Source organism: Mustela lutreola, chromosome 17 (genome assembly GCF_030435805.1).
Source record: "Mustela lutreola isolate mMusLut2 chromosome 17, mMusLut2.pri, whole genome shotgun sequence".
Lineage (NCBI taxonomy): Eukaryota > Metazoa > Chordata > Mammalia > Carnivora > Mustelidae > Mustela > Mustela lutreola.
In genome coordinates, this window is record NC_081306.1 from 6496215 (window position 1) to 6621932 (window position 125718).

The 125718-nt window shown below is 43.2% G+C and overlaps 1 protein-coding gene and 1 pseudogene across 12 annotated transcripts; both read left to right on the forward strand.

Annotated features, from left to right (window-relative positions):
• The first annotated feature begins 2311 nt into the window (after nucleotides 1–2311).
• On the forward strand, nucleotides 2312–106935 carry TNRC6A (trinucleotide repeat containing adaptor 6A). 12 transcript variants are annotated; one of them, XR_009349334.1, is made up of 25 exons: nucleotides 2314–2586; nucleotides 4071–4118; nucleotides 28887–28974; nucleotides 37224–37245; nucleotides 59440–59865; nucleotides 69294–71876; nucleotides 73244–73420; nucleotides 74627–74802; nucleotides 75935–75967; nucleotides 77769–77849; nucleotides 78192–78243; nucleotides 82132–82274; nucleotides 82656–82802; nucleotides 82970–83107; nucleotides 83540–83668; nucleotides 84066–84143; nucleotides 84396–84606; nucleotides 87756–87887; nucleotides 95536–95694; nucleotides 96912–97052; nucleotides 98727–98834; nucleotides 100185–100406; nucleotides 102604–102674; nucleotides 103112–103237; nucleotides 103435–103565. XR_009349334.1 is itself a non-coding variant. In XM_059155162.1 (25 exons), exons 1-25 carry the CDS (start codon nucleotides 2537–2539, stop codon nucleotides 104398–104400), a joined length of 5931 nt encoding a protein of 1976 aa, XP_059011145.1. In that variant the 5' UTR covers nucleotides 2316–2536; the 3' UTR covers nucleotides 104401–106935. The 12 variants fall into 12 exon arrangements, 11 of the variants coding, with proteins under 11 accessions (XP_059011153.1, XP_059011145.1, XP_059011148.1 ...); XM_059155162.1 differs by lacking the exon at nucleotides 103112–103237 and adding an exon at nucleotides 104025–106935 and having other exon boundaries at nucleotides 2316–2586; nucleotides 103435–103574; XM_059155165.1 differs by lacking the exon at nucleotides 103112–103237 and adding an exon at nucleotides 104025–106935 and having other exon boundaries at nucleotides 2316–2586; nucleotides 83609–83668; nucleotides 103435–103574.
• A 6329-nt stretch (nucleotides 106936–113264) lies between these two features.
• LOC131820014 (N-alpha-acetyltransferase 20-like) lies at nucleotides 113265–120997 on the forward strand (annotated as a pseudogene).
• Nucleotides 120998–125718: the final 4721 nt, after the last annotated feature.

Here is a 125718-nt window from a genome sequence, read left to right on the forward strand (position 1 = left end):
CATCGGCTCTCTGCTCAGCAGGGAGCCTGCTTCCTCCTCTCTCTCTCTCCCTCTGCCTGCCTCTCCCCCTACTTGAGATCTCTGTCAAATAAATAATCTTAAAAAAAAATCATTTGAACATATATCTTCTTTGAAATAAAGTATTATTACCATACAGTGTTATATCAGTATCAGGTGTAGAATATGATTCGATTCAACAGTTCTGAGTAATGTACATTACTCAGTGCTCATCATGATACATGTACTCTTAATCCCCTTCACCCATTTCATCTATCCCTTTGCCCTGTTTTGTGTTTTCTTCTTTTAAATTTTAATTCCCGTATAGTTAATATACATATACAATGTAATGATTCAACAATTCTTTTTTTTTTTAAGATTTTATTTATTGGATAGAGAGAGACATATCGAGAGAGAAAGAGAGAGAGAGATAGAAAGAGAGAGAGAACACAAGCAGGGGGAAGCGGAAGGCAGATGCTCAACCGAGTGAGCCACCCAGGCACCCCTGATTCAACAATTCTATATGTTAGTCAGTGCTCATTGTGTTAAATATTTTTTTTAATGGAAGTTACCAGAATATGTATGATAATGCGAAATAGAAAGAGAGACTACTTTTTCAGTAAAGGGAAATGATAATAAGAAGACAACATTCCTTAGAAGGTTACTGATAAGGAATCCCTGCTGGTCTTACAAGGTCATTCTTCTTTGATCTACCTCTATGCATAAGAGCTCATTAAAAAGTGATTAGCATGGCTTCATAAGGCAGCCCTGGAGGGGTTATGTCAAATCACAATGGAAAGATCTCCAAGAAATCTTACCTTCTCAACTTCCCTGGGGCTGGGAATTAGTTCTACGGTTTCCCAATCTTAGGTGCTAATGGCATTATGGTTCAGATACTCTTGTATTGTGGGGCTGTGCTTTGCATTGTAGGATGTTTAGCAGAACCCCTGACTTCTACCAGTAGATACCAGTAGCATCCAGTTATGACAACCAAAAACCAGGCATAGCTATATGTCCCAATGGACAACCAGTGGGTTATTCAAACCTAAGGAAGTTTAATTAAAAAAAAAAAAAAATCATGGGGCGCCTGGGGGGCACAATGGGTTAAACCTCTGCCTTTGGCTCAGGTCATGATCTCAGGGTCCTGGGATCAAGCCCTGCATAGGGCTCTCTGCTCGGCTGGGAGCCTGCTTCCTCCTCTCTCTCTCTGCCTGCCTCTCTGCCTACTTGTGATCTCTGTCTGTCAAATAAATAAATAAAATCTTTAAAAAAAATCAGCTAATCTTAACAGCTCTGTAAATACTGATAAATAGTTTTTATGCTGTTATGCTGTCATGGAAAATTACTCATAAACCTGGCATGAAAGCACGCTGTGCTATACACACATGTTCATATCTTCTAACTTCTAAAAAAAATGATATAATTTTTAACATTTCAAGTAGAAAGAACCATTAAAAAAAAAAAAAAAAACTAAACCAAACCAAATATATCTATGTATGGACCTTAGCGGTGATGGCCAGAAAAGAAGTCACTTAGCATTTATTTGGTGCCCTTTCATTTCACGTTGTGTAAATCTGTTTTTTTTTTTTTAACACTTTATTTGACAGACAGAAAGTGCACAAGCAGGGGGAGAGCCAGAGGGAGAGGGAGAAGCAGGCTCCCCACTGAGGAGGAGGTCCCACAAAGACTTAATTCCAGGCCCCCAAGATCAGGACCTGGAGATCATGACCTGAGCCAAAATCAAGAATCTGATGCTTAACTGACTAAGCCACCTGGGCGCCCCACATGACTTTTTTTTTAAGATTTTATTTTTGGGGTGCCTAGATGGCTCAGTCGGTTAAGTGTTGTTTTCTTGATTTCGGCAGGGGTCATGATCTCAGGCGCAGTGCTGGGCTTGGAGCCTACCTAAGATTTTCTGTCTCCCCCTGTCCTTCCCTTCTCCCTCTGGCCCTCTGTTAAAAGAAATTTTATTTTTTAATCTCTACACTCAATGTGGGACACCAATTTACAACCCCAAGATCAAGAGTCACATGCTCCACCAAGTGAACAAGCCAGGCACTCCTATAAACCTGGTTTTTAAAAATTTTGTGTGTGTGCGTGGGGGGAGGGGGGGTGTTTTAACATGCTCATTGTACAAAAATGAAACAAAATAAAAAAGCCAGATAAAATTAAAATCCGCCGAATACTATCAGTTAACATTTTGGTGCATGTGCTTTAGGACTTTCTGTGCATTCTTTCATTTATTCATTAACCTATTTATTACCCATCTCCCTCAGAGAGGATAAGAACCGGGCAGTGAAGGGAGGTTTTGTTTTTTTTAATGCGGGAGATTTGGGCATGTTTGAAATCCCATGGAAAGAAAGACTTAGTTTAGAAAGAGGAAAACAGGATGATCCTTACTTAGAGTGAGGTCTCGGAGAAGGAATGGATTTTAAGCATCCAAAGGCGGGATCATCTTTTGATTAGGAGGGAAAAAAAAAAAAAAAAAAAAAGGCTTTTGGAGAGGACGGAAAGAAGATCCACATATACACACGAACACATGTATCTTATTGTATCTACGTGCAAGTATATTGCTGTATCTACCTGTAGGTATGTATGACTCCCCCATGGACACTTCGATATTTTTCCTTTACTCCACGTCTGTATCGTATGGTAGCTACATGTTTCCTACCGTGGAAGCGAGTTTGGAACCGCTTTTTCACTTATTCTATTGTAACCACTTTCCCCCACGCCGTTCCTCTTCTTCCCCATCATTTTTGCAGTACCCTAACGCACGCCAGTAACTCCGTTTTTAAAGCCACCTCGGAGTGTTGGACATTTTGGACGTTTACAAATTTTTCACCGTCCTCATCCTCGGGACTTAACATGTTGACGGTGAAATATTTGTCGATGTCCGGGATTGTTTTCGGAACAGAAATTCATGCCAGGGGAATTGCTGAGTCAAACGGTCTGCAAAATTCGGTGGATAAAGATCGCTTTTAAGCCTCACAGTCCGCCTCAGGTATGCATTCTTTACCTGAGGAGGAAGCAGAGGAGCAGAGAGGTTAAATAATTGGCCCAAGGTCAAAAATAATTACAAGGGCCGGATTTCAAAAGCCGCGCGAGCTCATCTTGCTGCGGCAGGGGTAGAATTTGCGGTTTAGCCCTTTTTTTTTTTTTTTTTTTTTCCCTTTTTTGGTGTGTTTCGGTGGGGGAGGGGCCGGGCGGCAGGGAAGGAAACTTGTGTCGCAGCAAAGAAGGAGAAGGAGGAGGGGCGGGACTCCAGTCGGATCGCAGCCGGCCGCGGCGACGGAGGCTGGGCCCGGGGCTCGGCGGGCCCCCAGCCGCTGTGCAAGGCGCCTCGGAGGCGGTGACGCTCCCCTCAGGGAGGTCCGGCGGCCGACCGCTAGCCGCACCCGGGTGGTTGTCAAGGGCCTGCCCCGGCTGCGAGGTTAGTTGCTAGGGCCTCCATCTTGAGGCCGGTGGCCGCGGCGGCCCCGGAAGGGGTTGCCGAACAGGGCATTCACTTCCGGTCTGGGGCCTGCGGCGGCGGCGGTGGCGGCGGCGGCGGCAGCGGGTCGGTGTAGAAAATGGCGCTGGTGCAGCGGCTCGGGCCTCTCCCCGCGGCGCTGCGGAGGGCTTGAGGCTCGCGAGCCTCACTCGCCGCGCCCCACTTGCTCGTGCACTTTACACACATGAGGTGAGTGGGGCGGGGGCCTCCCTCCAGGCGGGAGGAGCCTGGGGCGCTGCCGCAGGGCCCGCGACTGCGGGCGGCGGCGGCGGCGGCGGCAGCGGCGGCGGCGGGCGTCCCCGAGACTTCGGGCCCCGGCGGGGGGGGGGCGGTGTAGGGGCGCCGCTGCGGAGGCCGGGCGGGAGGCCCGGAGGGGCCGCGCTGCGCCGCTGGGGCCGGGCCGGGGGCTGCGGCTCGCCCGCGCCTCCTGCCCGCAGTCCGGGCTGCAGCCCCGCAGCTTTGTGAGCACCCCCGGGCTCCCCTCCCCTCCCCCATCCGCCCCGGCGCGAGCCTCTGCCGCAGCGGCTCCGTTTTCACGCGCATCTCTCTCTCCTCTCTCTCTCTTTTTTCTTTTCTCTTGCAGAGAATTGGAAGCTAAAGCTACCAAAGACGTAGAAAGGAATCTTAGCAGGTAAGATGGGCGAGCTTCCGTCTGTCGCCCCATTAATCGTGTATTTCCCCTCGGGTTCGTCCTTTCTGGGTGTAGAAGTTCCCCCGTGTCATTTTCTTTTCGCACGCAGGGAATAGGCATTCGGGAGAAGAGGCCGGAGGGAATATTGTATGGAGGGATTGCGGGGAGATGCGTAATTACGCGTGTGTTCTTTTCTTTGGGGGAAGAAAAAACAGCGAAAAGCAATTCTTGTAAACTTAGTTAAAGCATTCTCAACCTTTTAGAATTTAATTAGGGGACTTGTGCATTAATTACTATTGTAAATGGTTGCAGGCATTGTGTGACTCATGATTGAGGCGGCCCTTATGGCGGGCTGTCAAACTGTTTTGGCTTCCCCGTTATTACTTTGTAACTCAAATTGTTGCCTTTATAAGAAGATACTATGTTCGCATTTTTTCCCCCCCAACACATTGTAGTCAGGCAGATTCTGTTGCACTGGAAACAGTTTTGCCCTTGAACTTTACCGAGCATAAACTGCGTTTTGTTTTCTTTTGAAACTACATTTGTGTCTGTGTTCGGTGTGTGCTCTTTTTATCAACTGGTAAAATAATTTAAAAATCTGTTCCCATTAAATGCTTATCGTTTCTGCTGGGCCTGAGTGTTTTTGCACTGGTAACTTAAATCTCCACCACAAAGGGAGTTTTTTGATTTTTAAACGTAGCCTTTGTGGAAAGGATTAGCTTTAGCTAGCTGTAACTGCTTAAAGCATCAGAGCATTGCATTATATTTAACTCTTTTTCAAATTCATTTCCTACGGTCTTGTCTTTATTGGCCGTTTTCTTTCGAATCATATGGGGAAACTCAGAGAAACTTCTGGATGAACCTTTTATCAGTGAGCAGCTTTCTTTTTCACTTGGACAGGATAAAATAAAATCTCTCCTATCTTAAGTCTTAAATGTAGTTTGTCCTTCACGATTGTAAGTTTTACGTTTAAGGTGAGGTTAATAACACTCAGTTCAAATCATGTGAATATTTTTCACCATATAAAATCATCCCAAATTGCTGGTCTTTTGAGTTTTATAGATACTAATCTGGTAACAAGATAGTTTAAAAAAATCTTCTCAGTGGGTGAAGGGTGGGCATCACTGGCTTACCAAATAAGAGATTTTCTTATAATTATCATTTCTTAAAATTATGGGGACTGGTTCAAGGAAATTAAGCCTGACATGACTGATAAAACAACTGTTCTTTAGACATTTAGTAATTTTTGTTGTCAAAAGCTTAAAAAAAAATGTTAAGATATGAGACCATTAAAGAAAACAGATTGAATTTTCAGCAGCAGAAGGGAGCTTGGGGTCTATTTCTCCTTCCATTTTTGCTTTGTTAGGTAACTATATCAGTATAATTTCTATGGAGGTTTTCTGGGGCTTAATTAAACATTGCCTTTACTAGGTATAATTTTCATGTGCTATTACAGTTGGAGAGAACGTAGAGTCTCTATGTAAGTTATGTATTAGAGTTTGAATCCCAGCCCTGCCACTTACAATATGACCTTGATTCTTGGCAAATCACTTAGTCTCTGTATGTAATCTATAAAATGAGAGATTTGGGCTAGTCAGTTCCTAAGGTGTGTGAGGCCCCCTGGGTTGTATGAAAAGAAATTCAGTGTCGTCCCTGGCCACAGGGAGCATGTACAATCTGGTAGGAAGACTGTCATATGTACATAAATAACTAATACAAAGTAGATGGTGTAGGGGTTAAGTTACCATCTCATTCCATATTTAAGGATAGCTCTACACTGCAGTTGGTAATCAGGCACAAGGAGGAGGAACAATTTTTAAGGAGGTTTCAAGGCAGTATATGAGGACTGTGGGAGGGTAGCATTGCCTAAAGGTTAAAAGGTTCCAAAGAGGGAGAGGTGTGATTGGGTGGGCAAATGCTTGCCTTCAGCTCCATCTCTAGGTCTGTGCTTCCTTTTTCCCACATAAGGAGAGTGTGTATGTCTTGAAGCATTTATGTTTTCCCCAGGAAATCAAGGCAGTATTCTGTATTCCTTTAGCAAACATTTCTTGAGCATCTTCTATGTTCCAAATGGAAGGCTAGGCACTTGGGAGGGGAAGAAGAGAAGTAGTAAGTGTACTGAATGCTTACTATCTGCCTGGCACATTTTCTGAAGACTTTACATGGACTCATCTGATCCCTGGATCACTGTGTGAGGTAGGTACTATTATTCCTGTTTTACAGATGAAGACTTTGAGGCACAAAGAGGTTAAGTAACTTTCAGGAGGCTACATCACTGGTTTTGGAGGAACTGTCAGGCTTCGGATCATATTGTATCGTCTCTTTTTAGAGGCATGGTTCTTCATCTTGAAAAATTTGAAAATATCTTTGAGGAGGCAGAACCCACAGGTACATTTGATACTTCTAGATCAGAGTTTCTTAACTTGGGCTCTGTTGACATTTTGGGCCAGATAATTTATTATTGTGAGGTCTGCCCTGTGCCTTGTGGGATGGTCAGCAGCATCTGCCTGTAGCACTCCCTCCCAGTTGTAACATTCAGAAATGTCTTTAGATACTGCTAAATGTTCTCTGGGGGGCAAAATCACCCCCAGTTGAGAACTGTCATTCTAGGTCTTCATATTCCCTGCAGATAACCAAACATATGAAATTTTAATGTTAAATATTTAAATGTTAATTTTTACATCTTTTTTTTTTTTTTTTTAAAGATTTTATTTATTTATTTGAGAGAGAGACAGTGAGAGAGAACATGAGCGAGGAGAAGGTCAGAGGGAGAAGCAGACTCCCCATGGAGCTGGGAGCCTGATGTGGGACTCGATCCCGGGACTCTAGGATCATGACCTGAGCCGAAGGCAGTCGTCCAACCAACTGAGCCACCCAGGCGCCCAATTTTTACATCTTTTAATACATTGGAAGTACAGATCCTATTGTGTGGGCCCCTAGATTGAACCTTCTAGTTTCTGAATGTTGGTGTTGGGTTGTCATTCTCCTTTCCCTCTGCTGATTGGCAAATCCTCAAGACAGTGTGCCAGGTAGCCAGTACCAGTTAAACAGAATTGGCAGAAGAGAAATTTAGTTTACTACCTGGGGTAAACTATATTTTTAAATACACTGTTGGCCGTTAAAATGTGTCACTTTATGTCATTATCCTGGACATTCAAAAAAGGGAACTGTGATGGGGTGGGGTTGGTCACCACTGGAACTGAACTTTATTTTTAAAAAATTTTTTGGAAAGATTTTATTTATCTGAGAGTGTACAAAACCCTGGGGGTGGGCAGAAGGAGAGGGAGAAGCAGACTCCCTGCTGAGCAGGGAGCCTGCTGAGGGGCTCCATCCCAGGACCTTGAGATCAGGACTAAACCGAAGGCAGACGGTTACCCGACTGAGCCACGCAGGCACCCCTAGAACTGAAGTTTAAAGGATGAGCTCAATTTGGAAAGGCTGAGAAAAGGGCAGAGTAAGAACAACAGAGCTAGTGGTACAAAATCCCCGGAAGTACAGCGAGTTTTGCAATAGCAGTGGGTAGTTTGGGTTGGTGCGCAAGAGCAGGGCCAGATGCAGAGGTTCTGGAGTATTAGGTTGAGGACTTAGATCTTGTGGCATAGATCTTGTTGGTAGTATGGAACTATTACATGCTCTTGGGTAAGGTGGTGTGGTATGATAGAGTAAGGCAGGTGTTGATGAAGACCTGAATTAAAGTGTTGGGAGAAAAGAGCTGGGAGTGGGAGATACTGAGAAAGTGGAATCTGGGATTTGGCAGCCAACTAAGCTGGGATTAGTTGTGAGAGGGGTCTTAACGCCGTCGTGGGTGAATGAGAGATTGACCCAGCCTCTGAACAGAAGAGAGATCAGAGCAGAAATAGGAGTTGGGTGAGAGAAGATGGTAAGCTACATTTGCTAGTTGTAAAAAAAATCTGAGGCAACTGATCTAATTTTAAAAAATATTTTGGAGGCCAAAGGCATAGAATCATTCAGTATTTAGAGCTGGACCGTGAGATTAGAGAGACCTGCCAGGATTCTGATCTCTTCCATTTTACAAGTCAGAAAGCTATGGTTTAAGACAGATCCAGTAACTCAGTCAAGGTTATATTCTCTCAAGTGACGGAGCTGGGATTCCAACAGGTCTTTGACTCTTAACTACTGAGGTCTTGCAAATGTGCAATGTTTTATTTTATAATGCATATAGAAAAATAACTTTGGTTTCTCATTTCTTTCTGAAAATGTAAGAACACTTAATACATTTTGTGCCCATTTTAGTAATTGATTTATTACTATAATGTAGAGTATATTGTCTTACGAAAAAGTTAAACACTTCATGTTAGCTGAAAAGATTAGGGACAGCAGGAATAAACCAGAGCATTAGGTCTCTCTAGATAAGGTGGATCCTACACTTGCAATTCATCCACCTTTACCTGAGAAAAAAAAATTACTTGCAGTTTTGTTAAGGTTTTCTGTTGCTTTCCTGTGATACAGTTTGTGGGCCAACAAATTCATATTGGTAGGTTTCTTCCTCTCTTAATTTGGCAGCTGTGTGGTAGTCAATTGATAGAATAAATGAATCATAAACTGGAAGCTTAATTTAAAAATGCGTAACAACCCTCTGGAAAATTTAAATATGAACATCATTAAAAAGTCTGAGTACCACTCTGTAACCTCTTGTATTTTTGGCTTCTGAAGTAAGTCTGCAAGTATAAATTAAAGTCCCTTACAGTTCTGTTTTCTGGCAACCTCAGAAGTATTGACCATGATTGGAGAGACAAAAATAGAATGTGCTGTATGTTTTCTGCTCAGAATGACTTATGACAGTCTCACTCAAAGTCAAAATGTCCTCCCATTTAAAATTTTTAAAAAATCATTCTAACCTTCAGCAAAATAGCAAGAATAGTGCGGCGAACATCTCTATCTCTCCCTATTATTAATATTTTGCCGTATAGTTTTATCGTGGCCAGTTCATCCTTAAGTAAGACAACACACATCTCCTGAGAATAAGAGCATTCTGTATTACAATCACATGATCACTCACAGGTAAGTTTAACTTTGTCACAATGCCCTTCTGTTCTTACTCAGATTTTCCCAGCCATCCTAGTGACTTTTTAAGCATTTGTTGGGTTTTTGGCCCTTCATTCCCTAACCCAGAGTTGCTTTCAGTGTCAGTAATTTCCCTACATCCGAGGCAGCTTCTTCACCTCTTCTTTCCCCTTCATGACACTGACATTTGGAGTCGTCCACACTACTTTTTGCAGGCTTTGGTTTGGATTTTTCTGATGGTTTCTGTAGGATTACATACTGTGAAACCTTTTTTTTTTAAGCTTTTTTTTCTTTTTCTTCTTTTTTTTTTTTTTAAGATTTTATTTGTTTATTTGACAGATAGAGATCACAAGTAGGCAGAGGAGAGACAGGAGGAAGCAGGCTCCCTGCTGAGCAGAGAGCCCGATGCGGGGCTCCATCCCAGGACCCTGAGACCATGACCTGAGCTGAAGGCTGAGGCTTAACCCGCTGAGCCACCCGGATGCTTTTTTGGCAGGAATAATGTATAGGTTATGTGCCCTCCGGACAGCACATTGGGCTCCTTCCCCCACCATTTTTAAGCAAATTAGCTGAAAGTGGACCCAGTACTTTTACCTTCCTGCTCACTCTGTTTCATTTTCAGACATGCCAACAATTAGGTCAAACTGAGATATAATTTTAAATAGTTGAGGTTACAGTAATTACACGTCTTCATGTTTAAACTGATTGCTTGTGACAAGGGCAGTTTTTTGAAGGGTCATTCTGGAGGTAGCTCCCTAATTGTTAGACATGAAAGCTGCTTGTTTTCAGCTTTCACCACTGATAAACTGATAGCCTGGGTCAGAAAATAAAACAGGGCTTGCGATCTGCATCCTGAAAAAGGATGTCCCACTGAACAGAGACTCTCATCCTGGATTCTATACAGGGATACAGATGGTATGAAGTACTTTGAAAAATTGAATATGTGCTTTAAAAAAAAAAAAAAAAAGATGGTTCTTAGCATTTATCTGATTTCAAAGGGTCATGGCTCCCCAAAGAGTAAGAAACAACATGTTACAGGGAGGATATCAGAGGAGCTGCATAATGGCAATGAAAAGATTTTAAGATTCAAAGAGAGAAAGTAATGTTCGACAAAGGCGTAGTTTCTCTCTTAAAAAAATAAAAAAAAACAAGACCCATGGAAATAAATATAGCTTAAATTTCCTATGAAGGTGGTCTTATTTTTAAAATGATTTGCATACTCTGGGTGTGTGAGTTGGCTATGAAGCAGAAATCCTAGCCTTTCTACTCTTGTAACTAGGGAAGAGCATTTTGAATCTGCAGCAGTCTGTTATATGTGGATGACTCAGCTGACTTCCCGCTTCAGATGGAATGTTAACAACCGATTGAAACTCGGTTAAGGAATTTTATACTTTGAACCTTAAAAGATAATTTCTGCAAATAGCGATTGATTGGATTTGGTATAATAACCAACAAGATTAAACCGAGTCACTTGTTTCGCTGTTCTTAATAAGGGATTTGAGTCAGCTAGCATTTACTGAGCAGCTTGCCGCAGTGATAATTAAATATTTTTATAATTTTGACATCTGTGTTTTGTTGACTTTGGTCTTTTCTTATTCTTTTGAGGTAGCCCTCTAAAACACAAGGAAATAGTACTATGTGGTGCTCAGATATGCAGTGCTTTTAAATGTGTTTTTAAGCATTACTTCACTGTTTGATAATTGACCATACAAAGGATGTCAGAGAGATAGGTTTTACATAGTGTTCTACTTGTGACGCTCCAGGTGTCGTGAGACATATGTGTACCTGAGACTCTTACCATGTAAAGATAGGAAGGGGCATCAAGTGCATCTTCTACACTGCTGCAACTTTTTTTTTTTTTTTTTTTTTTAGTTTATTTATGAGGTGCCTGGGTGGCTCAGTCCTTAAGCATCTGCCTTCTGCTCAGGTCATTATCCTGGGATCCTGGGATCAAGCCCCACGTCAGGTCCCTGCTCAGCGGGAAGCCTGCTTCTCCCTCTCCCACTCCCCCTGCTTGTATTCCCTCTCTCTGTGTCTCTCTGTCAAATAAATAAATACAATCTTTTTTTTTTTTTTTAAGATATTTATTTATTTATTTATTTATTTATTTATTTATTTGACAGAGATCACAAGTAGGCAGAGAGAGAAAAAGAGAGGAGGAAGCAGATTCCCTGCTGAGCAGAGAGCCCGATGTGGGGCTCAATCCCAGGACCCTGGGATCATGACCTGAGCCGAAGGCAGAGGCTTTAATCTACTGAACCACCCCCCAGGCGCCCCTATGCCATGTTTTTAAAAAAAGATTTTATTTGTTAGAGTGAGAGAATACAAGCAGGGGGGAGTGGCAGAGCAAGAGACCACAAGCAGGGTGAGCAGCAGAGAGAGAGGGAGAAGCATGCTCCCTGCTGATCCAGAAGCCCGATGTGGGACTCAATCCCAGGACACTGGGACCACGACCTGGGCTGAAGGTAGATGCTTAACCAACTAAGCCACCCAGGCACCCCATACCACATTTAAAAAATTTTTTTTCTTTGTTTATTTAAGTAATCTCTATGCTCGATGTGGGGCTTGAACTCAATAACCCCAACCAAGATCAAGAGTCACATGCTTCTCTGATGGAGCCAGCCAGGCACTGTGATATACCACATTTTCTTTCTCTATTCATCAGTTGATGAGCACTATTAGGGTTTTCACTTTAGGGCTGTCATGAAAAACAATGATATGAACATTCCTGGATGAGTGACCATAATGCTTTCAATTCACCTGGGCACGTACCTAGAAGCAGAATTGCTGGGGCATATGGTAATTCTGTGTTTAACTTTGTGAGGAACTGCCAGACTGTTTTCAAAGTATCTGAGCCATTCTACTGTGATGTATGAGGGCTTTGGTTTCTCCTTACCAACACTTGTTACTGTTTGTTTTTATTATCTTCGTGTGAAGTGGTATGTCATTGTGGTTCTGATTTGCATTTCCCTAATAACTAATTATGTGAACATCTTTTTGCATGCTTATTGGCCATTTATGTATCTGATTTGGGGAAATGTCTATTCAGATCCTGTGTCCATTTTAACAGATGGTCATTTTTCTATTGTTGAGTTATAAGAATTTTTTTTTTTACAATTTTATTTTTAAGTAATTTCAAGGGACTCCTGGGTGGCTCAGTTGGTTAAACGTCTCCATTCGGTTCAGATCATGATCTTGGGGTCCTGGGATTGAGCCCCATGTTGAGCTCACTGCTCAGCAAGGAGCCTGTTTCGCCTTCTCCCAGTGACCACCCCCCGCCCCCGACCCCATCAAATGAATTAAAAAAAAAAAATCTTTAATCTCTACACCCAACATGGGACTTAAATTTACAACCCTGAGATCAAAGGAGATCAGAAGTCTCATGCCCTATAAACTAGCTAGCCAGTGCCATATAAGGGTTCTTTATATATTCTAGATACAAGTCCTTTATTAGATACATGATTTACAAATATTTTCTCCCACTCAATGGGTTGCCTTTTTTCTTGATGTTGTCCCTTGAAGCACAAAAGTTTAAAATTTTGTGATATCCAATTTACCATCTTAACCAATTCTGAGTGTATATTTCAGTGACATTAACTACATTTTCATAGTGTTGTGCAAATGTCACCACCATTGGTCTCCACAACTCTTCTCATCTTACAAAATTGAAACTCGGTACCTGTTAAAAAACAACTCCCCATTCTTCCATCCTCTCAACTCCTGGCAACCAGTATACTGCTTTCTTTCTCTGTGAATTTAACTGTTCTAGGTGCCTTATATGAGTGGGATTGTGCAATTTTTGTCCTTTTGTGACTAACTTACTTCCCTTAGTATAATGTCCCCAAGGTTCATCTATGTTGTAGTGCATCAGACAATTGATTTTTTTTTTTTTTTTTAAGAGAGTGTGTGTGCGCTCTCACATGGTGGGTTGGGGGGCGTAGGGGATAGGCAGAGGGAGAGAGAATCCTAAGCAGACTTCCACACTCAGCGTGGAGCCCAGTGCAGGGCTTGATCTCATGGCTAAGAGATCATGACCTGGGCTGAAATCAAGAGTTGGATGCTTAACTGACTGAGCCACCCACGTGCCCCAGTCAGTTGATATTGTATGTTGGTCCTGTATCCTGCAGCTGTGCCAAACTTGTTTATTATTTCTTGTAGTCAGTGTGTGTGTGTATTCTTTAGTACTCTCCCTCTATAACACTGTATCATCAGCAAATAGAGATGGTTTTACAATTTCCTTTCCAATCTTGATGCCTTTTTTTTGTGTTTTTCTTGCTCAGTTTTTCTGAATGGAACCTACTGTACAGTGTTGACTAGAAATGGCAAGAGCAGACATTCTTGTCTCAATTCTCATCTTGGAGGAAAAGCTTTCAATTTCAGCTGTTACGTGTGTTGTGATCTGTGGGCTTTTGTCGATGGCCTTTATCAGGTTAAGGAAGTTTCCTACTATTTCTAGTTTGAGTGTTTTTGTCTTGTCATGAAAGAGTGGATTTTGTCAAATGCTTTTTCTGTATCTAGTGAGATCATGTAGTTTCAGTCCTTTGTTCTGTTAATATGTTGTAGTATATTGATTTTCATATGTTAAACCAACCTTGAATTCCTGGAGTAAATCTCCTTTGAGCATGGTCATTAGTTCTGTTTATATGTTGCTGGTTCAATTTATTAGTCTTCTGTTGAAGATTTTGGTGTCTGATTCATAAGAGTTTGGTCAGGAGTTTTGATATCTTTGTCTTTTTTTGGTACCTGGTACTTGGTTTTGTCTGGTTTGGAATCTGGGGTCTTTTTTTTTTTTTTTTTTTTAAAGATTTTATTTATTCATTTGACAGAGAGAGATCACAAATAGATGGAGAGGCAGGCAGAGAGAGAGAGAGAGAGGGAAGCAGGCTCCCTGCTGAGCAGAGAGCCCGATGCGGGACTCGATCCCAGGACCCTGAGATCATGACCTGAGCCGAAGGCAGCGGCTTAACCCACTGAGCCACCCAGGCACCCGGAATCTGGGGTCTTGAATTGTTCTGGCATCTACCTTATTCTTTGTTATGTTATAATAATTGTTCTTATGTATTGAGTTCTGTTTTCATTTTTGCTTTTTAATGTTAATTTTTTCCAGCTTTATATGTATATAATTGACAACTCACCCCCCCCCTTGCCCCCCAGTGGTCCATGCATTGCCCTTGTGTGCTGTTTTTTTGTTTTGTTTTGTTTTTTAAAGATACTGGAATCTGTGTGTAAGTTGAAGGTGTAGAGTGTGCTGATACGATATGTTTATGTATTGCGGTGTGATTACCGCTATAGTGTTAGCTAACACCTCTGTCATGTCACATAATTAGCATTCCTTTTTGGTGAGAACATTTGAGATCTAGTCTTTTAGCAACTTTGAAGTATATAATAGTTTTGTTGGCTGTGATCACTATTCTATTCATTAGATTTCTAGAACTTACTCCTATTCTAGTTGCAAGTTTGTATACTGTGACAGCATCTCCCCAGTTCTCCCATTCCATACCCCTGGTAACCACTGTTCTACTTTGTTTCTACAAGTTCATCTTTTTTTATATTCCAAGTATAAGTGATACACAGTATTTGTCTTTCTCTGTCTGACTGACTTCACTTAGCACAGTGCCCTAAAGGCCCATCCAGGTTGTCGGAAATGGCAGAATTTCCTTCTTTCTTGTGGTTGAATAATACTCCATCATGTGTAGAGACACACAACATAGACACATTGTGCCACATCTACATCATTCACTGGTGGACACTTGCGCTGTTTCCATATCTTGGCTATTGTGAATCATGGGGCAGTCAGCATGGAAGTGCAGATAACCTTTTTGATACCTTGGTTTTATTTCCTTTGGTTGTATACCCAGAAGTGGAATTACTGGCTCACTAGTAGTTGTATCTTTAATTTTTTTGAGGAACCTTCAAACTGTTTTCTGTAATTGGTTCACCAGTGTACATTCCCAGCAGTGCACACTGGGTTCCTTTTCTGTGTCCTCACCAGCACTTGTTATCTTTTGTCTTCTTGATGATAGCCACTCAGAGAACTGCATCAGTTCTGTTTTCTACTGTAGGTTCTCCCTTCATTTGGAACCTTTGTGCCCTAACCTTAGCTTTGGAGCAGTGTTTTGTACTAACAAAGTCTTGTAGCTAACAATGAGTGTATACCTTATATACATCTGTTAAGCACTTTCTCTGCATTACTTAATTTAATTTTCACAACAGCCCTGGGGAGGAGGTACAGTTTGAGACTTATTATAAACGAGGAGATGGAGGCTTAAGAGAAATAAGGTGCTTACACAAGTAGGTATTGGAGACTGAAGTAGCATGGTCCTTAACCAGAATGTGGGTAAAAGTAAGAGTGAAAAGAATGCCTCTTTGGTGGTTGGTGATAGAGTTAGAGTGCTAGTAAAAGCATAGAAGCAGGAATTTGATTGCAGTGCGCAATGCTGGGGTGTACAATACAAGTAGAACTGGTTTTTGCCCTCAGAGCAGCAATTAGTCCTATTTGGAAGAGTGAGATTAACATCTGAAATAATTAGAAAATGAACATTGTTTAATGAGAGGTGAAGGGTGAAGCTTGTGGGAGTTGGAAAGAATCATGAAGGAGCTGGTAATTAACTTAAGCCTCAAAAGAAGAGTAGAATTTAGGAGGGTAGTTTAGCAAACCAGGTTTTGGGTCAGCCTTACCATTACCTTGTACCTACCGTACAAGTCATTTAGACCTTCTGATCTTTGGCTTCTAAGCGTCAAATAGCAGTAACATCAGTTCTGTGTGTCATCCTTCAGCTTCCAATGGATAATCTCTCAGAGCACTTGCAAACTACAGAGTGCTTCTGTCATTGTGGACGGTTTCTGTTCTGTTTCTAATCTCACCCAACTGTCCTCAACCTAAGCATTTTATTTTATTTTATTTTGTTTTATTTTAAGATTTTCTTTATTTGACAGAGAGAGACAGTGAGAGGGGACACAAGGGGCAGAGGGAGAGGGAGAAGCAGGCTTCTTGCTGAGCAGGGAGCCCGGTGCGGGTCTTGTTCCCTGGACCCTGGGAACATGACCTGAGCTGAAGGCAGACATTTTACGATTGAGCCACCCATTGCCCCTCTAAGCTTTTTAATTTTTTTAAAGATTTTATTTATTCATTTTAAAAAATATTTTATTTATTTGACAGAGAGAGAGAGAGATCACAAGTAGGCAGAGAGGCAGGCAGAGAGAGAGGAGAAAGCAGGCTCCCCGCTGAGTAGAAAGCCTGATGTGGGGCTCGATCCCAGGATGATGACCTGGGCCGAAGGCAGAGGCTTAACCCACTGAGCCTCCCAGGTGCCCGGTAAGCTTTTAATTTTAAAATAATTAAGATTTAGAGAAATTTTGCAAGAACAGAGCAAAGAATTCCTGAATAGCCTTCACCTGTATTGCTCAGATGCTAGCATTCAAACACGTTTGCTTTATCATTCTCTCTTGTTACATACAAGAAAAAACCAGTAATTTTTTTTCTGGATCCTTTTAGAATGACCTGAAAGCATGATGTTCCTTTAGCCCTAAAAACTTTTAAATAGTTATTTCCTAAAATCAAAGACTTTTTTTTTTTTTTAGTAGGTTGCCAACACAGGGCTTGAACTCACGACCCTGAGATGAAGACCTGGGCTGAAGTCAGACATTTAACTGGCTGAGCCACCCACCCAGGCACCCCAAAGACATTTCCTTAGTAACTACAGTACCATTATCAAAATTGGCAAAGTAATATTGGTACAGTCTTAATAGTGAAGCTATAGATCTTACTCAAATTTTGCCAGTTATTTCAATAATGCCTTTTAGAGTAAATCAGAAAACTTTTCCTTGTTTAGAGATTCAGTTCAGGAATACAGGTTGCTTGTGGTTTTCACGTTCGTTTAGTCACCTGCATTCTGGAAATTTCTCTGTTTTTGAAGATCTTGGTATTATTTAGAGTCCAGGCTAGTCATTCCGTAGGATGTCTCTCAGTTCATATTTGTGTGATGTTTCCTCTCTCTCTCTTTTTTTTTTAAACAAAATGATTTTTAATATTGTTGCTTTGTAAGAACCAGTCCCAAATCCAGTGATCCTTCTAAAACTTCCTCTCTAATATTCACATGGGCCAGACACCCAGCCCTAGATATTTGTTACAAGTCAAGGCCCAAAGGGATGATGCTGGCCGATCTCACTTGACTTCAAAGGGCCAATGACACTTTCCACAGGTTGCTGTTTGGGGCTTTAGTCCTTGTTCACAGAATATGCCTTTATGAACCTCCTGCCAGATGGGGCAAGAAGGAACCAAAGCAAGGAGACCAGGATGGGGTACTGTGAATGTCTAGGGGGCTTTGGGGTACAATGTGCCTCTTGTGGGGCTGTCAGGAAAACCCACACACAGATTCCAACCCAAGGCCTGCTCCCTGGACTGCGCAGCTGCTCTGTTTCAGAGTGAGCTGGGAACAGAACATAGTCCTTTCTTACTGAGATGGCAAGTCAGCAGCACACATTAGGACCAACACCTTTGTTCTTGGCTTTCCGGTGCATCCATGACCGAAACCCCACCACGGACATGGCAGCTTAAAGCTGCAGAAACGGACCCTCCCCCAGCTCTGGAGGCCGGAAGCTGTTGTGATGTTCCCTCTCAACTGGGTTCAGGTTATGCATTTTTGGCAGGAGTAGCGCAGAACATGTGTGTGTTAGCTCACGTGTCCTATCAGGAGGTGCGTGGTGTTCATTTGTCACATTACCGATGATGATAACTGCAGTTACTTGGTTAAGGCCGTAATAAGTCAGGTTTGTAACCATAAAATTCAGATTTTTGCTTTTGTGATTAATAATTATTGTTGGGGGAACTTAGAGACTGTGTAAAATACCTTGCTTTTCGTCAGGATTTTTGCCTGAATCAATGGATCACCAAATAGTGACTTTTCAGGGCTGTCATTCTTTCTACATTAGTTGATGTTCTGCCTCAAGATCTTTCCCTTTACCCTGTTTGTTCATCCATCCGTCCATTTGTTAATATCAGGAAGGATTCATAGAGTCTTATATTATTCTATTCAATGGATTGTAATCGTTTATTTGCCTTATTTTGTTGCTTAGATAATGGGGCCAGTGGAAGCCTCCTTTACACAAACCTCTTCTTTTTGAAGAGATCCAGACTCTACATCTGATAAGTCACTGCTGTCTCCGTCCTATTTTTCCCTTCATTCTTTTTTTTAAAGATTTAATTTATTTATTTGACAGACAGAGATCACAAGTAGGCAGAGAGACAGGCAGAGAGAGGAAGGGAAACAGGCTCCCCACTGAGCAGAGAGCCTGACTCGGAGCTCAATCCCAGGACCCCAGGATCACAACCTGAGCCAAAGACAGAGGCCTTACCCCACTAAATCACCCAGGGGTCCCTGTTTTCCCTTCATTCTTAAGAGGAAGGTATGCTGACTCTTCGCTACCACCCATGCCCCCACAGCTAAGCTTTTGGTCTGTGCTTTATGGTTCAAAATCCAGTAGTATCTGTAAATACACAGTGTTGCTGCCGTTCTTGCGCCCCACATTCCTGTCACGAACAGGTGTTGTTATTTATGTGTGTTTCCAGCATTATGCAAACACAAAACGTGGGGATACATATTTTTATCTCTTGCTTCCTCTTAACACAAAACATAGTATATGAACCTTAGTTTTCTTCCAATTAACTGCAGGCCTTCAGATCCTTTCCTACCAGAACACGGACGGTCGTCTCTGTTTTATAGTTGCATACTATTCCACGCATCACTTACTGAACTCCTTCAGCATTTGTGGAAATTACACTGGCCGTGATTGGAAACTGGCCTCTCTTGTGCCACCCGCCCTGCCACTTTCTCCAGTACTTTTATTCCCTGACCCCTTTTCTATCTGCAAATAAGTACTAGTCGTCTTTATATGTAAAACTTCATTTTTACTCTGTTTTCTTCATATCACTGCCAGAGGTTTTGAAAATCTTCTCCAAACCCCTGATTTCATTCTTGCCTATTTTTGCTGCAGCCAGGTTTCCATCTCTACCATGTGGCGAGATCATAGTTTTGACGGTTACCGGTGGCTTTGTGCTGTGGGGTGCTAGACTGGCTTTGGTGATTAATTTACATGTAGGAGGATGAGAAGGACGAAAAGAGAAGGGAGGGTTGGCAAGCGGCTCAAAAAGAGGAAGCAGGAAGGCTGGGAGAAAGAGTGTAAGGGGAAAGTAGGAGAAGAGCATTTTTGGCAGAAGATGTGAAATGTATTTTCATAACCCGCTTGTTGCATACAGCTGGCTCCTGCCTGTGATGAGCAGCCTTATGGTAAGTTGCTGACTGATAGACTAGTTGGGCCCTCTGGAACGCTGTCCTAGGTCTTCTGTTTCATAAAACAAGCAATAACTCCTTGTCGCATTACTGTATAATCAGTTTTAACAGGAGAACCTCCATTTTAAAATGTTTACTTTCTAAAATCTGGAATTGCCATTAATCTACCTCTCCTATCATTCTTCTTACTACTGTCAGCTTTTCCAGTTTCTCATGATTACCTTGGTGTTCCTCTTGATTTTCATTTCCGCTTCAGTCTGCCATTTTGGCGTAGAGCATCGCACCTTTACTCGAATTATTGCAGCAGCTTTCTTACCGTGTTTAGCAACGTATGTCCAACTTCACGGAGCTCTTCATCCCTTGTTCTTCCCTGTCAGTACTGCTCCCTGAAATCACCATGCTGACAAGTCTCCCTGCTTTGGTGGTGTCCGTGCCCTTCTGTGCTCCCTTGCCTGAAAAGGCCCACTTCACTGTAGAAGATTCTTCTTTAAGATCCTTCAAGATCAGCTTCTTTTACTGCTCCTTGAAGCCTTCCATAGCTCTAACAGCTCATGTGCATGTTTTATTTTCCTAAACTTGCTTTACAGCCTCCACCAAATGATTACTTGTTTCCTTATTTCAGGTGTGTTTAAGTTGTTTCTATAAAATTATAGCTTAAAATTATGTTTCCTAAGAAAAAAATAATAAAATAAAATTGTGTTTTCTGCTTAGGTTCTCCCAGTCCGCAGAGACTGCTTGGCTTGCAGGAATTCCTTAATGACTGAGCCACCCAGGTGCCCCGCCTTATAGGAATTCCTAAGCCAGTATTATTATTTTATTGGCTAAACACTGTGGAGGTTATCACTAAATAATTTTGGATACAGAGTCACCTCATCCAGGTACCTTGAGGGTCTGCTTCCCTACTGTACTGTGGAAAATGGGTACTTTGTAATGGGATTTTCTTCTTGTTTTTCTAACAAATGATACACTGATCTGAATATTGACTTTCTTTTGACTCAGAAATATGTCCTAGAGATCTTTCCCTGTAAACTCATGTTTGTCAGGTGGTCCCCAAGACCACCCTCAGGTTTGATGATTCCCCGGGATTCAGCATACAGTTATACTCATGACCATGATGTATTTCATCAAAAGTATCAGCAAAGGGAAAGGGCACATTGGACAAATTCCAGAGGAAAGTAGGTGCAAGTTGCCAAGAGTTCTCTCCCTGTCATGTCGCACAGGACATGCTTAATTGGTCTAGTGTCAAATTATGACAACATGTGTAAAATGTCTACCAGGAAAGCTCATTAGAAATTCAGTGCCCAAGGTTTCTATTAGGGGCCAGTCACGTGTGCACCCTCTGTCTAACAGGTACTAAAATTCCAGATTCCCAAAAGGAAAGGTTTTCAACATAAACTGTATTGTTCGTACAGTTTACCCTTACCAGTTAGGGAATGGTGGGAACCTCTCTGAAGTCCAGCTTCCTTCATACCAGTCGAGGGCCAGCCTTTCTAAGGATCGCAGTCTTAGACCTGCTGTTAACTCTTCTGCACACCATGGACATCTACAAACTCCCTTCCATTTCTTAAACTACTGTAGGATTCCATGGTATGAGTGCATTATGCTCTGATAACTTTTCTCTACTGACTGGCTTTTAGGCTATTTTGCAGTATCTATTTTTGTACAATTTCTTTTTTATGGGCTTTGATTGGAATTAATGGATCATAACATAGTCACATTTGAGAATCTGCTATTAGATACTTCCAAATTCTTCAACAGTGAGCTTCATTAGTCCATACTTCAGCATTTTACAAGAGTACTCTTTGGAAGTGATTACTTTTAACGATAGTCATGTTGGGGATATAGAAAAACTGACCCATCAAGCATCAGGAAGAGCAAGACAAGGATGGGCATTCTAGATCCCAGATGTGTCCTGCTGCCATCATGGGCCCTTGCCTTCCCCATTTCTTTTCCAGCTCCCAGGACTCTGGTTCTGACACACTTTTGTTTCTTCCTCTGTCTCTAATCTCCCATCTTGTTGCCTTTAATTACTTGTGTGGAGGCTTGTAATTTTTTATCTTTTAGTGTGGAAAATTTCAAACATATGCATTAGAAGAGAACAGAATCAGGAAGATAAATGGACCCATTACCCAGTTTCAGCAATTGCCAACATTTTGTTAATCATGTTGCATTTTTCTCTTTCTGTTTTTTGGAGCCATGGGGTGGGGCCTGGATAGTGAAAGCAAATCCTGGATATTATGGTGTTTTCATAAACATTGCTTTAGTACTAATTTACAAAAGTAACATACACGTAACACAACATTTCAAATTGAGATATACTTTTTTTTTTTTTTTTCTTTTTAATTTATTTAAGTAATCCCTACACCCAGCATGGGATGCGAACTCACTACCCTGAGATCAGGAGTTGTATGTTCTTCTGACTTAGCCAGCCAGGAGCCCCTGACTTGCACTTTTTAAAAAACATAATAATTTCTTTAAGTAGTTGGTCCAGTTGTGAGGTTACTCTGCTATTCCTAGTTTAGGTGAGTGTTTCCTCGTGTCTTTATCTAAATTTGTATAAAGTTCACATACATATACAGAAAGCTTGAAAAAACTATGGGATAACATGTTCACATTTTTGCAATATGCTTTTCTTTTTTTTTTTTTTTTTAAAGATTTTTATTTATTTATTTGACAGAGAGAAATCACAAGTAGATGGAGAGGCAGGCAGAGAGAGAGAGAGGGAAGCAGGCTCTCTGCTAAGCAGAGAGCCCGATGCGGGACTCGATCCCAGGACTCTGAGATCATGACCTGAGCCGAAGGCAGCGGCCTAACCCACTGAGCCACCCAGGCGCCCCTGCTTTTCTTATTTTAAATAAGGAATATTCCTGGGGCTCCTGGTTGGCTGAGTCGGTGGAGTATGTGACTCTTGATCTTGGGGTTGTGGGTTTGAGCCCCATGCTGAGTGTAGTGGTAACTTAATAGTAAAATCTTTAAAAAATTTTTAAAGATTTAGTAAAATAGTAAAATTTTTAAAAAAAAATTTATGAAAAGGAACTTGTTTTCTTATCAATAAACAAATCAGTTCCTTTTCAATACAACATGCTATGCTATGCCATAGAAGAATCATTTCTTTATTGATGGACATTCTGTTTTTCTGCTTTCCAGCCCTTGTGGACATTGCAGTGAAGTATGATGGGCACATGGCCTTGCGTTCTAGGGATTTATTGCTGTCAGATAACATTCTGCAGAATGGGGTGGCTGGCTAGAATGTGTATAAATTCAGTTGTTAAAATTCTTACCACAGTACTTCCCAACAAATTGTAGTAGTTTTCCACTGGCAGTGTAAAATGTGAGAAAGAACCTTTTAACTCTCATTGTTGCCAGATATTATTACTCTTGAACATTTTACCAGTAAAATTAGTTAAAAAAAAAAAAAGAAGAAGAAGAAGAAAAAGGGTATAACATTATAGTTTCACCTTTTTTTTTTTTTTTAAGATTTTATTTGTCTGACGCAGAGATCACAAGTAGGCAGAGAGAGAGGGGGAACAGGCTCCCTGCTGAGCAGAGAGTCTGATGCGGGGCTTGATCCCAGGATCCTGAAATCATGACCTGAGCCAAAGGCAGAGGCTTAACCCACTGAGCCACCCAGGTGCCCTATAGTTTCATCTTTTAATCTGCATTTATCAAAAAGAAAAACTAGCAGTGTCTTTAAAAAATAGTATTTTTTTTTAAATTATTAATTTTTAAAGGCTTTATTTATTTGACAGAGCACAAGTAGGGGGAGTAGCAGGCAGGGAGAGGGAGAAGCCAAAAGAAAATCTTTACTATTTTACTAAATCCTTGCTGAGCAGAGAGCCCCATGGGGGGCTCCATTCCAGGACCCTGGGATCATGACCTGAACCGAGGGCAGTCGCTTAACCGACTGAGCCAACCAGGCGCCCCACAAGTAGTATTTAGAATTTGGTTTATACTAACAAATGTAAGCTTGGTTCACTACTAGAAAATCCATCAATACAGTTAATCACATTAGCCATCAAAAGATGGAAATCATTTAACCATTTCAGTTGCCACAGGCAAGAAATCTAACAAAATATAGCATGCACCCATGACCAAATCTCCCAGCAAACGAGAAACTGAGAATAGTCTTTTACTTTTTAAATATTAAAACCTACTTATTTAATATTAATGCTTGAAAATTTTTTAAATATTTAATTATTTTTAAAGATTTTACTTATTTATTTGAGAGAGAGCGCGCGCGAGCACAAGCCGGGGGTGGGGGTAGAGGGAGAAGCAGACTACCCACCCGGTGAGGACCCTGACACTGGGACTTGATCACAGGACCCTGAGATCATGACCTGAGCTGAAGGCAGGTACTTAAACTACTGAGCCCCGCAGGCTCCCCGAATATTTCATTTTTCAATGCTATCATTCACAGATGAATCAGAAATGAAAGTATGTGAAAAGGTTTGTACAGTGAGAGCCTTCCTCCCATCCGCCACCGGCCTAGTTCCTCCCTTCTCCTCCCCACAGTTACTGTTTGTTCTTAGGTGTTCCTTCACAGTCATTTTGTACACATACAGGGAAACGAGGGTGCATATCCTCTCTCTCGCTTTTTACACAGACCATAGCATACTGTGTAGGCCATAGCATACTGTGTACTCTGTCATGCACCTGGCATTTCCATGATGAGTTTTCCCTCGAGGACAAACATTTTTGCTCGTTTCTGGTACCATTCGAGCTTTCCTATTTCTCTCTTTTTTTAAGCTGTTGAACTCCTCAGATGTGGGACCTTACAGCCATTTGCTAGTTGTATCTCCCACAGACATTCATGAAATAAATGTTGTAGTTAAGTGCACTCTCTCTCTCTTTGTTTTTTTAAGATTTTATTTATTTATTTGACAGACACAGCAAGAGAGGGAACACAAGCAGGGGGAGTTGAAGAGGGAGAAGCAGGCCTCCCACTGAGCAGGGAGCCCGGCGCAGGGCTCTATCCCAGAATCCTGGGATCATGACCTGAGCCAAAGGCAGACACTTAATGACTGAGCCAGTTGCTCTTTTAAAGATTTTATTTATTTATTTGACAGACAGAGAACACAAGTAGGCAGAGAGGCAGGCAGAGAGAGAGAGAGAGAAGCAGGCTCTGCTCTGAGCAGAGAGCCTGATGTGGGGCTCGATCCCAGGACCCTGGGGTCATGACCAGAGCCGAAGGCAGAGGCTTTAACCCACTGAGCTACCCAGGCGCCCTGCAGTTGCTCTTTTAAAGATCACTAGTACCTGATTCCCTCTTCAGACCAGTCGGGTTCAGTCTTTGTCTTTGATTTTTTTTTTTTTTTCCGGTTCTTGCTCCTGTCACACAGCCATGATTCTTGAAAATCTAATACTTTGTCTTTCCTGCTGTACATTTTAAGTGTTCTTATAAAAGGTAGAAGGATATAAGGAAAGGATTGTGGAGGCATACAGTCTGGGGAAAAGGTACATTGTAAGGAAGAAGATAAAGCAGTTAATCTGTCTAAGGCCAAAGGATTTATTCTCTGTGTCTCCTAAAAGGAGCTAGTACTTTACTGTGGGAGGTTTCATGCTCTAGAGGAAAGACCAGGACATTGAGAGCCTTGATTTGAATTTTATCTCTACCCTGTACTAGCTGTATGACCTTGGACAATTAATTTCGCTTTCCTGTGGTTCAGTCTCTTCATCAGTAAACGGGTAACATCTTTATCACTTTTTTTTTTTTAAATTTATTTATTTGTCAGAGAGAGAGAGAGAGCTCGTGAGTTCAGGCAATCAGAGTGGCAGGCAGAGGCAGAGGGAGAAGCAGGCTCCCCGCCAAGAAAGGGGCCCAATGTGGGACTCGATCCCAGAACACCGGGATCATGAGCTGAACCGAAGGCAGCTGCCCAACTGACTAAGTCACCCAGGCGTCCCACATCTTTATCGCTTTTTAAAAAGTGATAGTAAAATGGGAAAATATACATAAAGTGCCCAACATAGTCACTGGCATTTATTTATTTATTCATTCATTCGTTTATTTATTTATTTATAGAGGGAGAGAAAGGGGTGAGGGTGGGGAGGAGCAGAGAGAATCTTATTTTTCATTTTTTTAAAAGATTTTATTTATTTATTTGACAGAGAGAAATCACAAGTAGATGGATAGGCAGGGAGAGAGAGAGAGAGAGAGAGAGGTAAGCAGGCTCCCTGCCGAGCAGAGAGCCCGATGCGGGACTCGATCCCAGGACCCTGAGATCATGACCTGAGCCGAAGGCAGAGGCTTAACCCACTGAGCCACCCAGGCGCCCCTTATTTTTTATTTTTTAAGATTTTTATTTTTTTATTTGACAGAGAGAGACACAGCAAGAGAGGGAACACAGCAGGGGGAGTGGGAGGTGGAGAAACAGGCTTCCCCTGGAGCAGGGAGCCTGATGTGGGGCTCGATCTCAGAACTCTAGGATCATGACCTTAGCCGAAGGCACACACTTAGCGTCTGAGCCACCCAGGCGCTCCTGCAGAGAGAGCCTTAAGCAGGCTCTACGTTCAGCACAGAGCCTGAAACCCAGGCCTTGATCTCACAACCCTGAGATCATGACCTGGGCTGAAATCAGGAGTTGGACGCTTAACTGACTGAGCCACCCACACATTCTTAATCACTGACATTTTAATCACTTTAAAGTTTGTTCTCGTTCCTAGGTCCAGGACTTGCAGAATTGGGTACCTAATTCAAGGAATGAATGATTGCTGACTGGAATGTTGTCTTTGTGGAGCGTATGGCAAATATGATGGACCATTTAGACCTATCAGATCCATCAGCCCCTTCTTTTTCATAGATATGTAAATGATAGAGTCAGATGTCTTAAATGAATCTACTAGCATATAAATCCTGAAAGCCAGCGTTTGGGCACAGGTGGTATATTTATATATTTTTCCATTTAACTTTCTGAAGGAGAAGATGTGGGTCAGGTATGGTCAGTTGGCGGTGGTGACAGTGCTAAAGAACCAAACTTGCTGCTGTGCTTAGAGTATCAGCTGATACTGTAATAGTTCCTTGAGAGCTAATGTATTACATCTTTTAACTACTAAAGCCACCATTTTGGGCTAGGAAAATACTTGCTAACCTCATCAAAAAGCCTTCAGAATGAAATTTGAGGAGAGAGAAAAATTCCAGGTAAATAGTAAGGGAGCATGCCATAGGGTAGAATTATAGAGACAGAAAATAAGATCCGATCAAGGACCTGTGTCTAATCACAGGAGGACACGGAGAACAAACGCTGAAGATTCCTGATGTTTCTGTATCACAAGTGCCCATAAATCTTGACCAAAGTAAAGGCAGTCATGGATCCCACTGAGAACTGGTGAGAGGAGTTTTTAACTAGGCATTGAGTGCTTACTAGAGACTCTGTTAACTAAGCACCTTCATTTAATCCTAACAAAAGTGGTGCAAAGTAGAAGTACAGAAATTAATCTCCAGTTTTAAGGAGGGCACTGAGGCTGTAGAAGGTTAAGTAGTTAGAGCTAGTAATCTGCTTTTGATGGATGACATGACAATGATACAAGTTCATTTGTTTACTAATTTTACTCTTAATCATATGTGTGGCTAGCTCGGTCCCGGACTTACCCAGGATTACAGTGTGAGCGAGCTTGCTCACTCTCCTTGCCTCCCTCACACAGAAGAGGGGAGAATGAGTCATGGTTGTGGTTGGCGTGAGTCTGTTTTGCTACTCTGTTAGCCACATGGCAGTCCTACTTGGAACAAAATGACAAGGGAGTATAGCAACAATTATCTCCTTCCAGCTTCTCACTGACTTCAGCAGTCACATACTCAACCTTGCAGGATCACCGGCAGTCATCCATGATGTCACTCGGTTTGTTTTTCACTGCCTACCTGTGTGCCTCTCCGTCAGCAAGCCAGCTTCGAGTGGGATCTCATTGAGCTCCACCTTGTGGCATCCCTTGCAGTTTCCCCTGTGTTTGCTTGTCTTTCCCATTTTCTCTTCTGCATCCCCAATGTCATCTGCTTTTCAGCCTTGGTAAATTATTTGCAGTTCCCCAAATGTCTGGTTCATGTTCCTTGAACCTTGCCTTGTCTGTCTGTTATTTATAATGTTCCCTCTGGGAAGCTGCCTTGCTTCCTCAGGGCAGTTAAAAATTTTCTCTTTGTCTGTTGATTTTCATCAAGTATCTGATTTTTGGTTGTCTGTTGATATTGTGGATGAAGGTTTAGGTTCTTGAATCTAGGGTTATTAATGTAGGTAACTGAAGTGAGTCTCCTCTTAACTTTTCTTCGAAGTTTCCTCATTCCTTAGAGGCTCTACCTTGACCAGAAAGGCTGGGACTGAGTTCTGTGTCTGAGAAGTATGGTGATTGGCAGGCTTTAGTCTAGGGTGTGATGGAGGAGAATGGTGGTAGTTTCCAATAAAGAGGACTTGATCTGGGGCACCAGACCTCTTGCAGGAGCCCTGCCTGCCTCCTGCCTAGGTTTTGTTTCTTTAGAGAGTGTTTCTTTGGTTTTAGGCAGGATTCAAGTGTAGCTGCTGTGTGTAGCCATGTAGTCTTGGGGATGGAAAGTGGCTAGGAGGAGTTGAATAGCTGTGGCCTTTCTATTCCTTCGGCAGTCTTTTTGCTCCGTGTCTATTTCTGCTCTCCTAGCTCTGTTGGAGCCTCTCTAGAGCTCTGTCAGAGGGTGGCACATACATCCATTCAAGACTTTTCTTGTGTTTATTCTTGGGTTGTAGCTTTCTTTGCTCTTGATTATGCCTCAGCTGGGAAGAGATGTATATTACCTTGTTTCCTTTCATTTCAGTGAGGTGGAGTGGAAAAGAAGAGGCAGACCCATTTACTCAGCCTGTCTATCATTTTGAAATCCTGAACCAGGGGTTCTGTTGACAACTTTCAGCATTTGTTATTTTAAGAATTGAAACAAACTTATATAATGAGTGTATTATTGATTCCCATGTACTGAAAGAATAGTTTGGAATATTTATGGGCTATGAAATTACAGTAAAGCTGAACTACATGATCTTTTTATGAATAACTTGTGTTTAAAAAATAGTTAAGCTTTTTAGGGCAAGGAAAGCCAACAGTACCCCAGATACCTGGGCAGAGAGGATGGTGGGGAGGTCTGAGGCATTGCTACTAGCTGCTGATTGATAGTTGGGGCCAGAAGCAAGGTAACTCTGGCTCACACAGTGTTTACATTCTAGAATCAGAGAGTATAGCTTGTTTCCCAGAGTAAAATTTGCTAATTTTAGGTTGTCTTCCATGACATAACATGAAGCTCAAAGCTCTGCTACTTTGACTTTCTAAAGCAGAGTACTAAGTAGTGTCTCCAGAGTTAGATGGAGATTGCAAGCTGGGTTTTATTTTGATGAATGATAGAGTAATTTGCCATGTCTTCTAATAAGAGTGAAAATGAATCTGTATGCAACATTATTTTTATTTCTTAATACATTTTGGGAACGTTAATTGCAACTGTGTGGTTCAGGGATTTAGTGCAAGAAGAAGAACAGTTGATGGAAGAAAAGAAAAAGAAAAAAGACGACAAGAAAAAGAAGGAAGCTGCTCAAAAGAAGGTAGTATATATGTATCAACTATCTATGTTAAGCAGTCTAAACAGATTTAAAAAGAAAACTACTCTAATTGGAGTTTTTAAAAGCATTTGATTGAATGTTTTAATTTCAGTGGAGATTCAGTTTAATATTTAATGTTTTTGATTATGCGTATATAGTAACTTGCCAAGTATATACAATTTAATGCATAGTTATTTAATCTTGCCGGTAGTTTTTTCAAAGGTAAGTGGTTTATACAGGTCTTTATCTTTCAATCAGCTCTTCCTAGGTTTTCATAATATATGCATCTCTCTATATGTGAGAAGAGCGAGCAATTTGCAGCTGCATTGAAATCTGGCTCTCCCACAGGGCGTGCTACATGGTGTGTCCTTCAGCTTTGTTTAGCCTTTCTGGGCCTTAGTTTCCTTATGTTTTGTCATAGGAGAATTTAATTAAATGAGATAACGTAATACACATAATGCACGTAATAGGAAATAAAGTGTCCGTTTCCCTTCTACTTTCTGTTTAGTACCTGGGCTGATTTCAAGAATTTGCTGCTTACAGTAAGATATTTGAAAATAAGCCTAAGACATAATTTGCTGCAGAAGATCTCTAGCCCCATCCACTGTCAGAAATTGTTAACCAAAACAGTACAAATCATAGAAAAGGAAAGATTATGTTCATAATTATAAAGTTTTTTTGTTTTTGTTTTTTTATAAATTAACAATCCTGATGACAGTGCTGGGCACTCATCTCCTACTGTATCAACATTTCAAGGACCTTAAAAATGTTCTAAATGACCCAGTGAATTCACTGTTCCACTTCTGTATCAATGGCAGTTCTGACTTTAATTTCTGACCTACACTTCTTATGTGCCAGGCGCTGTATTACAGCTGTACACTTTTCTTCACATTATTTAATAGGGAAAAACACAGCGTCCAAATCTGTGGTAGGTGGGGAGCTGTTGAAGACAGGGAACTGCTTGACTCAGCTGGAGTGGGACCATCGGAAGGGAAAATTTTCTTAGAGTAGAAATTAGCCAAGTGAACAAGGAGTGGAATAGAAAGGGATTCCACACAGAGTAAAATCCGCAGCCTCCGCAGCCGGCGCCACAGCCTTACAGGAGTATGGGTTTTGATTGGTGGGAGTGGGACGCCGAGGGCAGAAGTGTCAGGATGAGACTGCAGAGGATTGGTGTTGGCCGTGGACTCTTCTCCTGGTTTCAGCCATTGAGTGTTGGGGAAAACACCAAAGACATTTCAGTAGACTGGTGTAAAAGTTTGTGCTTGGGAATGTATGTCTTAGCAAGACGTGGGCTTGAATTGGAAGAAGTAGAAATTAGAGGCTCAGATGCTGGTGCAGGGACCGGCAAGAACCCACAGAGTTTGTTGGGAGAGTGTGAAGGGGGAGTGACTTCCGTTGATGCTTCCATTTCAGATTGAGTGACAGGAGTACATCTTGGGAGGAGTTAACCAGGTAAGGGAATAGAAAGGGATAAAGAAAATTTCCTCCTGGAGTGCTGAGCTGACAGCGTGACCAGCAAGTACTTACAGGGTGGGAGGTGGGGGGCACTGGACGATCGTAAGGGTAGAGGTGATAGGTGGCCCTAGCCTTTAGCCTTTTGCTTGCTCTCAGGAGTGACTGGGAGGGATGCATTGTCATAGTCAGGGTTTAGAATAGGTTTCTAGTATAGAGTTTTGGCACTGATGATGCCATAGACCTTTGTCAGAGGCATGTTGGTACAGGCTGGTCTTTGCAGTGTGATCAGTCTTTAGCTGGGATTTGTGGTGCAGAAAAAATTGTATCCTCTGTAAGTTAAGGTTGGGGGAGGCTTATGAAACTCTTGGTCTGTGCTGTGAAGGCGATTTACTGACTGAAGAGAGCTTCTAAGAAACTTCAGAGACTTGTTGAAGAAGATGCTTAGGTGTACTTTATGTAGAAACGGTGGGTGGTTTGGCAAGCATCTGAGTGTTGTGTTAGCCGGTTGATCCTTGCTTCTAAGGAATTCCGTATGTAGCTTGAAAGTTAGGATGTCTGCGAAAGGCTAGAGAAGAAGCCTAAGGTACTATATAATGAAGTCTGTTTATTTAGGATTTACCCTATTTACTGAGAAAGTTTTGAGAAAGGGAGGTCATTGCTCAAATGATTTCTTTAAAAGTTACATTTTTAAAATGTGTGATGTGAGTAAATTTTTTAAGGTTGTAACATACACCAATAATGGCTGTAATTGCCAAGGTTCGTCTTTATATTTTCTGATAACTAAATCTCTGACTCACCAAGTCAGTGTCTTTAACATGTGAATGATGACTTTGTGCCATTTAGCCTCGCACCAGATCTGAAATGACAGCTTTTTATACTCTCCCACTCCAACTCTGCCTCACCCGGTTCCAGTCTCTCACCTTAACCATGTCCTACTGGAATCATCACAGAGGCTTAGGGATAACGGGGAGTGTTTTCTTCTTTTGCTAGATCCTGTCTATCCTTTAGACACAGGAATATTTAACCACTGAACACAATATATATATTTTTTATTTTTTAAAGATTTTATTTACTTGTTTGAGAGAGAGCAAGCACAAATTGGGGTGGGGAGGGACAGAAGGAGAAGCAGACTCTCAGCTGAGCAGGGAGCTGCCTGTGGGGCTCCATCCCCTGACCCTGAGATCATGACCTGAGCTATAGGCAGAGGCTTAACTGACAGAGCCACCCAGGCACCCTGGCCACTGAACACAATATAAAGGAAGTTTAATGCTTCTAATAAATATTAAGTGTAGTAGAGTAGACTGCTACTGTAAATAAGAGTGTTCTTCAAATTCCAAATAATCAGCTTACAACTGAATTTGAGTAACACACTTTGGTGTAGCAAGGACAGCTGGTATTTCTATAGGTTGTTACCAAATAGCTATTAAAAAAACAAAACAAGAAAGAATCCCAAGGTGGCACACTTACAGCCCATATGAAAGATTGTGAGTCACAAGAGTTTTAAGACAAGTTTCCTCAAGCTTGTTTTTTGTCTGTAGTAGGAGCCAGCAGGTGTATGCGGGTAGGTGGCAGACATCTACATAAGACAGGTAGGCAGGCCCATTTATACGAATGTTGGAACATAAACTCACTACAGTAAAAACAATCTGCAGGTTTCATGTAATGTATGCACATGTTAAAAACCTATATATTTTTATTCCTGAAAAATATTTCAGGTAACTATCTGTTCTGATCTATTCATTTCAGATAGAAAGAAGTCAAGCATTAACATAAGTTGAAGAGGCCAACCAAACCATGGTTTGGTTTTGTCAGGGTGACAGAACTAGGAATAGGATGGGAAGCTGATTAGACCCCAACCACCCACCCTGCCCGGCACTTTTCCAAAATTAGGTGCCATGCCATGGTGTTGTCCTTTGTACTTTTTTTTTTTTTTTAAGATTTTGTTTTTGAGTAATCTCTACACTGCATCTAGGGATTGATTTTACAACACCAAGATTCAGAGTCGCACATTCCACCAACTGAGCCAGCTGGGTGCCCCTGTCTATTCTTTATACTTTCTGCTTTAGTTTTCACAACCTAAAGGTGAACTTTTTTTTTTTTTTTTAAAGATTTTATTTATTTGTCAGAGAGAGAGAGAGAGGGAGAGAGAGCGAGCACAGGCAGACAGAATGGCAGGCAGAGGCAGAGGGAGAAGCAGGCTCCCTGCCGAGCAAGGAGCCCGATGTGGGACTCGATCCCCGGACGCTGGGATCATGACCTGAGCCGAAGGCAGCCGCTTAACCAACTGAGCCACCCAGGCGTCCCCTAAAGGTGAACTTTAAAGCCACAAATAATATTACCGTGGTAATTTCTGTAAGGCATTTAACAAGTCTTTTTTCTGTGTGTACAGAAGCGTGGTCCCTAGTGGCCACTTTGTATTTTTTTAAGGAATTCATATTCAGATCACAGGTTATTTTCTGTTTTAAATAAAAACCAGGTAGCACAGCTCCTTCTATAAATGATGAGACACCAGTGAGGCTCATTGTAATGTTTTTACTCTGGTAGTTTTTTGTCTCAAATATAAATTTCAAGTATCTAAATTCCTCTTTGAAGAAATTTTACATGAAAATTACAGGCTTTTCATTATATTTCAGCCGGGGCACATCTCTCACAATGAGATCAGTGACTGGACGGCTTTATTTTTAGTTCTGTGTTTTGAAAAGCTTTCTATTTCATATCTAAGAGGTCTGTTTACTTATCTCCTAATTCCAGGGCTTACGAAATAATTTGTTACAGTATGGGAATGTAGTTTCTGCACTTAAAAAGGGCAACAGAGGGGGCACCTGGGTGGCTCAGTGGGTTAGGCCGCTGCCTTCGGCTCAGGTCATGATCTCAGAGTCCTGGGATCGAGTCCCACATCGGGCTCCCTGCTCAGCAGAGAGCCTGCTTCCCTCTCTCTCTCTCTGCCTGCCTCTCCATCTACTTGTGATTTCTCTCTGTCAAATAAATAGATAAAATCTTTAAAAAAAAGGGGGGGGGGGCAACAGAGGTACCAGTAGCTTGTTAATCTCCAGGTTCTGTTTTTAGAAGAAATTTGTAGAAGGAATCTTGAGAGAAATGTAATGAAGGGAAAAGGAGGTTGAGAAATAGGTTAATTATAGAGGGATAATTTAGTATAACCTTTACTTTAAGCATGTAATTGTAGTTCCTAGAAAGCATATAATGGTTGAGGGGCCGGAGGGAAGCAACAGTACAAACAGGGATCGTTTAGGGTTCAGAATGTTTGAAGTCAGTGTTCATGACTATTTTTGTTACTGTGTTAGGAGCGGAGGGGATTGTTACAGGCTTTGTGGGTTTAAATGTACTCAGTTTGGGTTTAAGTGAGACTACGTTATAGAAAACCTCCAACTTTCAGTCCCCTTCTCAGAAATTTTACTGTCAGTCATCATGTCTCCCAAAGTCCATGTTGTCGTGAGGATCCTATTCAGCAGCGCAATGAGTGAAAGTTTCTCAGTAGCCTGGGTGGTTAACATAGTCAGGCCTAGAGCAGGGCAGTCAAGTGTTCACAGGATTTCAGTTGACTAGTCTCCACTTGGTCTCGGTTCCCTTTTTTTAAAAAAAAAAAAAAACAAAAAACCCAACACTGTATATAGCGGGCCTGAGGTTTAGGCTGAGTGCTGCTTGTGAAGAAATCCTAGAAAAGCTATCTGACCCCTATTTATCTCATTTAAAGTAGGCCATCAATTCTTTTTTCCTGATGTTAGTTTGTAATACCTGGCACTGTGAAGATACGGTAGATGATTAGGAAAAGAGAAAAAAAAAACTGGACTTGGGAACCTGGAGTGTGTTTGAGTTGGGCCATTTCCTAGAGTGAAAGGACTGAGCCAGGGTACTGGCCATCGCGGTTGGTGACAGCCGCAGTGGCTAAGACCTCTTGCGTGCTTCCTGTGTGCCCGGCGGGTCCTTAAGGGCCACTCTCCCCCCAGCTCTTCATGATTTAGATCCTTCTAGGCTCACAACAGCTCTGGGGGAGGTGTTTTTGTTCCTGTCCTACAGATGAGGAAACTTCGGTTTAGAGAAGTTAATTTTAGTCAAGGTCACATCAGGTGTTAAATGGTGGAGCCAGGATTCAGAGTCCGACTTCAGACACTGAGCTCTTAGGCAGTCAGGTTTAGTAGAGAGCTTAGGGGAAAATGGTGTGGAGTCGGACAGAAAAGGTGGCATATTGTGTGTTTGCCGCTTGTCTAATAGCTTCCTTCATGAAGTGAGGCGGTTGTAGTAGTTGCTTGTGGAATCACAGCTCAGGCTTTTTTTTTTCTTTTTCTTTCTTTTTTTTTTGATAGTAAGCAGGCTCTGTGCCCAACATGGGGCTCAGACTCATGACCCCGAAATCAAGAGGTGGATGCTCCACCGACTGAGCCACCCAGGCGCCTCTGTTTTTTGTTTTTGTTTTTAAGAAAAAGATACTCAATATGGAAAAATTTTTATAGATGTGACAGAATCCTTTAATTCTGTTACACAAGAGGGTCTACAGTGAGAATCTCACATTTGAGTAATACTGTAAAGAAAAAATCTTCCTGTGTTGTACTTGAGCCCCATAATAGCCCTGAATGATAAGTAGTCATCTCCCAAAACTCCCATTTAAGGAATTGGGAAACCGAGACCCAAAGGGTTTGAATGACAAGGTCATGTAAAAGTAAAAAGGAAATTTGAACTTAGTTTTAACATATTTTATATAAGCAAATATATATAAAACATTACTATTCTAACAAGTAATCAGTATCAAATATTATTAATGATAGTTTACCTTTTTTTAAGTAACAAAAAGTACAAAACTGCTATTTTACACAAAGCAGTTTAGACTCGGTTTACTTCAGGGGTCAGTAGCCACATGTGGACAGGGCTGCCATTTTGAACAGTGTAGACAAACAGACACTCATAAAATCATTGATCCTGTTAGGAAAATTATCTTTTGAACAGTTTTGAGTAGTATGCTAGGTTCCTGGACCAACCCACAAAGCCTTATTTTAAAGAAGTGGCACTTGCTGAGTTCTGTTTCCTCTTAATCAGTCAGAAGCTCTTGGGTTCTGTTAAATTCCTTCAGTATATTCGTCAGTATTCGGACGGGCAGACACCTTTAGATGTCTTCTCTGTGTCATTCTCTGTGGATGACAGAGTACTGAATGAGTAGACTGTTGTTCTGAAGCAATGTGGACTTGTTTTGGAGTTGTTTTTCTGGAGGAGTTGGAGACTACATATCCTCTATGTTAAGGCCAGTGAAAGCAGTACTGTCTATCTTGGGGATACTGTGATCAAGGCTTCTGTGTATTGTAACTTAGTTTCCGTTGGAAGTAAACTGTGGAAGAGACTAGAAAAGAGTTAAAAAAAAAAAAAAGATTTTCAGCATATAAAATAATTTTTGTACTGTAATGTTTTGGCTTCAGAAAATTATGTATTTTATTGTTTGCCATGGTACTTCTCATAATGTATTCATATACCAAGGTCTCTCTAATAAAACTGATCATCTACCATCAGATTTTAAAAACAATTTCTCCAGAAGTAAAATAAGTGTTCTAGCTGGTTATCTGGTCTTTTGCCATTGTCCTTCCATCAGTTTTTTTTTGTTTTTGTTTTTGTTTTTTTAATTTTTAATCCATATGAAGTAAAAGATGGGCCTCCATTATTTAGCATAACACTAGTGCTCTAAAACTTGGTAAAGTTGCTCACTGTCTGGACTGACTCTGGCTCACTAGGGAAAGACTGTTTGGTAGGGCTTGAGGATTAGGGTAATTGCCATAGAGTCCTTCACCATCTAGTTCTATAATGGTCAAATTCAATAAATGCTATTTTAGGTAACAATAATTTAATATGAGTAAGAAAAATTATTGTGCCCCATGGCACTTAAGGAAAGCTTTATCTTTACTTAGGAACAATTCCTGGTTATTGGCTACGAATTATTCAGTCTTTCCTCACCTCCCTGCCTGTCCCTTTATCTTTTATTTTTAGGACTCCCATGCAATTGGCCTTAACTAAAAAGTTGATTTATGCTTGTGGCCTCTGTCTTTAATCTGTTCTTTCTTTGTGGGGCCCTTGAAGTTTGAGTGAGGTATCTTGAGGCAGCTCTGCTCTTACTATGTCAGAGACGGTGGACAATGGGGCAAATATGGCAAAGCAGGGTTGGCGTCAGTTCGGCTTCTGAACACAGTAATTTTAATGAATTATCAGATGTGTCAGAAGTGACAGATATGTTTGAAATTTTTTCCCCACTCAAAAATACTTAAAAGTTAACTACGTTTAACTGAAAGAGCAGCCTAACCTCCAGGAGTTAAATTTATTACTGATTTGACCAAGTGGTTATATTCAGCTTTTCTTCCAGAAAACTTAATTTTTTTTATCATTTGAAATAAGAATTTTTGAAACCATTTAAACTTATGCAAAACTCAATGGATCCATTAAATGTTAGAGGTGACAGTTATAGGAAATTCATTTAAAAATCAAATAATGAGAAATGTGCAGTGCCATTTTTTTATTATTAAATGTCATTCAATGATGTCTTCTCTGATCTGTATCTAAAGAAACATTTCAAACATTCTTTATTAATAAACATTGTATCAGGGACAATGGGGCACATCTGTGGGAAAAGCATGCTTTCTTTGCATATCTTTTCCTGTGCAGTTCACCTAAATGACAAATTCCTTATTTAATAAAAGTGTATATGTCTTATATAATAGTAATATATTAACATTTTATCATAACAATCCATTTCTTTCAGTTTCATATTTACATTGTTTTTTGTTTGTTTGTTTTTATTTTAGGCCACTGAACAAAAAATCAAAGGTACGTTGTTTAAAGCTATTTTTATCTTTTTTTTTTTTTTTTTTCATTAAAGTAAGGTTGTTGATATGCATTTTTATTCACCTCCAGGATTGGGAGAGCCAAGAGCGTGAAAGAACAGAGGGGTGGGGACAGAATTCTTCGGTGACACACCTTGGAGTCATCTCTTGGGGTTAATGGTTTACTATATTACTGCTTTCAAAATATGCCACCTTGAGACCTACCTTACACTGTCTCCTAGGATGCACACCACTTCTTGACATACTCCCTTGATTTGAGTCTTTGAACGCATGCACCTTCCCTTAGTCTTCTGTGTAAAAAAGTCTTCTTATCTGGGGTTATCTCTGGGACTGTTACCTCATCCCTTGCTTTATTCCTTGGTCTCTGTAAACAGTTGTCCCCCACTCCTTCCTGGAGGCATACCGTGATACCCACTCTATATTTAATTCCTGAGAATAGTAGATTGCTAACCTGATGGTCATTTTGCCAGGCTGAGCAGCTCCCAGTACCCATCAAGCAGGAGCCTTCAGGTTGCTAAGGAACCAGGAACATCATTCCTCTCAGATCCTGAATCAGGAATTCTTCACCCTCTCAAGAGTTGACTACCTGGTAATGAAAGGTGTAGGGCTCTCAGATGCTAAACTTGTTAGGCTTGAAGATCATGAATTTTCACGTGTAGCTATATCAGAAGTACGACCTCTGCATTTGGTTGAGAAATGCAGCTCAGTACTGCCTGATTTTATTTGAGGTCAGCGTTTGTTAAAGTAACATTTATTAGCTGCAAGTGTCTAAGAGTGAACAAGAACAGTCTTAGCTTATATTTTACTGGAGAAAGTGGCAGTAGAGGGAAACACCTAAACACAGTATAGTATAATATGATTTGCTTCAGGTAGAAATGCCGTTGTTGTCCTGGAACACAGAGGAGTAACGAGTAGCTTATTTGACACAGGGGGTTAAGGAAAATCTCCTTGAGATTATGAATCTTAAAAGATGAAACAGCCAATCCAATAAGAGAGGAAATGGCAGAGGGATCAGTCAGCACGATTGAAGGTACAGAGACAAGAAATAATGTGGTGGACAGTCCTAGAGCTTTAAATATCCAGCAATGAATGGATGGGGTAGAAGAGTTTTTCTGAAGAGATAAGAAGGGGTTAGGTCAAAAGAAGGCCTTATATGCTCTGTGTACTAAGGAACTTCGACTTCTGTGTTTTAGGTAGTTAGAAGCCACTGAAGAGTTTAAGCAGAAGAGTGACATGGGTTGGTTTTTTGTTCTTTTTTAAAAGCTGTCAGACACTGTGGATGAAAGTGTTGGCTGAAAGATGGAGCAAAGAGAGGAAAGGCACTCTCTGGGCAGAGGAAGCAGGTGGACAAGAAGAGGGAATATTCAGAGAATAAGTGCGGAGATGTTGGGGGGAAGGGACAGAATGTAGGCTTGGAGGTGGGGGGATATCATTGGGCTTCATACTGGTTAGAGAAGGGAGCCAGCCTGGGTAATGTATGAAATTGGTGAATCACTATATTATACACTTGAAACTCGTGTAACACTGTGCGTGAACTATACTGGAATCAAAATAAATAAACTACCAGTTTGAGTTGTAGAAAAAGAGTGGTGAGCCAGCAAAGGTCACAGGTATAAGCTGTGCCTTAGGAGCTTCTTTGTCAGTATCGTCTAGCGTTCACCAACAGAGTGCAGCACCAGAGAGGGAGTAGGGGAATAGAAAGGGTAAAGACAATTTGAACTGAGGTCTTGGCAGCAGGGGTAGGAGACGGATGGAAGATGTAGGAGGTCTAGAATTCACAGGATTGCAACTGGTGAGATCAGAGGGGGAATCAGAGTTCAAATGTGGCTTTGAATCTGGACGCGTAAGAAAGTTTATAGGGGAGTGGAATGATGTAGGGGGCAACATTGCCAAATTAATTTGTTGGAACATGACCAAATTTCATCTTCTTCAAGCTCAGTTTTCACACACCACTCCCCTCTACAGGGATGTTAAGTTGTCCCTTTGCTCTGCTTCAAGACCAAACTCCTCTGCTTGGCTTTCAAGGCCCTCTTTAATCTGACCTCCTGTGATCTAACCAGCCTGTTGTCCCTCACTCCTTTATACTTTTCAGAGCATTCTCATCTGTTTCGTGTTCATCCCTATTTCTGTCTCTTTTTCTTAGCCAGGGAGGCCTTTTAGGCTTTCCAGACCTCACAGAGCTCATCTTCTGATGGATCACTCCAATGGCCACGGATTCTCCCTTCCCGATTTCTTAGGATGTTATGATGTATCTTAAATTTGGGCCACTTGATTATAGTCCATCTTAGAATTTCGACTGGCTCGTGGGTGTTTGTTTCTCCAGCATGATCTTTGAATGCCTGCTGTTTATATCCTTTCCAAATGTAAATCATCCTTTTACATCCGTACATAAAATATGAATGTATTTGAATCTTCTTAATTTTAAACTTGACAGAGTTCTGAGAATGTTAGGTTACTTAAATGTTTGAAAGTCACTTCAAAATGTATTGTTGCTTTGACAACTGTTTTACTTCACCCTTTTCGATGGCAGTTCCGTGATTGGCCACATTATTCTGGTGTATGAAAATGTATTTATTTTTGTGCCGTGTATAATGTCTGTGTTATCTGTGATTTGGGGTTCATGGTGATTAGAGATTACAAACTGGAAATTTGTGGGACAGGTTTGGCACACACAGTCATTACGTTTACTGAATGTTTGGTTTTGGAATAATTTATGACTTACAGAAAAGTTGAAAAGGTAGTAGGGAGTTTTCCCACATACACCTCACTCAGTTTTCCCATGATTGACATCTTGCATTTCTGTGGCACCTTTGTCAAAACTAAGAAACTGATATTGGTATTAATGGAACTCCAGACTTTATTGAGATTTCCCTGTCTTCTGTTAACTCATTTCTAAAATCCAGCACCAGATACGCAGATGCATCTAGTTGTCCTTCTCCTCGGTCTCCTCTGGTCTCCACACAGCATGTTGGTTACCCTTTACGCTTCCCATTGGCAGCATTTACCAATCAGGAGATTCTGCGTAACCAAGAATTGCAGTTTCTCCTGCAGTTTTCACGGTCCACATCACTTTTTGTCCTTGTGTAGTAGAGTCTCTATGAGGCCCGGATCTGGTAACTTCTGGCTGTCAAGTACTTGAAGGAAACAGGGCTGCTGTGACTGGGGGACTGAATTTTGAATTTTTATTAGAGTCTTTGTGATTGTCAGGAGTCTCCATCTTAGGGTTCAGACTGAGCGTGACTAGTTAGGCTGCAGCACCCTCTATGAATTCTGCGTAAATGAGCCATTCTTTCTAAGGCTACTGCCATTTCTGGTTAAATAACACTAATGTTGCTTCCGCCCAGTGGTAAGACAGTTTGTGTAAAAGTTGGGGTCTTGTAAAGTATCATAAATTAAATTCTTTTTTTTTTTAAGATTTTATTTATTTATTTGACAGAGATCACAAGCAGGCAGAGAGGCAGTCAGAGAGAGAGGAGGAAGCAGGCTCCCTGCTGAGCAGAGAGCCTGATGGCGGGGCTTGATCCCAGGACCCTGAGATCATGACCTGAGCTGAAGGCAGAGGAGGCTCAACCCACTGTGCCACTCGGGCGCCCCTTATAAATTAAATTCTTGACCAACTTTCATACATGGAGACAAGTTGATGTTTATTTCCTGGTACAGTGGATTCATAACTCATCTAATGAAAATGTGGAGCAACATAATGCGAGACAGAATGCAATTCTTGAAAGTTTTATTCTTACCTTGTGACTTGAACTTTGAAAAACTGTTAAGGAGCATGCATATTTGAATGTTTGAATATTTGAAATGCTTTAAAATGTGTATGAATATCTCCTTGAAACAGCAGGGGAGTGAAATGCTGAAAAATTTATGGTGAGGTATAGGAATAGATGGATACATTTTAAGATGTCCTGTGGCCTTACATAATGTAAAGGAAGAGAAGGAGTTAATATTCTCTCTTCAGAATGCCTTTGGGAACTTGATTAAGAAAAGTAATTTTTCAGGGCACCTGGGTGGCTCAGTCGTTAAGCATCTGCCTTCGGCTCAGGTCATGATCCTAGGGTCCTGGGATCGAGCCCCAAATAGGGCTCCCTGCTCAGTGGGAAGCCTGCTAACTCTCCCACTCTCCCTGCTTGTGTTTTCACTCTTGCTGTATCTCTGTGAAATAAGTAAATAAAATCTTTAAAAATAAATAAATAAAAAGTAAAGTAATTTTTCAAAAACTGCTTTTCAGCTCTGACACTGATTTGTTTTGAAAACATTCTCATTATACATTCCTTGCAAAAGAATAAGCACTGTTAATTTTTTTTAAAATTTTTTATTTTTTATAAACATATATTTTTATCCCCAGGGGTACAGGTCTGTGAATCACCAGGTTTACACACTTCACAGCACTCACCAAAGCACATACGCTCCCCAATGTCCATAATCCCACCCCCTTCTCCCAAAACCCCTCCCCCCAGCAACCCTCAGTTTGTTTTGTGAAGCACTGTTAATTTTTGACAGCTAATGCCTCTCTCTCTCTCTCTCTCATCCACCATTTCACTCCCTTCCCCTTCCCCCCATTTCTTCTTTCTCATGCTAGTGCTTTCTTCAGGCGATTTTATTTATTTATTTATTTATTTGAGATTTTATTTATTTATTCAACAGACAGAGATCACAGGTAGGCAGAGAGGCAGGTAGAGAGAGAGAGACGGGAGGAAGCAGGCTCCCTGCTGAGCAGAGAGCCCGGTGAGGGGCTCGATCCCAGAACCCTGGGGTCATGACTTGAGCCGAAGGCAGAGGCTTTAACCCACTGAGCCACCCAGGCGCCCCTCTTCAGGTGATTTTATAAGCAGGTTATATCCCACAGAATAACAGACCCCGGAGCTCTGAGGACAGGTGGAAGGAGGCTGAGCTGGAAACAGGAATAGAGAAGAGTGGATAAAGATTTTATTTATTTCCTGGTAATCCCATGGGGTAGCATAGCTTATTGCTGCTATTCTCTTTCTGGACTAATTAAAAATTCTTAATGAAAATTGAGTCAGCATTTAAAACACATTTTTGTTCCTTGCCACATTTGGAAGCCATTATTCTTGCTCAGTTCTTTTCTTTTTTTTTTTTAAATTCTTTCTCCGTTCTAGCCTCACAATTTTTTTTCAAAGATTTATTTTATTTATTTGAGAGAGAGAGAGAACAGCAACCAGTGGGAGAGGGCAGAGGGAGAGGGAGAGAGAATCCCAAGCAGACTCTGCGCTGAGTGTGGAGCCAGACACGGGATTCGATACCATGACCCTGAGATCGTGACCTGAGCTGAAATCAAGAGTCAGACATCCGACTGACCGCGCCACCCAGGTCCCCACAATTTTTTTTTGTCGAACATGATTTTATTGCTTAGCTCCATTGCTCCTGGGGGGTGATCAAAATATTCAAAAGCTGTTAGGTCAGGGCATGTGAAATCGTATTGGAGACATCCTGATGACTAACTTTGAGCACCTACTGTGTATCAGGCGCTGCTTTATATATACTTAATCTAATCAAGGGGAATATTCTAAATATTTAATCACTAATAATGAATGGTTACCAGTGGTTCAGAACACATACTGGAGCAGGGTCCTAGAAGTTTCATATGCTAAGAGTAATCTTTTAGCTCTTGAATTTTGGGAAATGTGTGGGACTTAGAAGGACCAGGGTGGCAGACTGGGAACTCTGAGGCTTCGTGAAATGTAGGATATTTAAAAACTAATATGGGAGTAGGCCTTCATCAGTGTGTACTAGAACAATATAAGTCTGCATCTAATCCCTTCAGCATCCTTATGAAAGGAGATAGTATCCTCACATTTAGAAGTGAAATTGAGGCTAAGAAAAATCATTTGCCTTTTGGTTATGCAGCTGGTGAGTGGCTGAGCCAGGATTTGATGACTAACTCTAGTGGGCTCTACTGCTACTTTCTTCTTGAAAACAGCGCTGTATTTACATGCAAAACAAAGTCGGAAGGCTGCGCTAGTGCTTTAATAATACTCAGTGAGTGAACTAAAACAATGCATGTTTTAAAAAGATGCCCAGAAAGATCTTTTAACAGGTTTTATGGTACTTCCCCAAGCACAGAGAAATAAAAAGTTGTATCATCAGCATAATTTTATGAATCAGGGAGCATCTGACAACTGCAATGTGTAAAGTGGTTGGCTTTTCAGGAATCATTAGAGAAAGCTCTGAAACTGTTTGCTTCATCTTTGTTGATGAAAAAGAATAATAGGAATTTTGAGGACCAAGCAAGAAGGTGATTTTCTAAAAGCTTCCTCCTGGCATCAGACCTGTACGCAGTTACAACCCGTCCCTTTTTGGAGCAAAACTAATGAAGTTTGAAATACCTTGCTCCACCTCTTTCAGGGAGATGTAAAGAGATGGACCAAACCCACATCGCCTCCGTTTCGTGCCATCTTCAGAAGGAGGGAAGAAGTACCTTCTGAGGAGCTCGGGCAAATGTGAGGCCCTCCCTTCAGCAAGCTTGCTGACGGAGAAAGCTGGAAAAGGCAGAGGACACAGTTCAGCTGTGGGGATGGGACTGAAATGACTGTTAGAGTCAAAGGAAGAAAGCATTTAGTTTGTTCCCTTCGTATTAGTAAGGAAGCAGTCTTCCGCTTTCTTTTCATCGTCACTGCCGGTATCCGCTGTGTTGTGCAGGCTCATGAGGTCATCTTGGGAAACAGAGATAAATAAAAAGTAATTGTCAGGCAATCCTTTCTTCCAAAGTTGGGATCCATAAAGTGTCCTTGTTTTTCGTTTGTTTGTTTAACATTCATGAAATATTTATTGTTTGCCGACCCATGCACAGCAGTGCATGAACGAAACCAACTCCCAAGTCCATGTCCCAACTATGCTTCATCTTTTCGTTTTACTTTAGGAGCAGTAAATATATTTACCTGTGGTCTCAGCTTTTTACTTCATAAAGTCTTAAGTCTCTCAGTCACAATCCTGTAATAATGAAATTCAGGAATGTTGGTAGCTTGACAAAGAATTCCTGTGCTGCATAAATTTTCAGAGGAGAAACTGAGGCCTAAACAGATGTGACTGGAAGTGTGTTGCCTGACACTGTTCACATAATGGCTCATGTAGGAACCGGCCTTTTTCGGGGCTGTTAGGGAAAGAGAAGGGGCTACTGTGGCTGAGGCTGAGCATCAGCTTCTGAGGCTGTCCGCCTCATAGCCCGCCTGTGACTCTGTCACACAGGTAGGGAAGTTCTGTTAGAACTGGGCCTTCTAGGCAGTGTTTTTCTCCATAATATAGAATAGAGTCATGACTTCTGTGTTATGGGCAGGTATTAAGTAATAACTGGGCAGCCTAGGTTCTGATACCAAATGTGCCATCATAGTACGTTCACTTTATGAGAAATTGTGAGGGCAGATGTGTGCTGACCTCTTGGAAGGAGAAGCAGAGTTTCTTGCTGATGTAGAATTTACTAATGGCAAACATCTTTCTTCCTATGGAAGGTGTCTTTGAGCTTTGTAACTCTCTTTGTAACTCAGCACTAACAGTAGGGGGAGAAATGGCCTTCTGCTTCCAAGGGAAATAGTAGAGGTTTAGGTATATCAAAGTCACTATTTTTCCTTTCCTTCTATTGAGAAAGGAAAACAATTTGTGTTGATTTATATATAAATCTAAATTTATATACTCAGTGAGGCAGTGAAGGATGCTGAGGACTCCTTTATGCTTGTAAAATCAGGGCCATTTTATTTCTAGCATATGTAGTTGTGTTTGCGTCTAAATACCAACAAATTATTGTGTTTGCTTCTTAATACCAACAGTGAAAGATTTTGTAACTTCATATGTTTTTGATGCAGCTCTGGTGGGGCAGAGACGGTGAAATAGAAAAGCAGACATCAGTGCAGTCAGCAAAGCAAACTATTGTTGGAAAGTAGATTCAGGGACGATTGACTCCATAGTTGTTGGAGACTTGTGGAAGTATCCTAGGGTTGTGTCCTAAGCCCTGAGATTCTGCCTTGGTAGCAGTTAGGTCTTCAGTTTCAAAGAAAACAAATCGGGCATCCAAAGTGGTTCAGTCAGTTAAGTGTCTGCCTTCAGCTCCAGCAATGATCCTAGGGCTGTGGCATCGAGCCCCACACTGGCTCCCTGTTCAGCAGTGAGCCTGCTTCTCCCTTTCCCTCTGCCTGCCGCTCTGCCTACTTGTGCTGTCTATCTCTCTGTCAAATAAATAAAGTCTTTAAAAAAAAAATGAAAAAAAAAATCTACTGAGGAACAAACACACCTTCAAAAAAACAAAAGAAAACCAAATCAGGAGTCCTCTGGTTTAAATTTTGGAGAAGTCAGGAGAGATTAGCAAGAATAGCTTCATCAGCAATAACCAGGTAAGAGAAAACTCCAGACTAGGAAATAACCCAGTGTATATTCTGCTTTGCACTTTTATGTTCTTCAGTTCTAGTAAGAGTACTATCTGTGCTTCAGAACAGTACTGAGAGCGCTCTCTCTGCTACAGCCTCATTGAAAATGCACTGGATAAAAGCAGCTGGAAAGAAAGCATTTGGCCTGAAGCGAAAAGTATTGAATCTTCTACTGAAGATGATAATCATGGAATTCTAGCATAAACACAGCATAGTGTTAAAAGTCCAGGCTTCTGAGTCAGATAGCATTGGATTTGAATAGTGCCTTTACAGCTCTTGTTTCTGTGACCTTGGGCAAGTTCTTTAACCTCCATGCCTCAGTTCGATGCTGTGGAAAGGAGATAATTCAGGCTACTTGATGTTGTGGGAATGAAATAATATAGAACATAAATCTCAGAACCGGAGACTAGTAAATGCTGAGTATAGACATCTTATTATAGAAAGTTTTAATTTGCAGCTTTCAGAGTGACGATGCTATAATTAGTGACTTCCCTATTTTTGGAGAGTTTGATTTTGCTCTTATAAGTAAGGGGAAACTTAATTTATACTAGGAGGAACATTGGTTTGGGGGCCTAGTTTGGTTTTAAACTCAAGCTCTGCCATTTACTAGATGTTTGATCATGGGCAGCCTTCTTCTAAGCCTTAACCGCCTCATCTGTAAAATGGAAATAATATTTTAAATTTATAGAATCATGAGGCTAAAGTGGTATCAGAGTGCCTGGCATCTAGCTAATATTTAGTGAATTTGAATTTCCAACCTTGTGGTTGTGCAGTATCCTAGCAACCTTTCAGCCTCAACTGGACATACCAGCAGTGTCCCTAGTCACTTCAGAGTTCCTCTTCACCCAGACGGTGATTTGGTTTTTCCTCTCATTAAAGTAGAGCCCAACCCACCATGGGTGAATCACAGTGCAGCATCTGCCGTAGTGCAAGGAATAGGTCTTGCAGCCTGTGAATGGGGTCTATTATCTTTATAAATTTGGCAGGCCCAAATTGGTATTTTAGTGCTTTGATCTATATTTATTGGTAAAATGGAATATCATATGTTTAATTACTTGTGCCTTTTTAATTTTATGAATTTAATTTTATGAATTTCCCATTCTTGTTCTTAACCCATTTATTTCCTTTTGTTACCAGTTTACATGAGCTTTTTTTTTTCTTCTTTTTCTTTTTAAATATTTTATTCATTTATTTGACAGACAGAGAGACATCACAAGTAGGCAGAGAGGCAGGCAGAGAGAGAGAAAGAGGGGAAAGCAGGCTCCCTGCCAAGCAGAGAGCCTAGTGCTGGGCTTGATCCCAGAACCCTGGGATCATGACCTGAGCCGAAGGCAGAGTGCGGGTTAACACTGAGCCACCCAGGAGCACCTACATGAGCTTTTTGTATAATAAACTTATTAGCATTCTGTCTCATATATTTGATGCAAATATTTCCAAAATTATGGATTATATCATACGTTTGAACTTGTTCTGAAGTTGAGGTATCAGGCAGAAATACCTAAATTTTGCCCAATAGTAGACTCCGCAAAGGGGTATATATGCAGAGGATGCAAATATATATTTCAGAGCAAGAAAAGCAAAATTAAATAACCGTTGTACTCTTAGGTTAAACTCTGACCCTAAACTCTAGTGACTCTGTGGAATGTTTCCCTGAATTAGCTTTAAGGGCCTTATCCCAAAACAGTACCTCTTGTCCTTCATTTAGGGAAAATTGGGGTAGACAGTGGGAGAGGAGAGAGAATGGATCCCTTTAATTTGTTCTAAAGGACAGATATTTTTCTAGTTTGCCTTTTAGTTTGGAATAAACACACACACACACACCCTTGCAAAAATAAGCAGTATTGTATAATTTTATTTGGTCAAACTTAACAATTTTTTACTCACTGATTACTTGACTGAGTTACGCTGGGAAAATCTACCATTTATCCAGATTTAGAAAAAATTTTTGCCCATCTTTTCTAAAAGCTTTTTATTAACTGTTTGATTTATCTGAACTTTCTTTTCTTTCTTTCTTTCTTTCTTTCTTTCTTTCTTTCTTTCTTTCTTTCTTTTTAAGAGAGAGAGAGAGCACATAAGTGGGGGGTAACAGTGGGGCAGAGAGAGAATCCACCTGACTGAGGCTTGATCTCATGACCCTGAGATCATGAACTGAGCCTAAATCAAGAGTTGGACACTTAACCAACTGAGCCACCCAGGTGCCCTGAACTTTATATTTTTTCTAATTAAAAAAATTAACTGTCCTGTATTTCCTAAATAATTTATTATCTTCAGTGAGTGAGGACATTTCCTTTATTGCATAACTTTTAAGGTCTTTTTTTTTTTTTTTTTTTTTTTTAAGTCACTAATGGAAGTCCAAAGCTCTCTACATGTAGCAGCAGTATCGGTCAGAACAGTTTTCTAAATTTACTTAGATGTGACAACCACGTATGACCCTTGTTTGAAGAAATACAGATTCTGATTTAGTAAATCTATGAGGCTAAAGAGTCTTTTTTTTTTTTCTTAACAAATATCCCCATAGCAATTATAATAAAACAAATTTAAGAATCACCTCTAAAATGCTAAGTTCTGAAAGAGATGACAGGGTAGTCTGACTTATTTTCTTTTCTTTTTCTTTTTTTTTTTTTTAAAGATTTTATTTATTTATTTGACAGACAGAGATCACAAGTAGGCAGAGAAGCAGGCAGAGAGAGAGGGAAGCAGGCTCCCTGCAGAGCAGAGAGCCCGATGCGGGGCTCGATCCCAGGACCCTGAGATCATGACCTGAGCGGAAGGCAGCGGCTTAACCCACTGAGCCACTCAGGCGCCCCCTGACTTATTTTCTTATAAAGCATGTACCTCTGCTTGAAAACTGTATCTTTTATCATCATAATGTTCTTAGTCTCACATATTTGGACAAGATTTGATGGGTAGATTAACTACACATCTTGGAAATACCATGCTGTGAATATTGTGTGGATATCCTCCAGCCGTTTGAAAAGGTCTGTACTTTAGAACAGATTGCTCAGGCATTTTGCTGGAGAGTAGAAGATTGTATGGAGGTAAATCAGCTGTGTATCTCTTTGTGTTAGTAATTTGATTTGGGAATGTTTGAGTAGGAAGTTGAGTTCCCTGAGGGATTGGATGTAGATGCTTCCCTAAGACCCAGGAAAAGGTATGCTTCCCATTTCTGGATGATTTGTGAAGTGAATTAAAATTAAATGAATTGAAAAAAAATGTAAAAATAATATTAAATGAATTCAGTGTAATATTTAAAGTTCAGTATTTAATTTTGAATCAGTTGTTTATGATACCTTGGTATGTGTTACTTTTCCTTACTTTAGGAATGTTTTAACCAAAATATTAAGATTTTTTTGTACCTGTTAAAAGTATAAATATGGTGTGTTATATTTCATATTAGCTTTTAAGTGTTGTTTTTCACATTATCAAATACCGATTTAGTTCAACTTGCTAAGGATTAGCAGAAGTTAATGGATTGACAAGCATTTGAGTATTTTCCAGGTTGACTAGTGGCACTTAAAACCGCAGCTGTTTGTCCATAGTGAAAATTCTAGTGTTGCCTCTATGTGTATCACCTTAAAAGCCAGACTTGCCCCTTCTGTGCCCTTCAGTGCCCTTCAGCATTCCAGAATGAATTAAGTCAGTATAGGACAGGGAATGTATATCATAAAGGGGAATTATATTATAAATCATCCAGGATGCTTATTAATGAGTAAGAAGAGGATTTTTATAGTAGTACAGTGTTTGGCCAAGTTTTAAATAAATTTGATTTGTAGGCTCAATTTTAATTGAATACAATGGTCTTTGCATTGTTTAACCATTATTCTGGCTTCTTCTTTCCCCTCCTGTCCCTCTTAAAATATAAGGCGATGGAATTTGAGTTAATGGGCCTCAAATACAGGGGAAGTTGGCGAGCAGTACTTCCATAGCAGTGAAGTGACATTGTACCTTTCCTCCATTTTCTGCGGAAAGCTGTGGAGTTTGAAAGCAACAGAAGTTGGAAGCCCCCTTCTTTGGAATTTCTTGGTATAGAGAATTTTCTAATCTGCTTGAAGTTTTCATCAGGTTTGTGCTTTTTGAAACTGCCCTGGTGTGACTCGGCTGCTATTAATCAGGAAGGCTGGAAGAACTGATTTCACCCATACTTGTTTGCTCTAACTCTGATCATGAAGCAGATTCTTTAAAGTGAAGACTATTGAAAACTACCTTATTGTTTGAGCAGGGCAGCTAGAATGATTGATTTGAGAGTTTAGGCTTAAAGAGATTATAATTACTTACTGGAAACCTTAACTGTAGGTAGGAACGACAAATCTTTTATGTGGTGTTGGCCTAAAATGCAGTTACAGTTTAAATATACTAGTTTGTAGGATATTAGCTTTTCTTCCAGAAGTTAAGTTGTGGCTTTTAAGAGCATAAAATCATTCTCTGTGATGAAGATTTTAAAGAATGTTTATAGATGACTTTTTATTTTTTAAAATACCATTTGAGCAATGGTAAGGATTTTCTGAAGTACCAAGCAAGCATTTGGAGTTTAAACTAATTATTGACAGCTAGAAATGTTGCCTTTTATTTTCTGGAAACTCTGGCTTGTTACTAAATTGCTTTAGTACATTTTTATCTTGTTGATTACACCTACTCATGTTTGTTTGAGAAGGTAGGAAATTTTCTCTTAGTAAAAATAAATACTGGGGCGCCTGGGTGGCTTAGTTGTTAAGCATCTGCCTTTGGCTCAGGTCTTGATCCCAGGGTCCTTGGAGCTGGCCCCTCAACAGGCTCCCTGCTCAGCGGGAAGCCTGCTTCTCCCTCTCCCACTCTCCCTGCTTGTGTTCCCTCTCTTGCTGTGTCTCTCTCTGTGAAATAAATAAAATCTTAAAAAAATAAATACTTAGAAAAATCCTGTACTTTTGCTTTTATGTGAGAGTAACATTTTCCAACTGAGGAGCTTTCGCCAGGTACTCAACATTTGCCTTCAAAGAGCTTAACATGATGGTTTTGTTTTTCCTGTATACATACTGAGATTACAAATAGTTACTTTAGGTAAATTTAAAGTTTGCCTAAAGCAGTCTTAAAAAGCACTTAAAAAGTGTATTCATGGATGCGTATTGTATTATTTTGAACTGGTAATTTCAACTGTTTCATTTCTTTTAAGAATTTAAACACAAATCTGTATACGGTTTTTATTTTTTTGGAGGGCAGTTTAATGTTTCATTCTCTTAAAATGAAATCATGTCTTAAAATGATATTTTTGTATACTATACTGATACTTAAGCCAATATTTCTAGGAGATTTGTAATGTAGCCAATATGAAAACTCTTACACAAAGCTAAGTTACAGACTCTGGTGGAAAGATACAAAAAAAAGGAAAGGCTTGAGGTATTAAGTAGTGTAATTCAGGATGTTAATGGCTACTTTATATTTAAACTGTTGTTTCTATTGAACTTTTAGATAATAGAGTTTACTCATTTACTGTTTTCTGAGATAAACTTATTTAAATGGCATTTTTAAATGTTATATTAAAGATTAAAATAAGTAAGTATTAAATTTTAATAACAGTAAATTTAAAAATTTACAAATCGAGAATTTGGTATATTTAGGATTTGAGATATTAAATCTAAGCTTGATTTTTTTACCTTAACATAAGACAGTTGCTCCCCCCCTACCCCGCAATGAATAGACTATTTTTTTTTTTAACAGCTTCAGGTTTACAGAATAATAGAATGTTTATACATAAGGAATATCAAATACATGAAAGTAGCAAAAGTTAATAATCTAATTGTAATATTGGTTCTTCTATTGTTTTGCAAAGTGGGAAGTCTTGATTTGGAGCATGATTTAGGAAAATGTTGGTTTAAATTCTTTGCACAAGTAATTTCTCTATTCTAAATAATTTTTTTAATTGTTTATTCCTGGGCCTATGCAAGTTTTGCCCATCAGCTTTAAATTGCGAAAGACCAGTTGGGTCACAGTCTGGCAAAAAAAGTAACATCAAAAAGTTATTAGTGCCTATGCATGTTTTGTACTGACTGAATGAAATTCCTTCAAAATACTTCTCTGGTGTTATGGACGATATGTATCATGTTATGGCTGATAAGGGTATCTTCCCAGATTAACAACCATATTGAATGAACTTGTTCTCCAGATGCTGGCTCTGGATTTTTTTTTTTTTTTCTCCTGAGCAGAGATCTGTAACCACTGAGTTATTCAGCAACATACTGACCAGCTACCATCATCTTCCTTATTCTTTCTACATCTCTTGATTTTTCTCTTTCTTTTTTACTGGTTCTTAATTAGTCCACTTCTTAAATGTCAGTGTTGCACAATGTTTCACCCTATCATATGCTGATAGTTCTTCAGTTGTTCATTCAGCTAGCAGTTCCTGGCCATTTGCTGTATTTGGTGCTGGGAATGCCAGTGATAAAGAGAAGGAGAAGGGAAAAGCCAGCACTTAAAGTAAGCAGGTGCAGTGGAAGGCATGCATTAAGAAGGGTTTTATGGGAATAGAGGAGGGGAAATTGCTTGTCATAAAATACTTTTAAGATTAGCAGAACCTAGGTTGGGGGTGGGTGATGATTAGTTGTTTCCTGGGAAAGCTGGATAGAAAGATGTGCAAGAAAGACATCAAGACATTTTAGGCACAAAGAGCATCACAAAAAAGAATGGTATCTTTTGGAGTGTTGCAGACACTTGGTGTGGGAGAGAAGGAAATGTGTGTGGACGTAACAGGATATGAATCTGGCCATGCCAAGGACTTTATTTATTTATTTGTTTTTAAAATATTTATTTGACAGAGGGTGAGAACAGAAGACAGAGAGAGCACAAGCAGGGGGAGTTTGGAGGCAGAGGGAGAGGGAGAAGCAGGCTCCCTGCAGAGCAGGGGAAGCCTGATAATGGGGCTCTATTCTAGGACTCCAGGATTATGACCTGAGCCAAAGACGGTGGCTTACCCAACAGAGCCACCCAGGCGCCCCATGCCAAGAATTTTAGATGATTTCTGATGTTACTTTAGTGATATAGATAACTTGGGCAGAATGATGATAGGTTTTGGGGAAGGGGTGAAAATTGGGGGAAGGGAATGTGAAGATGTAAGCCAAGGAGACCATCGGCAGGCTTTTGCAAGAGTGTATTGATGGAGGGCCGAAATCACAGGAGGGACATTGTAGATGATTAGGATGCGTTTGAATTGTATGAAGGAGATAATCTATTGGGGACAGGGAGAATTTGAGGAAGAAATCCCTGCTTGAGTAGTTAGACCATTTTCTAAAATAAATGACCCCTTCTCTCGTGCCTCCCTGGCAGTCCTAACTTATACTCGCCTTTCCTTCTCTGCTCTCTACATGGGAACCCATCCTTTTGGTCTTGACATTTTTTCTCATTCTGCTCTCCTGACTTTTTTCCACCTGTATGATAAATCCTAAATTTATATTTTTAATTTATACTTCTACTGAACTTTAGAACCGTACATTCAGTTGCATTCTATGCATGGATATCCCATATCAGTGGTTTTCAGAGTTTATCTGAAGAATCTTAAGAGGCTGCCTGAAGCTGTCATGAGATCAACAAGGTCAGGCTATTTTTGTAATGATTGGAAGACTTTGTCTTATTCACTCTTTTTCTCATGAGTACGTAGTGGTTTCTAGAAGTTCCATAATGTGGATGTTAAAACAAATTGGATGCAGAGGCAGATGTGAAAATGTACTTTTCTGTTAAGCCAGATATTAAAGAAATTGAGAAGAATGTGAAACATTGTATACTTTTCACTGGTTTTTTGTTTTGGAAAGTAGTTATTTCAGAAAATATATAGTCATTCATGTAAGAGTTATTTTTTAACCAATTAATATAATTTTAATTTCCCTGTTTAGATATCTAATATGGTAAATATAATTGTAGCCCACATAAACAGAAGCTTTTTTGGTATTCTAACTTTTAAAAATGCAAAGGGGTCTTGAGACCAAAATGTTTGAGAATTGCTGTCCTGTAGTAACAATAAACCTAACACATTAAAAACTAAACTCACTACACTCATTCTGACGTGTTTCCCAAACTTAGTTTTTGTCTTCTGTTTCCTGTTTGGTAAATGGTACCACTGTCTACCCACATTCCAAACCAGTAACCTGAGGGTCATCCTTACTCCTCTTTTTTAATCTAGATGGCAGTAGTGGTCACTAACATTTATTGAGTGGTAGCCAGGTGCCAGGTCCCAGGTCCTGTTCTCAGTTCTTTACATCCATTATCTTGTTAAAACCTCACAACAACCCTACTTGGTAGAGGTATTAATACTTACCCCTGTTTTACAGATGAGGGAGCAGAGGTACCGGGTGGTTAAGTACCTGGGCCATGGTTATACATCTAGTAAGTTGCAGAGCCAAGGTTTGAATCTAGTCAGTCTTTTCAATCTGCACTTCTTTGTTCTGGAACAGTTGATGGAAGTTGATAGGATATGTTTCATGAGGATTTTATATGCACAATCCCTATAAAGTCATCTGGGCCCCGTGGTTTTTGGAGAAGTAAATCTTGGAGGAGTTTTACAGTGTCTTCGTCATTATTATAGGATCTTCTCTTCTGAGCTGATTTTGGTAAATTATATTTTATAGAGCAGACGCTGGGCAACTATAGCTTGCAAATTTGGCCCATTGCCTATTTTTGTATATCAGGTTTTACTGGAACACAGCCACATCCATTCATCTATGTGTTGTCTGTGGCTGGTTTTTGTGCTACAACAGCTGAGTAGTTGCAAGAGAGACTGGATGGCCTGCAAAGCCTGAAATGTTGACTCTCTGGCCCTTTACAGGAAAGATTTGCCAAACCATGTTACAGAACATTGTTCCTTTTAACTTTTTTTTTGTTTGTTTGTTTTATAAGTATAGATTATACATAGTATTTTCTTGTATTTCCAGAATCTCTACATTTGGAGTGAATGTCTTTTTTTATTTTTTTAAATTCCTGGAACGATTTATACTTTTTTTTTTCTCCCATTCTATAGGATTACTAAAATTTTGTCAGACTTACTGGTAACAATGTTGGTGTTCTGTCTTATGCTGTGCTCTTCAACAATTTAAATAACTTTAGACTTAGATTACATGTTTCTTAAAAGTATGCTAAAAAGAACATATGGTAATATTGATCAAACTGTCTGATCCTGATGGAAGATTTAATCAGTTCCTCCATTTCTTCTGTGCTAATAATCTTTATTTTCTTGCCTTTTGTGGGGTCAGTGTTAAATCCTTCCCCCATCTTTTCAAATTATTTCTAGAGTTGAGCCTAAAGAAATAATTTAATTTAATTTAAAAAATTTTACTTATTTATTTGACAGAGACACCGTGAGAGAAGGAACACAAGCAGGGGGAGTAGGAGAGGGAGAAGCAGCCTTCCCTCTGAGCAGGGAGCCAGATGTGGGGCTCAGTCCCAGGACCCTGAGATCATGACCTGAGCTGAAGGCAAATGCTTAACAACTGAGCCACCCAGGCACCCCAGAAATATCTTAATTTTAGAAAATCATCTCATTTTTTTCCGTTTTCGTTTTTTAAAAATTAAGTTAACTTGTTAATTTTTTTCTTAAAGTCATGCCTTGTAGTTACTAGTTCACTTCTAAGGTCATTGATTGCTACTTTTACTTTTACTTGGAGTTACTAGTTCACTTCTAAGGTCATTGATTGCTACTTCCTTCTTCTGCTTCCTTTAGTTCATTTTTAACTTGAGTAAGATGCTTTATATTCATTCATGTTTATTGAAAATAATTAAGGCTACAAATTTCCCCTGAGTGCTGGTTTAGCCATATTTTAAAATTTATTATGTGTAGTTTTCAGTAGCATTTTATTGATAACCCTGCAGTTCTGGTATTTCTTCTTCAGCTCTATATTTAAGGCAATTTTATTTGCTAGTTTTGTTGTTTCTTTCTTTCTTTTTTTTTTTTTTTAAAGATTTTATTTATTTATTTGTCAGAGGGAGAGCAAGAACGCAAGTACAGGCAGGCAGAGGCAGAGGGAGAAGCAGGCTCCCTGCTGAGCAAGGAGCCGGATGTGGGACTTGATCCCAGGACGCTGGGATCATGACCTGAGCCGAAGGCAGCTGCTTAACCAACTGAGCCACCCAGGCGTCCCAGTTTTGTTGTTTCTAATGTGATTGCATGTAATTCAGAAGTACCATCTGTATTACTTGTACTTTTTGCAATGTGATGTTTTCTTTAGTGCCGTAGGGGTGTGTGTGTGTGTGTGTGTGTGTGTGTGTGTGTGTACTTTCTATGACTGTTCCATGGGTATTTGTCAAAAAAGGTTGTTTCTTTCAGTTTTACTGTCTCCATTTGATTTGCATGTTTTGATACTAAAGTTCGGTACATAGGAGTCTTTGCTGTTTATATCTTTTTATTTGGTTTCTTTTATCAGCATGAGATATCTCATTCTTTATGATACTTTTCTGATTGACTTTTTTAAACCTGACTTTAATGTTGCTTTTATTTAAATTTTGTTAGCATTTTTCATCCTGCATGTGTCTTTGTACTTTCTGCTCTTCAACTTCCTGTATTATTTCAAGACTGATTTTGCAAAGTATTCGTTAAGTTTTTATTTTTTTAACAAACTAAAGCTCCTTTATTAATAAGTGAATTTAAGTCATTCACATTTATTTTGATTACAGATCATTGGGGGCTTATGCTTGGCATATTCTTTTGTATTTCATATTAACTGCAGTTCTGAAATAATTCTTTTATTGCCTTTTCTCTATCTGTTGAAAGGATCGGGTTTTCTTGTTTTCTCATTTTTTCTCCCTCCTTCCAATGGTTTGGATATATACTGACATAATTAACCTAAATTTTAACTGTGTATATACAGTAGCCAAAATTACTCAGTAATTATATCTGTTATCCAGCAACCCCATCCTTACCTCCCTACTTACACACACTGTTAACTTCTCCTTTATTCTTCTAGTACATTTCACGTTAATAGCTGATATTTCATTTCAGGTTATATAGTTTAGTTTTACAATCAATAGTTACATTGTCTTAACGTTTTTACTAGTTTTGGTGAAATTTTCTGGCTCCAGAAATGAGCCCCTGTGTCAGCCTTATTGTCCCCAGGACACTTCATCCATAAGTACAGCAGCTCTCTGAATATGCGGTAGAGATGGGGCTGCTATGTCACAGACATAAATCCTGCTTTGGGGGCGCCTGGGTGGCTCAGTGGGTTAAGCCACTGCCTTTGGCTCAGGGTCCTGGGATCGAGTCCCACATCGGGCTCTCAGCTCAGCGGGGAGCCTGCTTCCCTCTCTCTCTCTCTCTCTCTGCCTGCCTCTCTGCCTCCTTGTGATCTCTGTCAAAAAAATAAATAAATAAACCTTTTAAAAAAATAAATCCTGCTTTGGAATTCCTGGTCACTTTTAATGGAGTGTTGAGGTTCTTGTACATTGTTCATGGAGGCCATTCACAGTGTTTGCCTGTAGGTTATCTTCTAGTTCCTTGATTGTATTAAAGAACATGTTCCTGTTGCATCTCTTTTAACAGTATCTTATTTGGGTTTTAAATTATTACAATCTTTTCTTTTCCTGTTAGTGATAAAGTGACAACCTGTATTTTAGCACTGGGTAGTAGTGTAAATGGTGTAAGGTCGCATTCAGTTGCCAGATACCACGTTGAGCCTGGTACTAAACATGTGAAGGCTGAGTTAGAGTTTTTGTGTTCTCCGTGATTTCATAATTACACATACTTTATCTTTTTTGTTTGTTTGTTTCGGAGGTACTTTAGAATAGTCTAGTGCCATATTTTCCTTGTGGCAAAGGAATATACATTATTGGTACTTTCTGGAAGCATTAAGTTGTCTGGGAGACGAAAGTTTCACACGTAGAGTAATTAGACCTAGAATGTACTTCGCTCAAATTCTTAACGTGAGGCTTTTCACTTGCCTTCAAGAGAAATGGAAAAGACTCCAAGCCATAGATAGAATGTTTGTGATTTTTCAGTGCGGGTCCTCCCGAATGACAGTTTGCTTGTATTACTTTAGAAAAATCAGTTACATTTGAGAAAGGTGAGATCATGTATTAAAAGATGTATTAGTGGGGCGCCTGGGTGGCTCAGTGGGTTAAGCCGCTGCCTTCGGCTCGGGTCGTGATCCCGGGGTCCTGGGATTGAGCTCCGCATCGGGCTCTCTGCTCAGCCGGGAGCCTGCTTCCTTCTCTCTCTCTCTGCCTGCCTCTTTGCCTGCTTCTGATCTCTCTCTGTCAAATAAATAAATAAAATCTTTAAAAAAAAAAATAAAAAAAAAATAAAATAAAAATAAAAATAAAAGATGTATTAGTGTTAATGAGGTAGGCTAAGTCCACCAGTGGCTCAGAGAAAGAAGGCAGTAGTGAGGCCAGACTGCTAAATGAAGGAGACTCTAAAGCTGCGGGGAGAGGGTAGGGGGAAGTGAAATGGGTTTGGGTGGCTACTGGAAACAATACTGATGACCTCTTTATTTCAGCATCGTGCACATTGTAGACATTGGACAAATACTGCCTTTATTTGGCCCATGGAATAACCGCTTTTTACTGGGTTTTTACATTATGCTGGGTACTAGACCAAGATGACCTGTACCGTATAGACAAGGAGGAAGACGCCGAAATAACCCAGTTCTGGTGGCAGGCTATTCGAATTTCAGGCCTGGAGCTCTCAGTTCTTAAACAGCTTTTTCTCCCAAGTGTCCTCATTGGTCACATGGAGATGTTTCACTTTATGTTTCTGACAGTGGCATCTGTAAAGATGCATCACGCTCTCACAGAAACGTTCAGCTGTTACAGAAGGATAAGGTGGTATTGTGTCAATCATTAAAAAAATGCCTACTACTAGTGTTTAGTGCTCTATAAAGTGGTACCATATTTAACTTTAGGCTAGTCCTGCAAGGTATGGGTTTTATCCCTATCTTACAGAGGAGACCATAGGCTCAGTAAGCTATACACACCTTGCCCAAAGACACAAAGCTTAGTAAAGGCAGCACTGGGATTAATACCTGGGTCCATCTGGCACCAAAAGTTCATATACCATGCTGCCTCTCCGTAGTTTCAGAGATCGGGTGTATCTTCATCACTTTAAGGCATTTCCATCTGTTTTCTTATTGAATCTCTTCTAGAGTGTAGAAATCTACTGTTTGTAATTTTACATTGTTCGTACAGTGGACAAGTGGTATTTCTCAGATTTGCTTAAGACAGGGTATAAGTTACTTCTCCAATTTAATTAGTTCATAGTTGTCATTCTGTAATATTTGTATTTGCCTCCCCTTTCTTAGTTTGTCCTGTTTGGTCCAGACTTTACGTTTTAACAACAAAAAATGCTGTTAACTGGGCCTTTTTGTAAAGAAATGATCAGATTGTTTTTTACCCTTTCTATTTGTTCTTGTGTTCTTTCAAAGATGAAGAATAGGGACCAAACACATTAAAAATGAGGCAGATTAAGAATAGTTTCCAGGGAATTGATTCTTTTAGGGTAACCAAAACTCGATTTGCCAGTTTTGCTCTTTGAACTGTTGTGAGCTCCATAGTTGTGTAATCAATGCTTGCTCTCTGATCAGAATAATATGGGCCAGAGCTGATGAGTCGGAGCTGTCGTCGAGGTCAGAGGATGCCAGTGGCATCCGTGCCCTTCCTTGTTGGAGGGGTAGTCAGAGAAGTAAAACCGGACTTTCTCCTAAGAAAACCTGAGCCTGTGAATGAGGATATCCTCGCACGCTTGAACTTTCTGTTCCTTTAGGGTTGTTTTTCTTAGTGCCTTTTTACTTAGATGGCTTACTGTGGAGGTACACTTTACTGGCTAATCTTTTCCACCCCTTTTCTTTTGTTGGGATTAGTGCCAGAACAGATAAAGCCCAGTGTAAGCCAGCCTCAGCCTGCCAACTCTAATAACGGCACTTCCACAGCAACCAGCACTAATAATAATGCCAAGCGAGCCACAGCCAACAATCCGCAGCAGCAGCAGCAGCCACAGCCGCCACAGCCGCCACAGCAGCCGCCCCAGCAGCCCCCGCAGTCCCCGCAGCCGCCGCAGCAGCCGCCGCAGCCAGCACAGGCCTTGCCTCGGTATCCTCGAGAAGTACCGCCACGATTTCGCCACCAGGAACACAAACAGCTTCTAAAGAGGGGTCAGCATTTTCCTGTCATAGCAGCAAACCTGGGATCTGCTGTTAAAGTGTTAAGCAGCCAGTCAGAAAGCAGTGCTTTAACAAATCAACAGCCACAAAATAACGGAGAGGTGCAGAACAGCAAAAACGAGTCAGGTGAGAGAAGGCATTTCTTATGAGACTCCCACCGTCTTCATTAGCAGTGCAGCAAGTTGATGCATTCATGGCTTGGTGGGGATGTATTTGTGTCCGTCAGTATCTGCATTGCAAAAGAAGAGTTCCGTGCAGGGAGTTATGAATGGGGAATCCTGACATGTTTCCTGTAAGCTGACTGCCCATCCTACTTTTTAATATGATTATTTTAATCACCCTCCCTCCATGTTCTACCCATTTTTATAAGCAGTTTATAGCTTAAATTGATAAGACTACAGCTAAAATTGAGTGCGTGCGCACACACACACACACACACACGCACACATACCCCCCGAGCCTTTGTGCTAAGCAGTTGCACATATTATTGAATCCTCAACAGTCCGGTGAGGCCCAGGTGATCTTATCCTCCCTCTTCAGTAGAGGAAACTGAGGCAGCAAGACTTTCAGTCACTTGCCGATGGTGACTTAGTTTCCCTGCGCCCGAGAAAGACCACCGCATGTGGAAGTGGTATTCAGACAACTCGTGCATTCAGTGGCGGCCACAGAAGGGCCTTTCTGAGCCCTGTAATGACGGGGAGGCAGAAAATGTCGGTGATTAGTTTTCTCAAAGGCCACTTTGTTTCAATATGTTCTGATAGGCTCTGACAGCTTGTTTGTCCAGTCATTGCTCAAACTATTTTGAAGCATTTACTACAGGCCAGATAGAGAATTGAGGAGATTTAAGGTTCCCGTGCATGAAAACGCTAACATATACTGGTTATGAACAAAGTCTCTAGAGTCAAATGGACCAGGTTTTTAAGTCCTAGCTCCACAATACAGCAGTTTCTGTGACCTTGGGCACATTACGTAATTGCTCCATAGGTCTACATCTCATTTGAGCAGCCGATGCTAACCGTCCCAGCAAGAGTTACTCTCTAGCTCTGTGCTCTCTTATAGATATCAGGACTTTCCCTGTCCATTCTGTTAATGGTACTCCACAGCTCTTCAGTAGCAGCCCTGGCTTATAATTACATCCAGATCTGTCTGGCTGCAAAGCTGTGTTGTAGTAACAGCCTTGCTGTACTTCGGCAGCGTATCGGATGCGGTAGGTAAGGAGGAAGAGCCTGCAAACGTGATTTTTCTAGCACAGGTGATTAGAGCAGCACATTATTATTGGAAATGATACAGACTTAAATTATGACTGTGAGTTAATACTACTCCCCTCCCCCAGCCACGTGGGTTGGCCAAATCCCTTAACTTCCCTCGCCCCTCTCCTAAGCTGTAAAGTATGAATATTAGTGCCGAACCATATGGTTGCTTTGAGTATTAAATTAATGTGATGTTTTTAAGCACATAGCTTAGCCCCTGATATTTAGGTACTGAATGAATTATCTTTCGTCAAACATTTATAGACCGGCCCGTCCTCTTCAGGAAAAAGAGTCTGGGTTAGACATATTACATGTAACACCAAGCAGTTAATTTGGCTTGAAGTTCATCTGAGAAATGAGGTTGGAGCAGTTACAATGAGTCATTGAGATGTTTTTAAAAAATGTGATCAAAGCCTTAGGAGAGGTTACTTGCACAGTGAATGCTTGAGTACCTATTACAAACTAAACAGTGGTGGTATCATACCACCATTGGTCCATAAATAAAATGAACAGGGAAGCGGGCTTGTACATTTAGAAAATGATATGTTGAGTACCATTTTCAAAAATTGTGGAAGTGAAAGAAGAAAGCTGTTTTTGAAATGCAAACAATAGGAGTGTAAGAATGTTTCTCACAAATGGGTGTAGGTCCGAAATCCCGAAAGTATTATTGATGTGCATTCAGATGAAGAGAAGGCCTGTGTGAGCATAGGAAGAAGTCTTCCACAAAGGCTGAGAAGGACAAATACCCTGCCTGTTCTGCAGAGGAGTTTACAAGGGGGCACTGCCTGCGTTCATGTGGAGGTGGGGATAGAAGCCAGGAGGGCGCAGCAGTCTCTGGCTGAGGTCTGGAATTGATGTGGCTAATGAAGGCAGAGCCCTCTGCAGGAAAACCACATTTGTGCTTTTGTCTTTTTTAAAAACATTTGTAAATCTTCACTTGCCAGCATATGTCACATATTTACATTAAAATACCTGTCTAAGTGCTATGAGGCATAGTAGCAGCTTGAGCCAATAAGAGACCATTAGGTGTTTTTGAACAAGGGAAGCCGCCTCAGACCATTTGGTCTGCCCTGACCTCTGAGGTTATTTACAACAGTAATAATCATAGTGATCCGATAACTAACACTGTTGGGGTGCTCGCTGCAGCACACAGACTAACACATTCAGTCCTTGCCTTAATAGTAGAGATCAGTGAAGAGCAGTGTCATGTACATTGTAGAGAGCATGAGCGATAGTCCACAAACACCAGAGTTCTGTGTTGTGAATCACAGGTAGTTCCTAGCTGTGCCAACATAATTGTAACGTTTTATTTTTGTATTTGTGTTCCACTTTTTTGTTTCCTGAGCAAATACAAGTAGATTTGACATGTAGGTCAATACATGTAATACATACATACATAGATATTTACTTAAAATTTTCATGATGAAAGTGAGGGGGTGCAGTGCTGGATGCACCTCCTTGTCCTCACATAATTCGGTTCTTACTCATTCAGTCCAGTCAGGGAGCAGGGGTGGTCCCTAGATGAGAACTAGTACTTTATAAATCATAGGGACACCTGTGATTTATAAGCTAAGCACCTTCCCAGGCTAGCATGTAAGTGACATAGAAGATGAAAAGGAGTGATGGGAACTGGGGTAAATATATTGTACCCCATCTGAATACCTTTATAAGCCATTAGAACCCTGCTCTGGTCAACCCAGACAACTCTGTGGGCTTAGCTGCCAGTTTGTGGCTGTACCTCAGATACTTAGTGATGCTTTTGATCAACATCAAGAATTCTCTTGGTCAGTTGATTTCTTAGAGCCTTAGGGTGTTGGGCTCTGTTACTGCCCAAATAACTCTTGAAGCTGAGGGGCTTACAGGGCTTCATGTAGTAGAGGGTCTGGGGGGCAGGGCACTCATACACCTAACAGGGCTGGCAGCAGTATTATTCTTATAGTCCAGAGTGTTCCAATCCACATTTTATCATCCAACTGACATGTACCCTAAAGCTAAAAGAATAGAGAGAAGCAAATACCCATATACCCCGCAACCAGATCCAATAGTTAATGTTTTCCCATCTTGACTTCACACTCACACTTCCCAGTCCTTCGTTCACCTTCCTCCTTGACTGGACATGTACACCTTCCCCATCATATGCACATTATATATGCCCACATATGCACATTCATTATAATTCATTTTTAATACTTCCACAGGAAATTCCCTAAGAATAAGGAAAGTCTCCTATACAACCACGATACCATGATCCACCCTTAAGCAAAAGGGCAGACACATTCAGTAAATCCTGTAATAGATAGATTGTGTTCACATTTCCATTGGTTGTCCCAAGAATATCATTGTTTATAGTATGATACCATTTATATAAAATATAAAGCTTCTGTATTGCTTAGGGATAAGTTCAGATTTTGATTGGTTACCACTCAGTGACCCACTGGGGAAGGAAGGAGATGTGATCAGAGGAGTTTTCTCTATTAGTGTATTTCTTAAGGGGAGGAATATGTGGGTATTGTCTTTCTTACTCTTTATAGCCTTTACTGCATTTGAATTTTGCTTTGCTTTTTTTTTTTTTTTTTTGAAAGAGCCTCAAGGACATTTGAGCTCTAATGGTGAATGACCAAGAAATGGGGCTGTTTTAATGGGGAGGAAAAAGTTAAAGTTCTCAGAGACATTTAAAGATGAAAATATTGTCCATTCACCTATGCTCTTTACTGTCTTTTCAGTGTTGTATCCATCCTTCCTGTCCTGGATCTTACTGTGTCTATAAACATAGTTAACATTTGTATCATCTTAAAACAAACAAACAAACCTCCAGTCTCTTGAAGACATTATAGAATTTCTCTCCTCTTCCTCCTTACAGAATAGTTTATGTTTTGCAGTCTCTAATACATGACTTCAGCCCTCTGTCATCTTGCTCCTGCTCACTTGACAAAACTAGATCTTACTAAGGTCATTGGTCTTCTGAATGTCAAATCCAGGCTTGTGATTTTCAGTTGTAGCTTTGGTAAAAAACCAGCCTTTTCCGTTTTCATGTTAGTAGACACCTACTTTTTTTTCTTACTGGATCACTTCTTCTTCCTTAAAGGTCTTTCATTCTTGTTCTTTTCTTTGAGTTGTTTTCATATTTTATTCCCTCCCATGACTTTGCTTCATCTCTCTCCCCAGGTTTAGGTTCATGCCTTCTGGATATCTTCAGCTGATGTCAGGCCCCTCAAACTCCACACATCCAAAATTGAGCTCCTCCTCTTGCCACATACCGGTGTCATTTCCTGAGCTCTCTTGCTCAGAAGGTTGGCACACCTAGTCACCACCCATCTAGAAATCTTAAAATCATGTTTGAGTGGCTGGCCATCTCCATATCTCATAGGCCTCCGGTTTCTCATGATCTGCTGATTTCAACTCCACAATGTCTCTCAGCTCTCCTCGCTTGTGTGCACAGCCATCACCACACACCCAGTGAGGGCCCTCACCATCTGGTCTAGAGCAGCAGCCCCTAGATTGTCTTTTATGGCTGTCTCCCCACCAACCTCACTTCATCTATTATGATCCATGCATTGCATTTGGTTGGTAATATTGCTTTTGTCGTATTTAATCTAGAACAGAGGATGGCTTGCAGCCCATTTCAGTCCAGTTTTATTGGAAGACTGCCACGCCCCCTCTTTTACATGTTGTCTTCAGCCGCTTTCAGGCGACAATGGCAGCGGTTGCCACAGAGACCCTCTGGCTGGCAAAGCTGAAAATATTCACTAATTGGGCCTTTACAGAAAAAGTTGGCCAGCCCTGGACTTAGAGGCCAGAATCACTGAAAGAAACATTTTGACCTTTGTCACTGAGTGCTATTTGAAATTGTGCACATCAGGTTCTCTCATGTTCCCAAGTGATACTATGTCATACTTCCCAGAAATACTCCAAAACCAGAGTACATATACTTCTGAAGACTTCGCCCTTCTGGTGAGAATGAAAAGTTGTTAAGGCAGAAGGCTCATGTTTATTTTGTTTGTTACTTGCTATATATTTAATAAAAATAAATGAATCTTCCTGGACCTAAATTCTTCCTGAGCAGATTATACTGTTTCTTTACAAATCACTTGAATAATTGCCAGTCTTTGCTCTTTACCCACATATCCCCTTTGATCTTTGTGAATAGGCACTATGAAATGCACTATTCTTTCTGAGGTGTGGTGCTACAGCTGCCCCCAGTTCTCCTTAAATAATTTTGTGTGAGAGTGGAGCTGACGGATTTCCAGTGTTCTTTGGTAAGGCACAGTCTTCCAGCTCTTCATTTGCCTACACCAGTGCAGTGTGTAAAAATTTGTATTTTGTACCATGCTCAGTAAAACCCAACTGCCCCCTTTTCTCCCACCAGCCTGGGGCTTCTCAGTCTTACTGTTCCCTGGAAAAACTTAACAGGATTGTTAATTATGTTCCTCTATGTTTATCCTTTGGATCACTTGTGATGATGGGTTTTGGCTTCCTGTCTGTAAGGGAAACACCGAAATTTTTACCTCTCCCAATTCTGAAAGAATCTCTCTCTCTGAAGCATTTTAGTTGCGATCGCTGAGGAGTCGTCTTCTTTTCACAGCTTTAGTTAGACTGGGGTCTCCCCCGACCTCTGTGTGAGCTACACATTTTTCATAACCAAAAGATTCTTGGTAGACATAGTTCTGGGTATAGCCTTTTAATTTTTGTGTTTTTGAAAGTATCAAGTAATTTTTAGATTAAAAATAGAATTTTAGCTAATAAATGCTGACGGTGTCTCTCATTTTCCCAAAATATGTAGGAATCTTTAGCAAAAGACAACCGTTCCCGTTCCCTCCAAACCAGGTCATGACCAGATTCTGAAAGAAATTTTTACTAACTTTAAAGGTGATAGAGTTTGGTTTGCAGAACGGATGCTGCTCTTTGCTGGGGTTTTTTTCTTGCTTGCTTCTGACGTATTCTGACATAAAATCACTTCGCAATTTGGGTAAGTAGTCAAATCTTTGTCATCTCTTTTGTGGTGTATCTCCTTTCATGCATAAAAAATTCTCAATCACTGCTAACTTCATAGTTTCATCTTTTAACACATTAATTAGATTTTTGATAAACTGTCTGATTTTAAGAAATCTTTTTAAAATATCAAATATTCCTTTTCTCCTACTGATGTAAAATACTAAAATTTGACATACACCTGGGTCTGTGCCTGCCTTCCTGTTGCGGTTACGCTGAAGCTTCAGCACCCCACCCCCACCCCCAATCCCACTACTGAGATTTTCTCTTGTTCTCTCATGTTTTATGTGAATTTTTAAATCACTTTAACCAAGTTACAGAGTCTTGTTAGCAGTTTCTTATAATTGAATTAAACTTTAAGAAAGAATATTATTCTATCTTCCTATTCAGGTTTCTGTACTTAATCAACTTAATTAAGTTTCTGTACTTAATCAAGTTGTCTTCTGTGGCCTGCAATAAAACTTAATCATAGACGACTTCAAGTATTTCTGTTAGCTTTACTCCAAGTTGCTTTCTAGTTTTTGTGGCTGTTAGAGTTAGGATCTTTTCTCAGTTATATTTTCTCATCGACTACTTCTGGTATACAGGAAAACTATTGCATTTTACATGTGAATCATTTTGTTTCTTTGCCACTATCCTTACCTTTTTTCTGGGTCCTCTTTCATCAGCCAGTACTTCTAGCACAAGCCTGAGTACTAGTGTAGAGGGCAAGTACACCGCTTTTTCCCTGTTGGTATGAGAATGCTTCTGTTGTTTCACTGTTAAATTCTGGGTCTTTCCTTTTGTGTGCAGTCTAGGTCGTTTTGTCTGACATTCCCAATCACACTTTCTTACTCCTGCTGGGTGGATGTGGCGAGAAACACTGGTATGTGTGAAAAAACAAAAAGTGGCAACAGGTACTTTTACTCACATCTTTGAGGTGATGATGATGGTGATGGTGGCTTGATTGTTAGATCTGGAGAAATGTGGATGGATTTGGGACTTGGTGGTGTATACAGTAAGTGAGCATATGACCATATACAGTAAGTGAGCAAGAATAAATCTTAGGTTTTAGGAAACTTACTGAGATGAAGAAAACCATAAAGAAACAGGATTTCCCCCCCCCCCCCAATTTGAGAAGAGTCATCTGTGGGGGAATTATCCAGGAGTTAGCATTCAACCGGTTTGAGATCCATAAGTAGAGATTTAAAGTAAGCAGGCTGTGTGATTTCTAAATTTGTTCTTCATGAGGTAGACGTGGTAGAGTGAAAAATGTGATTTGGAGACAGGACTGAAGAAATCATGAGAGTCATCAATATATATTAATTAGTGAAGGTAACAGCCCTCATTTATTAAGTACCTAATTAGAATCAGATATTCAAAGCATTTTTAATTATTAACCACTTAGTTTTCCAGCAATTGTTGAGACAGGTGCTCTTACTATTATTACTTTACAGATGTGGAAACTAAGGAACAAAAAGATTGAAGATCTTGTCTGTGATCACAAGGAAACAGTAGAGCAGCCTTTAAATGCAAGCAGTCAGGCTGCAGAGTTTTGCTCTTAATCACTATAGCATAAACTGCCCCTTGTGGAGCCCTTCTTTGAAGCTGGCACTGAATTAAATACTTCACGTAGGACAGTACAGTTAACAGCTGAGTAAAGAGGTACTGTTGGTAGCCCTGTTCCGCAGAGCTTGAGTCATGGTGTCTGTGAGAGTTCCAGCCTTCGCAGCCACCTTGCTTGATTACCCATTGCTGAATTCTGCCTTCCTCCTGTGATTTGCTGTAACTTAACCTCTGGGCCTTGATTTCCCCATCTACAAAGTGAAGGGTGTATCTGCGCTCTAGGGTTGTTCCAAGGAGTCAGTGACAGAAATGCTCAGAAAACACGTGATCCGTGATCTGTGCTGAATGGTGTTGCTGGTGGTGCAGGTGCTGGCGTATTGGTTTGTTTTTACCCTGTGAGACAGACTGTTAGGTATCCTGTGTTTCTTGAGAAAAACCTTCTCACACGGGCACTGAAAGATGACAGACTTCATTTGGCAGCCTGAAACAGTGATTCCCAAACAGGGAGTGGAGATCAGAGTCTCTTATGGAACTTTAAGATTCATGTATTTGGTGAATTATATATACACTTTTGGTCTCTCTCTAGTCCTTTTTTCTGCTCTTCTTTCTAGCTCATAGTGTTTTGCTGCTTGACAGTTGTGCTTTGAGAGAAAATGTTGCTAGATGAACCTGATTTTCCATATTAGCAGTATACCGGTAGTGAGTTCTATTTGTTTTCTGGGCCTTTAATCCCTGGTGGTTGGTTCCTTAGGTCTGGGATGTGACTTGAGCATATGTGTTATTTAAAATCACTATGTGGGATTCTGAGTACTGCTCTAGTCAGGAACTACAATATAAGCAACTCCCTAAAGACAGTTTAAATGCAGACATCTTATGCAGGTTAATATCTCTGAAGAACTTTTGAACCAGATCCTTAAACCGAATGAGAGAAATGAATCTGGGGAAGTGTTAGAAGCATGAGAACTGCCTGCCCCCTACCTGCAGGAAAACTACTAGATGATAATATATAGCAGTGAGCCCAAGATTATAGGATTCTCTGACTGTCATTAATGGTGTTTAGTGTCAGGACTTGATTTTTTAATCATCATAATTCTGTGATCTTTAAAACATGGCTATGAAGGTAAATTAAGAATTTTTAGGAAGGAGAATGCAGCTAAAAAAATTTGTACTTGTGTTGCAGTATTTCATGTTGAATAAAAACACTAATGAAAAGGAAATAAAATGGAAGAGGCTTTGTAGTTTTTATAAAAACTTGTTCTAATACTCAAAACAGTTGGCATGAAAAAGCTCCTCTAAGAATGGCAAGACAGGAAGGGATTTCTGATATATTTCTAATCCATGTAGTCACATTCGACCTGTTCACTTATCCTCACGCACGGCCTTCCCAGCCCCTTCTATTCCCATGTCAGGCCGCTAGGCTTGGGTTGCTTCGTTATCCTAATACAGTACTACCACCTAGTTCTTGCTCATACCAAAATTCTTTCACTTGCTGATAAATAGCAGTTTGTTCATTCAGCAGGTATCTGTTGAGAGGGGCTCTTACGTTCCAGGTACTGCCCTAGGCTCCTAGGATAGCAGCAGTGAACAAAAGAGCAAAATACCCTGCCCGTGTGGAATTACTGATTGGAAAAGAAAAGTTGGTAGCTGGGATATAAGTAGTGCCCTTGTAACCATACGGCCAAGTTAATGTCGAGGGACCACATACATTCATAACATATTTATCATCTTTTCAAATACTGCATAAACTTTTGTACTTCTCCTTTATTCTAGATATAAACCACAATACTTCAGGATCCCATTATGAAAATTCGCAGCGGGGACCTGGGTCTTCTCCGAGTGACTCTAGCACAAATTGTAAGAATGCTGTTGTAAACGACTCCCTTGAAAAAGAAGCATGGCCCTCAGTCCCTGGCAGTGATCCAGAGTTGGCTTCAGAATGTATGGATGCTGATTCTGCCTCCAGTTCTGAATCAGAGAGAAACATCACTATCATGGCTTCAGGGAGCTCCGGCGGTGAAAAAGATGGCCTTCGGAATAGCACTGGACTTGGTTCCCAAAACAAGTTTGTGGTTGGTAGCAGCAGCAATAATGTGGGCCATGGAAGTAGTACTGGGCCATGGGGTTTTTCCCATGGAGCCATAATAAGCACATGTCAGGTCTCTGTGGATGCTCCTGAAAGCAAATCAGAAAGTAGCAACAATAGAATGAATGCTTGGGGCACTGTAAGTTCTTCATCAAATGGAGGGTTAAATCCAAGCACTTTGAATTCAGCTAGCAACCATGGTGCCTGGCCAGTATTAGACAACAACGGACTTGCCCTCAAAGGGCCTGTAGGGAGCAGTAGTTCTGGCATCAATATTCAGTGCAGTACCATAGGCCAGATGCCTAACAATCAGAGTATTAACTCTAAAGTGGGTGGTTCTTCCACCCATGGTACCTGGGGAAGCCTTCAGGAAACTTGTGAATCTGAAGTAAGTGGTACACAGCAGGTTTCATTCAGTGGTCAACCTCAGAATATTACCACTGAGATGACTGGACCAAATAACACTACTAACTTTATGACCTCTAGTTTACCAAACTCCGGTTCAGTACAGAATAATGAACTGCCTAGTAATACAGGGGCCTGGCGTGTGAGCACAATGAATCATCCTCAGATACAGGCTCCGTCGGTTATGAATGGCACTTCCCTTTCTCACCTTAGCAATGGAGAGCCGAAAAGCGGAGGCTCTTACGGTACTACGTGGGGTGCCTATGGTTCTAATTACTCTGGAGACAAATGTTCGAGCCCTAACGGCCAAGCTAATGGTGACACTGTGAATGCAACTCTAATGCAGCCTGGCATAAATGGGCCTATGGGCACTAACTTTCAAGTGAACACAAATAAAGGAGGAGGCGTGTGGGAGTCTGGGGCAGCGAATTCCCAGAGTGCGTCGTGGGGAAGTGGAAATGGCGCAAATTCTGGAGGAAGTCGACGAGGATGGGGAACTCCCGCACAAAACACTGGCACTAATATACCCAGCGTGGAGTGGAGCAAACCGCCTAGCAATCAGCATTCCAATGACAGTGCAAATGGCCACGGTAAGAAGTTTACAAACGGATGGAAATCTACTGAGGAAGAGGATCAGGGTTCTGCCACATCTCAGACAAATGAGCAGAACAGTGTGTGGGCCAAAACAGGAGGTACAGTGGAGAGTGAAGGTAGTACAGAAAGCACTGGACGCCTCGAGGAGAAAGCAACTGGGGAAAGTCAGAGTAGAGATAGGAGAAAAATTGATCAGCACACATTACTCCAAAGCATCGTAAACAGAACTGACTTGGATCCACGTGTCCTCTCCAACTCTGGTTGGGGACAGACTCCTATTAAGCAGAATACTGCCTGGGATACAGAAACATCACCTAGAGGGGAAAGAAAGACTGACAATGGGACAGAGGCCTGGGGAAGCTCTGCAACACAGACTTTTAACTCAGGGGCATGTATAGAGAAGACTAGCCCTACTAGTAATGATACCTCATCTGTATCGGGGTGGGGAGATCCCAAACCTGCTCTGAGGTGGGGAGATTCCAAAGGCTCAAGCTGCCAGGGGGGATGGGAAGATGACTCTGCTGCTACAGGAACGGCCAAGAGCCATCCGTGGGGGAACAGCAAAGAAGGGAAGTCCGCATGCAATGATTCGCAAAAGAGCAAACAGGGATGGGGTGATGGACAAAAATCAAACCAAGGGTGGTCCGTTTCTGCTGGTGAAAACTGGGGGGAAACTTCAAGGAGTAACCATTGGGGTGAGGCTAATAAGAAATCTAGCTCAGGAGGTAGTGACAGTGACAGGTCCGTTTCTGGTTGGAACGAACTTGGTAAAACTAGTTCCTTTACTTGGGGAAATAACATAAATCCAAATAATTCATCAGGATGGGATGAATCTTCTAACCCTAATCCTTCCCAGGGATGGGGAGATCCTCCAAAGTCTAATCAGTCTCTAGGTTGGGGAGATTCGTCAAAGCCAGTCAGTTCTCCAGACTGGAACAAGCAACAAGACATTGTCGGGTCTTGGGGAATCCCCCCAGCTACAGGCAAACCTCCTGGTACCGGCTGGCTGGGAGGACCTATACCAGCCCCAACAAAAGAAGAAGAGCCCACAGGCTGGGAGGAACCATCCCCCGAATCCATACGTCGCAAAATGGAGATTGACGACGGAACTTCAGCTTGGGGAGATCCGAGCAAATACAACTACAAAAATGTGAACATGTGGAATAAAAACGTCCCAAATGGCAGCAGCCGCTCAGACCAGCAAGCACAGGTACACCAGCTGCTGCCGTCTGCAAGTGCCATCTCAAACAAAGAGGCAGGCAGTGGCTCCGGTAAGTTTCCGTGTGATGGAGTCTGACCGTGTTAGAAGATAGTTCACACTATTGTAAGCCTCATTTCAACGTACTGTGGCTACATTGGATTTGTTGAACAGAGTATTTGAATATGCACACCAAGAGCTTTCCCCCTCTAATCCAGGAGAAACTTCTAGGGAAGAAAATAGTAGACCGAGCATTTAACAACAGGGATCCGAGCTCTGCCTGCGGTCCCTGTTGGTTGTGAGTCTCCCTTCTCTGCTAGGAAGGCTTCAGAAGGTGGAGTCTGGAAAGTGCTATCCAGTGGGAGGGCCCTCCACTTCCTAGTTCTTCTGAGTCAAGCCATTACTTTTTGGTTTTGTTATTTGATTACAAATAACAAAATAAATAAGCATCCAGATAGAATACTCTCTAAATACCAGGTGCTATGTTTGGCCTTGGAAGGGATTTATTGAAGTAGGCATGAAATCCACGTCTAACTGTTAGTTAGACAGCGTGTATGTTTGTGTACTTAAAACTTTTGGTAATACCTTTCTGGCCTATTCCCACATATTCCCACTCTCATAACCAGAAGCTAATTCCTATCTATAGATTATCTTGACAATGGCATTTTCATTAAGTGTCATTGGAATGCATTGTTTGTTAATGATGTTTTATTGAGTAATAGTCCCTTTTCAGAGGTAGTGATAGGAGTGTTTTCATGAGCAAACCTTTCAGCATCCAGTCCCCCACCCCCTCCAGGTATAGTTTATTGTATTAATTTAGATTTAATTCTTAGAAGAAACTGGTATGTGTCTAAGGGAAATCCTATTTTGGTTCTGTTGAACAATGTTTATGGCTTTGCTTTGCACAACCTGATACCTCAGAATTTTTAAGGAGGATTGTCCAACACCTATAAAAATAAGATGCCTAGGTATGTCAGTCAGTCTTGTAGATATTTATTTATTTATTTATTTATGCCCCAGAACAGTGATGTTGAAAGGCTGCATGCACTTACCCAGCTTGATTACCTGCTTGGATTCAGTAGGTTTGGCTCAGAATGACTTGACTTTTCCAGAAATTAAATTTATCTTCAAAGGAGGAGGCTTGCTATTATTAAGGTCATTCTAAACAATCTGGTCTATACCCAGAGGGCAATTATGAAAGAAGAGATGGGAAAAAAAATTCACACCGTGTAGTTAAATTATGATAATGGGAAATGATTTGTCATCTTTGCATAAAACAGATCCCCCCCCCCTTTTTTTTTTTGCCCATGACAGCATCATTATTTGATCTGTGAATGTGAAGGTCTTCATCTTTTGTTCCCTAAGTATTCCTTACTGCCCCTTATTCCACCGCACCACCCTACCATGTGCTGATGACTTCTTTTCCCATACTTTCTAAAGGCTGGGGTGAGCCCTGGGGGGAGCCTTCTACTCCAGCCACAACTGTGGATAATGGTACTTCAGCATGGGGTAAACCCATAGACAGTGGTCCCAGCTGGGGGGAGCCCATTGCTGCGGCATCCAGCACATCCACGTGGGGCTCCAGCTCTGTTGGTCCTCAAGCATTAAGCAAATCTGGTAAGTTCTTGATAATTCTCGGTAGCTATTTTGTCGCAGTGGTGGTCTCTCATTGTCTGTAATTAAATAATCAGATAATTTTTATATCATTGATAAATGTACCTGTGTCTCATTATACTAGATGATTCACTGTTTGCCTCTTTGAATTTATAACTTGGTTTGCTCTTTTCAGCTTTCTGAATTTCCTTATCTTTCCTTAGAACTGTGTTAATTGATAAGGATTCGCATGTATTCACTAAATCTAAGTTATATTTTATCAAATAAGATTACCTAGTCAACCAACTTTCATGTTATCCAACTTGAGAGACTGGATATATAATCATGTGAACACATATCCAAACTGTCTGGCTCAGGTTCCAGATTACTCCCTGAGTATTACAGAGAAAGTGAACAAAGTTCAGGAGTGACCTGATGCAACATTCGGATGAACGTTGTCACTGTCCTTTAAGTTGTGTGTGGGGTACTCCATAGGAATTCCAAGGCTGAGTGTAGAGTTGAGATACTTTTCTGCTTATGACTTGTAACACTCTGTGGCCGTTGTCTTTGAAAATATCTATCAAAGTGAATTCTTTGAAATTTCCTCGATCCTCTCTGCCCTGTGTGTTGCCATCCAGATTGTTAAATGAGTATGAACAAGAAGGCCACCATTGTTCCACATTAGGAGTCTTCTGTTTGTAAAAAGTGAAGGAGATGTTTCATTGCTTTCTTTTTCTTTTCTTTTTTTTTTTTAAAGTAGGCTCCGCACTCAGCGTGGAGCCAGTGTTGGGCTTGAACTCACGACCCTAAGATTAAGAACTGAGCTAAGATCAAGGGTCGGACACTTAAGTGACCAAGCCAAGCCACCCAGGCACCCCTGAAATTTTTGATTCAAAAAAACTTCTCAAAATTTTTTTTTCTTTCTTTGTTAGGCACGGCTGGCCAGTTTAGTTGGTAGACCATATGACTCTTGATCTCACGATTGTGGATTTGGGGCCCTTATTGGGTGTAGAGATTACTTTAAACAAAAAACATTGTTTAGTGGAACCTTCAACTCAGTATAAAACATGCATTCTACCATGTAGATTTGGGAAGGGAAATGAAAGTGGTTTTTTTGTTCTTTTTTTTTTTTTTTTTTTAATTCCCCAGCCCCCTTAATGAGTGCTCATCCTCCAGAAAGAATTGTTTGATTAAAGCATGTTTCTCTTTATATCAAAAATCCACAATCAGGGCCAAAATCTATGCAAGATGGCTGGTGTGGTGATGATATGCCATTGCCTGGAAACCGCCCCGCTGGCTGGGAAGAGGAAGAAGATGTAGAGATTGGAATGTGGAATAGTAATTCATCTCAAGAGCTTAACTCCTCTTTAAATTGGCCACCATATACAAAGAAAATGTCATCGAAGGTAAACATTTCAAGGGCAAAGCTCTTGAAACTTTAAATTCCACAGGTAGTGTACCCTCAGAAAATTAGTGTTCTTCCTGCCCATTTATGGCAATCAGTACAGTGTAGGCAGTCCCCAACTTGGTTATAGCCTCTTGTATGGGCAGCCACCTAGGAAACGGAAGACCGCAGGAACTTCCTTTCTCCCCACTGCTACAGCTTGGGATTTCTCTCCTCCTCCCCTTCCATCAGTGCTGCCTGGGACAACCCCTCACTCCAGGGTGGTGCCTGCAGTGGTGGGGGTGAAGAGAAGGGCAGATCTCCGAGTTGACTCTCCGTTGGCGCTGCCAGTTCGTCTCCCATTCCACCTCACCTGCAGTCCTGACCTCCCCTTTATCCAGAATAACCATCTTTTTCATCCCCCATCCGTAGCCCTCCCCCTCCCCCGGAAGGTCCTGTGACAAATATCCCTAGGAATGAGCAGAGTTTGATTTTTCTCTGATATGCGGACAGATCTTATTCCCAGACCTGCTGGTGCATCAGAGCCCTATGGCGTTCTTTACAAGTACGGCTTCCTGTACCCCAGGCCTCCTACAGTTCTGGAAATCGGACCCCAGATGTCTCTGATGCAGAGCCAGAGCTGAGAAGCACTGACGTAGAACACTGGTTCTTAACACGTGCGGTTGGATGCTGGTGTCAGCTTCTTTTGGGAACCATTTTCAGAATATGTGCCCAGGCCCCCACCCTGTTTGAGAGCCGCTCGCCCCCTTCTCCCCCACCCCTGACCTTAGAGGTCAAATATCCAGTAGTTCCACTAGCTGCCTACCAGGGTCCCTCCCTTTTAATCCTGGGATTCTCAGTCTAGGGCCTACCATTTTCATTTAAAAATATGTTTCATGTGGCTGAATTTGCCCATTGCCTCTCCATATAGCTTTTGAAGTGCTTTCCCATATTTTACATAAGCCATTTGATCCTCATGACCTTCCGAGGTAGAATACCAATGAGGAATTTGAGACCGGAAAAGGTGGTGACTTGCCCAGAGATGCTTAACTAGTAAGTGACAGAGCAAGGACTTAAGTTTAGGTCTTCCGATTCCAAACCCTGTGTTCTTCCCACTGGACCATGCTGTTTTGTGACTTTGTCTTTCCTTACAGGGTCTGAGTGGCAAAAAAAGGAGAAGGGAAAGGGTGTGTAGCCTTTTTACTCTTTCTCCTTTGTTTCTGCTAGTAAAAATCTTTTAGAAAGCAACTGCAAACACTTATTTAGCCTCTGCTGTGTGCCAGGTACTGTGCTTGGTGCTGGGGATTCAAAAACACTAGGAAATGAGCTGCACCCTCGAGGAGCTCAGAGTCTAGTGTGGGGCTGTAGGAGAGGGCCGAGGAGTGACCGCTTGAGTTTGGAAGATGCCTGTGGGTGGGGTGTGCCAGGGAAATAGTAGCCTGACTAGTAGCCTGTAGAACTTCTGGAAAGAGGTAGCAAGAGATCTGGCTCTGTAGTTAGATTAAGGGCAGATATGAGACTGCTGGATGGCTCAGTGGGTTAAGCCTCTGCCGTCAGCTCAGGTCATGATCTCAGGGTCCTGGAATCGAGCCCCACATCGGGCTCTCTGCTCAGCAGGGAGCCTGCTTCCCCCTGTCTCTCTGCCTGCCTCTCTGCCTACTTGTGATCTCACTCTGTCAAGTAAATAAATAAAAATAAAATCTTAAAAAAAAAAAAAAAAAGATTAAGGGCAGATAGTAAAGTCTTTTCCTTATCATGCCAAAGAATTTGAACTTTATTCTGTATAAAATATAGAGCCAGTGAAATTGCATAGAAGGCAACATGAGTTGGTTTTTTGTTTTTGTTTTTGTTTTAATTACTTTCTTTAAAGAAAGCTGACCAGTGATTCTATGAAAGACAATTGGCACAGAGGAGAGACCAGAGTTGGGGGATCTCAGTCAGGAAGCTTCTGCATTCATTCAGGTGAAAAGTGAGGGCCTGCATTGGGAAGCCAGAGTGGATGTGTAGTGCAAGGGACTGATTGGAGAGGCATTTCAGAATCGAAGGGACAGAAGGCCTCAGCAGCCGTTGAGGCGCGGGGGCGGGGGTAGGGGACAGAGGAATCAAGGACGACTTCAGAAACCGGGGCGAGGGTTAGGTGCTTGCTTCAGAGACCTGCGCTTGGGAGGGGGAAGAAGCTGTGTTCTGTCCCATGGTCGGAAGGAACAGGCGGTAGCAATGGGAGAGGGGAATTAAGGTGACACACCGAGAGTGGCTGGCCCCGTGATCCCTGTGGCATCTAGCCTCCTGTCAGCCAGGCTCATCATCAAGGACCATATTCCCTCAAAACATGTCTCAAAATCATTTCTGTACTGCCCATGCCCAGCCAGCCTTGGCAGCCAGCACCAGGGCTGGCGGTGGGGGGATCCCCAGCCTCAGCTGCCGCTGGGGTACTATGTTCCTCAGCAACACAAATTAAAATTTTAAAATAGCTTTTCATTTGGAAACATGGGATGCTTTTCCAGTACAGTGCTCATAGCATAATTAAATGACTGGTTACATTGGCTTCTTTGGACTAACCTATGGAACCTAACAACTACTTTGACTTTAGTGTGGTGTCAGAACTCCACAAATCCAGATTGTTGAAGTACTTAGAGCACCATCCAGTTGTAAACTGGAAACTGTGATGAGCCATTCTCATTATTCTGAGGATCTTTTTTCTTTTTGTGGGTCATCAAGGCCCTTTGCTTCCGTCTTTTCCTTCTGACTACTTGCCTTTAGAGATTTCTCTGTACATTACAGCTCTACCAGAGGACTGCAGCAAAGGAAGTTGAAAATCAAATAAGTTGATTTGTAATTGTTAACAACTCTGCTAAGAGTTTGTTGGAGGAGAATTTAATTGGCTAAAAATGAGAGTTGGGAATTGTCTTGAAGTTTTTATTAATCCATCACTGTGCTCAGATCAATAGAGGTGGCCATGGTAGCTTTCTACTCTTTTGTTTTCCAAAGGGAACCATGAAAGGTGGAAACAAACAAGAAGAAGCTTGGATAAATCCATTCGTTAAACAGTTTTCAAATATCAGTTTTTCGGTAAGTGTATTTTCCTAGCAGCCCCCTCCCCTTTTAATGGTGGTCTGTAAATTTACTCTAAGTACGGTTTTTTGGTTTTCTTAACAAGTTACTACTGTCTTTCAGTTGTATGCATGTGCTGGAGGTTAGAGTAGAATTGGCCTTGAAGCCGCCTTTATTTTTATAATTTTAGCTAAAAATATTGATCACATCTTATTTTGAAAATTTTTTCTTATTACGCAGTGAAAAGACTTTCAGTCCTTGATTTTTGACAAATAGTGAAGTAAAGTATAAAATTTCATCTTTAATTTATTTTCATTGATAAATTAAGACCTGCTAACACACTGTGTTTTCTCACTTCAGAGAGACTCACCAGAAGAAAATGTACAGAGCAATAAGATGGATCTTTCCGGAGGTAGGAAAAAGTTAAATCCATTGGGGTTCGTATTTATCGTGGAGGGACAAATGTTTCTGTGATGTCATGGTTCTAAGTAAGCACTGACCTGGACCAAGAGAGTGGAGATCTGAGTTCTTGTCGCAGCATTCCTGTGCTCTTAGCACACTAGAGTGCGGTGGTGTATGAGTGGACTGCCTTCAAAGTACAAGCCACTGTGCAGGTCTAAGGTCATCATGATTGTAGTCTGTGATGATCTCAGATCTAGTCTGATCAAAAAGGTGTTATCCAGGTTGTGTGATAGACTCTTAGTAATTTATCAAACCGTAGGTGCAAAGGCCCAGATCATATGACAGAGACAAGTTGAACCAGGCTGGAGAAATGGAAGTAGTTCCATGCAATAGAAGAAGAAATATAAATTAATCGTGGTGGTGGGAGTGTGGTCGATGAGAGAAGCTTCGACTAGGGGAGGGTGTTAGAATATGAGGACGGTGCTAAATCATGAGGAGGTGGGGGCTTTGAACTTCATTCTGGAGGTATGGAATTAAGAAATTTTAAGTAGGACAATGACATGATTGGGATTTATGTTTTTAAAAAAATGTGGCTACAGGTTGAAAAGATCCTAGGACAGAAGAGATTGGTGGCAGAAGACTGAGAAAAAGATACTAAAAGTATCAAAAGTGGTTCGAGATTTGTTGCAGTAGCCAGTGATGATTTCAAAGCTCTAAATAAGATAGTAGGTGGGAAGGCTCTTTATTCAGTGAAGATGAAGGAATTAGGATCAACAAAGTTGAGAACCAATCTGAACCAATTCATTGTGGGGGTTGGGGGAGTGGGTGTGGTGAAAGCTGATTTCCAGCTTGCTTTCTTGCTTACTTTCAAGATTTTATTTATTTGAGAGAGAGAGAAAGAAACAGAAGGAGCAGGGGGAGGGAGAGATTTCCAGCTTCCTTGACTGGACCCTTTAGTAGGTGGTAGTGTTACTCTGTCAGTCCGATTCTAGACAGGAGAGAGAATTACACAGCGATTTGAGCAGGAAGGTTTATTAATATAAATATGAAGAATTACTCTCATAGTAAAGTTTCGACTAGTAAGAAGTAAAGGGACCACAAAAGAAGATAGAGTAGCAGAGGTAAGGAGAGATCACTAACTTTAGGACAGAGAGAATGTGCATCTGAGCCAGGGCTGAGATCCAGACCCTGGGACCTGGCCCTCTGCTCACCACATGGCAGAGATGTCACTGTGGTGCCACACTAGAACCACAGGATATCTGTCTTCTGGGGAGGTGTCTCACTTGAGCTCTGCTACAGAACTGCCACAGTGGATGCTGGTGGGAGCAGTAAGCCTGGCGGGGGCATGTGTCTGGGGCAGCTGCCTGTGCTGCAGTAGAGAGCATTGGGGCCTGGGAGGCACCATCGGTCTTCTGGTGGTGTCTCCTGCGGCCTCTGCCGACAGAGCTGCAGTGTCAGCTGGCAAAGGGAAAAACAGGTAAAGGGTCTAGATCCCTTTATTTCTGGGGAGCAGTGAGAGCTGAGAGGCAGTGGGTTGATGATTGGTACAGTTCACCCCACCCTGTGTCCACCCATCTTCTGTACGCATCCTTGTGCACACACTTCCGTTCCAGTGTAGTGGCAAAGCGACTGTCTCTCTTCTTAGCGAGGCACAGCTTTCTTTCCTACAGGTGAGGAAGTCTGCCCTTCCCTTCAGGTTGAGATAGACATAGTCCCAAGAGTTGTTGCATTTATTATTGGCTGCTCAAAGTCAATCACAATTGAGACTGAAGGACTCCGTTGTAAAGTTAACTTTCAGTGTCTTGTGAATAAAATATAAATGGGAAAGAGAAGAAGTGGTCAGCCTATACGAGCACACTCGTGTAACGAGCCATAGAAAGCATGCAGAGCGAGTCCTACCCACGTTTCTGTCATGGTCCAAGTGGTGGTTGGTGTGCATGGCTTCTTTCTTGCGGCACCCATTCCTGCTGCCTCAGCACCCTGTGTTCTGTTGGTCCAGTGACCCAAACCTCTGTTCCCAGAGGGTCTGAGCCCTTATTTATGTGCCTTTTCTTGATTGCTGTAGTTTTTAGTTAACCTTTACTAGTGGGCCTGGAAATACTGAAGAGCGCCCCCGCCCCCCCGAAAACCCCTGGATTCGAATCCTTGTGGCCTTCATTTTATATTAGAAAACCCATTTCCCCTTGGTGATCAGAATCAATCATGCCAGCCAATACACAAGCTCTTTTTTGCCTGTGGTTCAGTGGCACAGGAAGGCAAAATGTCCAGGTGTAGTGTTCATCTTATAATTCAGCTGCCTGACGTGTGTCCTGGTAGAACCATTTTGTCTCTTGAGATCTCCAAACCTGCAGAGTTGCCAGACCAGGAAGCAAGAATTCTCTGAGTGGTTTATGAGGTATAATAGTGAGAGAAGCCACTCTCATTCTCACCTTTTGATTTCTAGACCTCTATATTCTCGCAATGAGGAAGACACTGTGTCCTGTGAGGCAGAAGCCTATTCCCCTTCTCTCTCTTTTTAAGATTTGTTTATTTGAGAGAGAGAACACGAGCAGGAAGGATAGAGGGAGAGAAAAACTCAAGCAGACTCCAAGATAAGCACATAACCTGGCATGGGGCTCGATCTCACAAACCTGAGATCGTGACCTGAACTAAACTCAAAGGTCAGACGCCTAACCAACTGTACCACCCAGGTGCCTGTCCTTTGAGGATGCTGTCCCCTGACTTGCTTTGTAATCAGTTCTGCCCATCAGTTTGGCTAGCTACTTTTGGGTGATGATGTGTGCAGTCAGACCAGTTGATCCTGTGGACACGATCCCTTCACTATCCTCCTTTTGCTGGGGAGTGAGTTGCTTGATTAGGCGCAGTGCTGTGAGAATTAAGCCTTCTGCAAGACCACGGGTGGCAGAAGCATTACAGCCGGGAAAAGCAAATTCATACCCAGAATATGGGTGTGTTTCTGTGAGGCCAGTGCTCTGCCTTCTCCTTGGCTCACCGAATGGCAGAGAAGTTGCTGTGCTGCTGTGCTGGTGGGACTGCCCTCTAGGGTGCTGAGCAAAGCTGTTCATAGAGAGGTGTCTCAAGGTTTTGAGGTATGTGGAAATGCTGGGAGACGCTGGCCAGGGGTTGTGGCTGAGCACCCTGCACTGCAGGAATGGGGCAGTGGAGAAGCAGCCAGGTGAACATTGAACTTCCTCCCTCAGTGGCTCTCCAGCGCCCTCTACTGACAAAGCCTGGCAAAAGAAAAATGTAAAGAGCCCAGATGTGCTTTTCACTCAGCAGTCAAAAAGGGTGACTTTGGAGCTGAGAGCCATTAAAGCAATCAATAAGTGGCCATTATTAGAGATAGGAAATCTGTAGGAATAACAGGTTCGGTTGACAAGAAATTGAGTTTAAAATTTCAGAGAAGTCAAAATGAGGAGAGTAATGGACAGGAAAACAGAGAGGGGAAAATGGGTACCAGTCTGTCTTCAGTTTCTTTGTCTGCTAAATGGAGGTGACAATAGTAGTGTTACCAGCATTAAATTCGAACACGCATTTTAAACAGTGCCTGGCACATAGTAGGCATCTATCCAGTGGTGCTTTGTCTTGGCTGTTTTTGTTATTTGTATCTGGGAACTATGTTTTTATTACTAAATTAAGCAGATTAAAGATGACCGAAGAAGTCTTAACCATCTTAGTACTGGTCTGTTTTCAAGTTAATTGATTCAGTAAAATAACAGTATCTGCTAAACCCAACTTTACTTCTGGGCATGCCAAATTTATTGAATGCATTTTTTACATGTTCTTGTCAAGGCAGAAGTCATGTCAGGGAGTGAATATTTTGCTTTCTGCTATAAATTTATCTGAAACCCATGAGATTGTTTTCCCACATAGTAACATAGTTTCCTGTATTTCTTAGGAATGTTACAGGACAAACGAATGGAGATAGATAAACATAGCCTAAATATTGGTGATTACAATCGAACGGTCGGGAAAGGCCCTGGTTCTCGGCCTCAGATTTCCAAAGAGTCTTCCATGGAGCGCAGCCCTTACTTTGATAAGGTAAGTTGTTCGTTTTGTTTTGTTTTGTTTTACCCCTGTGGCTGATAAACCAGTACACTTAATAGCATAATTTTCTCATCAGTGGTTTAGGGCATTTAATATAAAGTACTGTAATCTGGTGCTATTACTGGATTCTTAGTTCATTCTCCTCTTTATGTTTCAGTTTAGCATAGGGATTGCATTTGTATTTTCTTCTTAATCCCGTAAAATATGTCTGGTTCTTTTCATGTACTCTAGAATTAACACTAATCTCTTCTGTTTTCTACCCGTTTCCTGTTGGTGCTGCAATGTCACGTGACTTCTCTTCTGTTCCTGCAATGATTTCTCCCTTCTGCTTGTTTGCTTGGCTGGTGTTGCACATCTTTCTGTCTGTCCACTCAGGATGGCATTGTAGCAGATGAATCCCAAAACATGCAGTTTATGTCCAGTCAAAGCATGAAGCTTCCCCCTTCAAATAGTGCACTACCTAACCAGGCCCTTGGCTCCATAGCAGGGCTGGGTATGCAAAACTTGAATTCTGTTAGACAGGTAAGTCCACGTGTATATTTTAGGCTCTCTGTTGAATGATTTATATAAGTAATGAGATCTCTCTCACATGTAGTTACTGTGTTTAAATCAATAATACAGTGTAGTGTTGGGATGTCTGCCCCTGAAGAATCCCACTGGTATTCTTTCACTGTTGCTTCCTTTTGTAGAATGGCAATCCCAGTATGTTCGGTGTTGGAAACACAGCAGCACAACCCCGGGGCATGCAGCAGCCTCCAGCACAACCTCTTAGTTCATCTCAGCCTAATCTCCGTGCTCAAGTGCCTCCTCCATTACTCTCCCCTCAGGTAGTCACTCGGGCCCTCCTCTCTTCTCTTGACCTGCAGAAACTTCATATTTGAATGAGGCGGCTAATGGCTCGTCCTTGTGTCTTTGAGGTGCAGCTAATTCAGCACCAGCTGTCCTTACAGAAGGATGTGGGCAGGGTAAAGAAAATGAGTCCAAGTTAAATGAAACCTAAAGTTTACCATTCCCTTCCGTAAAACACCTTAAGGAGAGCAGGACAATAGCAAAGTCAATGGGTTGGTTTAAGATCATCTTTTAGTTAACCCAGGGAAGTATATATGAACAGTAAAGCAAAAGAAGACAGAACATTACCAGCCCTCCAAGTAAATAGTCCACAGATTTAATTATTCTATTGACAGTTCAGAATACACCGTACATTTAGTTAGTTTTGACCTATTTGATCAACATTATTAACTTGCCGTTGTGATCCTAAGGTTCCAGTTTCATTGCTGAAGTATGCACCAAACAACGGTGGCCTGAATCCGCTCTTTGGCCCTCAACAGGTAGCCATGCTGAACCAGCTATCCCAACTAAACCAGCTTTCTCAGATCTCCCAATTACAGGTAAGTAGAGGAACAGCCTTAGTCCTGTACGTTTATTGGGTGTCAGCCATGTATAGGAAGTGTTGCAGCAAACAGAGTCGGCGCTATGGCCCTCAGGGAGCTTATGGTCTGTGGGTGAGGACAGACCATGACCTCGAAGGACAGATGCTCTGTGAGGACCCCCAGCCAGGTCTGAAGGGGAGGCAGGGGTAGGGTGACTGGGGAAAATGTCCCTGATGAAGTACAAGTTTATATTGAACAAGAGATCGGATTCTACGGTGGCTTGAGGCCAGGAGTCCCAGGGAGAGGTGACACCAGATGAGGCTACACTGTAGGTGTGTGCATCCGCGGCAGTCACCTGAAGCTCGCAGCTCTCTGACGCCGAGACGCTGACAGCCTTTTCACCTTCTTCCTCCAGCGATTGTTAGCGCAGCAGCAAAGGGCCCAGAGTCAGAGAAGCGTGCCTTCTGGGAACCGGCAGCAGCAAGACCAGCAGGTAGATGACATCTGTAATCTGAACTCATTGCAGTAGAATTGTAACGAGATGCGAAATGCCTTTATTAAAATAGAGTGGAATACGTGGTTGGTTAAGTCTCCTGTTTGCCTAAAAGTCCTCTTAACTGATATGCAGCTGATTGTTCAACTTCCTGCCTAGGAGGAGGAGTGAATTTGGCAGTGAGGAGGAATATGTGGCTGTCTGGGCAGCCTTTCTGTCCACCGTGTTTCCCAATCATCTCTCTGTTTCTAGGGTCGACCTCTTAGCGTGCAGCAGCAGATGATGCAGCAGTCCCGGCAACTCGATCCCAGCCTGTTGGCAAAGCAGCAGACCCCGCCATCTCAGCAGCAGCCACTCCATCAGCCAGCCATGAAATCTTTCCTCGAGAATGTCATGCCCCACACTACACCCGAGCTGCAAAAAGGGCCATCACCAATAAATGCTTTCAGCAACTTCCCGATAGGTAGGTTTCTCGTTGCCCTGAACATTCAGGTGATGCTCGGGGTCCCTGGCTTACTGTGTCTGCTCCTTGAGAGGCACAGTTTTGTCCCCTCGGGAAAACCATGCCGGCCCTGGGACCCATTCCTCTCCAAGAGCTGCTTTGCCTCTTGCCGGTTCAGTAGTCTTGCTTCAGGGAAGGCCTCTTTCCGTGTAAAAAAACGACACTGATTCCAAACCCCCTGCTCTTTTACAGTGGGTTAGAATAAACATGAAGTTGCTCTGAAGCCCCAGGTAGCTTCATCGTAGGGTAGAAGAGGGAAGGTTAGCAGTAACCACGTGCCAGAGATGCACTGAGCCGCGCTGCTCTGCAGGGACAGCTGGGAACAGTTACATCTCTGCTTTCGGAACCTGGAATTGCGATTCTCACCTACATAGTGTGGGATGGTCTCTGGTCTGCGTGGAGAAAATCACGGCTAGAGGAGGATTGCCTTGGTCGCCCCTGCAGTTGCTCCCTCTTTCCTTTCTTCGCTCTGTCCCCAGGCATTATTCCCTCTGGAAATATCAGGCCTGAATGTTTTCTTCTTCTTTGAGTCTCTTTTCTCCTTTGTGCCTTTGATTCTATTTTGAGCCTTGATCACACCCTCTTCATTTTGCTTTTTCTTTCTGTCTTTTCCTATAACCGTGTTTTCTTGTAAACCAGCTTGGTTGGTTGCTGGCCCAACTGGGTCCAAGACAGTTGGTGTGCATGTTCCGGGCTGTGGGCAGGGCCTGGAGCCTGCTGTTAATTCACTCTGGCTGGACAGTACACATTTTGGCTCTCCCTGGTATTGCTGTGGACTCTCAGCTAGGATGTGGGTTGCACTTTGAGTCCTTGGAGTGGTTAGCAATCTCATTAGGTTTCTGGAAGCAGTTCCCTTGCCAGTTACCAATGTAGATAAATACCTTAGAATTTATCTACATTGTGATCCCAGAGACAATAGTAGTGTGGTGAAAGAATACTCAAGTACACTGAGACATTGTGATCTTACCAGTGAAGGGAAGTAACTCTTGCTGTTGCATACTAGACATACAGATTGGGCCATTGAGGAGGTAAGTTTCTAAATATGGGATTTCCTGTTCTGACTGGCTTTATAGAGATACTTCTCCTGGGGTGCCTGGGTGAACACGTGCCCCCCCCCCCCATAAATAAATACAAATCTTTTAAAAAAAAAACAAAAAACCCTACTTCTTGGTTAAGAAGTCTGCTGAACCTGTACAAACGCAGTATGGTTGTCTAAATCAGGTATTGGCAAACTAGAGCCTGTTGACCAAATTTGGCCAGCTGGCTGGTTCTGTAAATAAAGTTTTATTGGAACACAGCCTTGCTCTTTTGTTAATGTGTTATTTTGTGGCAGCTTTTTTGCTACAACAGAGTTACGTAGAGACACTGAGACCTTGTGCCCCACAGAGCCTGAAATCGTTACTGTCTGAACCTTCACAGGTTCACAGAAAAATTTGCCAAGTCCAGAGAGCAGCAAATATAATTGCTCTCTCCAAAAATAAGGGATGATATTAGAGAATTCACACTGTTAAAGTTTTTAAGTTTGAATGACCTGTTATCAATTACATGGACTGTCATGAAACCCAAGTATTAAAAACTATTTGTTTTGAAATTTAGAATAGGAACAGCATGGCTGTGTGTTAAACAAAGATTCTGGTTCCCACTGGAGTCTTTTTGTAACAGGCATCTCAGATGATTCTGATATTGATGGTCCTTGGATTAAACTTAAGAAACCCTGGCTTAATAAGGTCAGTTTTCTGACCAGAATATCTAAGATGGAAATTCCATCCTTGTTCCAAGAGGGTATCTGAATCTGATGTGTGTCATCAGCAAAGTTCAAGGAAATTGTGCTTTGAGATATGAGAGTCTCACCCTTAAGTACAATTGCTAGAGCAAGACATTTTTACTTTCAAGTGACAGTGTCTTTTGTCTGGCCAGTCGAAAATTGTTTACAAGCAAAAGATAACAACTGAAAGTGTTTATTAATATTTCTTCATGCATGGTGCTCTTGGGGGATAGCTAAAGAGATCTATTTTAGGGGCGCCTGGGTGGTTGGTCGAGTGTCTGACTCTTGGTTTTGGCTCAGGTCAGGTTCTCACGATTGTGAGATAGAGCCCGGTGTTGGGCTCCGTGCTAGGCATGGAGGCTGCTTGAGATTCTCTCTCCTCCTGCTTCCCTGCCCCGGCCTCCTCTGTGCATGTACTGTCTTGCTCTAATACATAAATAACTCTTTTTAAAAAAAAATCTTTTATTGGAGATAAGCTTTAATAATTGGCTTCCTTTAAATTATCTCTTCTTTTATCAAGGAATTTTTAAATTACCAAAATTATATGAAGAAATGGTTTTCCACAGTTGACACAGTTGTGGTTTTAACAGTTTGATGGTTTGAAAACATTGGGTTATTGAATAGTAGACTAGCTGTTAAGGATTTTTATTTGTTGCTCTCTGATAATGTAGCCACGGCTCTTCTCTCTGTGTTATTTCTGCACAGCCTTGGCTGGCGGCCCAGACTGTCTGTTCTGCCTGCCTTGCCTTTGTCTGTAATCATTTGGCTGTGCCACATTTGCAGGGTGATATTTATTAAGGAACATTCACAGGATTGAAAACAGATTAGTTACATGTGCTTTTCCAGAAAATGGAAGTTATGGTATCAGAAGGAAAATGTGCTGTATTTTATAAAGTGGTTTTTCTGGGCACCTGGGTGGCTCAGATGGTTAAGCGTCTGCCTTAGGTCATGATCTTCAGGTCTTGGGATTGAGCCCCACGTCAGGCTCCCAGCTCAGTGGGGAGTCTGCTTCCCCTCTCTCTGTATACCTCCCCCTGCTTGTGCTCTCTCTGTCTCACTTCCTTTCAAATGAATAAATAAAATTTTAAAATAGGGTGCCTGGGTGGCTCAGTGGGTTAAACCGCTGCCTTCGGCTCAGGTCATGATCTCAGGGTCCTGGGATCGAGTCCCGCATCGGGCTCCCTGCTCAACAGGGAGCCTGCTTCCCTCTATCTCTCTCTCTGCCTGCCTCTCCATCTACTTGTGATCTCTCTCTCTCTCTCTCTCTGTCAAATAAATAAATAAATAATCTTTTAAAAAAAATCTTTAAAATAAATAAAGTGGTTTTCTATTATTTTATTTTTAGGCTTGAACTCAAACTTGAATGTAAATATGGATATGAACAGTATTAAAGAGCCACAGTCAAGACTAAGGAAGTGGACTACAGTGGACAGCATTTCTGTGAACACATCTTTGGATCAAAACTCCAGCAAACATGGTAGGAAATAACATTCTTAAATTTTGTACTTTAAATATAAGGTTGTAGACTACTAAATTTAGGTCTTTGTTTTATTTTATTTATTATTTATTCATTTATTTTTTAGAGGGAGGGCTGGGATGAGGGAGGAGAGAGAATCTTAAGCAGGTTCCACATCAGTGTGGAGCCCAGCTCAATCCCACGACCCTGAAACTGAGAGCCAGATCCTTAACCGACTGAACCACCCAGGCGCTTCTAGGCCTTTATTTTATTTTAAATGGCTTTTCTAGCCAAATTCTCTTATAACCTTTCCTCTTTACTGAAAAATGCTTTATTATTAAATCTTAGTTAAAATCAAAAAGCAAAATTAACTTTTATTACAGATTGTATAAAATAGAGATTGAGTATACATTTGTGTTTTAAAAATTATTCCCCCTTTGATGGTCATTTAGGTTTCTGCAGTTGGTTTTATTGTTCTAATATTCTACTTAGCATATACTCAATTTAGTATGATGGGGAGAATATTAAAAACTCCCAGCATAGTTTGACTTCTGCCAGTTTTTTGTATAATGGCATGTTTTCTCGATACATTTTATTGCTATGTGTAAATCATATAGATTCAGTATTCTTGTTTTTTCATCTGTTAATTACATTTTTTTTTTAGAAACATCATTTTCATCTTATTTAATATTATCAATTCATCTAGCAGATGTTAATGGAGTATCTTCTGCTTTCCAAGGACTGTGCTAGGCCACTTGGAACACGTAGATACTTATGGACATGGATGTATACAGTTGAGCATATGTAAGCCAGGAAAAATACCCTGAAGAAACTCATTGTTTGGTCACAAAAATAAGGCTTGTGAACAACTTTAGTACGCTGTGATAGGTGCTATACATGTGAATCCATATGGTGGTAAAAATAGTATGATAATGTGAAGTCCATTGGAAGGTTGAGTCAGGAATGAGGAACTGTGGGTGTAGTGGGTGTGGAAGGGCTTCACAGAGAGACTGCTGAGCCGAGTCTTTGGCTTGACCATGCAAAGGAGTAAAGACAGAATACCAAAGAGTAAATAGCATTTGTAAAGCAAAAACAGGACAGCCTGGTAGGTTCTGTTGTGTGGGCCTGTCACAGGGGTGAAGGGCCAGGGAAGGAGGAGGAGGAAGGCAAAGCCAGAGTAGTGGGAGGGAGCAAGTCCCAGACAATGTGATGCCATCAGTCATTTAGAACTTGAAAGTGGTGGCTTTCCAAAGCACAGAAGACTCAAAGCAGTGCAAGACAGAAAGCAGTGGACATGGAGGGGATGCATGAGAAAGAGCCTTAGAATTAAGGATAGGAGGGCTGGGTAAGTAGCCCAACTCCTCGGGCAAACATGGGATCATCCGGGACGTACCTGCGTGGTCACTCGGTTGAGCGCTCTGCGGGACCGTGAACTCCTGCTGGGCGGGAGCATGGGAGCACGGGAGTGTAATGTAGGTGATGGTGGCAGAAATGCAGGAGTCAGAGCAGGCATGGTGGACAGATACTGAGTTAATTTTAGGCTTGTCAAGTGTAGTATTTTGGGTAGTGCACAATACGGAAAAGCCCAGTAAGATATTAGGAATAGAGACCAGCAATTGGAAGAAAAATCTGAGCTAGAGTAATGTTTGGTATTCATCACAGTGTTGAGGTCATGGACATGGATAAGGTTGCCTCAGAGGGACAGAGCCTAGAAAAGAAGGTCAGCATCCAGGAGCCACTAGCAGCAAAAGGAGTGTGTGGAGGGGTCAGATGTGGAGAGCCAAGAAAATGCTTCTGCCATGTGTTTTTCTGTCTTTTGGGGTTAAAATGGATATTTCCATGTCTGCCTCGCTTCTCTGAGCCTCAGTTTCTTTGTAAAAATGACCTGCCTCTTTCCTTCCTTGCACTGCTGTGGTAGATGTACCGTCCCTCGTATGTTCTCCAGTGTTCGGCGTCCTGGCAGATACGGTGCAAGACCACTTTCAAGTTCAGTGATTTGCCAGAGGAATTGACAGAACTCAGAAAAGCTGTAGTACTTATGATTATGATTTATTACAGCAAAAGAATCAGATGAAAATCAGCAGAGTAAAAAGGCACACAGGGCACAGTCCAGGAGAAGTTTCCTATAGTCCTCTCCCAGTGGAGTTTCACGGACCTAATTTCTCCAGAAACAATGTTGTGAAACCTCGTATAAAGTATTGCCAACCAGAGAAGCTCCCCCAAGCCTTAGTGTCCAGGGTTTTTACTGGGGGTCAGTCACGTAGGCATCAGACACATGCATGACTCAGTCTCCAAGCCCCCACAGCTCTCTCAGAAGTCAGACAAGGACGCAGTATGGCCCAGGCCTCAGGCAGACACAAACAGGTGATGACTGGAAGTCATGTTGCCGTAAAAGATCTGGCCTGGCTGAGGCCCGGGGTCTGCAAAGGTACTCTGAACCTGCAGGATATTCTGTGTACTTGGAGGAGCGCAGGAGTGGTTGAGGGCCAGGCCTGAAGCGCTTTACAGTGTGTATGCTGGGCCTACTCTGCTAACCGTTTACTGCACCCGCTCCAGAGTAAGAAAAGCCAGCTTTGTTAAGAGAAGTAGGGTGGAATGGAGACAGGGACGTCCGACCAGGAAACTGTGCGTCACAGAAGGGTTGGACTAAGTTACTTGCTATGCTTTTTGGTCCTAAGATCCTTTGGCTAGAAGGTTGTTTATAAAATTGTTCCCTTGTCAGCCAAGCACCCAGCACAGTGTTCTGGGGCCGGGGGCAATGCATATGTAGAAGAACATTTCAGTCTTAGGGTAGAGGGCAGGAGGGAACGGATTCCAGAAGGCCTGTGATCTCTTAAGCTGCGACATGAAAGATAACAGTTAACCAAGCAGAGGTGATGGGAGTGGACCCCAGGGGTGGTGTGGAGGCCTTATAGATAATTATTTTTTTTTTTTTTTAAGATTTTATTTATTTATTTGACAGAGAGAAATCACAAGTACACTGAGAGGCAGGCAGAGAGAGAGAGAGAGAGAAGGAAGCAGGCTCCCTGCTGAGCAGAGAGCCCGACGCGGGACTCGATCCCAGGACCCTGAGATCATGACCTGAGCTGAAGGCAGTGGCTTAACCCACTGAGCCACCCAGGCGCCCCAAGGCCTTATAGATAATTAAAGAGTTTGAGTGTTAGCCCCCCTGTCCTGGAGGGCTCACTATTGCAGAGAATTAAGCCGGGAAATGGTGAGATGTGTGTTTGGTGATTATCACTCTGACTACAGTGTGGCCGCCTGGGGAGTGGAGGTAGCCGGGCAGATCATCTAGGGAACTTCCAGAGCTTAGCCAGACAGGAGATGACTGTTGCCTGACCCAGTGTCACTGTGCTCTACCATCAAGAGCCGCGCCATCAGTTTGCAGTATATACAAATACCGAATCATTGTGCTGTACGCTTGAAACTACGCTTGTTCTGTATTAACTATATTTCAATAAAAATTTTTTAAGGCAAGATTAAACAAGTTATAAAGTTACCCACTAAATCAAAAATAGAAGCTCTCCACATTTTCAGAAAAGATAGAAACAGATACCACATTTTCAGAGTTGAGAAAGAATCTACAAAGAAATCGAAGGCATCATAGAAATAATGAAACACTGAGACCAAGTATATGTCAAATTGATAAATATAAATGGATCAAACTAATTTGCATTGACTCATAAAGCAGAATCCAACTCTTTGCTGTGTACAAAGGACCCAAAACAAAATAATTCAGAAATCTTTGCAGTTGTGCACAAAAACAGCTGTAGGGAAGCAGAATTGATAGGACTTGGTGATTTAAAATAATGGAAGGAGAGGCAGGAGAGCCTCTCTGCTTTCTAACTTAAGTGACATCACATTTGTTCCTCTGATTAATACCAAAAGTACATTTTTGTGACATTTGTTCCTTTCTGTTGGATTTTATCTTGAAACTTTGACTAAACTTGGCTTAAAGGTCAGCTTGCTGGTTTGTGAACCTTGGACTGATGATTATCAGATACTGAAGGTGAAATTGTCATGTGGTAGAAAGAACCTTGGACCCTAAAACAGACCTGAATTCTAAGTTGAATTTGCCACTCGGCATATCACATTTGGAATTTTTCTTAAGAATGGGAATGGTAGGGGGGTGCCTGGGTGACTCCGTGGGTTAGGCCTCTGCCTTCAGCTTGTTACTGAGGAGAAAAATGCAAAGAAAAGAAGTTTTAAGAAAATGCAGTAATTAGAGGCACTTGGGTGGCTCAGTGGGTTAAACCTTTTCCTTTGGCTCAGGTCATGGTCTCAGGGTCCTGGGATTGAGCCCTGCATCGGGCTCTCTGCTTGGCGGGGAGCCTGCTTCTCCCTCCCCCTCTGCCTGCCTCTCTGCGTACTTGTGATCTCTCTCTGTCAAATAAATAAAATATTTTTTTAAAAAAAGGGACTGATAGGGACGCCTCAGTGGTTCAGTTGGTTGGGCATCTGCCTTTGGCTCAGGTTGTGATCTCAGCATCTTGGGATTGATCCCAGCATTGGGCTTTCCGCTCCGTGGGGAGTCTGCTTCTCCCTCTCCCAATTCCCCTGCTTGTGCTTACTCTCTCTCTGACAAATAAAATCTTAAAAAAAAAAAAAGTGGAAATGGTGGTTGACTCAGGTGGCAGAATGCGAAATAAATACAGACCCTGGATTTGAGAGCGAGCTTTGCTGCTTATTAGCTATGTACGGTCAAATAACAACCTTTATGGTTGTTATAGTCCCTGAATGGGAATATAAAATGGTACCTCCTGTGATGTTTTGAGAATGGATGAGGCAACACCTGTGAAGCACTGATGCACTAGGACGGGGTAAGACACTAAGTGGCCTGCGGGTGGACACTTCATTGTTGGCTCCCCACATGCCTGCCTCTAAGACAACGGTATGTCTCCAGTGCAAATCCAGCCTGCTTGTGTTCCACTACACCTGCCACCTGGACATCCATACCTTCCATTTTCCACACCTTCTCCCATGCAGCGGTTAATAGAATATAATTGGACTCTAGCTGCCTCTCTGTCAAGCCTATTTTCCTTTTTAATAAAATGAAGTTTTAATAAGTAGAAATGAATTTTCTGTAATGAAAGTGGGGGAGTACTTTTATCAGCTCAGGTTCTTGCAGAAAAATTGATCATTTAAAATGTGGCGTCCGTGCTTGTTTACTGTCTTACATGCAGCTGCTACTTTACTCATACCCCTGCTGAGCACCCAAGTGATTTTATCTTTTTTTTTTTTTTTTTTTTTAGATCTTATTTATTTGACAGAGATCACAAGTAGGCAGAGAGGCAGGCAGAGAGGGGACGGGGGAAGCAGGCTCCCCACCGAGCAGAGAGTGAGATGCAGGACTCGTTCCCAGGACCCTGAGACCATGACCTGAGCCAAAGGAAAAGGTTTAACCCACTGAGCCACCCAGGCACCCCTCCCAAGTGATTTTAATTCACTTTACAAAAAAGATACACAGTTTACTCAGATAAAAGCAACTAGATAAGGAAGCCAAGGAAGAGAAGGGCCGGAATCGCTGAACTAACGAGGCCTTGTCCGGAATAGGTCAGTGCCCAGCAGTGATGGTGCCGTGAGGTCCCGTCAGGCCAGCTCTGCCCCCTCGGTAACCAGTACGGAAGCTTGGTGTTGTGCGTGCTACCAGGCAAAACTTTTTCATGGAGTAAAACAAGACTAAAGCAACATTCAAGGCTCTGCTGTATTTTTGTAGAAGCTCATAACCTCTGTGATCAGGGCTTTTCCTCATACCTGCTCCAGAGCTGGCACGAGCGGGGGGTGTTTGGTTTTCCTCTTTACCCTCGCTCCTCCGTTGGGTTATTAAAGCTGGAAGCTTGAGAGATTCTCCTCTCTAAATTTATTGAGATAATTTACATGTAATACAATTCTCTTTATAAAGTATACCATTTGTTGGCTTTTAGTATACTCTGAGTCGTGGGAGTCGAACATTTCCCCGTCCCAGAAGAGCCCCAGAGGGGTTGCTCCTCGCACCTTCTGGACTTTTCTTCCCTCCCAGACATGCATAAAAACGAGTCCATTTTCTGTGGGTTTGCCTCACTGGACCGCTCACATCAGTGGAAGCATATATTATCCTGTCCTGCGGGACTGGCTTTTTGGTGGGGCATAATGTTTTCGAGGTTCATCTGTGTCGAAACATGCATTAGCACTCCTTCTGTTTTACAGTGGTGTTGGCTGATGGCCACATTTGGGTTATCCACCCATCACGTGCTACGTATTTGGGTGTAAGAGATGTCCTTGATTTCTTCCTTTCCCGGACTTCCACATCCATCCATCCGTGACTAGTGCCCCTTGTCCCGCAAAATGCACAGTCGTGTGTCCGTAGCATCTCGCCGCCTCGGCAGCTGCCCTCTGTCTCTGCCCCCGTGGCTTCCGTTCTCTGTGCAACAGCAGCAGGGACCACAGATGAGTGTGGTTGTCTCACTGCTCTACTTACAGCCCTGGCTGTGTCCTGCAAAGCCCTGCATGAGGGTGTTGCAGAATCTGATGCCTTCAGGGAACAGGCAGGGTGTAGGCCCGGGGCAGCAGGGCCTGGGGCCACCGGAGCAGGCACACCTCAGGACCTTCCAGTTCCAGACATTTCAGACAAAACCTACAGGGTCATCCCTGCCCCTCAAGGCCAGGCTCCACTCCTGCTTGTTATTTACTCTCCTGCTGACTGTTTTTCAGACAAAACAGTCTTTCGGTTCCTCACTCATGCCAAGCTGCTATTCTCCTCGGGTCTCTGTGCACGCTGTGCCCACCGCCCGGCATCTCCTCCCTGGACCCTTTCTTCACGCCAGCGCGACCCTCCCTGCCACCCATGCTCCCCTTTCCGTGCTCTGCGCACTCCCGGGTTTGTGGGGAGGCCCCTTCATCTGCCCGCCTCCCTGGGCCCAGCAGGTCCACCGAGAGAGGGATGTGTTGGCTGCGTGTGTCAAGCATTAGTCATTTAAGATGTGTTCAAAAATGAGTGTAGGGAATAAATCACCCAAGACAAATGACCATTTCTGAGTGAGAGTAAGTTGTCTTTTTGTGGGATTTCGCACTCATTTGGATAACAGGTATCTTTACCACTGCTGTGTATGATCACAAGGGGTGTGCATAGGCAGAAATGGGAACATCCTGATCAAAACGTGTGTTTGTTCTCATTACATGGAGTGGTCATAGCAGTCTCCTGGATTCTTGGATTCCCCTCTCTGCCACTTAGAACATTCTCCACCATAAAGCTTTCTTTACTGGAGCTGTGTTTCTTTCCTCCGGTGCACCTCATTCACCAGCAACACACATCTCCCTGACAAGGAGTCCACTGTGCTTGTTCTCGGTTTAGGGCAAAGTACAAGTGTTCTAATGACTTGGAAATAAGTTTGTACCCATACTCTGGTCACTTACTGATGATTATGTTCCTTATTTTCCTCCTTGAAATAAAATTCACTATGAGAATGTTCAGATCTCGGGACATAAGAGAGTTAAAAGTGATTGCCATCTGGAAAAGAGTTCAGGGCTTGCTTTCCTCCTGGACTTTTCACGCAGTCTACAGAACGCACTTTGGCACCCACAGAGCTCATACAGGGTGTTCTTATGATATTTGAGAAGCTACAAGAAATAAATTCACTAGTGCCTTTTGCCTCACATTCTCTTATTCTCTTATTCTCTTTTCTCTCTTTAGGTGCTATTTCAAGTGGTTTCAGGCTGGAAGAGTCTCCATTTGTTCCCTATGACTTTATGAACAGCAGTACTTCTCCAGCCAGCCCTCCGGGTTCAATAGGAGATGGCTGGCCACGTGCCAAATCGCCTAACGGCTCTAGCAGTGTTAACTGGCCACCAGGTAAAGTGCGGACTGAGGCTCTGCCTCCCTCACGGGGTCCTTTCCTGCTCAGTGCTCTAGTGATGTAGGCCAGTTCGGTGGATCAGCCTGCGCTCTGCTCGGGCTGGGAAGGAACAGAGGAGCCAGTCTGGCCTGTTACCAGTGCCTTTATGCTCCAGGCAGGGAAGGGGGAGGGAGTCCTGCTGGCCCGCGTGAGGAGTAAGGTAAAAAAAACACTCAGGGCTCCTCTTCCATCCAAGTACTAACCAGGCCCGACCCTGCTTAGCTCAGGGCTCCTCTTCATCTGCACCAGGGGACTAACTTCATGGTGTTTCATTTGGGCTGAGACATTACTGGCAGTGGATTTAACAGCCTTCTTTTCTGTTTGCATTGCTATGGCTTGTGATTTAATGAAGCACTTTACAGTGTTACCATTTAGGTGTGCCTGGTTGGCCCAGCTGGTAGAGCATGCGACTCTTGGTCTAGGGGTTGTGAGTTCGAGCCTCATATTGGGTGTAGATATTACTTAAAAATAATTTTTTTTAAAGATTTTATTTATTTGAGAGAGCATGTGAGAGAGAATATGAGCAAGGGAAGGGATAGAGGGAGAAAGAGAAGCAGACTCCTTGCTGAGCAGAGAGCCCAATGCAGGACTTGATCCCAAGACCCTGAGCTCATGACCTGAACCGAAGGCAGATCCTCAACCGACTGAGCCACCCAGGTGCCTCAAAACTAAAATCTTAAAAAAAATAAGAGTGGCTAGGTGGCTCAGTCAGTTGAGCATCTGGCTTCAGTTCAGATCGTGATCCTGGATCCTAGGATCGAGCGCCACATGGGCTCCCTGCTTAGTGGGGAGTCTGCTTCTCCCTCTCTCCTTGCTTCTCCCCCTGCCATGTTTGTGCGCATGCGTTCTCTCTCTCTCTCTGTCAAAATAAGTAAAATCTTTTAAAAATAAAAAAAAATTAAAATAAAATTTAAAAAAAAAACATTTTTAAAGTGTTACTATTTAAAAATATATGAACCCTGAGAAATGATTTCATTTGCAAAAATGCACAAGTCATTCTTAAATAGCAGCTCATGTTACACTAACCATAGTACTAAATCAGCCTCATAGAGTACTAGTATTAACTGGAAAATATTTGAGAATTGCACAAGGAAAACAAGTTTTGGATATTTAATAATGGATCTTTAAGTGATGGATGATTAAGCCCAAACTAATTTTATGTGTTTGTTTCCAGAATTTCGCCCTGGTGAACCATGGAAAGGTTATCCAAACATTGACCCTGAAACTGACCCTTACGTCACTCCTGGCAGTGTCATAAACAATCTTTCAATTAATACTGTGCGGGAAGTTGACCACCTCAGGGACAGGAACAGTGGTACGTAGGCGGGTACAGGTCCGAATTTCTGAAAGACACTGGCTGACGCGATTTAAGAATGGTTCACAGGATGAGAAACTTTTAGCCCATCGCAGCACCTGACATCCAAGGAAGTCATGAAAATAGAAAGTGAATTCTCAATTTTCCCATAGGTGATTCTTTGCCACTTTAAAAATGACGAGGATTTATTGTCACTTGATATGGTTTACACATATATTCACTTAACTCAAAGTACCAACAAATACTTGCTTTCCAGGAGCTATAGTAGCAACTGAAAGGTTGTTACCTACTTTATAACAAGTTTCAGTGTTGTGATTATTAAGAAGTGGACATTTCTTATAAAAAATGTTATCATTCATTTATACACTCTTGTTCTTAAAGGACTTCCATGTGAAGAACCAATTTAGCTTTCTTTGTCTCTGAAAGTGAAAAATTAAGACCATTTGAAGGGTCCCTCTATTTATTTATTTATTTATTTGACAGAGATCACAAGTAGGTAGGCAGAGAGAGAGAGAGAGGAAGCAGGCTCCCTGCAGAGCAGAGAGCCCGATGTGGGGCTCGATCCCAGGACCCTGGGATCATGACCTGAGCCGAAGGCAGAGGCTTTAACCCACTGAGCCACCCAGGCGCCCCTCGGATGCACTTTTTAATGGGTCATCAAATGCAGTCGTCCTACCACCTACCATATAGTTTCCCTCCCCCGGGCATTTGAAGTAGTCTCTGCATGCCCCTGAAGGAAGGTGAGGGGAGTGAAAGAAAATATTTTGTTTCTGTTCAAAACCTACATCTTCCTATTCCTCTAGACAATTTATAACAAGATCCGAAGAGTATTTTACATTAAATGTGTGATTTTGTTAACAGGTGTTCGCCATATCACAATGGCAAGGAAAGAATCCTCCTCATTCGAAAATGGCTGAATTTAACCGACCACTGTGTAGAAGTAGCTAAAGTACTCACGGCTTTCGCTGCAGAACAGCGGGGACAGGGCCAAGGGTAGAGTCTCACAGCCGTGTGTGTAGGTAGTGGAAGAATCTTGCGGCTTGCAGAGACGGACTTCTTGTTGTGGAAGATCGTTGGTCAGGAGAGGAGTTTAGATCTGGTGTTAGAAGACGTGAACCGTTGAAGGTTTTGAGTGGAGTCTTGCCATTGAGGGTAGACGGTCTGCCAGCGACTGGCAGAGGGATGGAGTGGGAGGCCGGGTTGGAGCTCTTACAGATCCCAGGACAGTCCAGCCTGCAGCGGGACTAGAGAGCGAGGGGGATTCAAAATGGGACAGTCTGGTTTGGGAGGCTGCTGTGGGGCGTGATGGAGGGTGAGGACCTGCTGGTACTAGGGTACCCCGGGGGCAGGGGGTGGTCTGGTGAGCTGTCCCTGGAGTTCAGTCAGGGCTTGGGGGCAGGAGGAGCTAGGCCTCCTTCTGGAGCCTGGACTGGGACACGGAGCCAGCGTCGTCTTGGAGTGTCAGGCAGAGGAGGGAAGCTACCTCCCTGAGCCGCAGTCAGAACGATGAGCATGGAGGAAGGTGCAGTTGTGGGCACCGCGCCTGGACCCCAGCATCTGTTTCTTTCCTGTGGCCTGCGGTGGGATCGCAGCCTCACGGGAAGCTCCTGCATGTTCTCCATGCGCCATGCCCCTTGCTCTGGGGATCGCTGACTGGGCTCCCCCCCCACGCAGGGTCCTCCTCATCCTTGAACACCACGCTGCCTTCAACTAGTGCCTGGTCATCCATTCGTGCCTCCAACTACAACGTTCCCCTCAGCAGCACAGCACAAAGCACTTCAGGTGGGCCTTGTCCCGGGCTTGTTGAGGCCCTGTCAGAGGAATGGGGTACTCCGCACCTCGGGCGGGGGCTATTGTGGGGAACCCTCTTCTCTTTATTTGAAGTATTCTTAGTCTGGAGGTAGGAGAATATGTTTCTGAGCCTGGGAAAATACTTGTAACACCATTTGTCCCTTTCTAAAATCGGCTAGAGCCCGCAGTCTGTCACTGAGTCCCTCTCCCTCTCTCGTCTGAGAGCCAGTTCGTTAAATGCAGTTTCCTGGGAAGCAGTTCTCAAATGAAGCAGCTTTTATTTTGGTAATGTCCTATCCTTTGCAGACTGATACTTCTGTAAAGTGTAGGAAACCTGACCTTGGAATTGCTAGAAAAGCAATCCCATACTTGGGAGCTCTGGCCATGTCCGACTGCTGTCTGCTTACGACCACACTGAGTTTTCTCTACTTGTTCTGTCGGAGACAAGTGAGAGCTTGTGTGGTGACCAGGCTTCCCCACCACTTTGAGTCTCACTCACTTAAGGGAGGTGCACTTTATAAATCAAGTAGAAACATAATGGACAGTGACAGAAGTTAAAAAATCTTCCATCCACTTCTGCCCCCTCATGGTTTGGTAGGATTATTTTGAACAAGTTTACCATGTGCCTGATCCCTGCACACCCCCATTGCCATGAGGCAGGACACATCAGGAAGTGAGCTTTCTTCTTCTTCTCCTTCTTTCCTTTTTTTTTTTTTTTTAAACCAGACAGGCCTGGATTTGAATCCTGGCTGTGCACGGGACCCATAGTTGCTTAACCTCTCTGACCTCGGTAGGATGTGTGTCAGGATTAGAGCTAGGATGCACCGAGTGCCCGGCAGCCTGGCGCTCGGCACAGAGAGACGCCCGGTGAGCGTCCGCTGTGAGGACTTTCTGAGTTGGGGCTACTTTTGTGGTCCTTTTTCCCATGTGTAAACCAGAGAGTTCTAAGATCTATTTAATGACCTATGTGACGATCTCGAGTGACTCGGTCATGGTCCTAAAGATAAGGAGTTCCCAGGTGCTGTTTCAGAGCAGTTGAAAGCAGTGTATTTTGTTTTGTTCTGATTTCCATTGTGGTATAGTTTTGTACACTGGGCTAGGAATTTCATGAGTCTTAAAATTGTTAATAACAAATGGTTTGAGTGTTTTGAGTCAAGGGAGCAGTTTCCTTTTGGCTTTTGTGGGGCTTTTTGGGGGCAGTTTTGAGTTGGGGATTTTTAATAGGGTTTCTTTTTAGTTGATTTGCTTTTTGTGGGAGAATGGGTGTTGTCCTTACATTTTCTCTTTTCTAAAAGCATTATTTTCCTCCCCCGCCCACTGTGTTTTTTCCCCTGTGAGTAGCCAGAAATAGTGATTCCAAATTGACATGGTCTCCTGGTTCAGTTACAAACACCTCTCTGGCTCATGAGCTGTGGAAGGTCCCTTTACCACCTAAAAACATCACTGCTCCGTCCCGCCCACCTCCGGGACTGACTGGTCAGAAGCCACCCTTGTCTACGTGGGATAACTCTCCCCTTCGTGTAGGTGGAGGATGGGGAAATTCTGACGCCAGGTACACCCCAGGTAAGACAAGCATGATGCTCGTGATGGTTTCTTGGGGTTCCTTTGCTGAACAGGAATAAGTACGCACAGCAAGTCCAACAGACGGATGTGCATTACCCAGTATAAAGTAGGGTTCGACCTTAGACGCGCGACTCCCAGCATATTGCCGTCTTCTGCAGTTTCTAAATTGTGAATCTTAAATTTACTTGGAATTAAACCTGGTTTACTTAAAAACATGTGGCCAAAGCCACACACACAGCCAGCGGTCGGGTTAATGTAATCGATATATCCTGTCTCTTTCGAAGTTTCCTAGAGCCTGAGAACATCTGCTCACTTCCTGCTCGTGGCAGCAGCGTGCTGCCCGGAGAGGCTGGGGAAGGTGGGAGCAGCCCCGCTGGGCCTGTTGGGTGGCAGCTTGGCCTGTATCCTTAGGGTGATGTCCCGTGTATTGTTTCAGCAGGGCCGTGCGAGAGTGGACGGGGGTGCTGGCCGTTAACAGTGCGGGGCCGGCATGCCCAGGAGGACCGCCCTCCCCCCCGCGCCGTCTCCTTTCTCTCCCTGCTCGGGACTCGCACGGGCTTAGGACTGGCGTTGTGCCCCCGCCCTGACGTGCATCCAGATCAAACGAGCTGTCTGCCAGTTCTACCAGTAAATCTGGTCCCAGTCTTCATTCTCCTCAGTCTCAGAACTGGAGCTGACTTTCTCCTCTCTAGCCTGAAAATAGTCAAACTTCACAGCAGTGTCCTGTCTTTAGGCAGGCGATCGGCTGAAAGAAAGCTTAGCAGTGTTTCCTTTGGGGGAAAGGTTTAAGGGACGGGGAGTGATTTAAATTCCAAGAAAGGATCCAAGCTGCTAGCCGCACATGAATGTAGTAGGTGCCCTGTGTGAGTGGTTCTTCCCGGGCCGAGGGCGCATCTGGTGCCAGCCACGTGGCCGGTAGCAGCACAGTGACAGGAGAGGGTCTGGTGCCCAGGGGTCCCACGCGCGGCGGCTGGTGGAGCCCAGTAAGGGTCAGCCAGGCCGAGCAGAGAGGATACATATGGCAAGGCGAGCCGCCCAGGAAAGCACGAGCGCTCCTTGCTAGAGACGGCGATGAGTGAGCCAGTGCAGGGAGCGACCAGGAGGCAGCGTCACAGAGCCGTCTTCCTCAGGCACGCCGCCGTGTTGGTGACGTACCTCGGGCGCTCACAGGAATGACTGGATCCTCAAGTTCTGCTGGGAGCGCGGGCGCCCTGGGGCTGAGCAGGAAGGCCAGTCTTGGAGCTCCCTGGGAGCCTGACAGACACAGAAGTGTCCAGTGATTGCAAGCCGGCTCTTCCTGATTGAAGTCCAGTGGGGACCCAGCGTTATAGCAGTTCCAGACAGTGATTCAGCGAGTCTCCACGGGACTCTGCTCGCCACCAGCGTACCCACCATCTGTCCCCACACACTGTTCAGTACCATTGACTGTGTTCCCGACTCTAACCCTTTCCCTCCTCCTGTCTTACTCGTTCCCTGACTGGAAGCCGGGACGACCTCCTCCCCTTCCCATTTTGCCCGTGCCCCACTCTTGCCCCGGCAACCATCAGTTCTTTCAGTGTATTTATAGGTCTGAGCTGGCTTTGTTCATTTGTAGTTTTTTTTTGAATTCCACAGACAAGTAAAATTGTACAGTATTTGCCTTTCTCTGTCTGCTGTGTTTCATTAGCATACAGTACCTTCTAGGTCCGTCCATGTTCTGCGTGGCAAGATCTCCTCCGTTTTATAGATATGCCACGTTTTCCTTGTCCATTTTTCTGTCGATGGACACTGATGGCAAGCTTTTAAATCCCTCGTGCATTCAGAGTTATCAGACCATACCTTAGATAATCACAGGGGCCTTTCCTCAGAGGTGCCATTTTGAGATAGTTTTAGCTTTATAAATGAAAAGATGGAAAAGGGATATGGCCTTTCACAGCCCTCCTGCCTGCCGTGACAAGCTGGCCGCTGTCCGAGCTCACTCTTCCCAGAGGCAGAGCCACCTGCCCTAGAAAGCCGTGCCTGCTCAGACTTCTGGCGTGAGGGCAGTCGGAGCCGCGGCGAGGTGACTCCAGGCAGAGGTGCAGGCAGTGGGAAGGGTAGGGGAGGGCACCGGGGGCCCGCGTGCTCCTCCCGCACAGGGGTCACTTGACTGAGATGTGTTTGTCCGAATGTCCTTCGTGCCTTAGCTGAGGAAAACTGACTTGTCCTTTGTCCCTAGGTTCCAGCTGGGGTGAGAGCAGCTCAGGGAGAATAACAAATTGGCTTGTTCTAAAGAACCTTACACCTCAGGTAAGAGCACCAGGCATCCTGGCCTAAAGGCATGTGCCAGGAGATAGGGGAACAGAGGGTTCCAGTCTGGTTTGAGAGGAGGTTCGACCTAGGCCTCCCTTGTGCTACCGAGTAGGCATCAAGGCGGGACCAAGGAAGTCACAGCGGGTGATCTTGCAGGTGATCTTTGGATGCTTCAGGCAGGCTGTGGTCTGAGCCAGTTTGTTTCCACTATAAAACGTGCACGCAGCCGACCAAAATAGATGCCTCGGTCTCACCGCAGGGGCACTGATGGCGTAGGCCTGGGCTAGGGTTAGGCCTGCGCTCTCCCGCAGGTGGTCCTTGTGCTGCAGTCGAGAAACCCTGGTCTGCCCTGGTAGATGAGAACATCTCCTTAGGCCCTGGACCACCCCTCCTCTGGAGGCTGGATGTTAAGAGCCCACCCCCTCCTCTCCCAGGGAGCAGTGCCTTGATGAATCCTGTCCTCAGGGCAGGGAAGAGAGAAGACATGAAGCCACAGCAGGGCATGGCTAACTAAGGAAGTGGGGATCTGGGGAATGTCCCGGAGTCTAGAGGCCACAGAGGTATGGCTCTGGGAGCAGTGGAGGTGGGGAGGGGGGCACTGGACCCCGTCAAAGCAGTGAGGCCCAGTGAAGAGTGGCAGCAGAAGTGAAGAACCTTGGGCAGGAAAGAGGAGCAGAGTCCCAGCCTGGGACGACCTCCCCCGATGGTCCGCGTGGCGGCGCATCTAATCGGCGGCTCCCCACGCTCTGTTTCCTAGATCGATGGCTCAACTCTGCGTACTCTGTGCATGCAGCATGGCCCACTGATAACATTCCACCTGAACCTCCCACATGGAAATGCTTTGGTCCGTTACAGTTCAAAAGAAGAGGTAGTGAAGGCACAAAAGTCTCTGCACATGTAAGTTGGATATCTGGTGCCTGCCACCTGGAAAGTGCCCTCGCGATTGGAAGGGTTTGGGTTCCCTTGTGTGTGGAAGCACAGCCGGTGACACTGTGTGTCATCCCTGGGCTGGTGCTCAGAGTCCTGCCGTAAGATTGCTTCGTGAGGTGGCAGCCTCGCTCTGTCTTGGATTCCAAGGTCAGTCCTCCTAAGGAGAAGCGCTGCCCCTCAAAATGGCCCTAGAAAATCTCTTAGATCACCTGTAGGAGACCAAAAGCCATGATCCATCTGGATACCACAGCCCTACGTGTGGGGCGGGTGTGGCTCTGGGTCCGAGAGAGCCCTGGGCCACGTGTGCCGCTGCCGGCCCCCTTGGCTTTCGAGCAGAGGCAGGGGGCACCCCTCGCTTCGAATCAGACCCTTCAGACGCCCTGAGTCTTCACTGCGTCCCGTGTCTCTTCCCTCCAGGTGTGTATTGGGGAACACTACTATTCTTGCTGAGTTTGCCAGTGAAGAGGAGATCAGCCGTTTCTTTGCACAAAGTCAGTCTCTGACCCCTTCTCCTGGCTGGCAGTCTCTCGGGTCCAGCCAGAGCCGGCTGGGCTCCCTCGACTGTTCCCACTCGTTCTCCAGCCGGACCGATCTCAATCACTGGAATGGTGCTGGGCTGTCGGGAACTAACTGTGGAGACCTTCACGGCACTTCACTCTGGGGGACCCCACATTATTCCACAAGCCTGTGGGGTCCTCCCAGCAGCAGCGACCCCCGGGGAATTAGCAGCCCATCCCCCATTAATGCTTTTCTTTCTGTTGACCACCTGGGTGGGGGTGGAGAGTCCATGTAACGTGTAGATGTAGACTCACGAACTGTGACCTCAAGAAGCGAAAGAAAGGAGCACTAAGTTGGGCTCGCCGCCTGCAGCCAGGGGCCACCTGTGGGAACAGCTCTTCTCTGCACATTTTCCACTTTGTTTTCCCTGAAACATATCAGTTTGAATACTTGAATCATGCAGGCCAATATTATAATGTGAAAAGGTATCTTATCTATTTACACTCCCAAATAGCGCCATACATGCTAAACCGTGTAGAATGAGCTCACTCGTGTATATTCATCATGTTTAGCCTTTGGGTTCTTTTCTTCTTTCCTCCCGGCCCCTTCCCTGTTTCTCTCCCCGTCCTTCACCTGCTGTTTCCCTTTTTTTTTTTTTCTCCTCCTCTCTTTCTTTTTTCTTTTTTCTTTCTTTCTTTCTTTTTTTTTTTTTTTTTTTTGCAAAACCATTTTTTTGGGCTGATAATGTATGAGCTTTTAACTTTGCACTGAATGATGTTCTCTCGTCTAATCGGCAATATGGGGGGGCAGCTGTTCCAGTGTAAATGTTTACTCAAGGATGTTCTTAAAGGTGTGCGCTCTCTACTATGCCTTGATGTTTGCCTACCTTACTGTGGTGTCGTGGAGTTTAAAAGACCGAGTTCTGATGCTGACTTAGGACTATTAATGAAAGTATTGCACCAGTGTTTTCATGTTCTAAAACTAAAGAATTTCGCTCTGCAGTTTGAAAAACTGTGGCCACAGCTGTGACTTGCAGCCCCCCTGCCACCCAGGACGGGCCCTGCACTTTGAATAGGCTTTCCATTTTGTTTTGAAGGTTCTCACGGTGAACCTTCTTGTTTACAGATTTTTTTGTTTGTTTTTTGAGAAAAAAAAAATGTTTACTCTTCCATCATTTAAAAAAAATTTAAAAGACAAAAAAAAAAAAAAAAACAATGGAGGATGATTTACAAGATGCTTTCTATCTCTGGGAAAAAGGAGCAGCATTTGGCCATGTTCTTTTGTTTTCTATTCCTGTCCTAAATCCAAGAGCATGGTTCTCAGGAAAACCAGTTCCCCAGTTAGGAAAAAAAAAATTTTAAAAATAAAAAAATAAAAAAAAATCTCCTTGTAGTTTCTTATAGGAAAAAACAGAAAACCCCAACTTTTAGCACTGATACTACATATTGCTCTGTTAAAGAATTTTCTCTGCCAAAAAAAAGAAAAAAACAAAAAAACAAATGCTTAAAGCTGGAGTTGACATTCTGCTTTCAGACGCTGTCTTTTTATTAGTGAGTGATGATGGTTTGCTAATAATCAATAGGTGATAATTTTTTGTAACCCCATCAAGTGGCTCTCTCTGTTTCTGCTCTCCTGTGACTGTGTTAATGTTGAACTGTTGTACCTTAAAGCCGAAATCAGTAACTATGCATACTGTAGCCAAGGTATTGGGCTTACAGAATTGTTCGTTGTATAAAGAAAATTTTAAATGTTGTTGCAAACTAACGAGTTACACCATTTTTAAACCTGTTTTCCTCCTCGCCCCCTTTTTTTGCCCACAAATGGTATTATAATGCTTGCTTAGTCAAAGAAGACGGGCCAGACAAGGGTAAACATTTTAACAGCGCAGAATTTGCCATCATTTCATTGCCTTGATCTAACTGTTTGTGTCCTAAGATGCAAAAGAAGTCAGTGGCTTTTAACTGTTTACAAATAGAATGTGATTGTAAAATGTACAGTTTGGTTGTGTTTGAATTATGAAATCCCTCTCGATATAATAAACCATGACTTTTTGGCTGCTCAACATTAATTGTCTCTTTTTTGTGAATTTCTTTGTACGCTCTTTTTTACAATGAACGTTTCAATGTTGCTGTATATGAGGGTCCTCATAGAGCAACCGAGTACAAATCTAAGCAAATATTTGAACATTCTATCCGAACTTCTCCACAATTTCACCCTGAAATAATGTGAGAACGATGGGAAACTGTAGCTTGCTCCTTCCTACCCTCTCTGAGCATCTTTGGGATCTTATTGCTCAAAGCTCTCCTGTGACTTCATCTTCCCCACCATTTGTGCCCATCTCAAGCCTCAGCAAGAGACCATTTGGAACATGAAGCTTAATGACTTGCCAGTGTTCTAGTGTTAAACTCTCATACCTCTGTTACAAAATAAGAAAATGCCACAACCTGGACCGGCCTTTTCCTCCCCCCTCACGGCCCTCTCCTGACCGTGGGAGCTCGGGGGCAAAACCTGTGTGTGTATCCCAGTGTGTGACTTCAGATCCTGCTCCGGCTTGCCAGGGGTGAGCTAATGTTGGACACCTTCCTATAAGCAACTGTTGTTCAATGCATTCAATGTATATTGACTTCCATACTGGTTTTTCCAAAAACCAAAGGTAGCTTTGAAAAACCACGTTTGGAAATGTTGGGAACGTTAAGCTGATTGACCTTTTGGGGCTTTGAGTAGTATATAATTGAATTCATAACTGCGTTAATTGTATTGTTAAAAGTGTTTGGGAGTTTTTTGCGCTTGTTATGTGGAAAATAAAGTGTTTGATTTAAAAAATTAAAAAGTGGTTTTCATTTTTGCCTAATCCTTAAATCATTACAGCTCTACTCCCTAAGTGGCCATATGACTCCTAAGTCCACCATAACCTCTCTCAGCTGCTCGGGCCTTTGTCCCTGCCACTCTTCTGACCTCGATGTTCCCCTAGCCAGATGTCCTCGAGTCACCGGCCACCTGCAGGAGGCGGTCTAGACACTTCCACACATCCAGTCTTGCATTGCTCCCAAGTTCAGCTCACAGCAGCCACATGGCTTCTGCAACCCTGGATGCGTGGTGGGCTCTGGCCATTGGACCGTGAGAGAACGTGCACCTGCGGTCCAGCCGACTGACAGGGAAAGACAGACTTCAGGTGATCCTAGGACCTGAGCAGTCCATAGGCTGAACCCAACTCATGGACCCTCATTACATTACCCCATCACCAAACCACCCTGGTTTCCACTGACTTCCTAGGTTTTTCTTTTCTTTTATTTTTTAAGGATTTTATTTATTTATTTGACAGAGAGATCACAGGTAGGCAGAGGGAGAGGAGGAAGCAGGCTTCCCACTGAGCATAGATTCCGATGATCCGGGACCCTGAGATCATGACCTGAGCCGAAGGCAGAGGCTTAACCCACCGAGCCACCCAGGCGCCCACTTCCTAGGTTTTAAAACCAACTTTTAAAGTTAATTTCTTGATGAAAGAAAATTGGCCACGTTGCCATGTGGAAAATCAGTGTCCCTTGCCATACACAAACAGGAGCTATCAAAAACTCAGGGACATAAGAATTTCCTTAGTTCTGGTGTATTCAGTCCAATTTGGTTAAAAGTTAAAGGGGGAAATCAGAAAGTTGGGGAGAGAGAGAGAGACATCCGGCCCAACACAGCCAACTCATGGCCCGGGCAAAACATTATTTGCACATGATGCAACGTTACTTCCTTTGACTAAAAATCTCTCAGGTTATCGTCACCCCGGGGGTCATTCCTCTGCACTCAGTAGAACCCCTGCACCCCCTGCCCCACTCTGCTGCCCCCCACCAGCTCAGTGCCCTGGGCCCTGCTGGCTTCCTGTCCATCCAGCAGCACTTCTGACCCTCGCTGCCCTGTAGCCTTCCGGCGGGGGCATTGGTGAGGGCGGGCTGCTCCTCTCCCAGCCCTTCATATGCCTCACAAGGGGCCTGGGGACCTCCTCCTCCCCCGGTCACAGCCTTTGGGAGCAGTCCCTCCGTGCAAGACTTGCTGAGGCCAAACGGAATCGGTCCCTCCCCCGTGGCGCAAGGACCAGCCCAAGCTCTGTCAGGTGGTGCGCAGGGAGGGGAGAGTTTGTAGGAGCGCGGGGAAGGAAACTGGGTCTGAGCCATCCTGCTGTCCTAGAAAGGCAGCCGGCTGGGTGGTGTGTGTGAATGGTGGTAGGGAAAGAGGTTGCACCAGAAAGAGGCTTGCTGAAAGAGACCCTAGGATAGACCTTGGGAGAGCACAGCCAGGTGAGCACGGGCAGGGGAGGGGAGTGCGAGATGCCCGCAGGAGCCAGGCTTGGAAGAGGCAGGGAACAGGGTTTCTGGAAATCAGAAGCCTAGGGAGGGTAGACGGGAAGTTCCAAATCCAGATTGAGAGTGGGGTTTCAGAATAACCAAGACAGAATCTGAGATGGTTAATTTTATGCCTCAGCTTGACCAGGGAGGGCATGGCCAAGGACTGGTCTGGAGATTTCTGCGAGGATGTTTTGGATGAGACTGATGTTTAAATCAGTAAACTTTGAGTAGAGCTGATTGTCTTTCATGTGGGTAGGCCTCATCCAATCAGTTGAAGGCTTGGCTAGAACAAAAAAGCTGATGTCCCCTGAACAAGAGGGAATTGAGAAGACAGCCTTTGGATTTGAACTGCATCATCTTCCTGGGGCTCCAGCATCCTGGACTACCCTGCAGGTTCTGGACTTATCAGCCTTTATAATCACGTGAGCCCATACCTTAAAAAAGATCTGTTTCTCTCTACATACACACATACTGTCGTTCCTGATTTTCTGGAGAACCTTGATGAATGAAACCCAGAGTGAGACTGTTCTCAGAAAGCCACAGAGCATGTGGAAGCTGGGTCAGAGCTGCTGCTGAGTTACTGGTCGTGGAGTAGTTAGGAAAACAGTGTTTATCAAAACCGAAACAGGTTCAAGTGTCTGTCTCCAGTGGGTTGTGGTTTCCGGAAAAGATGGATTGTGTTTTTGGCTCTATTGATCTGCCCCCACTCCAAGAGCATTTACTACTACTACTACTACTACTACTACTACTACTACTACTACTTTCTCCCCTCCTCCTCCTCCTCCTTCTTCTTTTTCTTCTTCTTCTTTAAGACTTATTTATTTTAGAGAGAGAGAGAAAGAGAGCACAAGCAGGAGAGGCAGAGGGAGAAGGAGAGAATCGCAAGCAGACTGCACAGAGCGCAGAGGCTGACTTGAGGCTCAACTTCACAACACTGAGATCAATGACTTGAGCTGAAACCAAGACCTGGACACTTAACTAACTGTGCCCCCCACGTGCCCCCCATTGGACACTTAAAAAAATATTTATCAGAAAGAGAATGAGAGTGTGCACAAGCAGGGGGAGCTGCAGGCAGGGGGGCAAGTGGGTTCCCTGCTGAGCAGGGAGCCTGACATGGGATTCAATCCCAGGACCTGGGATCATGACCTGAGCTGAAGGCAGACACTTAGCTCAACCAACTGAGCCACCCAGGCGTCTCCTCATGGGACAATTTTTTTAAAAAAAATTTGACAGAGATCACAAATAGGCAGAGAGGCAGGCAGAGAGCGGGAAGCAGGCTCCCCACCAAGCAGAGAGCCGATGAGGGGCTCCATCCAGGACCCCAAGATCATGAGCCCAGCCAAAGGCAGAGGCTTTAATCCACTGAGCCATCCAGGCGCCCCTCACTGGACATTTTTAATGCATGGTTTACTATGTATCAAATATGCTTCCATATAACCTCATTTTTTTTTTAAAGACAAAAAAAAAAAGACTCTCTTTGTCAGTCTTGCATTATAGTGTTGAAAGTACCTTGCAAGCAACATTTTTGTGACTTAAACTTTGTAACAGTTCTGGCGGGGAGTGGCCTTAAAGCCGCCCAACCAGCCTCTGCAAGAGCACAACCTTCTGTTGCTGTGGGTTTTCTAGCCTTTAGGTCTAAGCGACGGCAAGGTCTTTTAGCCCCAGACGTACTTTGGACGCAGTTGCCTGTAAGTGGAGAAAACGGCCACCAGGGGGCGCACCACGACTTCCTTTTTCTGGAAGAAGCCTTGAGAAGCTACTTAAGAGAGATTAGCTAACAGGCTTTCCCACGCGATCCTACTGAAACCTTTGAAAAGACAAAACAACAACAACAACAAAACCACGGTCAAAAATTTGTATAGGGCGCCTGGGTGGCTCAGTGGGTTAAGCCGCTGCCTTCGGCTCAGGTCATTATCTCAGGGTCCTGGGATCAAGTCCCACATCTGGCTCTCTGCTCAGCAGGGAGCCTGCTTCCTCCTCTCTCTCTCTCTCTCTCTGCCTGCCTCTCTGCCTGCTTGTGATCTCTCTCTGTCAAATAAATAAATAAAATCTTAAAAAAAAAATAAAAAAAAAGAAAATTGGATTAAAAAAAAATTGTATAAAGGGGGACGCCTGGGTGGTTCAGTATCAGTATGGTGATACCCCAAAGAGAATGTATTGATATGAATCCCCATTGCCCGCAGGAAAAAAACCCTGCTTTTTAAAGATTTTATTTATTTCAAGAAAGAGAGAGAACCTGAGGTGGGGAGGGGCAGAGAGAGAGAGAGAATCTTAAGCAGACTGTACACCAGTGCAGAGCTCGACTTGGGGCTCGATCTCACAGCCCTGAGATTATCACCTGAGCTGAAAATCAAGAGTTGGACACTTAACCAGTAGAGCTACCCACGTGCCCCAAGATTTTTTTTTTAATCAACTCTACCCCCAGCATGGGGCTCAAACTCAACCCCAAGATCAGGAATCACCTGCTCTACCAACTGAGGCAGACAGGTACCCCAGGAAAAAAATAATTTTTTAGATTACTGCTTAAAAGAGGAGACAGCTAGACCCAGGGAAGCCTTTCTCCTGGAAAACCCTTCTAAATTTTTGCCAAAAAATAAAAGTACACTTACACACCCAAGGTTCCAGGAACAGAAGGAGGAATGTAAACATGTGGGAGAATGAAATCCCAGTGGAGTGTGTCATAGGGAATTCATCCTGCTGACAGTGGGAAGACTTGTGAGTCAAGATTCTGGCAGGAAAGAGAGATCACGCTCAAAAGAACTTAATTAAAGATAATTTCAGGGACGCCTGGGTGGCTCAGTTGGTTAAGCAGCTGCCTTCGGCTCAGGTCATGATCCCGGCGTCCTGGGATCGAGTCCCACATCGGGCTACTTGCTCCGCAGGGAGCCTGCTTCTCCCTCTGACTCTGCCTTCCACTCTGTCTGCCTGTGCTCGCTCTCACTCTCTCTCTCTCTTACAAATAAATAAATAAAATCTTTAAAAAAAAATAAAGATAATTTCATAAAGAGACAGTTTATTGAGACTCATGCAGCATTAGTAGCCCCAGAGAATGCTGGTGAAGCACCTATAGTTTGTCTCTTATGGGAGCAGTTACTCCTAGGCTGAAAAGGATTAGGGAATAATCTGCAGAGCTATGGCCTGAAGGGATGAAGCCACCGCCAGCCCCAGCAGGGGCATTGAGGGAACAGGGCTGGTGTGTGGGGCAAAGGGAAGCATGAAACCCTCAGCTACCCATCCCAGCCTCTGGTCTCCTTCTGGTGCCTCTCATTGGCCAAATTTAACTGGATGCCAGATAGCAAAGGAGGCCAGGTGATATAGCCCATGCGACTCAGCTTCCTGGGCCACAGAGCCCAGAAGGCAGAGCAGAAAAATGATCTAGGGTGGGCAACGTGGTTGAACAGTGGAAATTAACCATCTCCCTCTGGATGGCTGCGGAGGAGGAACTATGGGAGTTGAGGCTAGCCGGGATACCGGAATGGAACGAAGGCAAGAAATTAGAGCAGTCTGAACAGGACTGTGGTGTAGAGATGAGGGAGAAGCTAAATGCAGGAGGGAGAACCCAGGAGATCGACTTGGCTCTGTGAAGAGGGAAAGAGAGGAATCTCTCCTTCTCCCAGAATTTTTTGTTTTGCGAGCTGCTACTACCTTGGCGGGAGTCCTAGAGGATAAGAGTGGGTTTCCTGTTGGAGGGGGTAGCAGAGAGTTTGGCTTGGGTCTTGGTGAGTCAAGGAGCTTGGTGAAGAGCCCAGTGGAGACATCCATATCCAGTTGGCAGCTGGGTGAACACTATGTATGGACACTATGTTTCTTTATTGCTCTATCCTTAGCTCCTGGCCTGGCACATAGTAGGTATTCAGAAAATATTTGTTCCCTGCAGCCTAAGCTGCCATTCCTGGGGCAGCTGGGCCTCAGCTGGGGGTTGTCTTCTGATTCTTAGCCTCCCCCTAGGCAGCAGTTCTGGGGACACTTGGTGAGATAGTCCAACTGCACTGGATTCTTTTCCATAGTGAACCAGGTCAGTTCCAGGACCCACAAAGATGCTGTCTTGGGTTTGTGGCCTGGGCTCTGCCTGAGCCATTCCGTGGGTGGAGTGGATGGCAAGGAGACTTCCTTCACAGGCCACATCTTCAATTTCAGCAGAGATGTGCTGAGGAGGGGAATTTTCCATGGTGATGACATGGGCGTTGCTGATGTCATCTCGGCACCGCAAGAAATCAACAGACTCTCAGATGAAATATTAACGCTGGGGGCTAAAGTCAGACATTGGAAGCACCTGTCCCAATCTTCATCCCAGGGAACAAACAGCTTAGAGCCAAATGAAATCTGCGAAAGGCAGAGTGCCATCACGGAAACTTGAATAAAATCGAGCGAGGGCAATTGATGGCCATCAACTCGCAGTGGCGGTATTACAGAATGTCCACGAACAGGAAAGGGCAGAAATTATTCACAGGCACCAAAAAAATTAAATGGCTGAGAAAAAAAGAGTAAAGAACTACAAAACCTGTTACAGAACAAAGACCCTGGAATCAGAGTCGCTAGTAACTCTAAAATTCAGGATCTGCCAAAAACCCACTCAAGTTCCACAAGTGAAAAAGCAGAGTCCGCCAGGAAAACTGAAGAACTTGAGAACAGCGTATAACACCTAAGAGACAAACCAGCTTTTGTAGACGTCTCGAGGAGAGAACAGGCGTTAACTAACAGGGGCGCCGCCGCCCCGGAGCGAGAAAGCTCCCGGGCGTGTGGGCGGGGCTAAAAGGAGTCCAATAAATCGTTCCGCAGGCCGAGGTGGCGGGGAAATTGTCCAATCAGCGACTGGGCCGACGGGCCAATGAGCAGGAAGGTTGTTAGCGCCGCTGACCGGAGCCGGCTCACTGAGCGGCGGTCTCAGAAGCTGGCGGTTCTCCTCAGCACCTGTGGACCCCGCTTACGTCTCTCCGCGGGGCACAGCACCCCGGAACCCCCGCGTGCAAGGACAGTGGCCTGAGGACGCCCTCTTTCACTTCCTGCGTTTCCTCTTCCACACAGACGACGAGGGAGTGCGTGTCGCTTGTGAAGATGCTTCTTTGCTCAGAGGTACCTGCGGGGCGCGGGCTCAGGGGTCGGCGTCCCCTGGGGGCTGGGGCCTCGCTGGGAGGCGGGCCCGTGTCTCAGGAACACGCTGGTTCGCCAAAAGCTAGCCGTCACCTCGTGCGCCCTTCGTTTCACGCCTGTGAAGAGCCCGGAGCGGGGCTTCGTGTGTGGAGCGGCTGATTATCTCACCTGTGCCGTGCGCCGGGCCTGGGGAGAGCGGGACTGGGGGTGCGGCCGGAGCCAGGCAGACGGGGTGTCGGCCTTGTTGGGGCTAAAGTCTTGCCGGAAGACCAGGGTAAACCGAGTACGTGTCATGTTGACGGGGAAGAAGTTCGGGTTCTCCCTCTTGAGTAGATGACATTCCACTGGGGGTTGTCACGATCCCTATTGTGCACCTGACATCAGGCCAGTCATGGCGGCGGGGGGGTGGGGTGGGGGGGGTCGAGTGCGGGCCCAGGACCGGGTAATATTGGTGCCCAGAGCCAGTACTTTCCAGAGCTCTTGGATGAAAGTTCCGGAGTCTCCATTCTGAGGGGTGTAGCGGGGGCAGCGTCGTCACCACAGATGTGTCACATATTGGCAAGCACGAGGCCGGAGTGTAGTTCGTCCAGCAGAAATTGTTGAGAGCGTACTTTGCGGTGGGGCCTTGCGGTTGGGTGGGGGGTGGGTGGTGATTGGGAGCACGTGTTAAATAGCCCGACAGGTGTCTCAGGTACTCACCACCTGTTTCGACGAGGCAGGAAGCAAATAATTACCTGTGAAATACACAATTACAGTTTTCCTCGAGTGCTGAGAGCTACAGGGTGCATTAGAGTTTGTCATTAAGCTGAGACCAGAAGGCTGAGAAATAAAGGCGGATGTGGGAGCGTGTTCCGTTCGAGCAGGGAAGGAGTGTGGACTGTTCAAGGAGTTGAGAGAATGTCCTTGAAGCTGGGGCCACATGGGGGCCACTATAGGGTGGGGAAAACCAAGGTTTGGGGTTAAGACTTGCACTTTCTGTAGGTTCTTGGAGACTAAGCATAGTGATTTTAAAACATGGAGTCCAGGGGGGCGGCTGGGTGGCTCAGTGGGTTAAAGCCTCTGCCTTCGGCTCAGGTCATGATCTCGGAGTCCTGGGATCGAGCCCCGTATTGGGCTCTCCACTTCTTGGGGAGCCTGCTTCCTCCTCTCTCTCTCTGCCTGCCTCTCTGCCTACTTGTGATCTCTGTCTCTCAAATAAATAAATAAAATCTTTAAAAAAAAAAAAATGGAGTCCAGATCCAAGCTGATTGTAGCTCTCCTTCATATGAGCCACGTTCCTCATCCATTGTATGTCTCAGTTTCCTGATGTGAGAAATGGGGATGATGATAATCCCACTTCATAAATGATCGGAAGGATGAAATGATACTTAACATTAATGAAACAGACATTAATGAAACATGTCTGTCATGTAGTAGGTGTTAGTGGTGGTTGATTCAAGGAATAGATAAATACAGAAGTTTTGAAGACGTGGAGGCAGTCTGTGGTGACATTTGTGAACATAAATGGACTCCACCCAACTTCATTTGTTCTCCAGCTTTCAGGTGCCACTGACCTCATGTGTCGCACTGTTGGATTAGAAATAATTTTTCTCATATGAACTGCTGTTTGCTAAGAGACTCTAAAGTGCCACTGAAACTATTGGAGAGAAAGGAAATAGTTCTTAGTAGCATATTACAATTTCATTTACTTAAAATTGTTGTTGGTATTGATTTATTTAATATTCGTTGGTAACAGTTTGTGCAAACTTGCTTACTTAATAAAAACTATAGAGTAATGCAGATACAAGAAAAGGACAGAGAAGTAGTATAATTAGAGCTTGCCTTTTCGTGACTCTCTATTCGATAGTTTTTATAATTTCTCTGTTCTTCTCTGCCTTAGTTTCCACTACCCTGTTGTGTCTGCAGCCATCTCCACATCGTAGGGGAAGTTTGGGTTTGGAATTGCGGAGACTCTAAGGCCATTGTACTAAGCTCAAAGAGCACATCAGCAGAGCCTTGTGGGGCTTTTAAAACAAAACACAGATGCTCACGTCCTCCTCTAGACTCACTGAGTCAGAATCTTCTGGGATAGGTCCAGGGCTATAAAGACCAGATATGTTTGCCATGTGGATGCATTTCATGACAGCTTTTTTTGCACTGGACTTTCCTTCATCTGAACAACATGCAAGAGGATTAGGAAAATCCATAGGTTAATGTTTGGAGATACTTTACAGGGCTCTGTCCTTCAAGTTCTGTGATATCATGATCGGCCACTTCGTTGTGGTGTGTTAAACCCTTCAATCTTGTCAGAAAGTCATGTTATTAATACCATAGGGATTCTTTGCATGAATCACGACAAATCCCTTTCTGCCTCCCTCCTCTCTTCAGAATGGGGATAAGAATGGTAACCTGCCTTTGGGATGTAAGGATTAAATGAGAAATAGATCCAAGGCAGTCAGCACAGGATCTGGTCCAGAGGGAAGCCTTCCACAAGTTATTATTACTACTTTTGATTTCCCTCCATTCTTTTTTTTTTTTAACAGATTTATTCATTTATTTTAGAGTATGTGCACACCACTGGAGCAGGGGAGGGGAGAGAGGAGGAGGAAGGAAAGGAAGGGGAAAGAATCTCAAGCAGAATCCACACTGAGTGTGGAGCCCGATGTGAGATTGGATCTTTCAACCCTCAGATCATGACCTGAGCCAAAACGAAGAGTCCAGTGCTTAACTGACTGGGCCACCCAGGTGACCAATGATTTCTCTCCCTCTGAATATTATTTGGTTGAAGTTACTAACTGTGTCCTAGCTGTGGGTCAGATTCGTTCCTCCTGCCTTAAGTTACAGCCATAAAGCCCCAGAATCCATTAAGAAAGCCGGTTGGCCTCCCAGGAGTCCTAGGATTCTGCTGTTTTGGTATGTTCCCTCCTTCAGTGCGGAGCCCTCATGGAGCTAGCCATGCAAGGAATTGTCTGAGAGGACTGCTGGAAGGACTAGATGTGGAGTGCTCCCCCCCCCCCCCCGTACTGGGCGCACAGCAGGTGTTCAAGACTGGTAGTGTCAGCACCATGTCACCATCATCAGTGTCCTGACCTTCATCATGGACTGGTGCCCTCACTCCTACCATCCTACAGTTAGAACTCTTCTATGGGATATATCAGGCTTATTTGTTATTATATTCTAATAATTGCATTTGGTTCAATAGGAATCTTTCGAGCACTTACCGTGATCACCAACTCTCGTGGCTCCCGATTCCTCTCTCCCTTATCTTCCCATCCTGCTCTTCCCTTAAGGCAGTTCCCTCTTTTTTTTTTTTTTTTAAAAGCTCGTGACCCCCATCCCTATGCCCTCCCCATGAATGACCTGGGAAATTTAGTGTCCATAATTGCCAGCCTCCTCTCTTTCCTCAGCCTCTCCTTAGCCATTTCTTCCCTCTCTTTGCTTTGACCCTGTCCCTTCTGGGGGGGCGGTGTACATCTGTTCCTTAAGTCCCCAAAGGAGCTGCCTATGTTCTCATACCCTGCATTTTCAGGATCGGGGGATTCAAGATTGGTGTCCTCCCTCTTTTTTGCCCCCATGCCATTTCTTTGTGATCCATGGTCCCTAGGTGGACCCACAGCCTTCCTCTCTGTCTTGACTATTGACATTGGCCTGGGTGGCCTCAGTGTGCACATGGAGGACCCACACAGGGTCCTGTGTGGACCTTCCACACAGGGCACTCATTTTCACAAACTCATTTTCTTGAATGCCTCCTCTGCAGTGATCACCTCTGTCACCACTCCCAGTATGGTGCCCTGGATTTCCACCCTGATGCTGCACCACCTCGCACATGAGCAGTGCAGCTCCTTTCAGCCCTGATCTCTTCTTTCCAGCATGTTCCATCTGTTATTTCTGCTCTGCCATCCGTGTGCTCTTCCCGAGGACCTCCTTGGATTTTTCTGTCCTTTATTCTCCCTCGAGGTGCTCATCTCTCAGCTGAGCGTAGAGTTCCCAGCCTATGATTCATCCATTGTCCTGGCAATGCTTCTACTACCCTTGCCTTTCGTCTGAGTAAACCCCAAACGCTGGGTGACACAAAGCATCCATGTTTGCCTTGAATCCTGATGGTGGGAATCACACAGCAGAGCAGCTCAGAATGACTGTGTGTTCTTGCCAACCAGCCTCCCCTGTGTCCTTATGGAGCTCCCCCATTCTGTTGTTCTCTGGGCAGCTCCCTTTCCCACTCTCCGGAATCCTTCCAGCAGACTTTTTGCACTCTCCTCAACCCTGTGATTGATGCCGCCCTTGTCTTTCATTCTCTGCATAACATGGGCGATGGGATGGGTCCTGCTTCACGGAGAAGATGGGAACCTTCAGATTGGAACTCCGTGAACGTCCCTCCAAGAAAGGGAACTGACCTTTCCTCCCATGACAGTGGTCAGTGTCCTCCCCAGAGGCCACTGGGAGCACACCTGTCCTTAAACACAGTGGGTTCATTACTCATCATTGGGGAGAACCCACATCATGGGCACTGTGGGGCTGATCAGTAAGAAAGAGTGTTAGAAAGAACATACAAGATTTGGGCTTTGAGCAGATGTATTTGAGAGTGTTCAAGGAAGCAGGGGTGTGCTCTGGACTGGGTGCTGCCGGGAGGTGAATCAGTGCTGTGATTGGGTAGCTCTATCAGTCTTTTCTAGAGGGTGGTGTGAGTAGTGAGATGAACTGTGTCATTCAGAAGGAAGGCATTCACTCCTTCGAACCGGGAGAGGGGATGATTGGTATTTTATGGTGGACCAAGCACCTGGTTTTGTCTGAGTGGGCCTATTTTGTCTCTCTTCTTCACCCTAGCCAGGTCACCTTGTGCTGCTGTTCTGTGAGGTCGTTTGTGTCCAACAAGGGAACCATATGGCCTCTCTATGCATGCCAGGCCACTTCTACCAGCCGTGCAGTCTTGCTCATGGTGCCAGGCCACCTCCTCGGTGTCAGCACTGCTCTTCCTTCTTGCCCCGTGGAGGAGGGAAGTATTCAAAAGACAATACGTGTTTGCCAGACAGGAGAAACTAGCCTGACACTGAAGCCCAGGGCTGTGTCAGCGGCACCTGATGTTGTGTTGGAGAGCAGGGAGCAAGAGAGCATTCTGGAGAGACTGTCAGAGAGTGAAATGCAGGAGGACCGAGGGGTTTAAAGTCAGGGAGGTGATGTGCTCTGGGTTTTCGACCATCCCCAGGAGCTGCATGGGTGCTACACTGGTGACAAAGGGCAAGTCTGTTCCCTTTTCCTTCCCTGTGAGCAGACCCCTGGCTCAGGTCCCTTCTCCTGCCTGCTCTGTTGCAACCCATCCTCCTCGTCCTACTTGCTTCTCGTCCAGCTCCCTCTGCCAACCATGTGCTCCTGCTCTGGCCAGGGTGATCTTTTTGGAATCCCACATCTTCTCTAGTTAATGTGTTACTGGAAACCTTTTGATTCCCCATGAGCTACAAGGTGAGAATCTGTACTGCTTGGTGTGACTCTCTTTGATTTTCATGATCCTCCCATGGTACCCTGGGTCTCCTGCCAACTGGAAATTTGCATTTGCATGTCTCAGAGTTATCTCAAATCCAGTCTTTCCACAACTGTTCTCGAGATTCCCTTCCTGTATTTTCCTTCTTGCCACCCCCACCCCCCGAGCTCCATGAATGGGACCACTGTGTCCTTCAGCTCCCCCGTGCAAAAGGAAAAAGTCATCTGCTTTGACTTTCTTCCCCCTTCTGCAATCACTCACCCAGACCTGTGATTTTATCTGCTAAACAGTTTTTGGATCTACCACGTTTTCTCTATATTTGCTCCTGCTGTCGCAGTCCGAGTTATGATCATTTGTCTTTTGACCTGTGGCTAGTCTGCCCAGGTAGCTTCCAGGCTCTCCTCCGTTTCCCAGATCCCCATGTTCCCATGGAGCCATAGGTTTGTGGAAGGCTCATTCTATCATGTCACTGCCTAGTTTCATGGCTTCTTGTTGCTGTTGGAGATGAACCCAAATGTTCCTTCTGTGTCTGCACAGCTGCTCCATCCTCCTTCTCCAGTCTTGCTTCCAGCTCACCTTCCCTGCCCTATAGGATCCAGTCAGTCCTTCCAGTGTGTCCTGTGCCTGCTGGTCGTGGGGCAGCTTGGCTGCTCCCTCTGCCTGAGACACTTTCTCCCCCAGGACAAGAGATGCTGCTGGCTTGGATCAGGGTGGTAGGGGTGGAAGTGCAGCTAATCGACCCATGTCTGGGTACATGTTGAAGGAGGAGCTGATGGGATGTACTGACAGATTGGATGTGGGTGAGGCCCATGAGTCAAGAAGGTGCCCAGCCTCTGGCTCTTCTGGTTCATGTCAGATGCGGCTCCCTCCGGAGGCCCCTGACACCTGCAGACAAGGTCCAGCCCACTATCTCTTCTCTGTGCATGTTCTTTGTGGCAGTCAGTCCCGTTGCAACACAGACATCTTGTTTAATGATTATCTACCCCATGGGAATAATGGTGCCTGGAGGGACCATGTGTGTCTCAGTGCCTCATGCCCTGTAGACCCCAGTAAGTACTTCTCAGCCACCAGAGTGACGAGGAACTGAATGTAGATGCTCAAGGTTGTATTCCCTGATGAGGTCTCCAAATTGCCATGTTCTATTTCACTGGTTTTTAGTGGTCTGTGTGTTTTAGAAAGCAGGCCAGGGGCTGTAAGACTTCTGAAATTCTATTGTGAGAATTCCCATTGATGTGATTTTAACCTCATTATAAAACGTGCCCCTCAGGGGGGTCTCCTAAGCTAGCTTCATGGTGCAGTGACTACGCTCCGGGCCTTCACATGCGATGACCTGTTCCGCTTCAACAACATTAACTTGGATCCACTTACAGAAACTTATGGGATTCCTTTTTACTTACAGTACCTTGCCCACTGGCCAGAGTACTTCATTGTTGTGGAGGCACCTGGTAGAGAGTTAATGGGTTATATCACAGGTAATGCAGTAGGCTCAGTAGCTGGGGAAGAATGGCACAGGCACATCACTGCTCTCTCTGTTGCCCCAAAATTTTGATGCCTTGGTTTGGCTGCTAAAGTTATGGGGTTATTAGGGGAGCTTTCAGAAGGAAAGGGTGGATTTTTCAGTGATCTCTTTGTAAGAGTGTCTAACCAAGTTGCAGTCAACGTGCACAAGCAGCTGGGCTACAGCGTGTACGGGTCATAGAGTACCACTCAGCCAGCAACGAGTAGCCCAATGAGGATGCCTATGATATGAGGAAAGCTCTTTCCAGAGACACTGAGAGGAAATCTGTCATACCATTACCTCATCCTGTGAGGCCTGAAGACACTGAATAACCATGGCCAGTGGTTCTTAGGCTGATGCTCCAGATATTTTATGGACAATATTATTTTCATTGGATGATCTAGGAGCTCAATTGGGAGAAAAGTAATCATTTTGGTCTTACAGACTTCAAGAAAATACAGGTTATAAACTTCAGTCTCATTCTTTCCAATTAGCAATATCATACCTACTAAAGCTGTTCACTGTAATAAAATTCAATCAAAAGGCAGCAAGGTCAGATGGAAACATTCCACTATTTTGGGTCATAATATTCACTGTATGCTAGGGAGAACACTTGCTCCAGTCTCCTCCTAAATTCTGTGCCTGAGAACTACTGCTGCATATATATTTTTTATTTTGCATTGAAATGTTAATTGAAGATTTTTTTAAATTTATTTTTTATTTATTTTCGGCATAACAGTATTCATTATTTTTTCACCACACCCAGTGCTCCATGCAATCCGTGCCCTCTATAATACCCACCACCTGGTACCCCAACTTCCCACCCAACCGCCAATTCAGACCCCTCAGATTGTTTTTTAGAGTCCATAGTTTCTCATGGTTCACCTCCCCTTCCAATTTCCCTCAACTCCCTTCTCCTCTCTAACTCCCCATGTCCTCCATGCTATTTGTTATGCTCCACAAATAAGTGAAACCATGTGATAATTGACTCTCTCTGCTTGACTGATTTCACTCAGCATAATCTCTTCCAGTCCCACCCATGTTGCTACAAAAGTTGGGTATTCATCCTTTCTGATGGAGGCAGAATACTCCATAGTGTATATGGACCACATCTTCCTTATCCATTCGTCCATTGAAGGGCATCTTGGTTCTTTCCACAGTTTGGCAACCGTTTTTTAAAAAGATTTTTAAAAATTTATTTATTTGCCAGACAGAGATCAAAAGTAGGCAGAGAGGCAGGCAGAGAGAGAGGAGGAAGCAGGCTGAGCAGAGAGCCCTATGTGGGGCTCGATTCCACAACCCTGGGATCATGAACCGAGCTGAAGGCAGAGGCTTTAACCCACTGAGCCACCCAGGAGCCCCTTAATTGAAGCTTTAAAAGCATATATGAAATGTATAAATCTAAGATGAATATAAAATTCACTGTAGACTCTAAAAAAACAAAAATAAAAAAGTGTCCCCCTTGATGTGCAAATGGGTCACAGGATCACCTCTTGGCAGAGGCAGCATTTTCCGGACAGCCTAGGCCTTTCCACACAGTGTTGGCATCTACACAGCTCAGCCCAGAGAGCAGGTTGAGATTTTGATCTGAGATATTCTGAAGGTGGGGGCAGCTGTGTTCCCTCCCCAGATAAGATAGGTCACTTGAGAATGATGAAAATACTCTCATTCTATGGAGGATAAATTAGCTGCCAAACTTGCCCATCAAGAAAGTTGAATAAGGGGCGCCTGGGTGGCTCAGTGGGTTAAGCCTCTGTCTTCGGCTCAGGTCATGATCTCAGGGTCCTGGGATCGAGTCCCGCATTGGGCTCTCTGCTCAGCAGGGAGCATGCTTCCCTCTCTCTCTCTCTCTCTGCCTGCCTCTCCATCTACTTGTGATTTCTCTCTGTCAAATAAATAAATAAAATTTAAAATTAAAAAAAAAAAAAGAAAGTTGAATAAATCATGGCTTTTCACCCCCCCCCATTTTTTCGAAAAGGGAACAAATTTTAATTTGGAAAATATTTATGGAAAACAATGGTCTCAGATCTAGAATACTAATTATTTTTCTTTTACACTTAATTTTAATTTTTAAGATTTTGTTTTCATAGAATCTGTGTCTGTAACTTGGGATTGGATTCATAACCACCGGATCATGAATCCCCTGTTCTTCCAACTAGCCAGCAAGGTGCACCTTTAGGATTAACTTTTTAAATGACAAAAGTGAATGCATTTCCCCCACCCAGTATCCTAATTTAAATAAAGTGGGCATATAAGTTCTTGCCTCATTTTTCTTTTTTTTAATTGGCTGAGTAGTATTCCACAATGTGGTTGTACTTATGTGATGATATTTCTGTTCATCATTTGGGTGACTATTAGGGCTGTGATGAACATTTTTGCATGTGTGTTTGAATTTCCCAGTGAGATGGATTTCAGGGGAGAAGCTTCTATGAATTGGTCCTCAAAAGAGGTTATGTCAGGGGCGCCTGGGTGGCTCAGTGGTTTGGGCTGCTGCCTTCGGCTCGGGTCATGATCTCAGGGTCCTGGGATCGAGCCCCGCATCGGGCTCCCTACTCCGCAGGAAGCCTGCTTCCCTCTCTCTCTCTCTCTCTCTCTCTGCCTGCCTCTCTGCCTACTTGTGATCTCTGTCTGTCAAATAAATAAATAAAATCTTTAAAAAAAAAAAAGAGGTTATGTCAATTTCTGTTCTCACCCATGGTAAATAAGATGCTAATCACAGAATAGTCTCAGTCTTTTAAACTGTCAGCTGGAAGGCAGAAAAATATTCCTTGTATTTTGAGAGAAAGAGAGAGAGAATGGGGAAGGAGCAAAAGGAGAGGGAGAGAGAGAATCTGAAGCATGTTTCCCTCAGCGCAGAGCCTGAGTGGGGCCGGATCCCACAACCCTGAGACCATGACCTGGGCCAAAATCAGGAGTCAGACACTCAACCCGTTGAGCCACCCAGGTGCCCCTAAGTTTATATGTTTATAATCAGTAGGAAGACTGAGTATTTTTATTTGGTCACTGTCACTGATAGTTTTTTGCCTGTTTCTTCTTTTCATTTTCTACTGGGTTGTCTCTTAGGGTATTTATGTTTTTATTGTTGATGTTATTTTTTATTTTGAGTTTTTTTTCCCTTAAGATTTTATTTATTGATTTGGGGCACCTGGGTGGCTCAGTGGGTTAAGCCTCTGCCTTCAACTCAGGTCATGATCTCAGGGTCCTGGGATTGAGGCCCACCTTGGGGTCTCTGCTTAGCAGGGAGCCTGTTTCCCCCCTCTCTCTCTGCCTGCCTCTCTGCCTACTTATGATATCTCTCTCTCTGTCAAATAAATAAATGATATCTTAATTTTTTTATAAATGAAATCTTTTTTAAAAAAAGATTTTATTTATTTATTTATTTGACAGAGAGAGAGAGAGCGCCCACAAGCATAAGCAAGGGGAGCAGCAGAGAGAGAGAGCACAAGTAGGCAGAATGACAAGCAGAGGGAGAGGGAGAAGCAGGCTCCCCCCAGAGCAGGAAGCTGGAAGCAAAGTTGGATCCCAGGACCCTGGGATCATGACCTGAGCCAAAGGCTGAGCCTCCCAGGTGCCCCTTTATGTTGATTTCTAAGAACTTTTTATGTGTAGAATGGTAGTCCTTGGCCTCTGTACTTGTTGCAGTATTTTGTCCCAAACTCTTCTTGTCTTTGAGTTTAGCCTTTACCATACATTTCATGATACATTTCATTCTGAATCTTTATGGTGCCAAATCTGACAGCCTAACTTCATGGCTTGTGGCTTTGAGATGATGCTTTAAAAGACCTTTTCAATCAGTACTACATTTTCCTTTAGCACTTTTATGGTTTTGGCTTCTATTGCTTAGACCATTTATCTATCCGTATTATTTTGTATGTTATAAGGTAGCCCTTTTTGTCCCTATACCACCTAGTGATGGCCTATATCCCCCATGGATTTGAAATGTAACTTAGATACCAAATTCTTATATATGCTTTAACACAGCCATGCGTATATCCTTCCTCACTTCCAGTTGGACTTGCTTTTTTCATTTTGATGCCTGCACATTTTGACTTGCGATGTAACTTATTTGTGAATTGATTGAGAGGTCCCATAGCTTGCTCCTCAGAATAATAGGTTTGTACCAGGGAACAGCACCGTTTTCTTAGTTCATTTGAGCTACTGTACTCCAGGAATGAAGAAAAGAAAGGGACACTGACAAAAGGCACATGTTTAAGAGCAATTTTTCAGGAAGCCCTACCATGAAGATTTCAACATATGTGTCATTTGCCACAATTAGGCATGTGGTCCTACCCCTAGCTGCAGGAACATGTGGGAGAGGAGAATTTCTCAAAGGGCAGATTGGTACCTCATAAAAATTGGTATCCTCTTACTAAAGAAGGTGTAGGTCAATATTGAAAGGGGAACTTGAGGGGTGCCTGGGTGGCTCAGTGGGTTAAAGCCTCTGCCTTGGGCTCAGGTCATGATCCCAGGGTCCTGGGATGGAGCCCCGCATCGGGCTCTCTGCTCAGCAGGGTGCCTGCTTCCTCCTCTCTCTCTGCCTGTTTCTCTGCCTACTTGTGATCTCTGTCTGTCAAATAAATAAATAAAATCTTTAAAAAAGGGGGGGGACTTGAAGGGTCAGTCACATCTTTCATCTATTTTTTTTTTCCTTTAGAATTTCTCCAGGTAGGGGTACCTGGGTGCCTTAATCGGGTTGAGTGTGTGAGTCTTGATCTCAGCTGAGGTCTCAATCTCAGGGTTGTGAGTTCAAGCCCCATGTTGCATCCATGCTGGGAGTGGAGCTTTCTTAAAAGAAAAAAGAAAAGAAAAGAAAAGAAAAGTATTGCCCCAGGTATTCCTAAAGACAGAGGGGGAGAGGAAGAAGAAAATGGAGTTGGGAGGGAAGGGTAGGGAAAGAGATAATTTATAAAATAAAATGCTCAGGTGTTCAGTTTGATGAGCATTAAGGAATGTACACAGTTGACTCTTGAACAACATGGATTTGAATTTCATGGGACCACTTATATGCACATTTTTCTATAAATATAGTACAGTAATGCAAATGTATTTTCTTCATGATTTTCTGAATATTTTCTTTAGTGTACTTTAGTGAGGGAATACAATGTATAATACATTTACCATACAAAATATGTGTTAATCAACTGTTTATATTATCAGTAAGACTTCTGGTCAATGGTTGGCAATTAGTAGTAAAGTTTTGGGGGAGAAAAAATTTATATGCAAATTTTTGACTGCACA

Bases quoted from the DNA above. Each gene is read 5' to 3' on its own strand.
- TNRC6A (XM_059155162.1), top strand. From the start codon at position 2,537: ATGTATCTTATTGTATCTACGTGCAAGTATATTGCTGTATCTACCTGT. The intron at 2,587-4,070 runs GTATGTATGACT...TTTCTCTTGCAG, and splicing joins ATTGCTGTATCTACCTGTAG to AGAATTGGAAGCTAAAGCTA. The intron at 83,669-84,065 runs GTAAGTAGAGGA...TTCTTCCTCCAG, and splicing joins CTCAGATCTCCCAATTACAG to CGATTGTTAGCGCAGCAGCA.